The following is a 144,179-nucleotide window of genomic DNA, read 5'->3' on the forward strand; positions in this document are numbered from 1 at the left end:
GATGCAAAATGAAGTTGACAAAAAAGTGCAGTCGATTCAAAATGTCCAAGAACAACATGTCTAGTCTGTGACAGAACAACCTCACACATTGATTTTATCTATCTGCCTTGAGGGCCTCAGCTCCTGACGTCACCACCTCTCAATAAACTGGAGCGAGAGATGCATCTTCAATGCTACAGGCTAGCGAATAAAGGCTGTTTTTTTTTTGAGTGCAAACCCAGAGTAGCAGAGGATTGGCGGTAATAAATTGCTGCCTCTTTCTGAATGAGTTCAGGTATGGCACATCCACTTCAGTACACCACAGGGAGATTGAAAGAGAAAGATCCGGCCACCGCAGAGTTAGGAAGACAATGTGATGAGAAAACAACCTCAAGATATAGATAGAGGTGTATAGATAGAGAAACAGAGACAGTGGAAATCGGAAAAAAAAAAACACAAAAAAAACAAGTGGTAATAAATGTTCAATCAATACTGTAAAAGGGCCTTAAAGAGGTAATATCATACATACATATACACAGCACACTATATATATATATATATATATATATATAAAAATATATATATATATATATATATATGTGTGTGTGTGTGTGTGTGTGTGTGTGTGTGTGTGCGTGTGCGTGTGTATATATGTATGATATGGCCCTTTTACAGTATTGATTGAACATTTATTACCACAGTATACACACAATATGGTCACACTTTAGTTTAGGGTCCAATTCTCATTTTTAACTAACTGTTAACTACAGCTTTTGCCTCAATAAACTCCTAATTATTGCTTATTAATAGTTAGTAAGGTAGTTGTCAAGTTTAGGTATTGGGTATAAGGCATGCAGAATAAGGCATTAATATGTGCTTAATAAGTACTAATAAACAGCCAATATCCTAGTAATATGCAGGCTAATAAGCAACTAGTTAATAGTGAGAATTGAACCCTAAACTAAAGGGTTACCCATAATATATATGAACACCAGGGCCCACAGGTCCCAGCTTTACATAAAAAGGTTTGACTCACACCTATGAACTGCAGTTTGGGAAAAACATAGGGAAGATAAAATGGTTCTCAGCTTTTAAAGATCTTTTTTGTGTGTGTGAAAATACTGCATTATGTCTTGAAGTGATAGAATGGGGCCTTATTTTTTAGTCGTGTTCATTTCTGCACAGGGAGAGAAGGGAACATCCCCACATGGGACCGTGATCCTGCACGGCTTAGCGTTAGTTCCTGATGAGAATGATAGCATCGTCTTCTTCTGTTGTTTAGGAATAACTGAATCTATCCTACTTCACTGCACTGGGATTCAAAAGTCTGAGACACTAGAGAACATTACCCGTTTCATTTGATACAATATTTTTAACTGTCATTTATATTATGAGCATAACATTTGAGTGAAAAGTTCTTAGTTTTAAATTAGTGAAAATCCTAAAAGTTTTTTTAATTATATGAAATAAATAAATAAATAGCATTTACATAAGGATATTCTTAATCTAACTAGACACAGTGAGAACAAAAATAAATAAATACATGTACACATACATATCAGTATAACAAAATTTGAGTGAAATGTTTATTTGAAAAGACATTATTATTATTTGATTAGTGACAAAAAAATATATATATTAAACTATTCTTTCACTATTGTTTCATTTTTGTCACTGTTGTAGCCTGTACCTTTCAATTTTCTAGTATTATATTTGGATAAAAGTGTCTGCTATGAATGCTGCAGTTTTGGGAAAGACACAATAAATGAAACGTATTTATAATCGAGAGTGAGAGCAATGAAGAGAGGTGGCAAAATTGCAAGGTAAAGACATTTCAGAATATTACACAATATGTAGCCAAACTGTGTTTACTCACATAATAATAAATCACTCATAATCACATCTGTCACGACTCCCACCAAGGACCCGGGCTGGCTTCTTCACTCTCTCTCCTACACTGCAGCTGTGGAGAAGATGAGCAAGCTAGACAGATGAATATTAACGTTAATGTAACGTAAATTATGGACAAATGAATGCATATACACCTGTGCCAGGATCGAAGCATTTCAGATCGAAAAAACAGCCAAACTGATAATTAATATTTTATATCGTCATAAAAGAAGCAGGTTAGAATTGGTTATGAAATGTGTGCTAACAATGAAGACCATTTTTGTTTAAGAAAAGATCTGGTTTGGTATTTTTGTACTAAAAATAGCAGTTTCCCTCATCTCACATTGTGTGTGGGGTGCACAGTGTGTCTGTCTGCGTTAGTGGCCACGTGTGTAGTGGATCTGTTTTTAGAAGCTGCATGCGCAGGGTGACGCACTTTCACAAGAGGTGAGTTCCCACCTTTCACAGCACATAAAAATAGTCCCAAACCTACAAAAATAGAGCAACCGGCTGATTTAATCTCCAGATGCGCACAGACCTGCCGCTTCTCCAACCTTTAGAGCGAGATCAATCAACTCCATCCCTGGACACACACGCACACACACACATACAGTCGTGACTAACCTCAGAGGAGAGCAGCAGAGACAAACAGAAGCAGAGAAAGAGAGATGAAGAGCAGAACTCATAATCCCTGCATCAAACAACGTACGGATCAGTGCAACCTCATGGGTCTAAAAGATTTCTGAAAATTTTACCATTTTTTATTAAAGCAAAGGTTTCTGCAGCTGTATTTGGTATGTCTTCCTCAATTTTAAGGTATGTTTTATAATGACATTTCCTGTACAAAAAAGTGCTATGGTGGCACGGTATTAGATTCCAATACTATTTTGATATAATGATACTGAATGATTACCATAATCATCGACAAGGTAATTCAAAAGAATACAATTACCTTGGTGCATGTCCAAAAATATGCTACCATGGTATCCCGTTCAAAAAATGGTAATACCATGGTACATTGTGCTGCAAGGCTGCATTTTGCATAAAAATTTTAATATTTGGAAGTTTTATCCTTTCCACATCAGTGTAGTTATATATATATATATATATATATATATATATATATATATATATATATATATATATATATATATATATATTATTTATTAATTTAAAAGACCTTTTATTTTTATATTTTAAGTTACGTTTTCATTTAAATTTCCCCAATTATGCTATTTTAAAGGTTCCTAATTTTGTTTTGGAGTCTCCTACTATGGAAGCTTGTTTCTGCCACAGAATAAAATATATTTTTGCGACTTCTCGCAAATTCAGACTTTTTTTTCTCTCGCAATTGCAAGTTATATAGTCAGAATTCTGAGAAAAGAAGTCTGAATTGCAAGAAAAAAAGTTGGAATTGTGAGATAAAAAGATATTTACCTTTTTCATTTTTTATATTTAGTCGCGGAAACAAGATTACATAGGTTCACATGCATCCAAGGTCAAAAAACACTTCTCATAATATTCATTGCATATCACCTCATTTCTCAAAGAGTCTGAAAACTGTTTTTTAAGATTCAGTCTCTCTAAACCCCTCCTTTCCGTGAGTCTACTCTGCTCTGATTGGTCAGAGGGCCCAGTCTGCTGTGATTGGTCTATCACTTACAGCGTGTGTTGGAAACGCCCATTTCCATACACTGTAAAAAAAAATATGCCTCTCCAACATAAAAATTTCTAGTGACCCGTTGCACCTAAAATTTTTAGTTGGCCCAATTTAAGTTGCGCTGACTACCCCTGCATGTAGACTGAACTTGAAATAGAATGTTGTGTCAATTAAATATTTTCTGTTGACTAAACATAGCTTGTTGGGCCAACAAGCAGACTCAAATTGAAATAAAATGTTGTATTAATTAAATATTTCATGTTGGCCTAAAAGACTATTTTTCGTTATTTCAAATAAATTACACATTATGCTCTGATTAAGTACATTTTATGTATTTTTTTAAATCCAAATGAACTTGCCTGTCATGCTAATAAAATAGCATGGCATATCACTCTTAGTCAATAGCTGTACTGGAAAAACAAATATCTGCTTTACAAAATGAAACTCAGTCAAACATGGTCAAGAGCCCAACAAAAGCAAACACCCATCTCCATAATGGTAACTTACAATTTGTGATTTTCTCCTTCAGTGATTCTGCTTGTTAGTGTTGAATTTACCCAATACCAGTGTGTAGTGTCAAAATTTAACACCAAATGTGTGTTTTTCTTTGAACACTACCGAGTTGTTGCCATATTAACACTACATAAGATGTAAAGTTTAACATAAAATGCAACTCTTGTAGAATTGATCTGTATTGATTTGTAATACTATTGGGAATCAATTTATACATTTCAGGACTGTTAATTTTGACTCGAATTGAGTTTGTATTTATAAGAGGTGCTTTTTGACAAAAGGAATCTTTTCAGAAATAAAAGCAAAGCATTTAACCTATTGATAACATTGAATGCACATCAAAACAATCCAGAAAGTTAAAATGTAACCTTAGTCTGGGATCATAGTTGAATTCTGTTCATTATAAAGTTAAAAATAAAGGCAAAATGCAAACAGTTGTTTTAACAAACTAGTTTTTATTAACGAACAAGTCCCTTTACATCATAGGATAACTTTTAAAATAAATGAAGGCAAAGCCATTTCTGTCATCAGAATTATATGAAAGCTGCTCATCAAATGGTCTATCTAATACTTCAAGTCCTGTACATGTCAGTGAATGTAAGTCCTGTGTCAGTGAAGTTGAGTCAATACCTTCGACTTTGCAACAGTACAGCAACAACATTCAACAGATGAAAAACAGTTGCAGGATATGAGTGGATCAGTGTCCAGTTGCTAACAGTAAAGTTGTGCCTAGTTGTTTCACAGAGCAGGAAAGGCTGTGCAGATCCAACTTTCTCAAAATCCTGGACTGCTGGTTCCCTAGACAACACAAAGCCAGACCAATTACAATTAATACTATTTGTGTTTTATAAATACAGCAAGTTTATGGTGGAAAAAGTTCAATCATCTTAGACTTTCGTGACTCAAACAATAAACTATTTTGGTTAGATTAAGACTTGAATTTATTTATTTAAATTTACTGATTTACTAAGTAAATTATAGACTTAATTCATCCAAAAATGTAAATTCTGTCATTAATTATTCACCCTTATGTTGTTCCAAACCAGTAAGAGTTTTGCTCATCTTCGGAACACTTAAGATATTTTTTTTATAAAATCTAAGAAATTTCTGTCCCTTCATCGACAGCCTATTCAACTATCACCTCCAAAGCCACAGAAAGGTATAAAGGAAACCATAAGTAATCCATGTGACTCAAGTGGTTTAACCTTAATTTTTTTAGAGAGTGCTTTGTTTGCACGAAAAAACAAAAAAACTTTTTTTTTTTACAAATTATTAATCTTCGATGCACGCTCACTTAACAACGCATGTTGGAAATTAATATTTTATAAATTAAGTGGTAAATGTTTTGTTGCTGCAAACACAGCACTTGTGTAGTTTAATAAAATGTATGTTAAACCACTGGAGTCGCATGGAGTACTTTAATGATGTACCTTTACACCTTTCTGGGGCTTGAAAGTGGTATTTGCGTGGACTGTCAATGGAGGGACAGGAAGCTCTCAGATTTCATTAAAAATATCCTCATTTGTGTTGTGAAGATGAAAGAAAGTCTTACATGTTTGGAACGGGATGAGGGGAAGTAATGACATAATTTCCATTTGTAGGTGAACTAACCCTTTAGGAATACATTTAGACACGCACCTTAAGAAATCTCACTAAAAAATAGTCTGATGGAAGAATCTTGTTCCCTTTCTTGTGACTTTGTGATGTTGGAGGCAGGTGATGGGCAGAGATTTCCCAGTCAGTTGAGTCTAAAATTAAAAAGCAAGAAAACATCTAGCAGTCAGATCATGAAAACAATTGGTTTGAAAACTAATTTTATTTAAGGAAAAGGGGGGGGGGGGGGGGGATACTTTTGTAAAGTAATTTGACTGGACAAATTCAAAATGAGTGGTATGAAACACAAAAAATCTAGTTATACCAAATAGCAACAATGATTATTTTTTATGTTTATGCACATTATCTCATATATTATCTGTAAAATCTGACCCTCACTAGCAAACACAAATAGCAAAATCAATACATTTAAACATGAAAGAATCCAAACATCAACCAAAATTTAATCTGATAAATACATTTTCATAAACATTTAATCTTAATGAATTACTTAAGTTACACATTCTAAGAAAATTTGTTTTTCAGTTAACGTTAGGTTTCAGTTAAGATAGGTGTGCTGGCAAACGAGAGTAAAAGATAGTTTGAGGATGAATACATTATGATATTTGCACATCACAAATATTGTCATAAAACAAAATAACATTGTAAAATACGTATTGTAAATGAGTTAAAACACTTACTCTGTGTTGTCACCTTTAAAAGCAAACTCCGTGTCTGCACTGCGTCACGAGTCAAATATGCAGGGCAGTTAAGTTTTTCTGTGAGAAAGGTTTAGGCGCACATCACATAAATATCGTTATAAAACAATATTAATGCCATGAAATACATGTTGTAAATTAGGTTAAAAACTCTTAACTTACTTTCGGTGTTTTCCCTGTTAACGTTTCAAGAAAACCTTCTCGTCGTCAGCTGCGTATTGAGTCAAAGATGTCGCCTTTGAGAAAGGTTTCGGCTCGTTTAAGCACGCAGAGCATTTAAATTTCTCTATAAATCAATATGTTATAAAATACATATTGTAAATTAGATAAAACACTTACTTTCGTCGTTTCTCTGTTTAAAAGCAACCTCATCCTGGTCTGCTCAGCATCGCGCGTCAACGAAAATGCCTCTCTGAGAACAGTTTAGCCATTCACAGCACATAAATAATGTAATAAAATGCATATATAAATGCGATAAAACACTTAACATCTGCGTTTTCCCTCCTCGTATGCCTTGCTTCGCGAATCAAAGAAAATGGCGTCAGTGAAAAAAGTTTCAGGTCGTTTCGTCGCGCCCAGCGCGTAAATGTCCCGGATGTAACTAATAACACTCTCTCAGTGTAAATTTAGTAACTCTACAAATTTACACCAGCCAGAGAGTGCGGTTTACACTAGCAGTGTTAATCCCTTGAAATTCAACACCAGAAAATTAACTCTTTACTCTAAGAGTCCTTAACACCAGAGATTTTGCTGTGTGGTAGAACTTCTTTGCGCATGCTCAGACGATTGACGCTGTTCCCTCTTGCTCGGCCAACATAATATTTTTTGTGCAACGTTAAACATTCTGTGAACACAATTATTTATTTTCTCTTGATGAATATTTTGTAGTTCAGTCATGGAAATCATGCAATCATTGGCCAAACATATTTTTCGTTTTTGTCACAACCATTATGTTGAGCCAACATGTATTTCCTCATTTGTACAACTTTTTGCATCAATCATTTTTTACAGTGTATGTGAATTTCAGCTCCGGAGGCTTCCTCAGCATTTGATACGATGATACGATGGCATCAATGTCTCCATATCAATTCCAGCACAAGTCCTCATCCTTTTGAAGTGCATGCAAAGTGGAATCGCAAACGCTGAAGTCTTTTCGACATGTTAACAATAGCACTTTCCCAAGTCAAGGAGCCTCATTCATCAAGAATGAATTTCTGTGTAAATTATTTGTTAAACAATTATGCAAATTCAATGCAAATTTAAGCAAGAATGTTTTACAAACAATTTCCACAGATATTCGTTCAACTCATACACGCACACCTGCAGCAATTTTCTGTCCACTTCTGTCCATCAGTGTCGACACTGGGGGAGTAAGGAGATGCATTATCCTTTCTTTAATTAAATTGATTTAATTTAATTATAATTTAACTCATTTATCACAGCTCGAAGCTGCTACAGGACTGGACATGTTCTGCTTAAACCAAGAATGCTCAAGAATGAAAGCAGAGGTTGCCACTCTTAGAACGAAAGGTCATGTGACACCAACACTTATTATCTAGTCTTCAAATTAGAGGAACGACTATAAAATTGTGGGTTTGATGGTTGATGTAAACTACAGGTCATCAAAATATGAAGATCAATGCAACAGCCAAAATTTACACCTTGTATTAAAGGGATAGTTCACTTTGAAATAAAATTTTGGTATGTTTTAGCTTACCTCAAGGGCATCCAAGATGTAGGTGTCTTTTTTTCCGCAGTAGTTTCAATTTTGATATTTTTAGGTCAAACCGTTCTTGTCTGTCAGTCATTTAATGCAGGTCTATGGTCACTGTCTCAAAGAGCATGCACAAAGTCCAAATTAAAACAATTCCCCATCGTCCAAATTAAACAATTCCCCATCGTAAGTACACATTGATGGCCTAAGACACGAAACGAGCGGTTTGTGTGAGAAAACGAACAGTATTTATATCGTTGTTACCTCTTGAACACAGCCGCGTGCCCAAATGATCTGAGGGCGCGGGCGGGTATAGATATATACACTAGATGTCGCCTTGGCTACGGTTTCATTCCAATGAACTGCAGTAGCCAAGGCGACGTCTAGTGTATATATCTATACCCGCCCGCGCCCTCAGATCATTTGGACGATGGGGAATTGTTTTAATTTGGACTTTGTGCATGCTCTTTGAGACAGTGACCATAGACCTGCATGAAATGACTGAGACAATAACGGTTTGACCTAAAAATATCAAAATTGAAACTACTGCGGAAAAAAAGACACCTACATCTTGGATACCCTTGAGGTAAGCTAAAACATACCAAAATTTAATTTCAAAGTGAACTATCCCTTTAACATCAGTTTTTGATCACAAGTGATCGCTAAATACATATGTAAATGGAGTCGGTGGTGATCCGAATGACAAACGCACATTCAAAACCACATTCAGATACATTTCGAAATACACGTGTAAACATTTCTATATTATCATTATTTAATTATTAGGTAACACTTTATTTTACAGTTCCCTTATTACACGTTATATTACTATGACAAGAAAGAAAGAATTTTGCATGAATTAACGTTTTAACACAAGAATGCTAGCATGAATTAGCATGTTTTGCTAACATTTTTAACAGGTTTCTAACATGAATTAGCATGTTGCTAACATTTTCTAACACCTTGATAACATCAATTAGCGTGTTGCTATCATGTTTTAACGCATCGCTATACATTTTCATGTTGCTAACATGATTTTAACATGTTGTTAGCATGAATTAACCCGAGTTCGGTGGCTGTAGCTTGAAAGCCCTAGGAGATACTGTTTACATTTTTGCTAAGAATAATAAGCTTTGTCAAGCCAACATAATGATTGTAACTAAGGAACAGTTCACTTGTTCAAGGTCTTTAATTTGTCCCTAGCACAGGAACACAAACAACCAAAGGCCACCGAATCCAAAAAACCAGCAGCCCTAACAAAATTAATATTAAATGTCAATAATAAATTGAGATGTTCAATAAATCAGACCTGGTAGTGAAAGAATACACATGAGAAAAGTCCATAAAGGCAAGATAAAAAAAAAAAGGAAAATTAGTATGTCCATGGGCCACTAGCAAAAAAGGAACCTTTATGTAGCTGTCACACTTTCCAACAATAATGAATCACAGTACCTACATAGAGATGTGCAAGCAATTAATAGAGCAGAAATAAGATGTGTGCATGTGTGTTTGACTATGAGAGAGAAAGACTGAGCTAATAATGATATATCGCATGGCCCCAACTGCCCCATTTTAGTAACAAACAATTTTGCATACAAAGTGTCCAATCTAGCAGTAAATCCCATCAGGGGTGCGAGAGCCCCTACAGTGACGCTGTTTCTAAAAGAAGAAGAAAAGCCATGATATCAACAACAGGCAGAAGGCTAATCTGGAACATTCCGATTCACTGGATTTACAGTGGAACCAATGAGGCAAACCCGAGGGCAGAGTGACCATGACAGTTCAGCTCAAAAGAGTCTATTAGACACTAGTTCAATTACTCTGAAGGTTGATTGGGATTCTCACTAACATTTATGCTCACATTTTATGATGCTTTCAGAAAAATGAGTACACAAATTAGTGAATCTATGAAGTGTGTCACTTCTGGATCACTATCTGGTCGTCGAATTGAACTGCAAAATTAAACTTGTTTCAAAACATTGTTTTTTCTTTTCTTCTAAAAATCACAAATTACCAACAAATCATGAAAAAATGCAATTGTGGTGAAGAAGTGTAAATAAATGACCAGATTTGAAGCTATGGTGTATCATTTCTGTGACAAACACTTCCTTGTCTTCTATTGGTTGACCAAACCTATAGCCCCTCCCCAGATTCATGCATTCACATTTCCATATCCAAAGCAACCTAAATGAGGAATACATCAAAGTGATTCATCCAAAACAAAGCAATTCATCCTAAATGACAACCAAGCGATTCAACAAAGGGATTAATCTTAAAGCAATTCATCCTCATAACATCGTCAGGAAGCTCAGACCAACAGTTAATATGACAGAAATATATCAGATTTGACAAACGTGTCTTAGTATCGAGCAGCATCCATCGATCCAGCAGATGTTGACACAAAGATCTGAGCTGATGCTGAGAGAATTCGATGTGAATAAAGAGGGAGATTCAAGTCAAGGCAATTTTTATTCCATCTGTTCCCTTCTGATAGAGGTTATAGAGTCAAGGCTTCATATCCATATAAAAACATGCAGGCACATGCATGCAAATGCAAACAAACATTGGCACGGCTTGTGAATAAATATATTTATCAGAACACAGGGTGAAATCTAATTACATTAGTGGAAACAAACCTGCACACACACACACACACACACACACACACACTGGGTTTTCGTTTTATGGGGACTTTCAATACACAATGATTTTCATACTGTTCAAACTGCATATTCAATCCCCTAACCCTAAACCTATTCATCACAGAAAACTTGCTGCAGTTTTACATTTTCAAAAAACATTACTTGTATGATTTATAAGCTGTTTTGCTCATGGGGACCAATAATATGTCCCCAGAAGGACAAGGATTTCAGATATTGCTATCTTCATGGGGACATTTTGTTACCATAACGTCGTAGAATATACCTGAAACACGCACAAAGTATATCTCAGACATCAGTCACACATTTCATTATGCACCCTATAAGCAAACTCTGAATTGCTCTAAAAATGAACAAAAAAGAAATGACTTTATAAATAGCAAAATAGAGCACAAAGAACATTTACACTGAAGAAAATGTATTTAGACAGTTTCGCACATGTCAAAGCTTTAAATGAAACCGTCTAATGATGCAATGGCTCCAAAATTAAAAGAGTTCCTTGATAGTCTGGAAGCCAGGGGGAAAGAAATCTTACAGCACATTCATTTGTCACCTAAATTGCTCTTTGAGCCAGCGGCAATTATTTTCCAGTTTTTGTTAATTCAGTTCTCAATGAGTGTGCTTGAGGGCTGAACTTACACCATAAGATCTTCTGTCCTATTCTGTACACCATTAATGCATTGTTAATGTTTCTCCTCTTGCTCCACCCAGCGTTCCATTATATAGAACCTTTTTGGCATAAAGGGTTCTTAAAAATTAAGTCAAGAACTATATAGAACCACATTAAACATTTTTTCTAAGAGTGCAGGTTCACTGCCACATAAAAATTTAGATTTGACCGCAGTTTATAAAAACAAAACAAAAAACACATTTACAGTAATGCGCAATACCATGGGAGTCGATGGGGCAAGACATTCTGTAGAAATGTCAAGCTTGAACATGTATTTCATAATGCAGATTTCAGCATCATAAATGTAGCGGATATGTTGATTAACTTCTGGTTATGCATTACGGATCTAATCGCTATGAGTAACTGATCAAACGGGCCCTTTACAGTATGTGCTTAAAACGGTCATTTACAGGAGTTCAAATATCTTTAATTGAAACAAAGTCAGCAATTGTATCACACTAGTCTTGTGTTAATGCGTATAATGGTAATACTTTCAAAACGGTGTTTATCCTGGTGCAACATCTTGCTCACTTCCAGCTTTTTCCCCCTGTGTCGACACATTAGAAGTTTTCTTGATTCATAAAAAACAAAAAAAACAAAAAACGTATCTTACAGTTTACAAATAGTTATATACAATATTCTATTCCTAGAGAGCATGTGATCGGATTAATTTTATCGACATTTAGGTACACTACTATTCATATTTTATTTAGAAAGGAAGCATTAAATTGATCAAAAGTGACATCCTGAAAACAATATTAAGAATTAAATTAAAATAATTAAAATATATGAATCATCACAATTTTTTTCAACATTGATAAGATATTCAGCATATTAAATGTGACACAGAAGACTTAGCCATCACAGAAAATAAATAACATTTTAAAGTATATTAAATAGAAAAATTCTTTAATTGTAATAACATTTCACAATATTACCGTTTTTGCTGTATTTTTGATCAAATAAATGCAGCCTTGGTAAACACGAGACTCCTTTCATAATCTATAACAGACATGGACTAAATGCTACAAAGCAGACAGAGCAAAGTCAGACCGTCCTGTGAGACCGCAATTTGCTGTGTATTTCCCAGATAAAATTGTCAAATGGGAAACGAGGACAGATTAACTTTGAAAGAGGGCCATGGAAATCTAATGAAGCACAATGGCTTATTTGTATTATTATATAAATGCATAAAACCAAAATTATGCAAATTATTTTATATTAAATAGTTTTGTGTTAACGGTCTGTGCAGTGAGCTCAGCGCTCACATTGGAGACTCATTATCTTGGGAAATAAGAGGTCGTTAGTTAACACAAACTCAGAAACGCTGTTCTTACCGCGGTCAGCAATCACGTGTTCACACTGCCTACTCAAAGTCATCAGACGCCAGTGGGTTCTGTTGAGTCTGTGCTCCATGGGGCCCGCTGATCATAGCGTAGGAGTCTGAGTGTACATGTGCGTCAGAGCAGGAGGGAGATCCGACTTCAGTGACCCATTTACCTGTTGTAACCCGAATTGCTTTTTAAAGACAAGAGATGAATTGAGACTGGGAGAACGAGAACGAGAGAGAGAGAGAGAGAGAGAGAGATGTGGCATGTCAGATTGGCAGAAAGGAAATTACAGTTGAATGTACTGCAAAGTGTTACATTTGTCCACTCCTGCGTGTTCTCTGCAAGTGCCAGAAACTGCAGCATTGCTTTCTTTGTTTCTTGCATTCTTTGCTTTAATCTACGCCAAACGATTTTCCGATCTACGCAAACCTGTTGGACCGCTCTTTCTCACTCACATCAAACAATATGATGATACGCACACATACAAGTAGAATAGTTCAATGAAAAGCTGTCAGCATTTTCTCGCTCATGTCGTTCCAGACTTTCTTTCTTCCATAGGTAAATATCTGAAGGCCATTCAGGCCATTCTTTTCAAAATAGGTGAAATAACTGGGCCTGTCAAGCTTTAAAAAGTGAAAGTCACATGTGAATGTGACTGAATGTGAATGTGACATACTCAGAATTAGTCCTCTGCATTTAACCCATCCAAGTTAGTGCACACACATTAGGAGCAGTGAGTAGTAGTGCACACACATACACACACACTGCAAACCATGGACTAACACACCCTGAGAAGCGGTCAGGCATTTTTTTTTTTTTTTTTTTTTGCTGTGGCACCCAGGGAGCGATTGGGGGTTAGGTGCCTTGCTCAAGGGCACCTCAGTCATTTCCTGTCGGTATTGAGAATCGATCCCGCAACTTTCGGGTTACCAGTCTGACTCTCTAACCATTAGGCCATGACTTCCTCGAAAAACACAAAAGCAACAGCAAAAAAAAAAAAAAAGTAGAAGTAAAGAAAGAAAGTAGTTCTTATATCTTCTGATAAAATCCTCTCCAAATCAATTTGACAAATAAAGGTCAGTCCAATTTGTGAATGATTCATTCAGACTAGGCTTGTGAACTACAATGTGCTGTTTGGATTTAAATAGGCAAATACTTTGTGAGACTATGTGACTGGATCATTATTGCAGTGATTATTATGTTTCTAGCATGTTACATGTTTGGCAACAGTTCTTGAGTGTGTAGTGTGTGTAGCTTTTCATTTCTTAAACAACCATGTAGGAAGACAAATCATGGCCATATTCCAGGATGACAATGTCAAGATTCATCAGGCTCAAATTGTGAAAGAATGGTTGGGAGGGAGCATGAAGAATCATTTCCACACATGAATTGGCACCTCTGAGTCCAGACCTTAAATTCATAGAAAGTCTTTGGCATGTGCTGGAATAGACTTTACTAAGTGCTTGTCTCATGCATTGTCAATACAAGATCTTGACCAAAAATGTATGCACCACTTGACAGAAATAACATCACAACATTTATTTCCATCAAAGGGTGCATACATTTTTTCACTCTCATGAATGCTGCAAAGAGAACTAGAGTGAATTTGAACAAAATTTCAGTCTGTTCTTCACACAAAACGGTCATAGGCTTCATTAGTCACATGGTGCTTTTTTTGCTCTCATTTGCTTTTATTATATTGAATATAGAGTGGCCTGGGATTCACCTTTTGTGTTTTAAAGAACAAAGAAAGTAATACAGGTTTGGAAAAATGTGAGGGTAAATAAATGATGATAGAATTGTCATTTTTAGGTGAATATTCCTTTAACTGCTCACTTTCTCAGAGACTATGACCCATATTTCTCCTCACGAAACTCATTAATTAATGGTGACGTTTCTGCCTATTCTTGGGGGACAACAAGACAGTGAATTAACAAGGCTGGCAAAATATAAGTTTGCTCCAGCAGAGCAGAAAGGTCACAGCGGCACCTCATACGTCATTCTGACAGGAGCTAAACAACAGAGTAAATAACCTTCCTTTACCTGCTTTTTTAAAATTTTTGATCTACTTGCCCTTTAGGCTAAAAATATCAACAAAAAGATAGTCTATAGGTTAAGTGGTTCAGGCTGAATTAATTGCAGAAAATTGTGGGCAAGATAAAATAAAAGAGGACAGTGTAGCTCGTCTTGCAAGCACTGTAAAAAATACAAAAAGGTGAATGCAAATAAAATATGTTCCTGATTGATACACTAATGACTGCATAATTACCACACTGTCATTGTCTGTGCACCGACCCTTCCCAAAGCTTTACAGTTTATATAAAGACCAGCTTCAATGGTTTCTCTATGGCTACATCCAGACACATTCCTCACCTTTGACCCAAACTGTGCCATCTCTCATTATCTTATTAGCTCTTCTGCAAGCTCATTTACACGACATTACACGGCATGCGTTTTGGCCGTTTATTTACACAACAACAGCGTTTTGGGGGCCTGAAAACACAAACTTTTGAAAACAGGATTCAAAGAGCAAGCTTTTGAAAACGATACCGTTCTCGTCCGTAAAGGTAAACCGTAAACGATGACGTCATGTGTGCCTATTATGTAGTGTTTCTTTACAAAGTGACATCACCAACTACTGGCCTGGTATGCACAATACAGAGTTTTTAGTCGTTTTGATCATTTTGACAACATTGTTTGTCGTATGAACGCGAAGGAAAAACTTTTCTATTTTTAGTAGGCCTACTACATCGTTGTCGTGTAAACGTACCCGCCCTCATTTCCTGGAGGGCCACAACCCTTTATTTAGCACCAACTAACCAAACCTGCTTGGCAGTTTCTAGTAATCCTGAAGTGAAGACCTTGATTAGCTGGATCAGGTGGTTAGAGCTGAACTCTACTGAGTTTGAGGCCGTTGAGTTAGTGCATCATTGGCCGGGTTCACAGACAAGGCTTAATCCTAGTCCCAGACTAAAATGCACGTTTGAGCTGTTTTTACTGAAAACTAAATTATTTTAAAATATGCCAGTGCCATGTTTTGTCTCAAATCTTTTCTAAGTAACGTAAAAAAAAAAAAAAAAAAAAAATTATATATATATATATATATATATATATATATATATATATATATATATATATATATATATATATATATATATATAAATAAACACACACATACACTAATGTCCTAATTTAACTAAATCCTAATCCTGGTTTAAGAGAAGCCCTGTCTATGAAACCGGGTCCATACATAAGTATTTGAGGAAAATTTTGATCATCATTAATTCATTTAAAGTATTTATCATAGAATATGCAAAGTAATAAAACATGTCTTTACACTCAAATTTATCTACTGTGTTTAGAGCCAATCCAATTCAAAAGTTTAGGATTGGTGAATTTTTTTTTTAAATGTTTTTGAAATAAACCTCTTATGTTCACCAAGGTAGCATTTGATAAAACAAAGTAAAAAACATAATATGTTGAAATATTACAATTTAAAATGACTATTTTAGTATACTTTCAAATGTACTTTATTCCTGTGATTGCAAAGCTGAATTTTAAACAGTCATTTCTCCAGTCTTCAGTGTCACATGATCCTTCAGAAATCATTATAAAATGCTGATTTGCTTCTCAAGAAACATCACAGCAGAAAACAGTTGCCGCTTAATATTTCTGTGGAAACTGATACAAATATTATTATTTTTTGTCAGGATCTATGAAGGTAAAACAGTAGCAAAACTCGAGAGCTTGCTAATTTGAATGTGAGAACTTGTAAAATTAATATTTGTATTTGTAAGTTGAAATTTATACTTGCAGCTCTGATGTGAAAAGCTGCATCTATCGATTTGCACACACAGACAATACTCAGAACACCTGTGTTTTGAATTCGAAGTTGCAGATTAATAGTTACAAATGTGTAAAGTGTCATTTACATAAACAAAATGACAGGCACAATTATGTACTACACATTTATCTTTGTGCTTTAGTTCAGTTTCGTTGTACAACCACAAGTCGGCACTCACAACCTCTCATATCTGGCAGTACAACTTCAAATCCTAGCGCTTTGACTTTTGCTACTCTTTTTGCGATATGCCTGTAGCAAAACTCACTCGTGCACTTGTAAATGCAGACTTGAGAGAGCAGAGTCGGGGGCGGGGCTGGGGTCGGAATGAAGTCATTTTATTGGTCGATGCCTCACCAATGAACAACGCCAGCCACAATGCAAACATTTGTATGCATATGTATCAGCTATTTTTTAAAACGCTTGGAAAATATTTTTATGAAATATCATTAGTTTTACTGGAATAGTTTTACAGAATATGAACGCAACGCGTTTAACTGAGACAGTGGTATTAAAAGACCAAACAGGAAACACCATAAAGCATAGCCTATACAGAAAAAAATTGAGCACAGAATATGAACGCAACGCGTTTAATTGTACGTTTTCCTCGAAACCCAAGAAAACGCTTAATGAGGCTTAATGGACCAACAGTTATAAAATAAAAATTAAAAACAATAAAAAAAAACACATAATTTGTTACTTTATTAATAAAACATAGGCAGCAAGTTTATTTGCACTGAACACACATTTGCATATATATATATATATATATATATATATATATATATATGAAGAGTTCAGATGCTCGTATATTTAAATTCAATAATTTCACTTAAATGGCAGTGAAGATTACCTATTAATTATCATTTAAGTGAAATTACTGAACTTAAATATACAAGCTTGATAAAAATGATCATTCTATAAGAAAATTTCAAATGGCATTTAGAGGCTTTTGCATCTGAACTCTTCATATATATATATATATATAGCCTATATATATATATATATATATATATATATATATTTATATATATATGTATATGTGCCAATTCCATTGCAATATGAAAATGCACCTAAATTATCTGATAAGAATGTAAAATGTATACCTTAATATGCAATGTAAGTCGCTTTGGAAAAATGTAAATGTTTTAAATATTCACCCTAGCCTAACTGTTGGACACACAAAAACAAACAAAACATAAATAAATTATATATATATATATACGTACGTGTGTGTGTGTGTGTCTTTTACAGTCTATGGTATATATACCATAGGGCATATATATATATGGCATACGTCATATGTTTTACGTCATATTCTGTGCTCATCTGCTTTTCTGTAGTATGCATTAGCATTGTGTCTACTGAGTTTGATAATTTCGTTTATTTATTTTAATATCAGTCTAATGCATTAAGCCATGTTAGTGTTTCAGTGCACGCGGGTTTCGTGACATCATCGAACTCCCATTTCATTGGCTAGGTGCCAACCAATAAAACGGCTCCTTTGACCCCCCCTCCTCCCGCCCCCCTTTCTCTCTCACCGCCTCTGAGTTTCAAGTGCACAAGTTAGTTTTGCACCTGATATATCGCGAAAAGAGTAGCAAAAGTCAAGGCGCGAAATTTGAAATTGCAGTGACAGATTTGAGAAGCTGCAAGTGCCTAATTGAGGAAGTACCGCGAATGTGAATGTAAGATTAAACGCAAAATATATATTACAAGTTTGTGTCTGTCGTTGTAGTTCTGTGAATGGCATTTTACACATTTGTGTCTACTTGTCTGCAGCTTCAGATTCAGAATACAGGTTTGTGACTATTGTTTGCGAGTGCAAATTTCAACATTCAACTTCAGATTTTTATTTTACAGGTTTTCACATTGGAGCTGTGAGTGTAAATGTTCATGTACAAGTACGAATATTTATTGTACAAGTTCTCAAATTCACATTTACATGCTCTCGAGTTTTGCTACTGTTTTACCTTCATAGGATCCTTGGATACATTAAGATTTTTTTTTTTATATATATATAAAAATCTTTTGTAATCAATCTTTTGATCAGTATTAAAAAGTATTAATTACATTATATATATATATGTGTGTGTATATGTAATTAATACTTTTTAATACTGATCAAAAGATTGATTACAAAAGATTTTTATAAAAAAAAAAAAAAAAAAAAAAAAAAAATTATATATATATATATATGTATCATTTTGATTTGTAAACAGGTTCTCCAATATCTCTAAAAAGCACTTGACTGACCCCACACCCAGTGCAGGTGCATACGTCAGTTCATGTGATGCATAAGACGTCTGTTTATCATGTACGATAATCTCGTAGTTCTCACTTCACAAAACTCATTTGGGAAGTGCTTTTTCTTCATTACATGTCTGAGTGCATTAAATCTCACGTGCAGCGTCCTGCTGAGGCGGTTTTGCTCAAAGTTGGCTCTGAGCAATGATTGAAGACAGCAGAGTTTCCATTAGGCAGAAAAAAACGTGGATTTAGAGCCGAATCTCATAATTCATCTCCATAATTACCGCCGGGCACACATGGCTCCTGGAGTGCAGCAGACAGGGTAAACGTGAGCCTCCCTGCATTATGCAACATATGCAAATAAACAAATATTTCAAAAGCTTCACACTAGAACTCAAGACAAAGGCAAAACGCAGTTTATTAGAAATCAGCATTTTAACACGTTTGCAGAATGACACCAGATTCTCCCGTCGTTAGAAAACAATTGCATATTTTTATTGTCTGGACTTTCAGATGTCCATACTGTGGTTTTTCTAACTTTGAAAAGAAACTGATCCTAAACAACCAATGTTGACAACGTAAGTGCTTTCTTCATAGCTTTAGCACAACAGATTTAAAGCAAAACTATTGGCACAAAGCATTAAGATTGTTCCAGAAGATTCAAAAAGAATGGCCTGACCACAAATCACTAAATTAATGTCAGTCCTGGCAACATAATCAAAACACAAACATTACTCAAACATGTATATTAGTCAATACTGGCATTATGATTAGACTGTTAATACATTCTTGGACCACTTACCCATTTCATAGTAACTATTAAGGTTAAAAGGCACAACAGGTATCATACGGCTTTTTTGTCAACAAAAACAAGAAATACAAAAAATATTGCATTGATAGGCTTGCTTTTTTGCTTGTGTTTGATCACATGCAGCAGCAGCAGCTAGAGGTATGGTTAACTCATCCGACATATTCGGTATGATATACGATGCTGTTTAGTTTAAATCGATCACTCAACTGTTCACAGATCAGGTACCCCTCAGCAAGGAGAAGTTGGCCTGCATGAACAGCCAAGCTGTGGGACAAATCAACTTGTCAAATGGTCTAATGAAACAAAATTCAAAATTATTTTTCTGAGCTTATAAATAGAGATCTCTACAGTCAATATCTTTCTTTTTGATCTCCAAATCATCATTTTACTGTTTTCTGCTACTTTCATTGACAGTAGAAAGAATCAACTGTGTGCGCAATCCAATATAACTGTTTGTAAATACAATGTTTGCAGTGTTGTAGCTGATTGTCTTACTCGTGCAATTTCTTCTGTTATTGACCGGTAATTCAAGATGGGCTAGAGTTGAGACTTAGTTCATTGTCAGCATGAAACTTCAGAGAAACTCTAGGATAGTCTTGAGTTGCCGCTCAGATGCAAGGACAGGTATTATTTCAACCCCATGCCATGTTACCCAGTGCAACAGTAGAGAGATAGATGTTTTCTTAGGATTTTTTGCCCAAGAGGAGGGGAAAAAGGCTTGTGTAAATACACTAAATACAAATGTTTTGCTCCTCAAGGCTTGGACGTATTTGGTTGGAGTGTAACTGGAATGTATACACGGGGCCAAACCCCAAATCTTGGGACTGTCAGTGTTTGTACACTACCATGCTGATGTCTGGGTCAGTGGTCGGGACGGAGGGGTTTCTGTCAGTGTGCTTTTCTGGTGTGGAGGGTGGGAGGGCTGGTAGGGCTGGAAGTTTGCAGTGTTTCGGAGGACACAGGCCCCACGTCTTCCACGTCTGAAGAACGCACACGCTGTCTGCGAGTCCTCTCCAATTCTTCATCCTGGGCATAAGGACCAATACAATCAATTCATTTATTTTTTTAGGATTTTGTAGGACTTTTTTGTTGTTGCTTATTCACCACCAAGGCTGCATTTATCAAAAATATTGTAAACACAATAATATTGTAAAATATTATTACAAAAAAAAAAACAACATAAAATAACCTCTTTTCTCTTTTTAATGGATTTTAAAATGTAATTTATTACAGTCATCAGTGTCACATGATCCTTCTGAAATCATTCTATTATGCTGATTTGGTGCTCAATAAATTTTTTTTGTTATTATCAATCTGAAAACAGTTGTGCCATTTAATATTTTTGTGAAAACTGATCTTTTGGACATGAAGCAAAAACAGGTCATGGTGACTGGTGGTGGTGGTGGTTACATTAACATATGGTCACCATACTGACATAACTACATCTTAAAGGCACAGTAACAGTTTGATTGTGGACATTTTTCAGTGGTTCAAGACAATAACTTACATTAAAAGTAGATCTAAAGGAAGTAAAATTATAAAAATGTATCATTTAAATAATGGTGTCTTGTCCTCCTTAAGAACCACAGCTGGTTCAGCACAACCACAGCACAACTAATTGTAAGGGAGAGAAATGTATCATGTTCACTTAAATTAGGACTGTTGGTGCAAGAAATAGTCGACATGAAGAACAAGAATAAAATGCTACAAAAGTGTAGAATGTCCCTTTAAATCTGTGTGTGTATGCAAGACTTACAGTGTCTGCGGTCAGTTCCTCCTCTGTGTGCTCACTGTAATGGTTGTAGAGCTCCATGTCTGACAGAGCACTCTCTGCCATCTCCTCTTCATAGTCAGTGTGATAGTCTGATTCATCTGAGGGAGATGGCGATATTCCGACCCATTAGCTTAATGATGTTTGTACACAAATCACACAACACTAAATGACATCCAACTAAGAAGCAGCCAAAGACAGATCAATATGCTGGGAATTTATGCCAAAAATCCCTGAAACAGACTGCCAAATGTTATCTTAAAAAGTACATTTACAAGAGGTGTAGCATTGATTTACCATCCACATGAGCTGGTTTGACTGGCTCAATCCGTGAGACTATCTCAGCCAGATCAGTGAAGGAAGCATTGGGACAGGTCACCACCTGCAGAACAACAAACTGAAGTAAGGAACTGCTAACACAACTTACATCTGAAAAGTCTTTTAGGTGATCTATGGCTTACACTGTTGCTCTGCGTTTTGTGGAATTCTTCCTGATGTCTGTCCTTCATCATCTTTTCTACCACGCCACTCCTGCACCACACGTCAAACACTGTCTTCCCATGCTGGTACCCCACTTCCTATATGTGCACACAGCCACACACGCAAACACACATGTGGCAAACCAAAACAAACCCAAAAAGTATAGGTGCAAGAGAAAGACTGAATATTTAGGGTGCAGACGGGAAAAAAGTGAAGGAGATAAAACTCACGCTGATCTCATCAAACTTGCCGAACTCGAGCGTGCGGTATCTGTCGATGGGAGGTCTGATATATTCACAGTAGTCGCTGTTCTTAACAGATTCAAGCTGTCTCACTGAGCACACATAGGCCAATCGGGCCTGGATCTCAGTCATGTTCAACACCTGAAACAGTCACACACAACTTTCAAAATTCTGAATCCACAACAACTTTATTAAAGAAACTAGACTTAAATTATTTTATTTTTTTGCTTGGATGTTCTGGTAGATTGCTGTTTGCTAATATGTTCTGTGTTTTTTTTAGCTTTTTGCAGTTGCTAGGGTATTCTGTGTGGTTGCTAGGGTATTCTGTGTGGTTGCTAGGGTATTGATGTTTGGTTGCTAGTTAATATGGCTCAGGTTCCCCCAATGATGCAAATCTATGGCATATTTTTGCTCGTTTTATCATCCGTTTAGACTGGTACACCGGTAAGACACGCACCATCACATGAATGACACTGCAACTTGTGTAAAATGTTTAGTAAATCACTAGCAGTTGACACTTAAAGTGAGGTCACATAAGTGAAATTTTGCTGCCAAAAAAGGTTCACTGTCTATTGTCAATAGTGTAGTAATATATAATGCACAGCTCAGTCATTTTCAAACCAAGCAGCTTTCTGTTGTCATTTGCATGGATTGCTATTGAAATGACTGTATTTCGCAGATCAACAGTAAATGTGACCGGGCCTTTACAAGTATGAGTAATAGTAATAGCCATGCTTGCCTTAGAAAACACAACTAATTAAGTAAACACTGCACATGGCTAATGTCTCCCTCACCTTGACTTTCTCAGCCAGTGGGTTGAACCGTTTCCATAGCAGCCACCAGCCAGAAAGGGCATCCCCGTAGTTAGTGAGGTTAGTTTCATCTTGGCTTCCAACATCAATGGCAATAACCACCTTGGCACCCATGGAGCGTGCCACATCCGCTGAAATAGGGACAGAAATCAACACCCTCACCAACAATTAACCACTATCATTAAAAAGACCAAAATTGCCAATCCTTCAGATCTGATCAAACGCAGTAGTCTCGGCCATAGACGGCACACTCACAGTCTGCCCCAGGCCCAGCGCCAGAGGGAGGCGCCCCCCATGGACATCCATGTGCCCCCCTTCAGGCCGAGGGAGTTGGACTTGATCCTAGCGTGTAATTTTCTCACTCAAACCACTGCCTGCTTCTGCTACTGATTGCTTTTAGAGGGAAAAGCTGCCCATAACTGCTGGTCTAGGATTTGTTTTCTTCGTAATAATAGTGAAAAAGAGTGGGCAGATCCAGCTTATCTGTGTTTGTGCTCGTCAAATGATTAAATTTCCAACATGTTTTTGCTTTGGAGAGTAACGTAGCCAATCACAGACATGTTTGTTGATTTCTTGAATGCAATGGCCAATCACGTTTAAGTTAGAATCCACTCACCGCTCGAGTTTTTGCCCAGTGCTGAGTTCTGCACGCGTTAAAATCCTCTCTAACAAAGTGTAGACATTATGTAAATAAGAGATTCATTGTGTAGTCAGCTTCACTGATTAATATAACGCGTTCATTGAATGTTTGACAGCTTTTTAGTGATTATAAAGCGCTCTTTGCACGCTGTCTAGGAGATATAAAATAATAAATAGGCCTATAATATATTCAGAATTTGAATAAAACATTTGTTTTCCATGCTTGAAAAGCAGCCACATACACGTTTCAATACATAGGCTCATCCACATATAAATGCGGAATTCACTCTCGAAATTGTGATGACTGACAGACAGTGATAAACATAGCAAAGGAATAGACAAAAATACCCTCACTATTTTCAGAAGAAATGGGCATGGTCCAAACACAGGATTTTGCTGCATTAGGAAAGGCAATTGTTATTATTTGTATAAATATAAATACCCCCCCCCCCCCCCCCTTTCCTGTCTAATTAGGCGGTTCTTGGATAAGAATAAGCCAGAATTTTGTGGCCAGAATAACCCACAAACTTTGTGTGCCAACAGTTAAAAGTCTGGCAGTGTTGAACGTTTTTAGTAGCTTTGCATCCTTGAAGAAGTGTGACTGTCATGGCATTTTGGGATTTCACTGTCGAGACCTAAAGAGGTTTTACTGCGGGGAGCTGATGTCCTACTACACACCTGGCAGGTTGTTGATGTAGCCTCCGTCCATGAGCAGGTGTCCATCTTTTGGATCACACAGTGGTGGCAGGTAACCAGAGAGAGACATGCTGGAACGCACATACCTCCACAGAGAGCCTGAGATGGAGGGACAGGAAACATCAGACATTTATCCTGGTTAAGGAGAGGCTCATAAATGCAGGTGGAGTATGTGACAGTACCAACCATCAGTGTGCACTCTCATCGTGGAGGCGGTGATGTCTGTGGTGATGTTGAAATATGGGATCCAGAGATCCTGTAAACAATCCAAACACATTTAAGCTGCTGAATTTGGCAGATTGCGATCCTGTGTAGGATTTCTTGAGCCAAAAAGAACTAGTTTCCAACCTCTATCTGTTTGTCCTTGAAGACAGCATTAATGCTAGAGTTGAACGAAGCTCCGGAAAACATAGAAGTGATCGGGTAGGTCAGGTCCAGCACTTTCTTAAACACTGATGTCATTTCCTGCCGGGAAAGAGAGGGGAACAAAGTTAGACTTTTGGTGTCCAATTTAAACTGCACTTTATTTAGATCCTAAATAAAAGAAGAAATTAAAAAGAAAAGGGGAAAGAAATGCTAATGAAGGGAACAACAAAACAAGAAAGGAAACAAGACAAGGAATAGGAAAAAGAAAAAGGAAAAAGAAATTAAAATGAATAGAAAAAGGAAAAAAATTACTAAAAAAAAAAGAAAATAGGAAAAGGGAAAGGAAATGAAAATGAGTAGGAAAATGAAAAGGTACACAAATGGAAAAGAAAAAGGAAAGGCTAAATTTAAATGGAAAATGAATGGACAAGAATAAAAAAAAATAGGAATGAAGAAAAGAAAAAGAAAAAAATAACAGGAAAGATAAAAAGAAAATTAGAAGAAAAAAACAAAAGTAAATGAACAGAAAAAAAATAAAACAAAAAGGGAAAGGTAAAAGAAAGAGAACAGGAAAAAAAGAATAAGAATAGGAAAGGGTGCAGTGTACTTAATTTACATTTTTTAATGAGAACTGTGGTGTATCTTCCACAAGGTTCATCTTTAACATTACAGTGGTCTCTCACCATGGCCCATTCTCTGGCTCTGATCTTCATCCTGCTGTAACTGCGGTCCTCTGCATACAGCGCGCCCATCATGGAACCGATAGAGGTGCCGGCCACCAGATCAATAGGGATTCCCGCTTCACTCAATGCTCGAATGATGCCCACCTGAGAACAACCCCTGAAAGAGTGAAGAAGGGATGAAAAGAGGAATGAGGGGGGGGGGGGAAATAAACCCAGTAATATGAGGCCAATCAATACATAACCTTTCACTTTGGTTCTGTTCTATCTGTCAAAAAAATGATAATGCCCAAATATGGCTTGATTGAAATCGACAACCCTGTCCTAGCCTAAAGGAGACTGGGCAGATTTAACACTGAACACAGAATCAATCACAGGTTACTACACAGAAATTAAGGGATAAAACAGCAACCAACCTTTAAACACCTCCTGCCAACCACAAAAAAAGACAATAGACAAACAGAGGATGTCAGATCAAATTAAATGACAGAAAGAGAGCAACAGAGGCAAGAGGTCAAACAAAGACTGAGAGGGGGTGGTAAAGGGCTTTTAAAAGAAAATGCCACAGTAGTGTCAACAAGAGTGGGAGTGTGGAAATGCATTCAAAACAGTGGAGGTGCTTTTTTAAAATGTGCAACAAGTGAGAGTACCTGGCTCCTCCGCCCCCCAGCACTAGAGCGATGGTGTTGCCTGTCAGCACACGGGCCAGGCGTGAGAAATCAGTGTGGCGATCGGCGGGTTTCTGAAACACACGCTGGTACATCTCTCTCTGAAAACACAAATGACACAGGAACTTAAACCAAAGCTATACCAGAAATCCATGTTACATTCGCAAATGACTATCACATAAGAAAATTCTCTCACATCACCTTAGTCTTGGGTCATATATGCACATTAATACAGCTGCCAACCCAACTCGTTGTGATGGCCACTACTGGAAACCTTTTTATTACGAATTTTACTGGTTTTGGTGCCATTCATAAAACATTAAAATGGTCTTTATTCCAATCTCAGCTATGAAGCAGATCAGAAAATAGCCAGTTTCATTTCTTCAAGGTTTTTGTAAAAATTGTCTGTAATTAATTCTACTTTGTGGTTTGTTTTCTCTTTATATCCTGAAAGAGATTAATATTTGCCATGACATAACCCGTATTCAATGGAGGTGAAGGACACACCAGTAGCAGCCTGGGAAACTCAGAACAGAACAGAATATCAAATATCAAAATGTATAATTTAAAATGTGGCAAATCAATAAAACACTTTCCCTTCACTCAAGAGAATGCTAGGGGGTCTGTGAAAAAATAAATTATATTAATTTATTATAGTTTTTATTTATTAAGATAAAAAGGAAACTCTTGCATCATTACATTTTGGGGTCTGTGGCATTAAAAGTTTGAAAACCCCTGAGCTAGACCATCACATGACTTTCAAAATATCAGTTATTTCAGTGAAACCATGATGTAATATTGAGTGCTGTACCAATTTTGGCAGGCTCCTCTTGGAGAAGACTCTGCGGGGGCAGGACAGGTGAAGGTGCCTGGAGATCCAGCTCCGCATGTTCAGCCATTCGGCTGTTCCTTTGGGAGGAGGGCCATCCTCCCGGTGCAACAACACCAGCTGTTTCTGTGCTCTTACCGCACTCCCCTCTAACATACGTTCCAGCTGAGTGAAATAGAGACAGACAAACAAAGAGAGGGCTGAATATCATCCCTTCAAAACTAGACAACACTCCGTCAAAATGCATTACGATAATAAAATAATTTTCTTTAATGGAATGCACTGAACGCAGAACCAATCCATAAATATAATAGAAATATATCCATTTCTTTCACAAGGTCACTTCTTTCAGAAGAATACTTATTGATTGGGATTGGGACGTTTAAGAGAAAACCTACGTCCTCTCTCAATTATTTTCCTGTGAATACAATTACCTATTTCAAACTTGTTTCAAACATCTATTGAGTCCATGATTCAAAGAGCAGCGCCATAGTGGCCGTCCCCTTTAAAGTTTGAAGGATATACACGATCAAAAGGAATGTTGCTCCACCCCGGACCTCTGATCCAACTTCAAACACAAAGCCGAAAGACTGCCCAAAACCCTGGATATCTGAAACGGCTCTCCCTGCTGCACTAAAATGATGAATCTCTTGCTCTTTAGGAAAAGAACTAAGTAAGTCCTGCAGTTCAACTGGAGTCCCATCAACATGGTTGAATACTGCCTGTGATCAGAGTAGTTCAGCAGTGACTTACAGTAAAAAAGAATAAAACAGCACCTGGAGTAGGTGTGTTATGGTTCAAACAACCTAATATTATTTGGCCCCAATGTATAAAAGTACCTGTCATCCAGAGAGAATGATAAATTAAGCCTTCAAGCCCATTTAATTTGAGTCTGTTGAACTAAAGAGTTTTTATAATAAAGACTCTTCAGTTTCCAGTGGATGTAACAAAAGTAGTGTAGCTCAGAACATGATTTTGGTACATAATTTACAGTAGCACCAGTTCATGTAAGTGTTTTTCACTCTGATGATGTAACACCATCATACCTCTCCCACGGCTGGGTCCTGCTCTCCCAGTCCCACGATGATGATGCAATCAGCCTGTCTGATGCAACGCTGAGTCCATGGGGTGAGTGACACATCTGTCTGATACAGGACTATGCGGTGGATGTCTTCCTGCTGACCCAGCCAACTCGACAACCTGTACTCATGCACACTGGAGAAGAGCGAAACTATTTGTAGCTACTTTTCATGGTCTCTGCAAATAACTTGATTTGTTCACTGGATTGTAAGTTATTTCTAAAAGTTTAGATAATCGAACCTGTTACATTTTTATAAACAAATAAACAAAAGTCAGAGTTTCTAATGACTTCAGTTGTTAAATTCTGAAATGTATGAACCGATGTAGGGGTCCCACACCTTTTGACAAGTAAATATCTATGATGCATAGAGTGCATCAGTGCCCCCCCACTTTTTCAGCGGCATTGGTTCCAGAAGTATTTTTTCCATTCATTTCTCCCATAGGGATTTCAAAAAAGTCTTTGTTGAAGCGTTATAAGACATGAACCAAACCAATCAGCTACAATATAACATAACAAATTTGGATTTGAAGCAAAAAAAGCATTTGAAAATCAGACTACATGAACATCTCTTGAAACATTGCGAACAGCATAATCGAATGAAAAACGATGGATAAATATAAAACTACTCATTCAAAAATGTCGAGATATATAATATATTTTAAGGTTTTGCAAAATATGCATTCAAATATTTAAGTATTTTGAGAGCATAGGGAGACCAACTCGATTACGTCATTTACTGTGCTTCATGGGAGTGGGCGGAGCTAAAGAGTTTTTCTGCTAAGCGCTGCCAATCACAACACACTGGGCCAGCTAACCAATCACAGCACATTTCTTATTTCATTTATACATTTATAATGTTTTTGTTTCAAATAAATGCTGTTCTTTTTAACTTTATATTCTTCAAAGAACTAGAAATATTAAGCAGCACAACTGTTTTTAACATTGAAAATAAAAAATGTTTCTTGAGCAGCAAATCAGCAAATTAGAACGATTTCTGAAGGATCATGTGACACTGAGGACTGGAGTAAAGATGCTGACAATTCAACTTTGCCATCACAGGAATAAATTACATTTTTAAAATATATTAAAACAGAAGACTTTAAATTGTAATAAAAAAAAAATCTTACTGACCCTAAACTTTTGAATGGTAGTGTAGCCTATGTGTGTGTCATGCACTCAAATAAATTTAACACCATGTAAGATTTAAGACATTCCTACAGTTTATGAGGAATAGATTTTACATTGTATTTTTATTTTTTTTGTGAGGATGTGTGAACATTACACTCAGGAGTTCTCTTGAAGCTACTTTGATGAATGTGTGTTGGACTCAGATCCTTGTCTCAGTGGATCTATTGCTGTTAAACTGACCAATAAACATGTGATGGATGAGAGCTTGTCAATAATCTTGACAGAAACCAGGGCAGTATTGGCACTTAAAAGATTTTCTGAATTTAATCTAACAGAAAACACAAAAAGTGGTTCACAACTGAGACAAACATCAGCAACAACAAGGAAAAAGGAACATCTCATGCTGGGTTAGAGGGACCAGGACTCATGCGGACTGATTAGTTATGGGGTTAATTGTGTTGTTCATTTACATATCACAAAACAGCTTTCATCTCGCTCATCAAACGACTACTTTAATGTGTAAAAACAAAAATGAGTGGTGTTGTTTTTCAGCTGAACACACAATATCTGCATGTATTAATACATTTGCATATTCTGATAGATGGAGTGGGCACACATTTATATAAACTAATATTTGATGCCATAAAAATAATATAATGACACTTTGATGCCGTACCTGTCTAATGCAGCAGAGCCGAGGCGCTGTTTGATGATGTCACTTGTCAAAAGAAGAGTGGGACCTGGAAGACATAAATTTGACTCAAGCTTCCTCTCCAATTGTAAACCTTCTCATCTTTTTCATTTAAAATCTATGTAATATAGCAGTCCTCACCAATAGCTAAGAGTGCATGCTGAAGTTCCAGGGTGAACGCGGTCAGAGGAACCTCCTCTGATACCGGGAGCACAGTGACGGTGGAAAGGTTTGAGGCAGGGTTCCCCGCGTCCCATTTACTGCCGGGAGTGTGTAGAGCTAGACTGCGAGCTGGACGTTAAAATACAGATACAAAGCTGTTATCATACATTAATGGAGCCTAGAAACCTTTGCCTTTGATGCAGGAGATGGAACACTGATAGTTTTACACACACACCTGTTAAAGGTCCATTAACTTGCTGGAGGATCTTCTGTCCGAGCAGATGAATAAGCCTCGTGACTACCTAATGAGATCAAATACAGAGAACAAGGCTGATATTATACAGACACAGAGGGAGCAGAGAAACTCTAAACACTGCAGTTTCTGGCTATAAAGCAAATACAGTGTGGCTGGCATACCTGTGGGAATTTTCTCTTGATGGAACTGAGAGCGCCCTCAGGTAGTTTAGCCAATTCTGAGTCCCGAACAGCATGAACAGTAGTTGCTCTGTTCTGATGGGTCAGAGCTTCCACCTACATTCACACACATACATGCACACAAAACACATGAAAAACTTACTTGAAAAAAAGTTGAATCAAAAATGAAAGCTATCCAGAAACACATTTTGGATAGAAACAAAATTACCAAAAATAAAAGGAAAACTGAAATTATAAAAATAGAAGAAAATTCAAAATATGATCAAATATGATAGTAGTATAGAATTCTAAAATAACACTATGACTCATGCTTTATAACTCAAGTCTTCGGAAAGCATACAACTGCTTTCAGTGAGAAACAGACTGAAATTTGTTATTCACCAAAAAAGTAAATCATACAGGTTTCATGATTAGAGCAAAGATCAGCAGTCACAAAACTCCAATATCTAGAAATAAAGTCAATCTGTGACGTAGATTGAGACTAAATTTGGATCTTCAAAACAGGCGTCACATCACTCGCATGCATGGACAATGAACCGCCGTTCTCCAGACAACGTAACCATGGCATCGCCATGGAAAGGTATTCTTAGCAGCATAGGCGTCACTACGGAGACGTCAGCCAATCACAATAAAACATTATGAATAATGAGACAGAGGGATCTTCTGGGAGACACTGGGATACTGAGATACTGGCACACCTGATTAGGTGGCACATATTCACTGAATACATCAATGCCATTGCCAGTACATTAATGTCACTACACATATAATAGGCAGACTTTCTATATAGTACATTCACAGCATTATATAAAATGGAACGATATCTGATGATTCATTGTTGAGTCATCTTAGCACAAAATAAAGTCAAAAAAGGTAACAAATCCTGAGAAACTCTGGGCAAGGTACAATAATTGGTTGCTAGCACAGCTTTGAACCATTTGAAGACTTTACACTATATGTTGTGCATGTGGAAAAGCTCACCACTCCAATGAGATCTCCTCGGCCATACTCTCCAGTCAGCTCCTTTTTCCCATCCTCCTTCATGATGACGGAACGCAGGCGGCCACTGAGCACTATAAAAGTACTGTCAGACTTATCGCCCTGCCTGAGAGAGAAAGAGAGAGAAAGAATGGATGGGGTCGTTTATCATAGAAGATTTATGAAATGCTGAGAAAGCTTATCTGTCTCAGCCAGAGGGGCTGAGGAGAAGAAGAAATCGCCAAGTTTATTAGATTGTATTCTGTCCAAAGCTCTTACTGAGAAGGCATAGGAAAAGATGAGAAAGAAATATCATGACAATAGAGTGTTTTTGGCTCTCCTGAGAGGAGCTCCCAGATAAACTGTTCAGGAATACACTTAATATTAATATATAGACTACACAGGCAAAAAATATGTGGACATACAAACATCACACAAACAGACACTTATCGAACGAACACACCTTTTTAAAAGTTTGAGGTCAGTAAAATGTTTTAATGTTTTAAAAGAAGTCTCTCATGCCCAAGACAAAATCAGTAATGAAGTGAAATTAAATATTATAAAAACTTCAAATAACTCTATTTTAAAATGTAATATTAAGTGCTGCTTAATATTTTTGTGGAAATCGTGATTTTTTCAGTATTCTTTAATGAATAGAAAGTTCAAAATTATAAATCTTTTATAGCATTATAAATGTCTTTTGACCAATTTAATGCATCCTTGCTGAATAAAAGAATGAATTTCTTTTAAAAAAAAAAAAATGTTTTTTTAAATTCTTTAGGGTAGTTAATTATTTTTCAAAACCAAGGGTGTTCGTCCTCCTGTTGCTACTGTAACTGCTTCCACTACAAAGTCACCAACCTTAGTGGTACTGGTATAAAAAAAATATTTAAAAAAATTTTCCTATAATACAATAGGTACAATAGGTTTGTTTACCCATACTAAAAATGTTTGTCTAAGGATATTGCATGATTTAGTGAAACTGAGTGTAGCTAATGAAACAATAATACCTGTTAATAAGAAGGTTACATTTGGCCAAGTAGCGCACTAATGGTACTTATTTACACTAATAAAGAGGTAGAGAGAAAATAAATAGTGTGAAAGGAGGAGAAAAAAAGTAAACAGTAAATATGAGGAAATTAAGCAAACCTGTAGACAGCTCTCCCCGCCTCCACAGCCATCCAGTCAAGGGCAAAATCAATCTGTCTGACGAAAGATGACATCCTTCTTACAACTGTATGAGCCACATTCAGCACCACTGTGGGCTCAGCTCGCATGATCCTGACAACATACACACACACACACACACGGGAGTGAATCAACGTGTCAGTTGAAAAACCATTAAAACCAGCAAAAAGAGTGAGTTTATGTTCATTATTTGCAAGCCAATGTCAACAAGAAGTTACATATAACTATGTATTATCCTATAGAAGACATACTAGGAATGTATTAGCCAATTATAAAGATTTACTTATTTATGATTTGATGCCATATCAGCAGCAATGGGAATTCATGAGAAAATCAACAGTATTTCAATTAAAAAAAACAATTATGGTTACAATATCAATTCAATACATTGTTTCACATACATACATATAGAGGTAACACCGAGGTAAACATTATTACTTGTGGCCAGAAAGAAATGTCCACAAGTATTAATGCTAATTTCTTCTGTGCTTTCTGTAGAGCAGTCATGGATGACACTGTTTTCCATAATGGCCTATTATATAAATTGATAGATCATTTTAAATATCAGTCAGATATTAACTAGCTGTTTTAGCCAGAATAACTAGAAAAGTGGACCAGACTTTATGTTGATAATAGTAAAGTTTGGCTACACTAATATTCTAAAGTTTGGGTTCAGTAAGATTTTTTAAATGTTTTTGAATGAAGTCTCTTATGTTCCTCAAGGATGTATTTATGTGTTCAAAAATACAGTAAAACAGTAATATTGTGAAATTTAAAATAACCTTTCTTTGAAAGGTCTTTACTGTCATTTTTGATAAATGTAATGCATCCTTGCTGAATAAAAATATTATTTCTTTCACTAGAAAAAAAAAAAAGTAACTGATCCCAAACTTTTGAATGGTAGTATATGTTGGATTAGAGTGATTTTGGTGTAAACTGGACTAACATTAGTAGTGGACTGAATACCTACTCATAGAAATGTGTTTTAGAAATGGACAGGAAGCTGCAGTCACGATGTGCCCGTACGGTGAAGATAAGTGGCTCTCCCGTCAGTACAGCCAGCTGACCCACCAGCTCTCCTGGGTGAGCCACGAACAGACACGTGTCCTCCTCTCGGTCAATCATCCGCTGGTACACATGCAATGTGCCCGAAATCAAAAACTGCACACTTACTTCCTGAGGAACACACAGCCAAACAGTCAAGCAAATGATTTTGACGAGGTAAAACATTAGAAATCCATAGAAAATACACTGTCTAGATATTCTCACTGAATGTTTCAAAACCTAGTAAGTAAGCAGCATAGGTCTTCTCCTGAAGCAAAAGCTAACTTAAAAGTAGATAGTAACATTAAACCTCTTCTAAAATAGCTCATTTTATATGTATCCTCACGCAATTCTATGTTAATGAAGTTGCCGCCCATGTAGTTAGCAGATATGCATTTACTGTGATGTCTGACCTGATCTCCTTGGCGAGCTACAATAGATCCAGCTTTAACTTGATGGAGCGTCACCCTGCCCTCCAGCAAACTGGGGTCCTGGACAAACACAGCACCAATAAATACAAACACACACAAAAATCCATGTAAATATACATAAACCAAGAACCCATGTCCCACTAATGGTGATGTATTTTGACCTGCAGTGGAATAATCCCCAGCAGGTCCTTCTTGGCGGCCTGGAATATGGCGCCCACTTTACTAGGGGGCACGTCAGAGTGTGATGCATTGTCTGTGTAGTGAATCACAGCGGACGGAGCATGCTGCATGGTCACACTCTTCTTCAAAATGGACTGAAGAACATAAAACAAATTATATCAATGCTGTTTTGATATATACAGATGAGAGACAGATGAGATGGAGGAAGAAAAGACCTTGTGAATGACAGAAATGGATGGAGGATCGTCAATGGTGACTCGGGCCCGTTCATAGGCCATGTTCAAGTCATTTCCTGCCACTCCTGCACAAAGTAACACACATAGAAACCAGATCTAGTTTGTAGATTTCAGCACTAGAGGTCTCATTTGCGTGTAAAAGCAAGTCTGTGTGGCGTGAATAAGAATGGATGGATAGGCAGATGGTAGGTGAACCGTTACCTGAACTCTCTACAGGCATCGAGACCGAGCGAGTCCTCCGTGCAACTATGGACGTATTTTCGTATGAACCTGCTTGCCCTCCATCTGGTGATGAGTGATGAGACATTTATATCACTCTCAAAACAGACAAGTACAATATTACAGTAAATCTGTTTTGTTTTTTTGTAAAAAAAATAAAATAAAAAATAAATTGTTTTTAGGCGAAAGCCAAATCTGACAAAATGCAAAAAGCAAATAGTCAATCATGTAAATGCAAAAACTTATTTTACTTAGGCTAAAGCTCAGTCTGTAATAATTAAAGGGATCCAATCCTTGATTGATGTTTTTAAAAGAAGTCTATTATGTTCATCAAGGCTGCATTTATTTGATCAAAAATACAGTAAAACAGTAACATTGTGAAATATTATTACAATTTAAAATAAGTGTTTTTTATTTTAATTTATTATTTAATATACATTTTCAGCAGCCACTCTAGTCTTTAGTGTCATGTGACCCTTAAAATAATTCTAATATACTGATTTGGTGCTCAAGAAACTTTTCTTATTATTATCAATGTTGAAAACAATTGTGCTGCTTAATATTTTGGTGGAAACTGTGACACATTTAACACTTTTTTTCAGGATACTTTGAATAGAGAGTTCAAAAGACCAGCATAGAAATAAAAAATATTTTGTAACATTATAAATGTCTTCACTGTCACTTTTGATCAATTTAACAAGTCCTTGCTGAATTTAAGTGCACACACACACACACTTATATACATATATATAGTGTATATTATAGAAAAACAAACGTTTACCTGAGTGTGTCAAGTGCTCTCCGGAGTCCTGCAGGTGCTCGTCTTCTGGTTGTGTCTGGAAGTGGGGTCTGCGGGGGATTCTGCAAGGACTCCCCTCGGTGAGCACACTATTGACCGTGAACAGCGCCACTGCTTGTCTCTCCTGTACACACATTCACAGTTCAGACAGCCACTTACAAGCATCTGACACACACAAACTATTTTCCTGGTCTGACGTTACAGCCATTGACTCCCTGAGGTTTTTCTCCAAAGAAAGAACAATTCAATTAACAACTTGTTATTTACAAAATTACTAAAAAGTACTATAAATCTTTCATGAAATATAGTGATAAACTAATATAAAGTTTTCTAAAGCCAGCTTGACTTAAAAAAAAAAAGTTATGACTTAAATTTCAAAGGTATGAAACAAACAGGAACAACAATATGATATTTCAAAGAAACTTTGAAGTAGATCAGCATCCTTATTTTCCATCGAACCTTCCACCTTATTGATTTTTACACTAAAACTCATCATTTGCTTTTTTTTTTTCATCTCAAAATGACAAGTGTGAGAACTGCACTGAGTTTATGCTGTGTTGTCACGTAACCTTGCCTGCTGACAGGACTAAATCGCATTTATAGCCGATGGGAGAGCAACTCAAATTCACAGCGCAAGCTAAAAGTACTTCTTAAATCAAAACGGAAAACAGCTCCCTCGGCCTGCCCGCACTGTGAAGGTAGAAGAGAGCTGCGTGTGTGTAGGGTTTGTGCTGTGACATACAGTGATGGCTGATGGGAGATTTTCACCCAGAGGGTGTTAAAGTCGGTGTCCTTTAAATGAAAGCCGAGGTCTTATGATCCATGTTATTCAATCTAGCTGAGTTTTACGGCTCCAGTACAGGAGTGATAATGCCGATGGAGGTTAACGTAGCATGAAATAACAGTGAGAGTGTGTGTGTGTGTGTGTGTGAGAAAGCACATATTTTAGAAGTGATTGAGTGTGTGTGATCTTAAAAGTAATAATGCTGAGATGTACGTGTGTACGCGCTTTCTCAAACCTGATTGAAAAGCTCGGTCGTCAGCCCCAAGTAGTTGTGAAGTGCCAGGAAAGTGACTCTCTGCAGGCGCACCATGATTATCTAAACAGACAGAAATAAGCCACAAATTAACGCTGTAGTTTTTTGTAAATTACTATGCTTACTCCAGTAAATAACAGTTTGAAATCTTGCAAATAAGACACCAGTGTCTATGCAGTTAAATGGGGTGTAAATGGGAAAAAAAAAAATTCTTTGCTTCTATGAAAAAGATATTTGCTATGCAATTTAGACAGTCTAACTTTTCACATTATCATGTTCCATACCAAGCCCACCTTGACCATTTACAAAGACTGAACTGCAAAAACAAAAAATGTCATTTAATTTAATTGTACAAACAGCATCATTAAAAGTTTTGGGTCAACATTACATATTATATTAACATAATTTTTTTCATTTACTTTATCAGCCAATATTCGATATTTAATTGTATTCATTTGCTTCATTTTAATATTTAAATAACCTTATCCATCATCTAACATTTCCTTTAACTTAATATTTAAAAACACTAATAACTGATTAACACGGTTGAATGTAATTTTTAGCAAATCTCAAAATTAATATCCAATTATATTGCATAATTTATAATGACTGATTTTGGTTTTTAGTTTAATTGTATAGATTATAATAGTTACAATTACTAGTATTAGTAATAATAGTATTTATTTATATTTATTGGTACAGAATTTTAATATTGGCCATTTAATTCTCGGTCATAATATGAAAATAATTACTGGCTTATCGATATCCATCATCATTTTATATTTGTGCATCCCTAGTATTTAGCTACTTGGCCACCCTGAAGAACTACAGTGTGAACTGTGCTGTCAAATGTAAGTCATTTACATATAGATCTATTAAAGGTATATTATATTATTCTTTTTATACAGTCCCGCCCTGTATAAAAAAGAGAGAGAGAAATCCTGGTAAACATTACAGGCCCAAATATACTTCAAGCGAAATTGAAGAACAAACTAGTATGACATCCTTTCAAACAAAATCAGGCCTAATCTAAGTTTGTTTGGAGTTTGGTGAAAGATTTTGGAGAAAACAGCTTGCCAAAGTGAACTTTCCGGAAAAAGTTTGATACGGCTTGTGAAAACCTTCGAATTACCATTGGTCCGTGGCGATTACGTAATATTTAGGTGTGTTTTGGGGTTCCTCCTTTGATGTGAAAATCTTTTTTGGTTCATTTCTTCTGTTCAGTCCTTAGAGGTCAGAGTCAGACGGAAGTAAAACATGAACAACTGGGAAGCAGCTTAATAGTAACAGTGACAGCAATCTATAGTATAAAGTGCTATATTTTTAAACGTGACATGCTGAATTGCAGAGCTTGGGCAAACATATCCACATCACTATGATCATATGCTTTTTTAAACTGCTGTTTTCTCATCGCAGTTATTTTTGTTGTGTTGTTTTTGTTGTTGAGAGGAAAGTGCACAACACAGATTTACATATTGATGTAAACTAACACAATATTGCTACTCAAGCATTTCAAACTTATTCTAAACTAAGCAAAAGATGAAAAAGAACCTCGGCATGAGTATATTGGGGCCTTAAAGAAAAAAAAAAACATGATGAAACAAAAAATGTATTATAGTGTGGTTGAGACATATGTTCAGTAAGACAGAGGTCACATTGAAGCAGACAGCCATGGGGGAGTTCAAGCCCATCTGTACCTGTATGACTCTCACAAGCGTCTCTGGGTATTTCTCAAACACTGCCTGGAAAGCTGAGGCTGGCAAACGCAAAATGGTAGACCTGACCGCCGCACGAGCAGACACAGTCTTATAAGGAGCAGGATAACCCTGAAGAGAAAGGAAATATACAAAATGAAAATCTCAATGCACTAGAGCAGGATAAGTTATTAGGAAGGCAGACAGAGAACTTACTGTAATGATGTCTAGAATGCTGAGCAGACTGTGAACGCTGTCCCCGGGCAACACGTCCTTCACCACAGGCTCTGTGCCATCCTGAAAGACACACACACCCCAATGGAGAATATGACAACATCAAGAGGGGCACTAAGTTTAATTACTCATTTGCCATTTAGCTGACAGTTCTTATCCAAAGTGACCTACAGGGAATTTATTGCAGGGACAGACCCCCTAGACTAACCAGAGGTTAAGGATCTTAATCAAGGAAATTATGGTAATGGTTCATGAATCAATTACTGTAGGTTTCATACCTATAACATTTCTGTTAACAGACCAGATCTTTAATAAAAGTTATTGGACCCAATCAAACACTATTTTATTAGTTGTATTTTCATAATTAAAATTGTACACCCATAGCCTATACATATACATACATACATATATATATATACAGTATATATATATATTTTGTTTTTGTTTTTGTTTTTTTTACATGAACCATTTTCCTCAGATGTTTAACCAAACATGATCACAAATATTTTAAATAAATATTTTATATAAATAGGCGCTTTGGATTAAGCTGTTTTTTCAATAAAAAAACTTAAATGTATAAAATATAATGAATATACATAATTATAATTTATAATAATGCATCATTTAATATATATATATTGGTTGTCTGGGGTTGAGCAACTTTTTTCCACACTTTATAAAATGCATCATATATAATTATATACAAATAAATGTCATTAAAATAATTATTAATAATAATAATAATAATATAATAGTATAATTTGAAATGCATTAGTGTGCATGAGGTTGATGACCAAGTTAACTGACATTCCCAAAACTAGTGCCTCTAATGAAGTCAATGAATTTTAAAAGGTGCTCCCATGGCTCATCCTTACAAACTCATGAATGCAAAGCTCAAGCCTTCCATCCTGAACCACATAGATGCTGTCATCATCATCCCCTGGCTTGAACAGCCCCTCTCCCTCCTGCAGCTCCACAAAGACCATGTGCCGACACAGCTCCAAAAACAAGGGCTTTTCAAAATGACCAAGTACCCTGAAATGAATTAACATTCAACTTTAGAAGAACACCAACACTCCACTAGGCTGAAAAAGTATGTGATTTGCAGTTCAGCTGTGATCAAGTGAGGGTCAGAGTTGTTCACCTGACGTTCTTGAGCATGTAGAGCACCTCTGAGGGCAGGTTTGAGTTCTGCACATCAAATTCGGTGAGATCTGCTTCTAAGAGAGAGGGAGGGGGTTCTTTGGGCTGCAAAGTGGGTGGTTCCTTCCTGATCCGCAAGATCCTGCATGACATCATAGCAGGATTCAAACCAGAAGCACTGATTGGACAGCTTCTGACTTAAACTGTGTGGGTGATAATACGAGATGGCATTTGTTCCGTAAAAATGAGGTATATGAGAATCTAAACATACCTGCGCGCTATACTTAGAACTTTAGGTCTCTTCCGAGAGCGCTGCTTAGACACCGAAGTGGAGGTTGGTGTCGAGGACAAGGTCTGGACCTGAGAGACAGAAATAGAAAAAACAAGTGGAGGATGAATAGTAAATAAATAGCTAGGCTGCTAGTCATACAGGTTGTGAACAGTGGCACATGTTCAGGATATTCCACTTCGCACACTCTATGCTGCCCTCTAACGGAGGAAAACTAAACTTTCAGCTGATGATGTACATTTTAATTACACCAATAAATGAGTATTTGTGGAACAAGTCTCTGCAGAGTCAGAGTCTGAACAATCAGCTATTTATCTTGGAGCACAAATAGACTACTGTGAATGTGACCATTAATCAGCAGCTAAAACAGGGTGCAAATCACAGGAAAGCAAATGAGTTTCAGCAAGATGTGACTCACCTTTCTCATGATTTTCCTGCCGTAAAAGAGCACTTTATCTCTTTTTCTGAAGCGATAGCGAGGAACACCAGCCTGTTGACCTTAAAATACACACAAGCAAATGCATAATGAGATTCCAGCAAACACATACACTGCACTTTAAAACATTTTTTAAAGGACTTAATAGTTTTGTTTACCAAAGATGCATTAAATCGATCAAACGCGACAGTAAAGACATGTATAATGCTACAAATAAAAATGTACAAAAATACTGTTCTTTTAAACTTTACTCATCAAAGAATCCTTAAATGTATCAAAGATCCACAAAAATATTAAAGTCACCATGAAATGAAAAAATGTAATAGAATATTGCAGTGTGTATTATACATGATTTATCCATTCATATTTTTTTATGTGCCCTTGTAATCTTCAATAAAAAAAAAACTTCACTTTTTTGGGGACATTTTTTGTTTTTCAGCCCAAGAGTGGGACAACCTGTCACTCACGAGATCAAAGCAAAAGCAAACCACAACGATCCTATCAATTCCAAATGGACAAGAGTCCCGTCCTACATTTTTTCTTGTTTGAGAAGTTGTTTCACTTAGATATACGTCACAATAGGGAAGAAAACACTATCGCAATTTCTGTTTCATGTTGACTTTTCATGTTTTCAACAATGATTATAAGAAAAATTTCACTGAAGCAGCATATTAGAATGATACCTGAAGAATTTTACAATATATTAAAATATACAACATAATTTTACAATACTACTGTTTTTACTGTAATTTTGACCAAATAAATGCAGACGTGAGCACCTCCATCATATTGAACCCACACTTTTGAACCCACACAACACTTATTCAAGAATCAGAGCTGAGCAACACGCTGAAAACAACACAATTTGGAAACAAAAGGGAAACCCACTCGCCAGTTTATATCTGCGGTAGAGGAGAAGCACAGAGATTCCTATCAGACACACAGCCACCACGGCACCGATCAAAATACCCGTCAGCTGGAACAAACAACAGTTACAGAAATGTAAGATAAGGGAATTTATCTGATATTACAGGAAAACTGAAACATGAACTTGGACTTGACAGTGTCAGTAATAGAGCAAATAAGACTGATAAAAACACTGCAAGAAATTATAATCTGATTAAACGTTGTATCGGTCAACACAAACCTGATTAAACCTGAACTAAAGTATTTGAAATGTCTGTCACTTGTTCGTAATCTGTACAGCTGATCTGAGCCAGTTCAGTGTCTTTGCTTTCACATGGGAAAGTAATAAGGGATAAGACAGTTTTCCAAAGTAATTCAGGGAACACTTCGTTTCTTTACCATGGTGGTCTGCATCCTCTCCTCCACAAACTGCTGCAGGCGGGAACGAATTTCACTCCCAATAGCCTGAGGAAATACATACCAATATACAAACAGTCAGACACACTCCCAGGGTTTTGGTTTGAAAATAAAAACCCTGGATAAAAACACTCTTTTATATGTGTATTTATAATTCATTTATTTTTGTTCCACAGAACAATACAATTTGGGGGAAAAAAAACGGGGTGGGATTTCTTTGAAATCATGTTTATTTTTTTTATCCATACCAAGATCATATGAGACTCAAAGGGGCCAGTGCTTGTTCAGCTCCTTCCTGTATTGCACAAAACACAGTACTTCCCCTTGCAAAAATAAAGGGATCAATCTGCTCAATACATAATCCAGCATTCTTTTTTTTTTTTTTTTTTTTTAAAGGGATAGTTCACCAAAAGAGAAAATAGTCTCTTTTTTTACTCCTCCTTTCACGTGTCATTCCAAACCAGTTTTCTGTTATTTTTCTACTGTGCATTTCAGATAAAAAGGGAGTGGCCAAACAATTAAAAAGAAATCACATAAGCAGTGTTTTTGATTTATTGTTGTATAGTTGTATATTTATTTATTCTTCTTTTCTTTATGGCAGAAATTATGAAACATATTTTTAATTATAAATATACGCAGAACACATTTCCCATCCTGACTAGCCTAATCCCTTTGAACAAAATAAATTAATAAGTAATATCTTTAATTTTTATATGTAGTACTCTGATATATGTTAAACTTTACTTGATCTATATTGGTATTACTCTCCTGTGTATCTGTTTATCATGTCCGTGTTATTTGTTCTCTTGTTTTTCAGAATAAAAAAATGACAACTGATAATGATCCATTCACATGCATAAATCAACTGCAACAAAAATGACATGAGATGTTGAGATCCATGATACTTACAGGATACAGGCACCGAGCTTCATCCTCCTGCTCATCTCCCATTTCTAAAAAGACAAAGTCACTCAATTTATGGAGAATGCATTCAGTTGCATCATGTTCTCAAGCTGTCATTCATTCATGAAAACAGTCAAGAAGTCTGAACTGCGACTTTTCTGGAAGTACACTTCTGTTTTAGTTGAGCTTAACACACCTTTGCAAAACCATTTTCGAGATAATCCGATGGAAAAATGAGTATGTCAGTTAAATCTGACGCAGTGTTTCTGTTGTCATTGGAGCAGTGATGACATGCATTAGTGTTATGGGCGTTACAGCTATTTAATGTGTAAACAACCACGCCAACTTATGAAAACAGATTAATTCTGTTTTAGGTTTAGACTAGTTGCACAAAAATACCAATAAAACCAGCATATCTTACAAAACCACCTGTTTAGCAGGTGGTTTATACGTGACAGAGTAATATGCTAATTAGCTAGCAAACAGTAGCTTACTTACTAAAGACAGCGAAATTGGAGACCGATGGTGAAATAATCCTTTTATTTATACCGCAGCTGTTAGCTGGGTCACTTTCCTGTCATTTCCACACAAATTTAAGTCCATTGTAAACTTTGGCAGCTTCTTTTTCGCCCCATGAAGTCAAATCTCTGCTGTTGCCTTAACGGTCCTTCACGTGGCAGTGATATGCAATTTCATTGGCTACAAACAACATGAATAGGCCAATCGGAACCGCTGTTGTTTACCTTTTTTTTTTTTTTTTTTTTTTTTTTACATGCAAAAACAACATACACAATTCTAATGCTGCTAACCCCAATAATTCTGCAGATCATAAAATAAAAATGGGAAAAAAGTGGTGGAGTATAATTAAAAAAAAGTAATTTAACTAATAGTTAAATTACATTTTTATTAGTCACATAATAATAATACATGCTCTGATAGCGTTGTTTTTATTTATTTATGTAAAACATTATAAAATATCTGTTTGACATGCATAAAATGCAAATAAAAAATTATTTAGGGCCACAACACTGTATGCATATTTTGGGGAAGTATGCATTGTATGCAAAACTTCCCAAATAATATTAGGCTGTGTGTGTGTGTGTGTGTGTGTGTGTGTGTGTGTGTGTGTGTGTGTGTGTGTGGCGATTCAGTGTACATTTCTGTTTCTGTTTTAGCTAGCTCAACCAAATGCAATCAAACAGAGCACTTTTCTTCCATCAAATGTGAATTTGTTAGCAAGCTGTTTAATACATACTGGACGTTCCTTACAAACATTCAAATTTGACATCAATAACATCATTGTAGAAGTTGTCTAGTGCTTTGTCTTCTTTTTTCTCATGGGGTAGAATTTCAGACCAATTACATGTCTCATTTCACACGGCCTTCAAAAACAACATTCATAGACGTTTCTGGCAATCAAACAAAAGAAATCCATCAAAACCACAGACAAATGCAACATACATTTAAATACAACAACAGCAAAAAATGGCAGGAACAAGCAAGGCAGGCGTCTGATATTCACAATTGTGTTTTTTAAATGAAAAAAAAAAAATAATAATGCAAACAACCTCCACCAATATATTCAGATTATTAAAATCCCCATTAGGAATACATTCATAATAAAGGCAGTTTGGGGCATTATTTAAAAATGTACACTAAATTCCACACAATCTTTGTCCTCCTCCTCATTTGAAGTCCAGTTCTACTTGTTGAGATATTTGGCCACTGAGTGGTAGGCAAGCAGGATCTCCTTGTCTTTGGGGCAGGTGAGGTGGAACACATCTTCCTTGTACGCTTTGTCCAAGTACTTTGTCAGGCCTTTTAGCTCTCTAGGGATCTCAAAACCACGGTACTTCTTGCAAACTACCTACAAAGTCAACAATTTAAAATAGATGAAGTTTAATTGAAGACTGTTAGAGGAAGTGATTTCACTTACAGTAAACAGCAGTACACTGTATTATATATCAGCACTACAATATACAAATTACTGCATTGCTGTCTAAATGAGAAAAAGATTAGTAACCTTGACAATGTGCAATTTTGGAAGCAGGTTGCAGTCAGCAAGAGAGAGCGAATTTCCGTCCAGGTAATGTCTTGTGGATTGGGCTGAATCTGGATTATGGTCCAGTTCATGAGGAAGGGGAGTCAACAGGTACTGATCCAACTTCATCAAACTCCTTAGAAATTTCTTCTCCAGCACTGAAATGTACACAACCATTAAGGTGTTGATAATTCAAATGCAAATATTCGATGTTATATCATCTATCTATCTGGCCATCCATCTGTCCACCCAGCCATCCATCCATCCGTCCATCCGTTCACCATCTATCTATGTCTTATATCAATTTTGAAGTGACAGCCCCCATATTTCAAACACAAAATGACATCAAGCCTTGAAGCTAATTTCTGAGTTTCACCGCCTTCTGATCAGATTCACTGGCCAAAAAACTTTAGAGAAGGGTGACCCTTACTGTCATTGAGCCCAGGATTGGGATTTTTTATGTAAGCCGAGAATTTGTGAAAGATGTCATCTCCAGCCGTGTTAGACTCCTTATAGCGGCAGCATAACTTGGAATATCTGCAATGCAAAAATGGTGAAAAACTTTATATTTCATGTCATAAGGGGTTGGATTTGTAGTGGGACAAATTTTGCCATTTTGTACAAACATTAAGATACATTTTCTTTCAGGAATTCCTCTATATTTTAGGAGCAAATGCATTACAAGTAACACGCATTACGTAATCAGATTACTTTTGTCAAGTAACTAGTAAAGTAACACATTACTTTCCTTCTTCCCACTTCTGAAGTCGTGATTACGAGCTCATCGTTGTGACTTGAGAGGGCCTTCGTGTCCAATTTTTAACTAAGAAACTAGTATTTACGATAAGCATAAGTGCAGAGGCGTTGTGTGAACATGATGGTTATTGTATAGACTAAATGTGAGCCTTTACTCATCTCACTTGCACAAAATCAGATTCAGTTTTCCTCAAAATGAATAGTGAAATGCAAACTCAGAATGTTACACAAACCTGCAAAAATTAAATGTTAATTTACAAGTAATTTACAACACAAATACACTTTATGTATTTAATCTCACTTTTTTAGCCAATGTCTTTGCTCCTGACCTTTGATGATCCAATTCAATCATACGAATAAGCATAGATAGACTTTAGATTTTTTTGCTTTTATTGCTAATGAGAATGTTAAACTTTCCTCTCCATCATTTTCTTTTGCAGTTCAGATTGGCAGCACAGCTGAAAAGTTTGGTTTGAGCGGCACCCTCTACTGTACAGGCGTACATTTGCATTTCCTTCGAACTGAGGCTTATTCATTTAACTTTTGTTGTGAAAGTGCCTTTACATTTTGCAAAAAATATAACATTTTTATTATTATTACAAAACCAGCAAGCAAGCAAGCCCAGTCCAGTTGATTAAAGCAACACATAAGTAACATAAAGCATTACTTTCCTAAAAAAGTAACTAAGTAAAGCAATTAGTTACTTTTTTAGGGAGAAACACAATATTGTAATGAATCTTTGGACCGGTGGTATGAATGCATACTCACTGTGGGGGCGCAAGGGTCTCTTCCAGAAACTCTTCGATCTTGTTGGTGTCAGTACGGACCTCTTCATTATAGATGAGGAAAGGGGGCTGAGAACCTGGAGCCAGGTCCTTTAGTACCTCTGGAGCTCTAGAAAGAAAGAAAACATAAATAAAACAACAGATTTTGTTATATTAATGTACATTTTTTTTAGGGATTGAATTATTGGATCAATTCTAATGTATTTCCCTTCCTACAAAGCAAAAATCATTTTAAAAGATTTTAGAATTGCCCTGAATAGAAAAACTGAGCCATATGAAATGTTATTAATATAATATTAACCTAGAGGAAATGTTATTCCTCAGAGGTGGCTTTTTTGCAAGGTCTATTGTATACATAGTCATGTTTAGTTTGTACTATACACTTTGTCTCCAAAAGTTTCCTAAGATCAATTAAATGGAGAATGAGACAAATGATCCACAGTGCTTAGTTATAAAAAAAAATGATGTGGATAAAAGCTCAGATCATTGTCTAAAACTCTAGAGGAGATGTGTGTATTACTAGGGTGTATTTCTTCAAGTAAAAGGAAAGATCTTCAATTTGAACTCCACTTAATCTCATTGTTGACTAGAAGAAACAACTAAACAAAAGATCCCATTGGGAATCCCCCCCCCCCCCCCCCCCCCCAATGGAACGGAACGATTATCCCGATGTTGCCATCTCTCACCTCTTCATGTCCACTGTGGTGAGGGTGAAATTGACTCCCTTCAGCCAGAGTATCATGAAGAGCCGCTGACAAAACGGGCAGTTACCAACACTTTCACCATCATCGCTTGCCTAAAGACGACATTCAGTAAGCAAAGTGTTAAAACTCCTAAGATGGAAATGATTTAATGTACAACAAGATACATGGAATTACTTCCTGAAAAAGTACTAAAACATTAGCATCAGAACATTCATGGTTTTGTTACTTAAAGTAATTTCACCCTTGTTCAGACATATTTTTAGAGATCCTATCATTAGTCCTAAATACAACAAGACCAGTGAGGCCACAGATGCTCTTTTCAAACAATTGACAGGGTTATGTCAAGAATGATTGGAAGTACAACCATTTTGAGCAAGGGTTTAGATCGCAAGAGACACACTTTTAGGTCTTACATCTTTAAGAAATGACAACAAGTTGTCATATATGTGACATTTGGAACTAAGCAATTAAGCTCTGACCTTGACAAAAAGTTCAATCTTCGCTGCTTCTGCCATCTCTGGTTCTCCTCCTCCTCTTTCTTCGGTGTCTCAGTTGCCCAGGATCTCAGGAGAATGAGGTCAGTTTATATCAGTCCACTTCACCTTGCACGATTTCTGTCTCTTCCTTTGATCTCTGAAAAATCAAACTGTATCGATGGCACTGAAAACAGCACCTTCCCTTCTTCCTCTCTCAACCGCAGTTTCTATCATTTCCTTTTAGAACCCAAACTCCTGCCACACCCCACCGGTCTTGAGTGTTCAGAATACCAGCCCACTGGCCGAACCTGTCCAACCTGTATCTTCCTTAATTCTCTGCTGCTTTAGTCATTGTGAGTTTCTCGCTTAACTGCTCAGTGCTGTCCTACTCCCATCATTCTTCACTCCCAGTACAGTCTATAATCTTATTACCCTAAAAAAAAAAAAAAAAAAAAAAAATCTGTTATCATTTACTGTCACATTCTTTCAAACACACATACCCCCAGTTTTACAGACAAGGCTTAAGCTAGTCCCAGACTAAAATTGCATGTTTGAGCTGATTTAACTGAAAGCAACTTGCACTGACTTGTTTCACTCATTGTTTTGTCTCGAGATGCACACCATTAATGTTTTTTTTCTAAGGCACGTTTATAAAAGCCACTTAAATGTCCTAATTGAACTAAGGCCTAATCCTGGCTTAATCTAAGCCCTGTCTGTCTGTGAATCCAGGCCATGTTTTTTTTTTTTTTTTCACAGACCAAAGGAGGAGATGTTTGGCAGGACGTTCACACTGCTCTTTTGCATACAATAAAAGTGAACTGCAACCAAATTACAAAAATGACAAAACTGCACCATAAAGGTAAAATTATACAAATTATTCATTCATCTTTCTGAGTTTTCCTAAAGATGTACAATAGTTCTGTGTGATAAGACTGAAATGTAAGATGTGGAAAAGAGCAGCACTAACATTCTGATAAACTTTGTGTAAAAAATAAGAAAAAAAAGAATCATTTTTGGACTGGACTACTATGAAAATGTATGAGTGTCATAAATACTCTATGGTTAAAAATGAAGGTTCTTAATTGGTATCGATAGTTCCATAAAGAACCTTTAACATCCATGGAACCTTTCCATTGCACAAAATGTTTTTTATAGAGGAAAAGGGTTCTTTAGATTATTAAAAAAGTTCTTCACACTAAGGCAAAAATGGTTCTTGAACTGTTCACTGTTCTTTGGGAAACCCAAAATGTTTTTTTCTACTATGGCATTGCTGTGAAACCTCTCTCTTGGAACCTTTACTTTTAAGCGTGTATGGCAACCATTTTGTGCCATGAAAACTGTAACGGTACTTTAATTTCCTGTAGCATCGATCAGCGTTGAAGTGTTTTGACCCTTGATCTGAGGAATGTGTGTGAGAATGAGGATACTCAGGACTGGGGAGTGATTTAAGTATGAGGTATGACATCTGTATGACAAATCATTAATTTGAATACCTATTGTTTCGACTTGTGTTGTATCTTGTACCAACATTTTTTAAATATATTAACATGGCGACACTTTAAAAATGCACAAAAATCCTATGTCCTTGAATACTTTGCCAGCATCCGTTGGGTTGTAATTTATTTATTTGACATTTTCTGCACTTAAGAATCTGAGGAATTGATTATGATAAAGAGCTGAGGGTCCTTCACTCTTATTGGTAGCTGAAAGAATCATCCAATGAACACTTAAGGGGCAGGGGGTGTGTAGACTTTTGTGAATGATGGGCGTCCCAGGCACAACCTACTACATGTCAATACAGAGAATGAATGTACTGAAACACCACGCTGCCTTTGTTCAAAATAGTCTGAGTCATTTAACTATTAGTTATGAATTCAACTGAACCAGTTTTAATCTGGAAAAATAGGGCATCACCCCTTGCAATTACCAGGGTAATTATAGATGCCCAAACATTATAATCATATTGTCACAATAAAACTATGGTAACTTCGTATCAACCACTAATGTCATAAAAAGAAATTAAATACATATTAAAAAAAAAATATATAGTATGAATGCTTCTTAGTGTTTTTAGAAGATCTTAATATGATTAATATATAGTAGTATATGTAGTAATATTTATTGGAAAAGGCTTTTTCATGGTATAATATTCACTTTACATAATACTAAATGATGCCATCTTTGTGGGGACATTTTGTCCCCATAATGTATACCTGAACCACACACACACACACACACACACCGACACACACAAAATAATTAATGTATCATCATTTAGTATCAATTAGTTAACCCGGTCAGACCTGAATTATGTTTTAGGTTTCTGAAAAATATAAAAGTACATTTTCCCAGCTCATGAGGCTTCTATAAATGAGACCAAATAAAAAAATTAAAAAAAATGTTTTGCTTTAATTGTAATTTTTTTTGTCCATTTCAATGGACGTCACGTCAAAACAGGTGTACTTCACAAAAATGTACCAACATAAAATTAAATAATAAACATAAAAATTGTTAGTATATACTTAAAGCTTTTTCTCAAGGTCAAAAACCTTTCAACATTATACCATTTCAACTTTAATTTTGAGGTTTTTGTTTTACAGACTGCACATTGTTTGTAATAAACTAAATATCTTAGAATCAATCAATATGGTCATGTTAGAGTCATTTTCTTTGCAAATCTTTCTTTTTTAGATCAAAAACTTGAACATTACAACATTTCAACTTTAATTGTAAGGTTTTTGCTTTATAGATCGCACATTTGTTTATTCATAACAAAATAAACCTAGGAATCAATCAACGAATTCACGTTAGAGTAATTTACTGTGTGCATCCTTGAAACAATTTCTCTGTTAGCGATTTTCTTGTATTTCTACAGTACATTACTGGCAGCACGGTTGCCATGCATGATGCATGTATTTTGACTTCACAGTACAGTTCACATTCACTTTACAGTACACAAGATCAGTACTGTAAACTACCAAATAGTACTTTACTGTATTTGTACTGTATTTTGTAATTTGATCTGCTTTTGCTGTAATTAATTATACGGTGTTGTAATATCTATATTGAGAAATTACTGATAAATGTTATTATAATTTTCAAAATAATTACTAATAATGATAATATTATATCACAATAATATAATATGTAGTTATTAGGAAATATAGGCTATAGTAGGAAAAAATATGGAAATCAATGGCTATACTGTCAACTGTCTAGTTACCGACATTCTTCAAAATATCTTCTTTTGTGTTCAGCAGAATAAAGAAACTCATACAGATTTGGAACAACATGAGGATGAGTAAGTGATGACAAATATCATTTTTGGGTGTACTATACCCATAAAGGGATAGTTCACCCAAAAATTTAAATTGGCCCATGATTTACTCACCCTCAATCCATCCTAGGTGTATATGACATCGTTCTTCTTTCAGACGAATACAATTGTAGTTATATTAAAAAATGTCCTGGCTTCCAAGCTTTATAATGGCAGTGAATGGTTGTTTCTGTTTTGAAAGTCCATAAAAGTGCATCCATCCATGATAAAAGTGCTCCATGGCTCTTGGGGGTTAATAAAGGCCTATTGAAGCGAAGCGATGCGTTCGTGTAAGAAAAAATAATTAATTTTCAAGTTACGCTTTCGATTTATGTCAAATCCTATGTTTCGTTTGGCCGGAAGCTAGTCATTTTACTTTATAAAGTTTTAAATACGGATATTTTTCTTACATCTCCATCTTCCTCATCATCACTCCACATAAAGTCAACATCTGAGATACTTCCATCAGCTATATGTTCAAGCACTTCAAGAACTATATATTCTGCATATGAAAAAGTAAAAAAAAAATGTATCGGTACTGTGATAAAGATTTTTATATAAGAAATTTCAATCAGCATTACTGGACTTCAATTACTGGAATGTGATTTCAGTAACAGGCTTTTGAACCCACTGTCCATTCTAATGGACAGACACATTTGAAAAAATCCTGATTTAAAATGTGAAATTCTACAATCGATTTTTAACTTTAATTAATAAGTTCAATCTTTCTATTTTACATACAAACTATGAAATACTGGCAAACATATCAAAAAAAGTAAATAAAACCACAGAAAATGTTGCTTGCTTCTGTGTTTGGAGTGAAGTGCTGACATGCTTCTCTTCAAAGTAGTGTTTTTTTCTATAATTACTACATGCAGAGCTTTACTACCATTTGATTGGATGACAAGCGTCCAATCTAATGGACTGCAGGCTTTAAACTAGGTGAAATGCTCCAGAAGTAAAAAAAAGGGGGGTTGACATGTGATGTCCATTGTAATGGACGCAGGGTCTGAATGGGTTAATAAGAAGCGCGTTTAGATTTATGTTCAGTGATAGGTTACCTTCATTTCTGTCACTGTATTATGAAAGGACATTTAAACAGCACACAATACCTTTTAATATAGTTTACACCTTCTTATACTGTCTATGGTCTACACCTCAATCCAATGATGAGAGTTCAAGGGTCATTTTGTGCACGCTTTCTTTGAAAAAGCACCACTGCCATCTAGTGTTAAGTTTGAGTTATGTAACTCTGAGGACCGAAAGTACACAGCATTCGGAGACAGACAACAGCAAAAACAAAATGAAAACGCATGTCGGACCCTTTTGTCTGACAACTGTCAATGCGTGAACATGTTTACATTTAGGCTATTTCAATAGATTTTTTCAGTCAGTTAAGCCAAATAATTGGGTGACAAATAGCATGCATATAGACTAGCCTATTAATTTTACAGGCTCTGCCAATCAGATTTAGCACCACCCATAGGGGAAAAAGTGTTTTTTTTCTGATTTCCGTGCAAGAACGGGGAAACCAAAAATCAAGTCATAATTTCGTTTTTCTAAAAACAAAAACAAAAAAACAAAAACAAAAAAACGGGAAAAGGAGTTGTTTTCTCGTTTTTTCGTTTTCATATGTGAAAGCAAAAACAAATGAACGAACGATACCCGGTCCCAAACCTGTATGCAAAAAATTAGACATTTTGAAGAATTTTTCAGCCGATTTTGACGTGTAATTAAAGTCAGTGGAGTCTAAAGCAACATTTGACTCTCACTGATAGACAAAAGACACTTTTGTGTTCCACAGAAGAAACAATTTCACAGAGTTTTGCAACGAGGATGAGTAAATGGCGACACACATTTTGTGTGGACTACAGTATTGCAAGAAAGCATTGTCAACAATGTTCACCAAATGGAACATGTTGGTCAATTAACATCAGCAGTGTTTTAGTCATGCTGGGCTCAAGCTATTATTTTCAGCAGGTCTATGATGCAATGCTTGGCTAAGTGATTATAGATTCTGGAAACACACTATTTAATCTGAATGAGATGAAAGTTGAGAGTGTTTTATCTAATGTTTTCTTGCCTTTACTTTGACTCTCTCTCTTTTCATGTTCTAGAAAGACTCTTTTAGACAATATTATATGAGTTTACAAAGAGTAGAAAAATGTTAAATGTATTAGGCCTATATATATATATATATATATATATATATATATATATATATATATATATATATATATATATATATATATATATATATATAAACGCCAAACAGAGGTGCGTATGGCTTTCGTTAGATGCATCACAAAACAATGGCGACTTGTCGCAATACAACAACCTTTTCAACCTCACCATGTCATATCACCCTCATGCTGACATCACTGTGCCCTCCGGGAAGCTGTTACAGAGGAAGAAACCAGGTCTAGACTTTGTTATCCCAAAAAACAAGAGTTATGAAGCCTGTTGGGTGGTTAGTAACTATATATACTGTATATAGCATCATAAATCACCAGTGATATCACTTGCATTCTTTTTTTACTCATATTTCTTGGGGGACGTTAAACAAATGACATTTGATAATGTATGTATATCACTTTTCACTTCTCTATTTACAAAAAAGGCAACAAGCAGATGATGAAAGAGTGAGAGAGAAGTTTCAAAAAAGCACTCACTTCCTTTTCCTGTAGTGTGTTTCAGTGCCCTCAGTACAATTCAGAAGCCACAACCACACAACTGACACTGATACATGCACTGATACATGTGGAGCTGCCAAAAGCTAATGTTTTTTTTTTTTTTTTATTATTATTTTGTGTGTGTGTATTCTTGCTCTTGTAGCACACTTTATAAAGCAAAACTCATCACATTTAAAAAAGAAAAAAAAGAAGAAGAAGAACTTAGCAGTCAATTATAAGAAGGCAACACATCACATTCTACAGACTTGACCTGTAAATAATCAGATGTGGCATGGTAAAGTTAGATGCTTTAATGATCAAGATGTGTGAAAGGGTGGAAGAACATATAACAGGAGTGATCTCAACAGGAAGCTCTTGTTTCCTATAAGTCATTTCGCAAATCTTTCCATCATTAAATGACAGCACAGGCCTCCACATTACGTTGTTTCTCGAAGGACACTACAACCGCGGTCTTCCCCACAAGCCACATTCCTCAAAGACACAGGTAAGAATTCTGCAAATCCTTTGATCTTTAACGCACTTATGTTTTTCTTTAGATCATCTGCATTTTTACACATGCGTTTGTCTTTTACATTCTATGTATACTTTCTCTTACATTACTGAAAAGCATCAGCACTGTAAAATCTTTGGTTCTCCTTTGCTAGAATGTGATGATCAAGATAAAACAAAGTATTTTTGGACTGGTTATGTGAAAAAAAAACAGCGGCCCATGAGGCAACCTGCTTGATCAAAATTAAACAGCTTTAATGTTAATGTTAATAACATGACAGGAGTCTTTATCTTGATGTGAATGATTTAAAACATATTTTACAGTGGTCAGTTTTGAGATTTTGGGCTAGTTTACTCCTTCAATGTTCTTTCAAGCTGCTATAAAGACCTATACTACTATGTTCAAATGTTATTTTTTATACTTGAAAAATACCTTTAACTGTACTTTGATTTTAAAAACATTTTATTAGCTTCATGCATCCTTTTTTATCAACACTTGAATGTTGGGTTTCATAAATAAAGGCAACATTTTAAACAAAAAAGATGAGATAATCTCATTTTTGTCAAAGACTACGCCTTGATCAGATTCAGAAACGTGATCAAAAACAGATGGAGTAGATCGAGTCCATCTATGGCAAGCCGTTTTAACTTTTATTCATTTCCAGGATATGAATCCTTGATATCAACAATTCAATTTTCACTAGTTAAAATGATTAGTATTAGATTTCTACTAGTAACAATGGCTATTTTTGATATCAGAAATTACATTTCCACTAGTAACAATAAACTCTTTTGTTCTCCTTTGCTGGAATGTGATGATCAAGAGAAAACAAAGTATTTTTGGACTGGTTATGTGACCAAAAAACAGCGGCCCATATGAGGCAACCTGCTTGATAAAAATGAAACAGCTTTAATGTTAATGTTAATAACATGACAGGAGCCTTTATCTTGATGTGAATGATCTTAAAACATATTTCAGAATAGACTTTTGTTAAATAATACTAAAACAAAATATTTAAACCTTTTTTGGTCATTAAAATTAACAATTAATTTTTAACAGCACTTGCATTACAAATTCTTCAATAAAAGATAGCGAAAGCACAATAAAGAGAAAGATCCAGGGATTCTGCTTGAGTGAAGAGACACTCCCTCTACTCAGTCTACTGGTCACTCCGCTTGTCATCTTCAAAAAGGAAAAATATGTCATAGATCCTGACTGACAAAACCTCAAGTTGTAGACGAAGTTCTTGCATAACGTCCAACAAAAATATAACAAAACAACAAACTGACGCCCAGTTCTGCTACTTCCACAGCATACGAATGGGCTCCAGCATAAGAAGGAGGTGGAGATGGATAAAGAAGCATCTTCAACCCCCCAAGACTCTCATTATTTTATTCCTGATCATCAGCTTAATCTACAGTTGGGTGTTAATTGTTCATGAACAACATCTCAGTGGCAGCAATGAGTCGATCACAAACAATATCACCATCCTGTTCTGGTACTGGCCGTTCGGCACCCGGTACAGCCTTACGGGGAACGTGTGTCTGAGGGACTACGGCATCTCTGGATGTATGTTAGTGGACAATCGCACTCTCAACGAGAGCGCCGATCTGGTAGTCTTTCATAACTTTGAATTGAAGCTGCATAGAGAACACCTTCCAGTGCATCTCCATCGGCCCGCCAAACAGAGGTGGGTATGGCTTTCGTTAGAAGCATCACAAAACAATGGCGACTTGTCGCAATACAACAACCTTTTCAACCTCACCATGTCATATCACCCTCATGCTGACATCACTGTGCCCTACGGGAAGCTGTTACAGAGGAAGAAACCAGGTCTAGACTTTGTTATCCCAAAAAACAAGAGTTATGAAGCCTGTTGGGTGGTTAGTAACTACCAGAAATGGCACAAGAGGAGCGCGGTTTTCCAGGAGCTGAACAAGACCCTCAACGTGCAACTGTATGGCCTTTTCACCAAAAAAAAACTATCAAAGGAGGCCCTGCTCCCAACGATTTCCCGCTGTTATTTCTACCTAGCCTTTGAAAACACAGAGTCTCCGCACTATATCACAGAGAAGCTGTGGAGAAACGCCTTCCAAGCCGGGGCCGTGCCTGTGGTGCTGGGGCCGCCACGCAAAGACTATGAAGCCGTGGCGCCTTCAAAATCCTTCATCCATGTGAATGATTTTAAATCTATTAAGGCCCTGGCTGAGTACCTGAGAGGCCTAACTAAAGATCCAAAGAAGTATAGTGCATATTTTACCTGGCGACAAGACTACACAGTCAAACTATATACAGACTGGAGAGAGAGATTGTGCAATATCTGCCCCATCTTTGGACAATTGCCAGCTCAAAAGGTCTATAAGGATCTGAGAGCTTGGACAAAATGGTAACGTAACAGGACACAGAGCATGTTTTTGCATTTAAAAAAGCAAAAGGCAAGGCAGAACAATAATTTTTGTTTTTTAAATGTATGGTCTACAGCTGTGTTTTTTTTTAGGTTTGCATTTTCAGACCATTTTCAAAGACGTCCGTCTTATGTTTAACGTTACATAGCAAAAATGCAAGACGCAGGAATGCATGGTCTACAGATTTTTTTTCTTTTAAAAATTTTTTTTTTAAACTTTTAACTTGAGGCCTGCGTTTTTAGAACACTGTGTTTTTCGCAACAGGCTGCAAAACATAAGTGCAAAGGTCAAAGACGTCAATCTGTGAGGCAATCGTTTATTTAAAGTCACAGTGGTAGACAGCAGCATCATTTATGTAGAATTAAAGCAGTGTTGGCGTGCACCTGCATAAAACACAAAGCTCTATACCCTGCTGAGGCCAAGGTGACTAACTGAAACCACAATGTGCAAACCCTGCTTCCTCTCCTGTCAACATGCCCTCTGTACACGGATTCTTGAAGGATGGAAAGTTGGTCAGGTCTGTTTTGGGGGAGGGGAATGCTAAATGCTAATACCCATATAGTCACACACACACTTAGCCTCCATTAATCTTAAAAAAATACTTGCAATATCTTTTGTTGTTGACAGAAGCTGTGTGTCCATTTAAGCTCTATACAGTGTTTGAGAAAAGAAAATTTCATTCTAGATTGCAAAAAATTAACAAATAGTCTAAAAACTTTTAGATATGAACCCTCTTGTAATGAAAATAAACTTGTTTTACAGACCATAACGTTTTTTGTTTGCAGTGAATTATTGGTTTAAATTGGTATATTTTGGTTTAAACACATTGGTAAAGATAAAAAAGGGTTTTGTGCTGGCTCTGCACTTGATACAAAAACAGCTGTCTAGAAGCAAAACCTGTTCTTTGGAAGACAATAAAATACAAAAAAGCAAATATTCTCAAAAGAAACTAGAAATGACTGTCAATTGAAATGGTTTAATTGTTGCCCAGAAGATATTGTGTTGATTTAGAGCAGAATTTCAATAAATTATCAGATATGGCACAGATTCATTTCCATTGCACAAGGTTGAGCATGCATGATACAAACACCAAAAGATAAGGCACATGACCTCCACACAGAGGCTTTTTAAACTGGTAGCAAATTTCTTCTAGAATTACCCTGATAAAAAGATATTACACAGAATTATTTTCAACTGGAGATGGGAGAGTGCAAATATTTAGAGAAAAAGAACAGTGACTGGTGTTCTTTGTGGACCATCTGAAAAAGGTCTCCTCCAAATTGTAATAAAATGTAAAAAAAAATCCATCTCTTTAAAAATTCAACAATTAGTCAAAATACAAGTTCTTGAAGTATTGAATTTGCTGCCCGTTCACACAGAAAGGTTGATGAGAAAAACAATGTATGGAGACATATGGAAATATACTTTTTGAAAAAAATAACCAAATATTGAACAATAAAAGACAAACATAAGTACATAAAAATTGATACATGAGTATAAAAAGTCATAAAAACAACTATAAAAATCATCTGAACCCATGACTTCATGTGCAAACGCATTCAACAAAGCACCCATTATACAAAGATCCATGCTAGTGTGCAAGGTAAAGTCTAAACCAGACACTATACAATTAAGAGTGTCCAAAGGCATGTACGGAAAGAACCAAATAAACAGATGTAATGGTTACATAAAAATAAATCTTATGACTGATTTGATCCATAGCTTGGCTCTGAGCGTTACTATAAACTTTTAGCGGGCATCTGTAGCTGGTTAGCTGGTGAGGTGACCCATCAGTCCGGGATGCAGGGCGTTTTTAAAGACCTCCTGTCGGTGGAGGGATGGCATGTATAGGGCAGGGGCTCCTCCGGGATGGGCTGGTCCAGGATAGCCTTGCCCTGGGAGGGATGTGCCACCCATGTGGTGCGGAGGTGGTGGACTCTGCTCATAATACTGCACTTCGGAACATTCGTCATCAAAGGGCAATGCTAGGCGCTTTCCCTTTTGTCTACGATTGCAGAACCACACACGTACTACCTAAAGAAAAAAAAAAAAATAAGTCAAAGGGGTTTTTAAAAGCACCAACTAATTAGGAAGGGTCCACAGACTTTGAGGCATGCTCACATCTCTCTCCAGGCCTAGATCGTCAGATATGTGTGTGATCTCTAGAGTGTTGGGTTTGGGACACTTCACAAAATACGACTCAAGAGCAGAACGGACCGTGCCTTCCAAACTGGTCCTCCGCTTTCTTTTTCTTGTGTCAACGAACACCCGTTCAATTTTGTACATCTGGAAGATATTGAAAAATGGGCCATGAGACAGAGTAAACATATCCAACATGAGCAAGTTAGAAATGTACATATATTTAAAACTATCACTGCATTGAAAGGTCAAATTTGTGTACATTAAGGACCTGTAAAACTAGTAATTGTTGCACCTAGGTTGATATTCTACAGTGTACTGGACCATTTTTCTTAGCAGAAGCTGTAAATCAATCTACATGTGAGAAAACTGACTAGTCAACATAGTCTTTTGGCCTGACTTTAATTTCGTACACAGCCACGTATTAAGCAGGCTGACAGTTGCATGTAACCAAATCATCAACATATAGCCTACTCTGTATTGTGAAATTGGGGGGAGGTGGGAGTTGATTGCACAAAGGCAGATCTTAGCAAGCTTTCAGTCAATTGCAAGAAAGGGGTGGGATTAATGCAGAAGAAACAATTGGATAAGTCCTGCATACATCACCAGAGAAGTATGTCAAAAATCAGTGCATGGTTTCATTGTAAACTACGTATTCTATTCCACAAAAAGCATGTTGTAAACTGAAGTAAACTATCCTCAAGTTCAGTGACAGTTGGTTTTGAGCGCCTCTAGTGTAATGTAGTGTAGGCTACTGTAGTGTACTTACATCCTGAGGGTTTTCGGAATTCTCGGCCTCATTCAACCACCTCTGTAGCAGCGGCTTCAGTTTACACATGTTCTTGAAACTAAGTTGGAGAGCCTCAAAGCGGCAGATGGTCGTCTGACTGAACATTTTTCCTAGACAAAAAGTACAACTTAAATAAATCCACCATTTCACACATATAGGCTACATTTATTTATAATGGTTAGAGACCTCAAACTCACCATACAAGTTTCCAAGCGCGAGTCCCACGTCTGCTTGCGTGAAGCCAAGAGTGATGCGTTTGTGTTTGAGCTCTTTAGCAAACTGCTCCAAGTCTTCTGTGGTCAGATTCTCCTATTTTTAAAAAAGAATAAGAAAAGCAAACCAATTAAATTATACTCAAACAACAATGCTAGATCTAAAACTACATTTAAAATAAAAAAAAGCTCACCTCTTCCTCAGAATCACTACAGCCTCCACTGGAGGACCCGCTGCTCCTGGCTGCGCCCTGCGCCTGACCCGAGATGTTTGGAGCGGAGCCTCCGTTGAAAAATCCGGGGCTTCCGAAGCCATTTCCGGGTGGAGATGGAGACAGAGAGGGAGATGATGCCGAGGGAGTCGGGGGAGCTTGAGAAATATTAGCGGGGGCCGTGATATGAGCCAGTCCAGGCCAAAACGAAGGGTTCCAGGGTGCGTAATAATTCACCCCCGTGGGCACGGATGATGTACCGGGAGTGAGATGATATTGTGACGGCGGCTTGTTTTCTTCACTGGCGTATTCATCAACATCTTTCTCAGTTTTGACCTCAGATGGCATCTTGATTTGTTCCCTGGTTTCAGCGATAGGCGGGCTTATGTTTGCTGGTTGGGTGGCTGCCGTCACCCCCGCCACCTGCCCGGTGAACTCGGGGGCAGCAAACGGGTACCAGTGTTTGGGTTGCGCAAAATCACTACCTTGCAAATCGTTCGTTTTAAAATCGCCCGAAAATGGGAAGAAGGTTTGGTGTGTCGCAGAGCTGATCCCGTTGAAATGGGCTTTGTTGAAAAGCAGGCTAGGATCCTGAAGCATGCCGTGCGCGAACTGCAAGGACGCACCACCAAGTCCATCCAGGCCCGGGGCTTGATGATACATGGCCCTGTTGACCTCGTAAGGTCGGCAGTCTGCTCCTGTCGGGCTCTGCGGTCTCTCCGTCATCTTCCCACAAAAAAAGTTCTTTAGATTTCAAACAAGAAAGCGTTCAGACTGCTAGTTTGATAATCAATAATCGGCGATCAGTAGCTCCATGCCAGGATGTTCTTTTAAAAATGAGCGAACCAAAACAGATCTCTAAGCCTCAGATTGTGTGTCCCAACATCAGCCTGTGCTGAAATGCGCGCAGTTCTTGTGTGATTGCCATCAATTAGGCCTTTAGAATGAACTAGAAACTCACCAACTCTTCCCAATCTCAACTCTGATCTTGTCCCCACACAGGTTTTCCTAATCAATCGGAGTTGGAGGCTGGGGTCTAAACCATCTCCTCTCCTATTGGTCACCCGAGACAATAAGCCACAGCTGACTTTGTGAATGAACTTGGTTTTCTCATTGGGTGAGAACACGTTTGGGAATGTGAGATTTAGGCCTATATGCATTTTCCTAAGGTGCACAAACTTCAAATAAAATCTTAATTAAAACTTTTAACTTCACTCAAACCTTTAAAACAATCCATAAAATGAAATGCATAATAATCTGTAACTTTGTTTAGAAGTAACATCCAGCATTAGCTATTATGCGTGTTGAGTATTTACAATGCAAAATAGGACTATATATGCATGTGTTTTATATTCATGCCATTAAGTAAACTTTGTTTCAGTAATATGCACTTAATGAGTTGTTCTTGATATTGAAATTCTTAACTTCCGTGGGAAATCCACTTTATTGTGCACACGTTTTATGTGGTATAGCCTATTTTTCTAACTTCGTTTACCATATTTCATAGATATTTAATTCATTATATTGTAAACAAAATTGGTCATAAAACGGTATAATCGATAAAAAAGCATTCACATGCATTATTCCTGTTCTATTTGGTCAAGACATGTAAATAAAAGGTGAATTGTTTTGTTTGTCTGTTGCTGATAAGCAATTGGATTACAAGCGTCACATCTCCCACCTTCACGCTGAGAGAATAACAAGTTAACAAAATCGCAAAATTAAAAGCCCTAGTGCAAAAATACACACACACACACAAAAATGTTTTATGCACAAATGCGAAATCAAAAAGTTATGATGATCTCATTTTCATCATTAGCCTACTCCCTTCAGACATGTCTACATTTCAAATAAATTTAAAACCTGTTTTACTTGCTTTTTAAAAATAAATAAATGTTTTCTATTATAGGCTAAAAGCCAAGGGGGAGTTAGAAAAAAGCTTATATAGCCTATTCGATCTATTCAGTCAAAATCGAATTTATCTGGTTTTATTTTATTTATTCATTTATTATAGCCAATAGGAGAAATTTAGTCTGGGTGAGCGACAAACATAAAAAACAGAAACATTGATTAAAACGTCACGGTAAAACAGTTTAAAGATATTGTAATATATAGCCTAGCCTAAAACGAAAGTGATTGTTTTGTTAATATTAGCCTATGTCTATAAATGATATAGGCTAGCTTTTTTGCAATATTAATATTTAAATATATATATATATATATATTTATAGCCTAGGCCTAACAACAGCGCAAGCTTCGTCCACGCACTTTAAGGCATAATAGCGAGCTTGCTTTTTGTTTCATTAAAGTTGTTTACAGTTTGTGAAAGCGCATCGATACAGCTGTGCACCCCCGACCGAGCCGATCGGTGCAGATTGCGGCAGGAAGACGCGCCGCAGGAAAGTGGATGGGGGAGGCATTGTGCCACAAGAGCCCGAGGCCCCCCGCCGCTTCCAGAGCCACAGTTGCGATGGCCGGCCATTAGCTGCCTTTCAGCACTGAACAATAAGTCTCAACCCTTTGATTCCTCCCCTACCCCCTCCTCTGCTCCGAAACAAACACAGTTTCAAAGTCGTCATAGTTTCACCGATGCGCTAGTCCAAAGTCTCTTTCCAGTATAGCCTAAACACGCACGTGTACACTGGAGTCTGATTGCAAAGTAGACCTATATGTTAAGGCATGAAATTATCATGCACGCATATAACTGTGATTCACTGTCTAATCCCTCTGATGCTTCATCACCACCCACCCAGGGCATCACACACGCACCAACACCATCAGTACAGGCACGGCCAACACAAATCTACAACAATCAACCCCCTGCCTCCAAACACACTCTTGCAGACCAGGAGCTATAGGTCACAAACTGAGCTGTCCATCTCTCTTGGCCACAAAGCCGAGGAAAGGACACACAGGAGGACTCCGGGGCCAGTCAAAGCTTTTAAAAGACATCAAACCACTGCTGCAGGCATTGTGCTGGCCCATGGACTTGGTGGGGATTGTTATGTAAAGTGCAGACAGAGGAGGAGAAAGTGGGAAGAGATGACACAGGCCGGTGGGGTGTGCAGCGAGGGACGGCAGGACCAGGATTAGGCCACAAAACACTCCCAGGTGGCTCTGTTGGGCAGGCCGGGTCTATTTTTTTGTGTACTGTGAAATTTATACTCGGCAAATCTTTTCTTGAGATAACTTCAGAGTTAACTTCTAAGTCTGGTTTAACTTCAGAGTAAACATTAACTCAGAGCACGGTTTCATAACACCGAGCAGTTTCCGGTTGCTATTAATATTGTGCAAAATTATCACCCCACCCTTGATAACATTTGATGCAAGGAGCACTTCAAAATGAGGCTATATCTGCATCAGTTTCTTTAGAATCACACATAGAGGTGTGGAAACGAAATGAGATAATGGTGCTAATCAAAGGGCGTATATGTGGTAAAGTGCAGGTTGAGATGAAATGGTTTGGAGATTGCAATCTGCAGCAGAAAATCAAACAAACAAGATGCTAATAAAATTTCCATTTTAAACATCCCAGTTGCTTTCCGATCCCACTTTGTTATAACATGGCATCTAAAGTATTATCTATTATGAAATAAGGTTATTATATTGAAATTAAAAAAAAAAAAAAAATTGTTTTAAAATAAACATTAACTGAATTTTTTTTAAACTTATTTTATTTCAGCTACTTGCCAAAACCAGCATTTTGAAATAAAAATGAATAAAAACTATATAAAAAAAAAAAAATATTTAATAAAATGACAAAGACAATAAAATTTAAACTTTAGACAAACTCAAAAAATGAAACTAAAAATGTAATTAATTCAAATTATAAAATATAATAGTATCTTAATGATACTAAAATAACTGATGATTAATATCTATCAACATAAAATGGAAGTTGATTTTCAGTTGTTGACTGTATTCTTTTGAATAATGACGACAGCAGCAATATCTAGAGAAATGGAGATATGCTAATTTGTACAATATTAAATATTTTAAACAAATATAAAATCCCATGTACATGCCAAGTTATACTCTAGAAACCATTTATGTTATATTGGTCTTTTTTTAATAGTTCACTATTAATCTGACTTTATGTGTGAAGCAAAAAAAATAAAATAAAAAAGGCTACAAATATGGTCTGGTAATCAGTGAACATGTTTTTTTAAACTTAAATATTTTCTAACAGATAAAAAAAATGGACCCTGAAGTTTTAGTATCTGATAAACAGGTATGTGACCTCTCTCCACTTCTGCCCCATTGACTTATACAACCTGTCCGATGGCCTTTTGATTGCTTTCGACACCCTGCTGACGACTACTGCCTCTCTCCCCACATATCTTGATCAGGTGGCCTATGGCTGCCTTCCTCACCATTCACAGTTACAATGGTCTTTAATGGCTCTCCCCCATAGACACCTCAATGAGGCTGGATCTGTGATGGGCTCCTCTGAACCACACCTTATGGGACAGATAAGTGGCCCATCGCAGAAAAGAGGCTGTATTGGGGGGGAGGTTGTGTCTGCTCTCGCCACATTCTGTTTGTAGCCATTTAAGCTACAGTTTCTTTCAGAGAACAAGCGTCTTTCAGCTCCAACCTAAAACAAATACGAATAGAAATGAAACACTGACAGATGTTTCATAACAGTCAAAGATTTGAGGTCAAACATACACTTTTGACAATGAAAGTCTTTGATATTCACATAGTTGATGCAACACTATCCATACAATCCTTCTTGATTTACGGAACAAATATGATGTTATTTACTGTAATGTGACATAATACATTAAAGTTTGATGAGAAGCTTTATGTAAATATACAATACAAAATAAAAAGTAATCTAACTGAATAATTCAATGTATTAATTCTTTAATAACTATGTGGTCTAAATACCCGCTTGAAATATATTTACTTTCTGTGCCATATCTTAATCGTTTTGAATACAGTTCAATTCAATATCATTCAAAGGTTTGGGGTCAACCTTGGTGTGCAACAGACTTCTTTCATAAACATAAAAAAAAAAATCTTACCGACCTGAAACTTTTGAACGGTAGTGCGTATGCATTATATTGTAAAAAAAAAAAAGATAATTCAATTCTAATCCAAACAAGACAGTATTAATAGTACCATAACAGCAATTCTTGAATTATAACATTCATCACAGCTGTGATGATATGCAAAATTGTGATTGTCATGCCATTATTACCCATAAGCTTCAAGGAAATACAATATAATACATTTATTTAAGTTTATTTATTTATTTATTTACACTAAAGTGACTTGAGCACAGGAACCTCAACAACTCTGTTTCAGTCTGACTAATATTTAATTCCCAGACACAATCATTATGGATTTGATTTTTACTGAGGGATACAAAGAAAACAAACAAAGATATAAGAGAGGCTTCATACTTCATTGAAGAAACATATAGTGGAAAAATGACTAAAGTGACAAAAATGTAACTATTCTTAATTAAAAAAAAAGATAACGAATATATTATGTTGTTTTAAATCAGCATAGATAAAGACAACCAAATGTTGACAACAAGAAAACAATATTCAGAAATGGAGAGACAAATAACAATGTTTGAGAGACCACTGTGTACTTCATATACACAATGATAAGAGGTGCTTCTGGAGGCAGCTTTGCCCAAAAAGATGAACACTGCTTAAAAAAAATGACATCTAGCCGAAAGAGATGCTTATAAAGCTTCCTAACATGACCCTTTTAAAAGGTAGGAGACATAAAAAGATAGCAGACTTAAAGAATAAAGATGGTAGTGGTGTAAAGAAACCACATTAAACGGCCGCTTTGAGTTTCCAGAGTTTGCGGTGCAAGAGTTCTTTCAGATTCAATATGTGCATTTGAGTACAAGAAAAACTTCTTAACCACTGCTGTCTTTTACTTTATTTACCTCATCATTCTCATCTACATATCCCTTCTTCAGCATCTTTAGAGTTTGAGTAATTTTTGTTCTGAGGGGGCTGGGTGTCAGCTCAGATGTTCCAGGAAAAACAGAGTCATAGTTTTTTCTTTCCATGTGTGTTTAGATGTTATCATTTGTGTGTGGTGCAACTTCACCCAATAGCGGAGCGCTTTTAGGTGTGTTAGGCATATTGTAAAAGTATGCAGGGTTGTGTGTGTGTGTGTCCAGGTCACTTATGATTTATCTGAGAGTGTAAGGTGGAGTCGTCAAACAGTGGGTTTTTCACCTCCATCTCTCCAGTCTGCAGAGAAAAAAAACAACAACACAGTGATCATACTCGTTTCTGGCCAGAACTGCATTATTAGATGTGCAGCTTTTGCAGAAGTATTTTTTTGTCTTAGGACTGAACTAGGAAAGCACCTCTGTACCACATAGATGTGGCTCCTAAAGTGTGTGTATATTTATATGCGGTATATACACTCACCTAAAGGATTATTAGGAACACCATACTAATACTGTGTTTGACCCCCTTTCGCCTTCAGAACTGCCTTAATTCTACGTGGCATTGATTCAACAAGGTGCTGAAAGCATTCTTTAGAAATGTTGGCCCATATTGATAGGATAGCATCTTGCAGTTGATGGAGATTTGTGGGATGCACATCCAGGGCACGAAGCTCACGTTCCACCACATCCCAAAGATGCTCTATTGGGTTGAGATCTGGTGACTGTGGGGGCCATTTTAGTACAGTGAACTCATTGTCATGTTCAAGAAACCAATTTGAAATGATTCGAGCTTTGTGACATGGTGCATTATCCTGCTGGAAGTAGCCATCAGAGGATGGGTACATGGTGGTCATAAAGGGATGGACATGGTCAGAAACAATGCTCAGGTAGGCCGTGGCATTTAAACGATGCCCAATTGGCACTAAGGGGCCAAAAGTGTGCCAAGAAAACATCCCCCACACCATTACACCACCACCACCAGCCTGCACAGTGGTAACAAGGCATGATGGATCCATGTTCTCATTCTGTTTACGCCAAATTCTGACTCTACCATCTGAATGTCTCAACAGAAATCGAGACTCATCAGACCAGGCAACATTTTTCCAGTCTTCAACTGTCCAATTTTGGTGAGCTCGTGCAAATTGTAGCCTCTTTTTCCTATTTGTAGTGGAGATGAGTGGTACCCGGTGGGGTCTTCTGCTGTTGTAGCCCATCCGCCTCAAGGTTGTGCGTGTTGTGGCTTCACAAATGCTTTGCTGCATACCTCGGTTGTAACGAGTGGTTATTTCAGTCAAAGTTGCTCTTCTATCAGCTTGAATCAGTCGGCCCATTCTCCTCTGACCTCTAGCATCAACAAGGCATTTTCGCCCACAGGACTGCCGCATACTGGATGTTTTTCCCTTTTCACACCATTCTTTGTAAACCCTAGAAATGGTTGTGCGTGAAAATCCCAGTAACTGAGCAGATTGTGAAATACTCAGACCGGCCCGTCTGGCACCAACAACCATGCCACGCTCAAAATTGCTTAAATCACCTTTCTTTCCCATTCTGACATTCAGTTTGGAGTTCAGGAGATTGTCTTGACCAGGACCACACCCCTAAATGCATTGAAGCAACTGCCATGTGATTGGTTGATTAGATAATTGCATTAATGAGAAATTGAACAGGTGTTCCTAATAATCCTTTAGGTGAGTGTATATATATATATATAAATAGGAAGTTAGTAAGATAAGTGAGAGATGGAGATGATGACAAAAGTGTACACACCGGTGCCAGTCCAGGGCACTCATACACAGTGAAATCTCCCTCTTCATTCTCCTCATCTGATGTGGCCCCAGACTCTGACACTTTAGGTTCTGCTTTATGTCTGTTTTCAAAAAAGATTATAATTTATAATATTTATAACAGCTGCTTCAACTTCATTATCATGATTTCATATCTTTCGCACAATAGCCGCAAAAGATAAGTAAGTAGAAAGGAAATTAGTAAGGAACTTTCTTGTTTTTAAAAACGTGTGTTTTTAGTCAGCAGTCTCTTAAAGCGACTTAAAATGATAAAAATGCACAAATAATCTTAAAGGAAATCATCAGGTCAAGAGCTGAGAAGAGACAAGGCATGCTAAAGCGCCTGAACTAATTAACGGATCATGTTATGTGCTTACTTCTCCATAGAGAGCATCTGTTGTTTCTGATGCTGGTAGTGATACATCTGAGCACTGTGAGCCAGCGTTTTATCCCCAGACTAAAACACGGAAAGAGAACGCTCGTAAACACTTAAACATTACAAGAAGTGTATATTGTATTTTCAGATGCATGAACTGGTATTAATGTGAGTTCTCTTACAGAAGTATGGTTATGGTCAGAGCCCGCTGCATGAAACGCAGGGTAATCGACCTTCTGAGCCAGTTGAGATTCTCTCTGAAACCTGTAAAAAAATAAAACATAAGGCTTGCAATAGAAAACACTAACATTTACACTGACATTTACATTGTCTTAAAGAAGTACACAAATACCTTCCTAAAATAATTTGTTTGCTAATGGTGCACTGTACTGAAAATAGAATATATATATATCTATATATTCTATTTTCAGTACAGTGCACCATTAGCAAACAAATTATTTTAGGAAGGTATTTGTGTACTTCCTTTATCATTTTTAGGGGAGTTTTATATATATATATGAAGAGTTCAGATGCAAAAGCCTCTAAGTGCCATCTGAAAATTTCTTCTAGAATGGTAATTTTTATCAAGCTTGTAAGCTTTTATCAAGTAATATCACTTAAATGACAATTAATAGGTAATTTTCATTGCTATTTAAGTGAAATTACTGAACTTAAATATACGAGCTTGATTAAAATGATCATTCTAGAAGAAAATTTCAGATGGCACTTAGAGGCTTTTGCATCTGAACTCTTCATATATATATATATATATATATATATATATATATATATATACACACACAAATTTACAAAATTAAGATCTGGTAATGTTTTTTATTGTCCTTTCCTTGGTTAAATACTGGAGAATTGTCTTGAGAAAGGCTATTTTCATTAGTTTGATCTGAAGGGTTGTTTGAAACACACTACAGTGACATGATCATGGTTTTGGCTGACAAAACCAACTGTATAACTGATAATAAATAATTGAAAAGATTCAATTTACCTGATCCAGCAGACGGCAGCAACAACGAGTGCGACGGCCCCCACAACAATGCATAAAGAAATCATCACTGCTCCCGTTCAAACACAATTATAAAAGAGAGAAACAGAGACAGACAAGAAAGTTTGAGGAGGACATTTTGCTTCTTTAAAATGGGACACACTCAATGCTACTTCAATGAGAGCACAGTGTGTAAATTGATAAATACAAAACATCATGGGATTGGCCTACTCTTCAAATGTCATCTTTGTCAGGGATGTAGGCCAGCCAAACCACAGTAAATCCGGTAAAATTACATTCAAATTTGTGCATTTTGCACTCAATTTCTGTGGAAACCGGGTCAAAGCATGATAAAATAATAATAAATAAAAAAACCTCACATCAACACATTAATCATAATTAGAACTTAATCAGAAAAACAAAATCAAAAGACACATACGGACAAGCAGGCTGTCTCTGGAATGGTGTGGGTAAACCATCGGCCCATGGCGGTTGGACGAGTTTGTGTTTGGCTGGGGAGATTTAGAGGTCCGGTGTTGTGGTGTCGACGGGCTGCCGGTTGTTGGTTCAACAGTTGTGGGTTTATGCAGACTCTTCTGCTTCGATTCTGAATTGGATTGTGGAGGAGACTGTGAGTGAGAGTCTAAAGAGGGGATGAAGAGAGAGAAAAGAAGAGAGAGAAACATTAAAATCATTATTTTGATCTAATGTTCCTAATTACTACAGTGTTTTTCCACTGTTAACTAATAGTCCAGTCATTTTAAGCCAAAATGGGGGTCAACCTTGAACAAATTGCAACAGAAACAAACTCAAAGGCTGGTTTAAAGTACTTCTTCCTGCCTCTATGTATTAATGCTCATGGGTAGCCTAAATGGGTTCCATTCAGACATTAATATTAAGTATTTTACTGTTATATGTCAACAAGATTCAACAAGACATTTTCACCTGGCTATACCCAATGTTTAGATCTGTTGTGGTATTTATGCAAATTAGCACATACGGAATTAGATTATGCACCGTTTGTCCATGTTAACAAACAATTAAAAAAAACTTGTAATACATTTTTTGTTTGTCTTGATGTAAGTAATCAACTCAGTAATTTTCATGGTGATATCTAAAGGCTAAAATCTTTACCCTATTCACGTAAGAAAAAGAATGAATAGGCGTATTAATAGGCTATAGTCTTTTTCGAAACTTTCCCCTAATGGGATTCTTCGGGGCTTTTTTTTGCTTACTCAGGACATATTGAGGATACAAAATCAGTTGAGTTTGCTTCTGTTGCGATTTGTTCAACCTTTTTTCATAAAATGACTGGACTATAAGCGACAAAGGCATCGGCATCCAAACCTGCCGTTATTTGTCATGTCACACCACACTAAAACTGAAACTGCATAGCGAAAAGCAAGCAGGGTGGAAACTCAGAACAGTTTGCAATGAATCATGACCACTATAACCGCTATACTACCTCAATAACCATAACCACACAGATTATAAGAGCAGATAGTTCAAACCTGGCTGCTTGACTTCTGGGATTTGCTGCTTGCCAATGACAGACAGATGGTCGATTTCTTCATCAATAGTAGGATAAAAGGGCATTTTATCTGCAAAAACAAGGACACAATTTCATTTGATAAAAATACTTTACCATACAAACATGGTTCTGCCATGCAATGTGCACAAAAATCATGGCACCATGTCTTACAAACAACATACCACACATGTGAACTGGGAGTATATTCTGAAAATTCAGAATCATTCATAAATGATCTATGAGAGCAGAAGTCTGATGACTGGGCTGTGTGTGTCCTGAGTGAGAGTGTGCCAGGGAATTGTTTGTTTGACACGCTCTAAACGGAAAACAAAAGCAGCACATGGTTTAATGGTACGTTTGGCCAGACAGTAAGCTGCATTCCAAGACTATGGAAGATCGTCCCCCCCGGCAACCAGCCTGAGTGTGTGTGTGTGCGTGTGTGTGTGTGGCCAGTGTGAGGGGGTGTGTGATCGCTCTGCCTCTTACACACAGAAACTGATTTGAAAGAACTTATTCACAGAAAAAAAGCAAAACTCTATTGTCACTTATCTTAAATAAATCCATTTAAAATAAAATACACTGTTAAAATAAGTCTTTCTTATCGCTCCAATACACAACACAATGTTATTTACTTTCAATGTTAACCAAAAAAAAAAAAAAAAAAAAAAAAAAAAAAATATATATATATATATATTACATATATTAATTTTTATATTAGATTAAATATATGATTACATTTATCTATCTATCTATCTATCTATCTATCTATCTATCTATCTATCTATCTATCTATCTATATATATATATATATATATATATAGTCCAGCCCTAGTTGGCTAATTGTATAATGGCAAAAAATAAAAAATAAATAAATAAAAACAGAATATAAAACAAAAATATTCATGGTTAGTAAATGTTAAATCAACAAGAAAATAATATTGCAAATGTGGTTAAAATCCAGCCCTAATTGGGTAATTTTATGCAATAATATATATATATATATATATATATATATATATATATATATATACACACACACATTATAATATATATATATATATATATATATATATATATATATATATATATATATATATATATATATATATATATATATATATATATATATATATATATATATATAAACATTGTAAATATCAGTAACATCATCCAGCACAAGTTGATACATTTTACATAATACAGAACATATTGTATATGTGTGTATATAAAACATTATCTAGTCCTAGTTTTTTCATTTTATAAAATAAACTAAATAAATTGTATTATACTATAAATAATCATTATATCATCCAGTCCTTATTGTCTAATTTTATATAATTAAAATAATATAGAATATATTGCAAATGTGTGTGTGTGTATTCAACACATTATCCAGTACTAGCTGGTTAATCTGATAAAATAAATCAAAATAATATTAAATGTACTATAAATATTCATTATATCATCCAGCCCTGGTTGGCTAATTTTATATAGGCAACAACAAAATATAGACTATATCAAACATATTTATTATATCTCCCAGCCCTTTTCATCACAAACAAAATAATATTGAATACATCATAACTATTTAATATATCGCCTAGCCCTGGTTCTGTCTGCTGTTCCCGCCTGATCTGACACGCTGACAGCGATGATCTAGATGTGGTTAACTGCTATGCCGTTGAAAGGTGAGGTGTTGCATATGGTACAGAGTTTGCGTCTGCAATGAGCTGCTGACAAAATAAGTCATATTTTCCATATAGCAAACTTTATCGTAATCATCGCTTCACGTTGCACACAGAAATAAATCAAGTCTTTATTCAGCACTGTACCAGAAAGTGCTGACAGACTGGAAATACTGGAAAAGGGAATGTTTATTGTCATGAAAGTGTGTGTTTAGTCTACAGAAGACTGGCCATCTGTCTCGTGGAACAAGACTGATGTGATACAGAAACACATATCGCTGTCTCAACACCCCCACAGTCCAGGCTGTGTGTCTGTCCTCCACAGCAGGTGTCAAAGGAGGCGGGACGAACCATCTGTACAAGTGGACCTGAAAATCTGAGCTTTACACATGAAGAAACACTACAGCCTGACTAAAGTCTCATGACCAACAAGAAGAATGAACAAAATGAATCAAGTTTTGATTCAGCGGGTGCTACATGTATAAGATCAGACCATGGTTATTATAGTTAACTAAAACCATTAAAAAAAATGGTTGCTTGAAATAAAATAAACAAACTTAAAATAAAATATATAAAAACATACTTATTTCTCATTCATTTCTCATTTTCAAATAGTTTAACTTGATGTGCTAAGATATGAAGGACTAAAAATGGCAGAACGAAAAATAAATAAATAAATAAATAAAAGTAGAAATAAATAAATAAATGCAGAAATAATAGTAAAAATAAATACATTTTGGTAATATAAATGGCTATTTCTGTATTTTTACATGTATTTATTTATTTATTTATTTATTTTTCGTTCTGTCATTTGTAGTCCTTCATACAAGATAACTAAAGCTGAAATAAAAAATGAATTGACATAAAAAAAAAACATACAAATGACAAAAACACAACAAAATTACTGCAACTCTTGACTAAAATCAAAATGAAAATGTAAATAATTAAAATAAAAACTAATCCCAAATATTATTGAAAACTACAATAGTATCTCAATGATACTAAAAATAACACACAGGATCAGACAAGTAGTTTACATACAATATTAACAGAAATGATTTTTTTTAAATAATTTGTGAAAAGTGTAAAAAGAAAGATTAATATTATATTACTCAATTTGCGCAGTAAAAGAATGGACTTGACTGGGGGTGGGGAAGTCCGTACTTGAGTGTGCATTAAGACAGAACAGCAGTACTGAGACATACTATTATGTCATTACAAAACTGTGCCTTGACACCACAGATCCCTTACTGTTTGCATTTGCATGTAAAATGAGCAAATTAACCACAAAAAAAGAGAGAATGCATGGATGCATACTTAAAAAAAAAAAAAAACCCACTTAAAAAGCATACCATCGCGGCACCTTTGGCTGACTGTTTTCGGTATATGATTTGGGACACACTAATTTCTCTGACCTGTGCAAGTATATCATGCAGCCTTCTATAACTAGCCAGACACAACAGCTCTGACTGACTGGCATCTAAAACCAACAGGCAGTATATAGGCTATTTTTGAAATGAGTTTTTGACACGATTATGCTGCCATCTAGTGGTTACTTGCTCATCGGATATCAATTTTCAGGTGTTTTTGACAGACAATGAGTTCTTAAATCTGAATCAATGCAAAGCAATGACACATCAAATAAAAATAAATAAATAAATTGGAATCCTCAATGGAGCTGATTTATTATTTACAGTTTTTCCTTATGAATTTGTATGAATCTGTTTGTGGAATCTGTATGTATGATTGGGCTGTTGGAGAAAATATAAAATATTACACAAACGGAAATGATAATACAATAAACTATAACGGTGTAATAACAGTCAGCTTAAGGTAGCTACATGTATTATGCGGTTAAATATCAAAATAACTCCAATATGCTCCAAGATACAGAGTTATTGCAATGGAATTTTTGATGTGCTTTCAGAAATTTTTAGGGTGCAAATGCAGCCAGACCCGGCACTCATCATTCTGGGACTTTCTGAACATATGCATCCATTGTCAGGAGCACAGCACAAATAGCTTGCATCTAGTTTAATTACGGCCAAGAAGTTACTCCTGTTGTTCTGGAAGAAAAAAGAGGTTCCTACTGTCAAGTTATGGCTTGGAGAGATGTCTTCTACTTTACATTTGGAACAAATCAGATACTGTTTGAAGGGAAAATTTGAGCAGTTTGACAAAATCTGGCACCCTTTTAGCTGTTATCTAGATGGAAACCATATGGATTAATGCATCTTTTTGTTAATGTAATGTTTTAACATTCCTTCATCATACCTTTTCAAGTCAATGTAAACAGGTCTGGTATGGGATGCTTTGTTATATTCTTTTATTTTATTTATTTTTATTTATTAATTCTTAGTATTTTTTTCTTTATTATTAGTCTTTTTTGTATTATTGGTAAAGAAACATCTGTAAGATTGTAAAAAAATTGTCTTCCAATAAAACTTACTTGACAAAAAATAACTCCAATATCATACACTAGAGTTGTGTGGGGGTAAATTAAGCGAGATCGGCCGTGACGTCACAATCACGGTGCATTGTGGTCTATGGATCTGCCTGAAGTGTACATGTTGAGAAGACAAAATCCCTCAGTCAAAATCAAGGGATCGAGGGTCTGTCTAAATAAACTTCCCTCATCCACTTAAAGTACGCACTTCAAAATGTTGCCGGGGATTCCCCCCAAGGGAAGAGCTTAAGGAAGTTTGAGTGTATGTATTAAAGTGGAGTTAAACGCAGCCATGGCCTCTGGTCTCTCTCTCTCTCTCTCTCTGGATTAATTTCCTATCAGTGACGTAAAAATGAGACTGCTGACCTACATAGACGGATGATGGTTAGTGGCAGAGACTTCGGTTCAGCTGATGTGGCCCAAATTCAAGGGCTGGAAAAAAAATCAGGATTTTAAAACCATTATGGTGGAATAAAAATCCAAATTAAATGTGATTGTGCTTTAAAACCGAAGAGCCAGTGTTGTTCGCTCATGGCAATATTAAAGCAAATATGACGCATGACTGTTTGATCAGCAAACTCTTTAACAGCAGGTTCCACCTTGGTCTAACATACACTATCACTTCAATTGTGCTCTTTGAATCTTTAAGACTTTCCTGTAAAGCATTTCATAAGGACAGAGGTAAAGGTATAAGAGACAAAAGTGCTTTAAAAATCAAGATAACCTATCCTATTCCAGAATACAATTCAGCAAACATTCATTAATATATCTCTGTTTATCAATAATGATGTAAAATGAACAGCAAAACACTAAACACATTCATATCATGCTCTTATTTTTGAAGATATTCTTAGCAACAGAAACACACAGGCTCTGGCTACACAAATGAAATGCTCAAAATGAAAGTTGTCAGCTGTCGTCTTCAGCCCTTTATCAGGCTCTTCATCATTCAGTGAGCCAGGCCTATGTTTGCAGAGCTGAATTACAGGAAAAGTATTGCAGAGTATGAGAAAGAGAGAAGATAAGGTAGAAAGAAGGTCTATTAGCATGAGAATTGTGGGCGAAGAAGACAAACCCTATGAAGGCAGTGCTGCTGCGTTACCACAATAGCCACTTAATTGCTCACATACAGTACATACACTTCGATAATATGAAACAAAATGGATTAAAAATGATATATATACTGTATGTGTGTATATATACACTCACCTAAAGGATTATTAGGAACACCTGTTCAATTTCTCATTAATCCAATTATCTAATCAACCAATCACATGGCAGTTGCTTCAATGCATTTAGGGGTGTGGTCCTGGTCACGACAATCTCCTGAACTCCAAACTGAATATCAGAATGGGAAAGAAAGGTGATTTAAGCAATTTTGAGCGTGGCATGGTTGTTGGTGCCAGACAGGTATTTCACAATCTGAGTATTTCACAATCTGCTCAGTTACTGGGATTTTCACGCACAACCATTTCTAGGGTTTACAAAGAATGGTGTGAAAAGGGAAAAACATCCAGTATGCGGCAGTCCTGTGGGCGAAAATGCCTTGTTGATGCTAGAGGTCAGAGGAGAATGGGCCGACTGAATCAAGCTGATAGAAGAGCAACTTTGACTGAAATAACCACTCGTTACAACCGAGGTATGCAGCAAAGCATTTGTGAAGCCACAACACGCACAACCTTGAGGCGGATGGTCTACAACAGCAGAAGACCCCACCGGGTACCACTCATCTCCACTACAAATAGGAAAAAGAGGCTACAATTAGCACGAGCTCACCAAAATTGGACAGTTGAAGACTGGAAAAATGTTGCCTGGTCTGATGAGTCTCGATTTCTGTTGAGACATTCAGATGGTAGAGTCAGAATTTGGCGTAAACAGAATGAGAACATGGATCCATCATGCCTTGTTACCACTGTGCAGGCTGGTGGTGGTGGTGTAATGGTGTGGGGGATGTTTTCTTGGCACACTTTAGGCCCCTTAGTGCCAATTGGGCATCGTTTAAATGCCACGGCCTACCTGAGCATTGTTTCTGACCATGTCCATCCCTTTATGACCACCATGTACCCATCCTCTGATGGCTACTTCCAGCAGGATAATGCACCATGTCATAAAGCTCGAATCATTTCAAACTGGTTTCTTGAACATGACAATGAGTTCACTGTACTAAAATGGCCCCCACAGTCACCAGATCTCAACCCAATAGAGCATCTTTGGGATGTGGTGGAACGGGAGCTTCGTGCCCTGGATGTGCATCCCACAAATCTCCATCAACTGCAAGATGCTATCCTATCAATATGGGCCAACATTTCTAAAGAATGCTTTCAGCACCTTGTTGAATCAATGCCACGTAGAATTAAGGCAGTTCTGAAGGCGAAAGGGAGTCAAACACAGTATTAGTATGGTGTTCCTAATAAAACTTAAGGTGAGTGTATATATATATATATATATATTAAAGCAGTAGGGATTAAAATAAATAAATTGAATAATAATAATAATAATAATATTTTATATATATATATATATATATATATATATATATATATATATATATATATATATATATATATATATATATATATATATATATATACACAGTCATGCTCAGAATTAATCATACCCCTAGTAAATATGCTCAAAAATGGCTGTAAAAAATAAATCTGCATCGTTTATCCTTTTTATCTTTCATTCAAAAAATTGGCAAAATCCTAACCTTTCATTGAAGTAAAAGAATCGCGATTAATCGCATCCAAAATAAAAGTTTGTTTTTACATAATATATGTGTGTGTACGGTGTATAATTATTTTCTATATATAAATACACACACACATGCATGTATATATTTAAGAAATATTTGCATGTATATACTTTTTTTTCTGGATCTTAAGAGTGATATTTTGTATATTAATATATGTATATTTTGAATATTTATAATGCATCACATGACTCAGCGTGAGTAAACCTTACTTTTTTAAAAATTTTGGTAGACAGTATTTTGACTGTTGAAATTCTTAAAATATTTAAGTAAAATATTTATAAAAAAATATTTGAAGCTTGATTAAGGGTAAACAGTTCTTAAGTTAGTTTTTTTCCCCCGTAACTTGACAAATGAAATTGTGCGAAATCCTGGAAAATGACTTAATGCCTGGTTCAGATTACACGATTTTAGCCCGATTTTGGCACGATCCGTTTGACGTAGGGTGTCGTGGGGATTCGCAAACGACAACGGGCGTCGGGACGCAAGATTCGATCGTTTCATCTCGTATAGTGTGTCATAGTGGGCGACAACCTACGTCGCGTCTGCGATGCTTCACGACATCACGACAGAAAGACTAGCATGTTTAATTTTTTAACGGTCCTCCACGACGACGGCGGGAGAGTGAGTGAGAGTCTGTGTTCGCGAGTGAGTGAGTGAGCGAGCGAGTGTGTGTGTGACTGTGTGTGTGCGCGAGAGTGAGTGTGTGTGTGTGTGTGTGTGTGTGTGTGTGTGTGTGTGAGAGAGAGAGAGAGAGAGAGAGAGAGAGAGAGAGAGAGAGAGAAGAGAGAGCGTGTATGTGAGTGAGTGTGTATGTGCAAGTGAGTGACTGAATGAGAGTGTGTGTGTGTGCGAGTGTGTGAGCGTGTGTGTGTGTGTGTGAGTGAGTGCGTGTATGTGCGAGTGAATGAGTGTGTGAGACGGCTCGCGGTGACTGGTCGAAAAACAACGTGTAGTCTGACATGTTTCTTGTCCACACATGACAAGATTTTTAGGAGTCAAAATCGTGTAATCTGACACAGTGACTATCGTAACAGACAAAAAAATCGTGTAATCTGAACCAGGCTTTAGACCGCCATTACAATAGTCACAAAATTTTCAGCTATTATAGCAAATTAAAAACCTAATAAATATTTAACAAAAAACGTTACACATTTAAAATAAATACAGAACAAATATTAAAACATATACTATTAATATACTAAAAATATATATTATTAATAAATACTATTATACATCTATCTGAAAGCATTTGTTGCTAAAGTAAGTAGGCTATCTACTTACTTGACACTTAAAAGATGACATTTAAAAAATATTTAGCACTAAAGCAAAACTCTATGACTGCAGTATTGCAATAGATAAAAAAGAGTGCTTTTTCTTTCTGCTACAGCAGTGCTCACATGGAATTACATTAAAGCCAAGGCCACACACAGACATACGCGTGCACGCTCACAATCCAACTGATTAAATTCAGTCATGTGCCTCTGCCACATGAGGATAGAGAGAGAGAGATTATGCTCACCACAAAACCAATAGAAACAGTGAGAGAGGAGAGAACCGAGAGCAAAAGCACAGGCCAGATGACGGGAGGATCTGAGGTCTAAACCATCAACATCATCTCCTCTTTCAGGACGACATTAGTCACGGGCCGAGGGTTTGATTAATAAATGCACAGCATTCGGCTTGAGAAAACGATTGTGTGTTGCCTGACTCACAGTTTGAGTTTGTTGATGCACAAGCACTAAAGCACAAGCCAGATTAGACAATAGTGCTAAATAAATCGTGACACAGTAGCTAGAAGGTGGGTGTGGTGTGTGAACGCCTTCATACCGTGATTGTGTCCCCTGGGAACAACACAATGTCCGTCTTCATTTTCCTCCAATGGACTGAGGCAGGAGCCACACTGGCAGGAGCAAGACTCACAGAAGTGCCGCCTCATCATGGTACAGTCTATGTGATCTGGGCACTTGTTTGCTGAAAAAAGAAATAAATAAATAGAAAAAAAGACATGTTAAAATGGTAAAAAAAAACAACTCAAATTATATTATTACATCTGAAGCACTAAACATCACAAGTCATGTATTTGAATATCAATGTGCCTTAAAATCTTTATGAATTAGTGCACCAGGTGTTAACGGCATGTGTTGGTAATGTTGTTCCTACGGGTATCATTAAAAGTCATCATTTCCTCTTAAGCCACACATGCATTTAGTCACCTGTCATGTTTTTTTATTGGTATTGTTGGTTCTGCAGGTAGAAAATATCAGTATGTCCCTTTAAACAAACATAATAATGCTTTGAAATTCATAATAAAAGCGCTTGACATCTGTTGTTTACCTCAGAAAATTATTTTGCTTAAGATTTATTACATTTAATTCAGCAAGGATGCATAATTGTAATTGATGGATTTATATTGTAAAAAAAAAGATATTTCCAATAAATGCTGCTAGTGTGAATTTTCTAATCAATCAAAGAATCCGGAAAAAATGTATCATGATTTCCACAAAAATATTAAGCAGCAAAACTGTTTTCAACATTAACAATGAAAATGTTTCTTGAGCACCAAATCAGCATATTAGAATGATTTCTGAAGGACCATGTGACAAATAGAAAGCAGTTAACACAAATTGAAAAAATATTTCACAATATTACCTTTTTGATCAAATAAATGCATTCTTGATGAGCATTTCAAAGTGTGTGTGTGTGTGTGTGTGTGTGTGTGTATATATGTATATGTGTATATATATATATATATATATATATATATATATTTGTGTGTGTGTATACATATATTTCAACTTGTCATGATCATGCAAAGCCAGCAAACCACTTACAACTGGTAACTTTTGCATTATACATGCAAAAAACTTAGGATTGTCGAGTTCACGCGCGTGATCATAGGTAACTCGACAATCGACTACTTTGGACTTCAACCGAAAACAGGATGTAAATACAGGTATTTGCGCTGGCTTAAATAACATAATTTTTATCCATTTCTTTCACATCTACTGCAGTCAGATTCCCCGTGTTCACTCTGAAGGAATCACTCACATGGCTGTGTACTTGTAATGACACATCAAGGATGTTAAGAGGCTAAAAGCAGGTTTAAAACTTGCCCCATTGAAGTCAACAGGGTGCAAATTTTAAAAAGAGGATAACACAGTGTAGGCAACACCGATATTTGTCGTTGTTCTCTGTACTGACAGCACTCCAAATTGACAAAAAAATGAGCTCAATGTTAAAATTGACCGGAGTTCTCCTTTAACTTGCATTGAAACTGAAAATTCCTTGAACCCTGAAAAACATCCAATGGTAATGGTGAGTGAAGTACCCAATGACATCAGTGCTATTGAATTCATTGTGTCTGATACCCTTGACTGACTTCTAATCGTTAGAGAGACTCTAAAATCAGTCAGAGACACAAACACGCTTGAATGACTCAAATCGTTCCACAGTCACAATCATAATCTCAGCTCCTTCTCTTCAATGATACTTTATCCCATGTGCTCCTAAATCCCTCAATTTTCTGTCTAATTCTCTCAGTGGGGGTGCTCTGCTCTCGGTGAAGAAAACTGGGTCAGCAGCAGGTGTGTGTGCTGTGATGGTGCTTGTGGATTTCATTCTGGATCAGAGTTGTTTTAGAATCATTGATGTACTATTATAGTTTTTAAACATTTGTCACTTTTTTATATATAAAACTGATAGTTCCGGTCCTTGATGCTGATTGGTCAGTAGCTGTGTTTTATTTTCTGATAAAGAAAGGCTATAGTGTGCAACAGTTCAGTTCCGGAGGTAAAATCTTGTAAACCTTTAAACACAGACCTACAGTGAGCTATGAGGTTGTTAAATTAAGGTATTTGCTTCTGCTGAAGCCATCAGACCACATTAGTCCAGCTGATTTTTAGAATAGGCTAATTATTGTTTAACAGTGGAATTCCTGGCAAAATACTTAATTAAACATAATGCTGTACAGAAAATTACACCAATCAGAGTCAAAAAAGTGACACGCTCCTAAATAGCTTTTTAGCCCCGCCTACTACCATGAAGCACTGCGAATGACGTAATCAAGTCGATCAACATACGCTTTCAAAATACTTAAATGTTCAAACATAATCAAAACATAGATGGAGTAGATCGAGTCCATCAACACCCAAAGCTTCACAGTAGACCTCTTCCTGGGTCGACATTTCATTCGTAACATTAGGCAGTTTTGGCTTATATGGCATTTAATGTTGATGATCGCGTTATTTTACATATGCGTATGATTACATATGATATCACTTGTTTCCATTTGTACGTGTGTGAGGTAATATTAGCAAATTACAGAGTATGAGAGCAGTTCCCAGTTTTATTTGAGCTACATCAGATGAGTCGTTACATCTAGGAACATTCTCTTGCTGTTTTGTGTCACATTCATTCAGGGACTATTTTTCTGACAGAAGGATGGAATATAATGATTTATGATGCGTTCATGCCAAGTAGGCCTAATGCTTTTTACAAGTTTCGACAAGCCGTGAACAAACCTTAAACTAAAAGTAACATATTAACACATATATCTTCGGGTTTAATAGACTATTTGTATTGTGTGGTAATGATTTATAAAAGCAATAAGGTACTCGAGGCGTGCCGTATTGTAAACAGGCAAGGCTGAAGAGGTTACAGGCACTCCGCTTCACATGCCTAACAATGCCCTTTCATCCGTGACTGTAGGTGCGCTCACGTCATGTGGTAATTACCATAAGAACAATACTTTTCGGAGAGCTCCATTGTACCACCTGACCGCTGCAGATTTATTTAGGCATTGATAGTGTTGCCATCTAAACGCATTATTCCAAGTCTGAGGACGTGAACTGCTGAACGTCAAGTGTTGTCATCTCGAAATTATGGCAATACGACATTCACAATACAGCATGGCCTCTTGAACTTTACTGCTTACAAATATGTCTATATTTATTTTTATTTTATTTAGGTTTAGTTACTATAGTGCTTAAGAAAGTGAGAAATGTTGTCTTGGCAACAAGCTAAAATATAAAAAAATTTAAACAATTTTTTTTTTAATGGTTTTAGTAAATGATAATAACCCTGCTGTGGATGAAGGCATCTTAGGTCACAAGATGGTGCAAATATTCTGTTTTCATTTTTTTTTTTTTTATTCTGAGTAAATATTATAAAATAAATTAGTTTAATTTATTTAATACACATCTCATTTGCTTTAATTAAAATGTATTGTATTTCTCCATTACATTGGGAATCAGCCAATTTGCTTTATAGACACCAATAATGAAACGGATTCATTAAAAACCCTTATTACTTCACCAGGAAATCTATTTTTAAAATCTCATACTTATGGGTTCTGCAGAAGCATATGCCATTGCCAGTGCTGGGTAGATTACTTACAAATTGTAGTCCATTACTGATTCCAAATGACATGACAAAAAATGTAGTTAGTAACCTATTATATTACACATTTTAGGTAATATAATCCGAATACTTTGATTACTTTTGACCCAACAACATGTTAATATTGTAGCTTATTATTGATATACAAATACAAAGAGAAAGAAAATATATTCCATTATTTGTTATCAACAACATGAAGTGCATTAAACATGACATTATGTCATGGTTTCCCAGACTGGAGTTCGTGAAAAACTGCAAGGGTTTTGTGAGTATAATCAAAATCTAATAATTAAATAAATCATAAAAATGTATATAAAATAACAATTAATTTTAAAAGACATTATAGCTTCCAAAGATTTAGCAATACATGGTTAAATGACTTGACTGATAATTCCTTCAAATAATATATTAATTAATAATGTTCTCCAGAAGTTGATTCGATATGCAATGTTGAGAAACCAAAAGTGAAATGATTTCTGTAAATCCAGTGATCAAATGCATTGTGTGTGTGCAATTCCACAAAACTAAAATACTTTCTGAATGTATATAAATGATATGCTTTGTTTTTTTTTTGGATAGGAAAAAATAAAAAAATGAAAAAGAATTTGGGAGAATCTATAATGAATTATTATGACCGCCGCTAGCGTAGCTAGCGAAAGCGGTCATATAGGGATTGTCAAAGTTTTTTTTTTTTTTTTTTCCCGTCACCTTACTGAATTTTTCGTCAACGATACCAGGGACACCGAAGCACCGGGGAACATGAAATTTGGTGGGCATGTAGCCCCACTAGACTTCTAAGGAAAAATTTCGTTTGGTCCCCGGGGGCCACTCCCCCCCCGCGCTGGGCCCCCCCAAACCCAAAAAAATGCAGTTTTTCCTAAATAACTACCTGAACCGTGGCACCGAGGATGAAGAAATTTTTATGGTATGTTGGTCTACTAGACTTTTACGGAAAAATTTCGTTTGGTCCCCGGTGGCCACTCCCCCAGCCGCTCTGGGGCCCCCGTAAATTTTTCGTCAACGATACCAGGGACACCGAAGCACCGGGGAACATGAAATTTGGTGGGCATGTAGCCCCACTAGACTTCTAAGGAAAAATTTCGTTTGGTCCCCGGGGGCCACTCCCCCCCCCGCGCTGGGCCCCCCCAAACCCAAAAAAATGCAGTTTTTCCTAAATAACTACCTGAACCGTGGCACCGAGGATGAAGAAATTTTTATGGTATGTTGGTCTACTAGACTTTTACGGAAAAATTTCGTTTGGTCCCCGGGGGCCACTCCCCCCACCCCCCCCCCCCTCGCTGGGCCCTCCCAAACCCAAAAAAATGCAGTTTTTCCTAAATAACTACCTGAACCGTGGCACCGAGGATGAAGAAATTTTTATGGTATGTTGCTCTTAAGGGCCCACATCAACCTAGCCCATAATCACTCATTTGTGATTTGCGCCCCTCCCATAAAAAATAAAAATGCAATATTATTCTGCTTTAATCGCCCCTATCTTCAGTGGAGATGTTCAGAACTGCACCATATTTCATGTGTATGATTAACTTGACATCCTCTGGGGGTATCCTCTGCTAAGTTTCGTAGAATTTCATCCATGGGGGGGTATAAAATAAATTCATTTATGTGCACATTTAGTGACTGTACACTCATCGGCCTGTAGATGGTGCTGTTGAGCGAAGGGTTGCTGGTTTAGGATGATACTGTCACACACACACATGCAGGAATACAAACAAACGCAAGCATGCACACACACTGACATCCACACGCACAGACACACACCCATACACACACATACAAATCCACATGCACAGACACACACACACACAAACACACACGCGCACACATGTACGCACACATACATACACGCACAGACACACACACACACACACACACAGACACACACATACACAAACACACACACATACACACACACACACACACATGCACATACTACTACTTTTTTTAGGTATATACATAAACACGCAATACAGCCAAATTACTCCACGTCATTTATTTTTGTGGATTTATTTTCAGTGCAGGCCTGAGCGGCGGTCATATTTTGTACCGCGATGCGGTACATCTAGTTATGAATGAATATTACTTCCATTGTGTGAATAATATGTAATAATGTAAATCAATAAAAAAATAACTGCATTCTGATTAAGAGCAGTTTAAAATGTAATTAATCTAATTTAACCAAGTACTAATTTTTATGTAATCAGTTACTACCAAACACTGACCATTACTTAACAACCTGGGAGCTCATGCCATGATCTTCCTTAAAATGAAATATGATAAAAAGCCATTTCTGTATAGAGAACATTACCAGGATTTCTACTTCCAGAGCCCTAACAGACACTCCAAGCAAAATGTCTGTTCATTTTCATCTGCCATGAATAAGCGCTTCAGTGTTCTGTGATGAGTGGATCGCTATCCGTCACTCTGACATCATCTGGCGGACGTCAGTAGGAACTCAACGCTGAGTATCAACCTGATGACACACGTCCCATCCGGAATAATTTAAATGAGCGTGAAGCATCATCAAACAATCATTCACTCTCTGTTCCGAACGGCTCATTCTTCATGGAGACTGGAGCTCAGCTGAACTGTGAAACTCAACTAATGGTGTTTATCTTTTAAGACAAACTTAATTAATTTGTTCATGTGCACATAAAACTAAATTCTGAAAGCTTTTCTTTGCTTTTACAGTCCCATTTTTATATTGACAGGTCTCCTGTGTGTTTCCAGGCAACAAAAAAGGAGCTGTTGTAAAAGGGTAAGAGCCCTGTCAAGGCAAATGCTTACATACGCCACAGCAGTAATGTACATGCGTACAAATGGGTGGAAAATTTCCAGAAACTTTCCATGAGAAGTTAAGATGGGGAATATTGGAAATATTCCTAATTGGAAACTTACGAGAATTTATGGGAATTAATTCGAAATGTGGGGTAATTTATACAAACTGTGTACACAATATATAAACATATAATATACATAACATATAATATATATATATAAAATATATAAACATCAAATATTAAACATATATAAATATATAAGAAATATATTTTATACAAAATATAAACATTTTGTTTGGTCATAAGCAGATTTGCGAGTATAAACGATTAATTCATTGAAAAAATAAACATAAAATAAACATATTCCCATATTTCCAATGAGCTATGCTGAAAGCTATTGCTAGCTTCTTTGCACAGAGAACAACATGATGAAACGTGCTCTGTAGTAGTTTGTCTGTATATATGTTTATGTTTAGGGCTATGAATGGTTTAAATGGCCATTTCAATGTAAGGGGACCCACGGTGTATGTAGATAGAGATGGCTCATTCTAAGGTAATAAAAACATGGTTCACTATGTAAGGTCTTTATACACCACTGAAAACATAGTTATGTATATTATATCGCATTTCTGTCAACATATCCTCCTAAATATTAAAAAATGCACCTTTAATACATTTTAAAATGTAATTTATTCCTGTGATGGCAAAGCTGAATTTTCAGCATCATTAATCCAGTCTTCAGTGTCACATGATCCTTCAGAAATCATTATAATCGCTGCTCAAGAAACATTTAGTCAACAATCACAGTTGAAAACAGTTGAGCTGCTTAATATTTTTGGAAACTGTTTTGGAAACTAGGATTCCTTCATGAACAGAAATTTCAAAAGAACAACATTATCTGTTGTAACATTATAAATGTCTTAACTGTCATTTTTCTTTATCAATTTAATGTCTCCTTGCTGAATAAAAGTATTAATTTCTTTACAGAAAAACCAACCTGATAACAAAATTTTGAACACTACAGTATGTCCATAAACACTGAAATGTTTAATATTAGTATGAACTGCACAGGCCCAACATAATCAAGATCTGTCACACAATATGCTGGCATCTGCCTGGTTTGGATCACTTCAACTGATTTTACACTAAAAATACCATAGGGTTTAAAAAAAGGGAAAGTTTCAATATCGATATCTTTATCTTCAAATGTGTGCTGGTGGTGTGGCGCACCGTTTAACTAACTGGAAGGTGCCCGGATCGATCCCTGTAAGGTTTATTAGCTTTGACCATATCATCATTGTAATCTTTACTAGGTGTTGCTTACCCTCCAGCTGCTAAATACTGTATGCATTGATTTCTGCTCATCACTAGTCATAGACATCATCATCCCTCATTAGTCTTCATAAAACGCCACCAGATTGCTTTTAAATCTGGACGAGGAGTCATGAGAGCTGAGATTAACTGACTAATGAGGTGCAACTGTATGTGAGAGATGCACATTCCTCTAAACACCCTGCTGGGCCGCCCACCTCCAGCCGGTCATGGACATTCATTTACACAACCAACCACAAGCTCAAGCTGTGCTTGGAAATAAGGAGGGAATTTGGAAGCAACAGGTTTTTTAAACTACACTGCATTGAATATAATTCGATTCCAGTAACTACTTGACTTCAGTGTCATTAAGCATCTTTTACCTGAAGTTTCTTGCAGTACACTTACACAACATCTGTAAATTGATCTTAAAGGGGTAGTTCACCCAAAAAAATAAACATTCTGTCATGATTTCCTCACCCTCATGTCGTTCCGAACCTGTATGGCATTTTTCACCCCAGTGAAACACAAAAGATGATATTTTGAAGAACTGTTTTTGTCATATAATGAAAGTCAGTGGGGCTCAAAAACAACTCTGGACCCAATTGACTTTTATTGCATGGACAAAAAACACTGATATCTCTTTCAAAATATCTGCTTTGGTGTAAGACCCTATTGTTTTAGCTAACAGGCCTCACTGACTATTTATCTGAAGCTATAGTGTTTCTGGATGGAGGAGATACTTTGATCGCCCAGATCAGTCAGTCCATCTCCGCTCATCAAAACATCAATGACATAACACTGATCAAAGTCAATCCTGACAGACCTACTATATTTGGATTCTCTGAAGGACCCACTAATAGAAGTGAGATGGCCCTGTACAATCCTGCATGACACATCTAAATATTGAAAAGGAAGGCAAGAGTGGAAGCAGTGGATCTCATTGGAAACAGAACTGTTTCTGAAACAAACTTTATGATATAAAATAAAGAAATTACTATATAATTGATCCAATGGTGTTTGTTGTTTGTTGGGAGCATTGACCAAAAAAGTTTACAATGAGGAAAAGAGAGAAGAGGAAAAGACATGTACTAAGGAAATTGTTATTGATAGCTAAAAAAATTATAAAAGTGGAATGGAGAAGATCCTCCAAGCTTGATTCAATTAACCTGAAACAAGTTTATACAATGAAAAAAAAAGAAAAGAACACATGCCTACAAATGAAGATGGATCTTTTTCTGCAAAGATGGGAAATTACAATACATTTACAGATATGCAACTAAAATGGGTTATAAAGAATGGGATTACAAACTATATCGAGAAATAAAGTCAGAATTGTTAGATAAAAAAATGCAATTATCTTTTATTTTATTTTATTCCGTGGTGGAAACAAGCTTCCATACTTATCACACCAGTCTCATTGGGTGGATTCTTCTTGGGCACTATTGGGTCAGGTAACTCAGCAATGAGAAATTTAATAGTGTGCTTTTGTTTACGAACTCATCTGTAATATTCCTAAAAAAAAACATATATAAAAAAAATGTCAAAACCTCCAATGGGTGTGATCCTCCCAGGAGGCTGTGAAGAATCAGATTTTTTCAAAACATCTCTGGTCATTTGCGGTGCCAAAGAAAAGCGCACACGATTACATAAGAAAGATAAGCATGTCATGAAGCTGGATTAAAAATGAATATTTCTAACCATCTGCTGCTGGCTCAGAAATCATTAACCGAGCTCTGAGCGGGAAGGAAGCCAACATCAGCACAGAACTGCAGCACGAGAACAGAGACACACTTACGTGGCAATATTGACAGATTCCACTTACTTTGTGAAGAAGGATGTGTGCATCATAAGTGGCCACAAATGTAAAAAATAGATAGTTCACCCAAAAATGAGAATTTGGTCATCATTTACTCACCTTCAAATTGTTCCAAACCTGAATTGCTTACTTTGTTCTGCTGACCACAAGAGAATATATTTGGAAGAATATGGGTAACCAAACAGTTGGTGGGCCTCATTGACTTCCAAGGTATGGGGGAAAAAAATATACTATGGAAGCCATTGGGGTCCATAATCCGTTTGCTTACCCATATTCTTCAAAATATCTTTTGTGTTCAGCAGAAGAAATACATTTTTGGGACATTTAACAATCCCTTTAAGTAAATAAATAATAAATTAGAACAAATATTTTCAACTAGATAGACTAATAACCTTGCAGTTGTGATAGGACATGCCAGGAACAGGAAAGTGGATGGATAAGGGAAAACTCCCATTGTGTGGACATCCTGTTGCTCTACCAAAAGTCAAGCTAAGTGCCAGTTCTTTTCCTTGTTTAATCTGGCTCTCTTCCATTCCTGCAGATACACATGCTTCAGATCTTAATCTCATAAAGTCATATGATTAACCTAGACTTTATATTTCCTGAAGATGAAATGCCTGTAAATGCTAAATTCGCTGTATGTTTAGGCACCATTAGTCATTTGCTAAGGTGTTCACAGGTTACTAGGTGTTCTGGGTGGTTGCTTCCTGGTCCAAGTAAAACAAACTCACCGCCAAGTTTCGGTGATATTCTGGGCTTAAGATTCTGGGCTTGGGTATCAACTTCATTGTAAATCTAAGGGATTTTTTCACCTGTTTTCATCAATTTAAACAGCAATACCACACAATTTGATGTATCATTAATGTCCAAAGCATTGTATGCTTACAAATATGCCTACGTTCTCAATACAATATCCTTGATCTGAAAATAGACCTCAGAGTTATTTCCGTGAGACACTCCTGGGATGTGCTCACCTGCTTCCATCCATTTGTCTCTTTCTCACTCTCGTTACTTATTCACTTCATGGGAATGGGCTACTATTCCTGCTGCTATGGAAACTACTTATCCGGCTAGCACCCACCACGTTTGCGGGGCACATGAACGGGTCGGTAATCATGACTAGGTAACGTTTTGCACAAACATGCTGGGACTCTCAAATGCCAAATGTCAAATGTAAATATCATAGTAAGAATGTGATAATACAATCATACAATAATATATTCCTGTGATGCAAAGCTGAATCATCAGCATACATGATTACAGTCTTCAGTGTCACATGATCCTTCAAAAACCATTCTAATATGCTGATTTGCTGCTCAAGAAACTTTTACTATTATTATCAATCTTGAAAGCAGTTGTGCTGCTTAATATTTTTGTGGAAACAGACATTTTCTTTCAGGATACATATAAAAAACGTGTGTAATATTGAAATAAACATTTATTTATTATGTATATATCTATCTGTACAATTGGGATATACATATATTTTCCAATTTTTTTTTTTTAATTAATCATGTGAATAAATGCCAGTAGAAAAGTGTAGTAGAGTATGCAGGTTTCCACACTTCATTTGCACATTTGAGTAACTGATAGCGGTTGATTAAAGCATCATTTGAATAGTTACATTCTAGAGCAATAAAATATTTGATTGTGGGAATTTCTAGGTGCAACACATTCAGCAGGGAAGACTTGTACAGAAAAAGGAACATGCGAATACAGATGGATACTTACAAGGGATCATCCAACAAATGACTAGAATCTGTGAAACCTGAAATATTCAGTTTTGAAAAATATACAAATCCTCATCAGTACTTACTATCCTTAAAAAACTATAAAATAAAAATGTAAACAGTTATAGAAGTCAACAAATGTGTCTGGAAAATTCTCAAGGATTAAGCACAAAAAAAGTTTGTGTTACATCAGACTGCGCTTCAAGAGTCTGAGGGTCTCTTTTATAGCCTGCCTGGCTCGGATCCAAATTACCATTAAAAAAAATGAATAATGACACACACCCTCATTAGTGAGAGAAATGTAGTGAACCACAGGAAATGAGAACCCAGATTTACGCCCACATCTTTCAATAGCCACATTAAGACACAATCACAAACCACCCTTGTGGCCCACAAAGTTTCCGTACAATACAGAACAAAGTGTAAGTCTCAGCTGATCTAAATGTGCCTTCCGCAATCAAGTTGGCAACCTGTGTGTACTCAGTGTGGGAAGACTTAAGGGTGGATGTTTGCTGTATGTTACTGAACGCTCAAGGGTGTGTTTGGATATGCTAGCGCATATTTAAACATGCACGCCATGTTTGTTTCTGCCTTAACTGCGTAAGAACACATTTTGAGTCTCACCCATCAGAATACAGATAATATGGCCGCAGCTGCTTCGTTCTCACACGGCGAGGTTTGTAAAGAGCATGTGGCCTTGTTCAGGGAACTGCTGCGGAGATAAGCCGCTGCTCTCAATGTGCGCTTTGCAAATCATCACTGTGACAACAACAGGCTGTTTCCAGATCTCTGTAGAGTCTTAGATCCTCACGTTCTCCTGAGACAGCAAGAGCAGGATCCAATTCAGCAGTTACTACAGCAACGCAGCTAACCTTTTCTCAATCCACTCCATCACCTCAGAAGAGAGCAAAACAGCACTCAAGACACCTAAAACCACCCAAACACATTTTATGTAAGTGCATTACAAAGCGAGCTGTGACAGGAACTGCAGTGTAATAGAAAGAGATTTTTTCCATTATGTGAAACAGCAAGGTGCCTTTCTTACATCTCTTTTATCCTGTGCTCTATGAGGAGCAGGTTTAAGAGGGCATTTTAAGGTTCAGATTTCAAGTTTGAGCGTCTAGCAAAGCACTTAAAGTGTTCTTCAGATACACTATTGTGCACAGACTAAAAGGCTTACTTTCCAGCTTTAAAATGAACAGTTTACAAATGAAAATAAAAAGGGCTCAGGACATAGCCATGTTGTACCTCAAACCTGACACATAAACGTTAAACATTTTCGTGTTTTGAGCAAGTTGTATGACTATAGAACAAGTTCGAATTATCAAACGAAATTGGGTATTGATTAACCAGGGCCATTTTCTACAGCACAATGATGGCCTGATAACCCTGTCAATGTGATCAAGTTCCTGTTAATTAAACTATTAAAAATAATTTTCAGTAATTGAAATAAAGCTGAATTAAAATAAAACAAAATATAAATATTAGATGAAAAAATAAATGGAATTAACAAAAAATAAGTGTTGCCTTGGTAAATAATTAAAATAAATAAGTTGAAGTTACTTAAATTACTAAAATTACAACTGAAATAAAAATAAAGCTAAACAGAAAAGTTTTTTTTACATAAATAAAAATGACAAAAGTGCATAAAAGAATTACAAAAAATTAAACAAAAATACAAATGAAAACTGAAAATCTAAAAATAAAGGTTAATTCAATACTATACTAGTATATAAATAATACTGATAAAATGTATATACAATTTTATAAAATGTAAATATAAATAAAACTGATGAGACTTCTAATATGACTATGTTTGTGAATAGAACAACAGCATGAACATTAAATATTATAATTGTAGCTGCTTGTTGATTGTCCCAGGTGTAACTAAATGGTGTTTCACAGGCTTCGTACACAGGAAAACTATGGAAAAGGAACTTGAATCTGCTTTGGACAAGAAAAATCCTACACAGAATGAGGACTTACAGGACTACTTTCCATTACTACTAGTTTCAGAAGTCCACTACGCCACTGAGATTAACTAATGATATTCATAAAAGTGCTCTTCAAACAAGCAGACCAAGTGGTTGCTTTATTCACCTGCACGAAACAGGCCTGATTATCTTCACACGCTCTGGTCACCATCTGTCTCTATCCACAGATCTGTCTTTCTCCGTGAAATATGACATGCTGTTCTGTGTCGATCAGATAATCAACAGCCTGAGGCGGAGAGTTCACACTAAACGTGGCAGCTCTTTTCAGAAGTCACACGCTAGTGAACAACAAACAATCTACAATGGAAAACATGCATAAACACACGTTAACGGCACTAGGAGATGAGATAAGAGAGAGAAAGAGAAAAAGAAGGATGGAAAATCTCCATTGTTAGCCTTTGGGAATGTTTTGGCACACTGGAAACCTTTCGGGCAAAATTATATGTTGGATTAAATTAGTGCATTAGTGCATACATAAATAAAAATAATTATTTTCATCTTCAATATTTGATATTCGGTTGCTGGATAAAACGAAATAAGTCTCAGGGGAGCTCAGCGTGCAGATGTGTGTCAATGATTGTGCGATCGTGAGAGAGCGTTGTGCCAGTGTCCAGCTGTTGTAATTCCCAAAGGGGTCTGAAAAAGAAACTTGATAATCTCTGCTCATGTTCTCTATAATTGCTGCACTCACATCCCACATTCCAGCTCACACAGTCCACAATGAACCTCTTAGACTATTACAATGAACATTCGAGAAATCAATCAGACACTGGCTCAATGAGCATAGAACAAAGGAGGAAAAATATATGGACTTCCTTATAACATATTTACAGTTTAGTGCAAATGGAACAGCAGATGTTGAATAAGAGTGCTTTGGATGAAAGCATTTACTACATAAATGCATAAGATCTACTACATGAATACAATTTATAAAGAATGTATTATGACAACAGCATCTGATTTTTTTTTTAAACTATGGTAACAGGTTTGCCAATTATTGCATGATCTTTAGCGAAGAAAAAAATAGCAATATTAAGTTAACTTCCATCAAAGCTAAAATTAAAATGTTTAAGTTCAGCTAAAAGTAACTATCTCTCCCACATCACACTTAATTAAGAAGCTAAAACTTAAATGTAGCCTAATGTACAAGTATAATCTGTACATCAATAATCAATATGTTGGCTTTGGCGTTTGCAATGTAAACATCTTGTTATAGAAGCATGCAAATAGTCTACATTAAAGACATATACATTAAATGTTATGCAATATCAACTTATTTCTCATTGTTTCTCCACTTGTTCAACCGGATTAGGGTTTATATTGACAGTCTGAATCCTGTTTATTCTAATTAGCATACTGTGTCTACAACAAAAGTGTAATAAAGAATAACTCACACGTCTAAACTAAAGCAATTCCCAAGTATAAAAATACTTAAATTCACAATCAGCTTTGGAAAACAATGATGTAGGATACAATTTAATTAAAATAGCATTTTAACCACTTTAAATAATATTTTCATTGGCCTATCACATATTATGAATTATATATTAAGTAGACTATTATATATTATTAATAATATATATATATATATATATATATATATATATAAAGAGCTGCCACCATACAGGCAGACACTTACCCGGCATACTCGCACCGACGGTGGCAAGGATTACGCAGATCAAGACCCCGGGTAAGAGGAGGGAGGCCCGGGCTCGCCGTGCGCTCCGACTCGGGTAAAACAACATCCTTCACTGCTCTTCTCAAGCCCAGGACAGCAGATAAAAGCTCCAGAGTGTCATTCCTTTATCTGTGTGGGTCAGTTGGACGTACACGACTGAGAGAGACAAACCGGCCCGAATGAAAGCGTCAACTCAAGTTAAGAGCGTTAAGCCGCTGCCCGTGTGGTACAGAGCTAAAGATAGATGAGAGAGATTGAGGAGGGAGGAGGAGGAGAAGGAGGACCTGCGTTGATAGACACGCTATACGAGAGATTACAACAGCTACTTGCAGCAGCGCGAGGAGGATGAATGAGCTCGTGACGCAATGACGCTGCTCTGACGTGACGTCGGTGCTCCTTCTCTCAGGTGAGGGAACACATTCTATTAATAACAAAAGAAAAGAGGTTTTCAGTATACAATTGTATTCACACGTTAAGTTGTCAAAGTGGGAACTTGTTGTTAACAGCCTTATACTATTTTTAGTAAAATGCAAACAGTTTTAAAGTAAATTCTGTTTTAAACCCACAAACCACTGCTAGATAAAACAATTTTGTGTTTTTGAGACCTTCAGTCTAAAAAGTTACTGCAATATATAACTCTTGTTACAAGTGTTTTGACTCAAAGAGTTAAATTTTCTTGCTGCCATTAAAAATCGTAATAGTTAGATTGAGTGTGCTCTTGTAGTGTTTATGTATGTTTCTGGTTTTCAAAAAAAACAACAACAGTAGGCTACTAGTATAAAATGAACAATTCATAAAAATAACATACATTATAATAATTTGCATACAATATTTGTTTGCACGTTTCAAATGTATTCGATTTTTTTCTTTTGCACATAATACACAGTTCATTATTTATGGAAGCCCTGAAATGTAAAAAAAAGAAAAAGGAATGTCAACAGAAGGGCGAAAAACTGATTTCAGTGGGTCTATAAAACTGAAGAAATAGGCTACAAGAAAAACACGTTTGTGTGCGAATAATGACAATTGCGAGAGAAAAAAACATTTGTTGTTTAGAAGCTGATCGCTGTCTGTTTGTGCAGTAGATTCTATAACATTATAAATTATTTTTCTTGATAGAAAAATCAACAGATACGGTAATATTGAAATTTAGATGTCATGCTTTTAAAATATGCTGATAGTGGCACCTAGTGGAAAAAATGCAAATTGTTAGTGAGCAATCAATTTCTTTCTCATGCGTTGCCTATATTAGGCCTATATACACATACAGCGTTTTATATATATATATTATATATACATATACCCATTATGCATTTGGCAGACGCTTTTATCCAATGCAACTTACATTGGTACACATCAAGGTACACATTTTAAATTCTTATCAGTTCTCAGTTCTAAATATAAACGTGAATACAAAAGCAATTTTAGAGTTTTTAGAGAAGGCCCAGTAGAGGCATGAGGCTTTGCTAAAGGGCGCCCTCTGTTGATAGTTTGTGGTAGTGCCACTGCCCACTGAAAAAGCATATTTCCGTTAACGACGAAATAAATTTTATCTGCGATTTTAGCGAATTATTTTAGAAGTCCAACTTTTATCATAACAGCATAAAAAACATCTTTAAACAATTAATTAGCCCCTGACAGCTTGACCTAGGCTAATGTGACAGATATTTGGAGTCTTATTCAAATAGGCTACACAGACGTTTTCGTACAATTTCTGTTCTCCACATTAGCCCCTTTGTGAGGTAAATCAATCAATAATAATAATAATAATAAAAGTGTAAAATATATCATTTGGTCCTTAAAAAAGTAAAAATTCAAAACCATTTTGATATAGTTTGTAGCCTACTGAAGGTGTGTTGCCTAGAGATATTCCCGGCACGGGGTCAGCCTTATGTTCCCACAGCCCTATGTTCCCACATTTCTAAGAATAATTTTTTTTTTTTACGATTTGTCTAAACCCCAGTTACGGGTAGGTTTAGGGGTGGGGTCAGGGGTAGGCCATTTGTGGGAACATAGGGCTGCGGGAACAACATGCTCCCGATGGCACTACTCTATCTGACGTACTTCTTAGTAAGACTAATCATTCCTCGACGTTTGAACGCTAATTAAAAAGATATACGAGATTTGTTCAAGGGTTAAGTAGACAAAATCTTCAGATAAACTGCAACCGTGGCGCTCTCTGCAAATGAGTTCTGAATGATGCCATTAAGGAATGTGCACCTCACTGGAAAAAAAAAAGTCTATTCGAAAACACTAGGTAAAACCCTGAGGAAAGAATTAATAACAATAGTAATAATATTATTATTAAAAATGACATTAGAGCAAAAACGAGACACACAGTAGGGTCATAACTTGATTTTAATGGCAAGTGCTAACATTTCATCAATTAATACAAAACAGCTAATAAAAAGACACTATAAAAATCTCGTTCTGTCACTGCAACAGAATTTATTTATCACTTTGGCCCTCGATAACAAACATCTTAATCTCAAGTATTGTATAGAAAATATCTTCAGAAATAAATATAATCCCATCTGATCTGTATTATGCCCACACAATGAAGTAAATCTGTCATAAGCCCTTTGAGAAATTAAACAAGAGGTACGCAGCCAGGTCGACATCCTTTTGAGAACAGCCATCAGCAACATAATACAAGGTATACATTGTAATTAAGACTTGAAATGGAACGTTTTGGGGCTGATATAACCGTTCTCCACATGCTATAAAGTGAAAGATTGCACTGAACTCTTAACCTTTAATACTCTTATTTTAATTGACTATAGAGTCTGAGCTACGTTATGGCTGTGTGAGACAAACTTGCATTGCAATGAATATTCAATGCAAAAGATATTCTAACCATTATGATACATTACAAAAATTCTAAGACAAAGTGATGTGTAGAAAGCAATTAATCTGGTATAAGCAACATCTCCAATGTGATGGTGAAGCTGCACGTGGGACAGTGGGGGTTGTCATATAGGACTAATTGTAATTATCACCCTGTTAAGAGACTATACCCATTTCTCTTCGATCACTATAAAATCGGTCTATGTCCTGGGCCTTTATGACAGATGCGTTACGGCGCATATATTGCAGTAGAGGAAAGGCCAGCTCTCTCAAAAATCTTCCTTGACCAGTCACTGCATGTAAGCAGGACGAATGTGTTGGCTTCAGGTATGCACACACACATACAAACACACAGATTCAGTATTGGCATATGATGAAATGCATACAATCTGTGATGTAAAGACAAAGGCACTGTACATGCCTTTCACTCACACACACACTCACACACACACGCAAACATGTTAAAGTCATTGATTTCCCTGATGTTTCTGTACTGAAACTATGTTATACTGGTTCATTCTCCCTCATATAAACATCTTATATATTGACTACAACACTGTTTTTTGGGGGTTTGGTCATAGAAGCCCTGTGTTAAGGATGTCCTGAAGACTTCAAGCCACTTCAATTTTGAGGATGAATAAAAAAATAATAATGCACAGGACTGTGAACCTGATCTGCTGTGAAAAAAAAAAGACAAAGAAAAACAAAGAAAAACATTCAAATAAGGTCTGATCCACATACATTTGTGTGAGAGAGAACATCTAGTACACCGCTTTAATTCCAAAACTGATTGCTTTTCAAATGTAGACAATTGAGAAGAATCAATTGCAAATACCACCATATCAAGAGAGACAGAAGCTTCGCACCATCTCGCTCTGTGCAGATCAATATAGTTCCAACTTCACAAGATAAGACTTCTGATCCCCTCGTGAGGAGATCATATGGTACAGTCCAGGCGTAGCAGAAACATTCACCATAGCACAGCCTGCATTTTCTGATCTGAGGTCAGTGAAAGGGAGCAACAGCCCTGCGTTCTGCAAAGGGGACTGTGGTCATGGATGATCCCATTGTCAGGGGCTGTTCTCAGGGTCTTGCTGTGGAAAGGTGCAAGTCTTCTGGTTGTCCCCAGTCAATGACGCAGCCTCAGTGTCCGTCTCGCTTTGCTCCAGCACCAGCTGGAAGGTAGTGCTTTCGGTCTCACCCTCAACAAGCTCGCCTTCCTTAGCAAGACGGAACTTAATATTTAACTTATCAGTTTTTTCTACAAGGAAATAAAAAAACAAAATCAAACAAACTTGAAATTGGAGTCCACATAAACTAATTACAAGAAATATAAAATAAATACTCTATAAATTGTACAAGATATACAAGACAAATACTCATGTTATTTAGCAAATGGGTTTGTGAATAATGATGGATTAATATAAATGATTTTTTAAAATTAATTTATATATTATTTGATATACATTTGATAACTCTAAAACTCAAATGTTTGGGGTACTTACGTTTTTTTTTTTTACATTTTTCAATTTAATTAATTTAATCATTAATTTACATTTAATCATTTAAATTAATACTTAATTCAGCAAGGATACACTAAATTGATCACAAGTGAAATTAAAGACATTTATAAAGTTACAAAAGTTATTTATATACTAAGAACCATTATTAATAATTGAGAGGATGAGCACCAAGAATAACTTTGCAGCAAAACAGCATATTAGTATGATTTTTGAAGGATCACGTGACACTGAAGACTGGAGTAATGGCTGTTGAAAATACAGCTTTGCCAAGAATTATATTAAAATAAAAACCAGTTCTTCAAATGTAATAATATTTCGCAATATTTCTGTTTTTAAATGCAAATCTAAATGCAAATAAATAAAATCAAACTAGCAAATGTATTACTCAGTTTATTTGCTGTGACAGGGAGTCAACAAAATAAGAGTATGTGTAATCCATATTCAGCAGTTTTAGTCTGATCAAATACCTTTTCCCAGTTGTTTCTCTTTGGGGAGCAGGAGAATGTCCACATTGTGATGTTCTTGCAGAGCAGCAGTGAGTGTAGCTCCCTCTTTGCTGAAGAGGAACACCAGGGGAACTGTGATGTCATCTGTAGATTCTCCATCTCCAACCATCTGGAACAGTGGCGTCTCAGCACTGCTACTACCCTCTCTGTGATCTGAGAGAACATTCAAAACCTAAGAGTCCAGATTCGAAGAAAGAGCAGAGAAATCATGAGCGGCAGGTAATATTACACTAGACCTCACCAATGAAGATGACTCCGACGGCTCCTGCTTCCTGCAGGCGGCGAGCTTTAGCAGCAAACATGCAGTCTCCTCTCAATGCCAGCGCTATGTGTCCCTGCAGCTCTACTGCATTCTCAATGTAACCACACGCCGTGTAAGGAACACTCTTCACAAGACTACCTTTCACCTTTGAGAAAGTCAGAGGAAACAATAATTAAATGTGTTAAATGAACGACGTGCCTGCAGTGAATTCGAGAAATTTCCATACAGTTGCTCACCCCATGCTCTTGTTTGGTAAGATCCATTCCAAACTTTGCAGGACCGGCCGTAAGGACTGTTCGACCCAAAAATGGAGGGGAAATGAGCTGCACAATCAGTGGCACCACTTCCTCATGCTCAGGGGTTTGGCTCACCTCAGCAACCAGCTTGAACTTGAACACACCCTTATGAGAGTCCTATGGAAAAAAGACAGATAAATGAATTAATGAGCTGACATACAGAAGGGATAAATCACAGATTGTCCCACAGTTGGTCCCAGTGTTGTTACTGTTAATTAAAACTATTACAAATCATTTTATTTAATTGAGATAATGCTGAAGTAAAATAAAATATACATTTTAGATGATATTAGATAAAACATTAACAAATACTACAATAGTATATTGTGGCAAGCAGGGCAGGGCCAAGAGTCATGGGAGAGGAGTTCCAGAAGGATAAAAGGAGGAGGGATGACCATAAAGGAAAAGAGAGGACCAGGCCTGGACTTAATGTTGGTGTTTTGTTTTAGTATAAGCGACAGTCGTCCGTGAGGGGCTGCCGCTTTACTTTTGTTTTGTTGTTTGTTTATTTGGTCATTTAAAGTTACCTTTAATTTTGCTGGTTCCCACATCCTTCCCTTAGTTTTTTTTAATATTTATGTATTTATTTATTTATTTATAACTGGCTGGTCTACTGAAATGAATAATTCTTGCAGATTCACCTGAGATGCTGAGCCTTGGCTTGCTGAGATCAGCTCAGTGAGAGGCGTTAGAGAGATGCCCATGCTTTTCAGAAACTCGACTGGCTCCAGGCCAGTGTCATGAAGAGGCAGTTCAATTCCCCTGTGTTGAAGAAAGAGTTGTTAGGCCCTTTTTCTTGTACATGCTGCTCTACGATCAACCTGTAGCATATGACTCACCTGACAGGTGATGCCTGCTGGGCTCTTCCCACACCAGTGAGGTATTTATAGCTGTCCCTGATAGTTTTGGCGAAGGTGGGGTTGTTAGGGAACAGGGTTTGAGCACTGGGGCAAGAGTATGAAAACAAATCGTCTTCGTGAGCTTGAGGTTCCTGAAAGATACACAATGATGTTGTGACTTTAGCTATGTTACTATCGACATGTTTATACGACTTTTGGGTATCACATCAAAAAAAAAGGGAGGGAAATGCCAAAATACACATAAAAATCTTAAAATGTGGAATAAAAAAAGCATTGAGTTACAAACTACAATGGAAACACACTTAGTGAATGTAGCAAATTAGCTCTAAGAAATATTAATAATCAATAATAACTTGTTATAATTGATTATGAATATTTGGATCAGTTAATAGAATTAACTTAGTGTAGTAAAATTAATATTACAATCAATTAACCTGTTTGTGCCGTGAACACTCAGTGTTAATTGTTTATTAATTCTAAGAAATGTACATTTCCGGAGCATGGGAAATGTCTTACTGTACAGTACTATTCAGAGCCTGTAGTCAAAATCTATGATTACGGACTCCAGTATATGAGCTTGAGGCACGGACAACTTTACGTGTGACATGAACAAGACTTTATTAACTGGACTAAACATTTAAAGGGTTAGTTCACCCAAAAATGAAAATTCTGTCAGTAATTACTCACCCTCAGTGAGTTCACGTAGTGTAACAGAGCAGCGCTTCTGTGTTGTACGTCAGAACATAGGCTCACTATTGGCCGACGCTGGTCACGTGTGTGATGCTGGCCAATAGTGAGCATACGTTCTGACCAAGCGTGCCGCACAAGCCCTGAAAAGTGAAGCCAAAACGTCTCGATCGCCCCCCGGTGACTGGTCCTAGTATAGGTCATAAGCCCCGCCTCGCCGTGTTATTCAATGGGACGCGAGACCAACTAAACAATTAAATTACACTTCAAATATATTTTTTCCAAAGGTGGTTTCTTTCATTTGCTGTTGTTTTTATCACGCTGATGTAAGTTCAAGTGTCTGTTTCAAAAATAAGTTGGTTTTTAGTTAGTTACGTGATGCGGTGGTGTAACGTCATGATTGACAGCTGTGATTGACAGGTTCTCTGAGCGAAGTAGTCACTGAAGCACCACGGACATTTTTTTCGGGATCTTCGGAGGACTGAGGAGATTGTATTTACTTTATTTTAACAAGCCTCTTGTCATACTGCAATCAATTTTCAAAAAAGTGTGCAGAATGCACTCTCCCGACGAGAGTGAGGGCGGAGCGTTGACTTCGCGGCTTTACTTCCTGCTCACTACTGCGCAGGTCTGGTCCCGAGATCGCTACTGCGCAGACTCAAGTTCCAATATGTCAGTGCCATATCGGGACACTGGCGGCTTCAGTTCTCATCAATGGAAGAGAGCGAAGGGGCGTCGTCCATCTTTTTTTACAGTCTATGGTTCTGACGTACAACCCAGAGGCGCTGCGCTGTTACACACTCACTCAGAGGCCCATACAGAAGAAAAAGGAATAGTTGAATAAAGTAGTTATTTTTGTTTGTTTTTGCGCACAAAAAGTATTCTCGTTGCTTGATAAACTTAAGGTTGAGCCACTGTAGTCACTTGGACTATTTTAAACATCGTCTTTACTAACTTTCTGGGCCAGCAAATTTCAATAACATAGAAGCTTATGGAGGACTGAGACTTCCGAAGAAGAACGAAGGTCTAACGGGGTTGGAACAACATGAGGGTGAGTAATTACTGACAGAATTGTCATTTTTGGGTGAACTAACTCTTTAAACTACTCTAACATACACATACATACATGCATACAGTTTACCAAGGGAAAGAGAGCTGAAGCAGAATACAGGAAAGCCAGAAGCTATAGCACTGTTTGAAATTCAGCAGATCAACAGCCTTGAGCAAACCCTCAGTTTAGTCTAAATGTGTCCTGTAACAGGACACCGGGTTCTGCCAGTGTGTTAGCTTCATTTGGGATGTTAGTTTTGGGGGAAGTTTCATAGATCTTTGTTGGGAGAGTGAGTATGCTGGATTATTCATTTAATATAATGAATAAAAATGAGTAAAATGTACATATGGTTTCAACATTTAGATGCATTTACAATTGTCCAGTTTTGTTTGGAATGCGTCTCAGACCACCTCCTGAAGTGGTTTGAGCAATGCGATTTAAACCCCTCTTGAAAGCGTTTTCGGAGGGCATTTACACCTGGGGCCAGATTTACTAAACAGGACAAATTAACTCTCCTCCCATAAATTCTGCATCTGAAAGGGAAACTCCTACAAATGCATTTCCAATAATGTCAGCCGCAAAAATAACTGTCCACACCTTTTTTGAGCACTAATTTTTCACTGCGTGCCTTTAGTAAATCCTGACAGTAGTACTGGCGCAAGCTATTAGTAAATCTGGCCCCTGGCCTATTCACAATTGGATAGCTATCCGAGAAATCAGAGAATCAGAGAAAACACATGAAGTAACCGGGGTAGGGTTGCACCAGCCGTTCGTAAGTTCTTTCTTAAATCCTTTCTAAAAGTCTTCACTAGAGGCTTAGTAACTACTAGCTAGTTTGTAACTAACTCTGTATTTTATTCCGTTGCACCATTTGTTTGTAAGGCAGAACGTAGCTAGTAGGTCGTAAACTCTCTGTAAAGTAATGCGTAGTCGCATATGACGTTTAGCCTCGATGATCCAATAGCAGCCTTCAAATACATGAGCAGATGTTGTGTTGAAATGCCGTGAATTTCAGTTTGTCCTTCATTCTTTTGTCTCACGTTACTAACGGTAAAAATAAGTTTCCATTAAATACGATACTTGATTTTTATATGTAGGCCTAAATAACATTCAGAAACTGTATTTGAAATGAAATAAATAAGGATCAATAAATAAATATTGATACAAAAAACATAAGAAATTACATTTATTGATTATGACTGATATTTGACATGCACAACATGGACCGATGCACACAGCGTCGGGTTATTTAGGACGGGTTCGTGTTGAAGATAGCCGCTAACAAAGTGATCTTTTCACATAATGTTCTCTCTCTTAAAATGTAAGTGAGTGTAAATGTCAGCATAATCATATATGTCTAAAGAATTGAAGTCTGTCAGGTAAAAGAAGAGCTTATTGATGCAGTTCAGTCTGTCTGATATTTTATTCCAACCACTACTCCTGATCGGAGGCTACCGTAAATATTTAGTTTATACGTAGAGTTACGCTTCAACTAAGTTTAATGGTGCAACGCAAAAATATTTAGAAGTGCGTAAGTCGTAACTTAGTGTCCATTTACGTCAAAACTAGGCTAAGTTGTAACTTAAGTTGGTGCAACCGGCCCCAGGAGTAAATAGACCCTATGAAACAACTTGAGTCCTTAAAGGGTTACTTCAGGATTTAGCATTAAGCTTTGTATTAGTAGAAAACCTGTAGTATTTTCGAATTACCGTACTTTCCACCCTCATATCCCCCTGAGACAAGAGATTTATGTATTTTTTGTCTGGAAAAAATCCTCCGATGACGCAAAAATCGTCATTTTGCGTCATCGGAGGATTTTCTGGCCAGAGGCTAAAGACTACAGCCAGTAGATGGCGTTGTTCCGCATGTTTTCAGCCCGCCCATAGAGGGTGGGATCTCACTCACAGAATGTACACAGTATCAGCCGTCTTTTATTGGAAGCTAAGCTAGCAGGCTCTTGTTCTGTGGAGAAAGCTGAATAGTAGGAGAAAGCTGAGTAAGTAGGGAAAACCATCCTCCTTTTCCCGGACGTGTCCGGCCGTCGAGATCGTCCAAAATGTCCGGGATTCAGCTTTTGCTTTCTGCAGTCGCCATTCATTGTTTACATGCAGCTCACCTTTTGTTTCAATCTAACTGAATTCATTCCGATTGGTGAATGTGAATGTAGTGTTTACATGAACGCTAAACAAGTGATCGGTTGATGTGCGTTTTAACATTAGGTGCGTTTAGAAAATTCCCGCTCCTCCGTGAGAGATGCGAGACCCGGCGCGTCTCAGTAATGACGCCACCGGTCTCGCGCCGTTCTCCCGCGGCCGTCAGCCTCGTCCTGCTCGCCACAGTAAACATAATGAATGGCGACTGTAGAACGCAAAAGCCGAATCCCGGACATTTTGGGCGATCTCTAGAGATCCCTGGCAAACTCATCACGTAGGCTAAGCCTTGTTGTTTTCAACTGCACACTCTTACCGGTAGGCGTGGCCTCCTAAGGCAGCGAAGCAAGTGCATTCTGGGAGTTGTTGTCTTTCATCCACATAAGCCAAAAATACATTTTCTGGCTTTTCTCAGTCTAGAAAGCTCCAAATTCAAAAATTTCTTCACATTTCTTCTACTTAAATGACCTATTTTAAATACACATTCATCTTCCCAGAGGTGAAGTATCCCTTTAAGGGATTTTTTAGAACTCTTGTTCCTATGAATGATGAAATGATGTTCTAGACTGAACATCAATTTCGCAGTTTAGTTTGTGAAATAAAGTTGAGCTCTTACTGTGTTGTTGGTATGGCAGGAGGGCTGGGTCGTTGATAGAGATACTGGAAGCAAATGAGCTTCAGTAGTGAAAATATAGTCATCAATGTCTATAGGCAACTGACTCTTTTCTGAGAAGAGCAGGTAGAGATACTTAAACATCTCAGCTAGGAAGAAGGAATCCATCCTTGAAATAAACAAACAAATAATTTTACTAACACTGTATAACTACTAATTTACCCTTTAAAATGAATCCAGATAAAGAAGACTAATAGGGCTCCCACCTGTCCTCGTGCATCCCTGTCCTCACATCCTGTACGGCAGCGAAGCCACAAGGGACCCGAGCGTGAGCATTCAGCTTCTCCACTATAGACTGGCCCACTTTTAAGTAGTACGGATCACCTGTGGCCTAGAAGTGATATGAAAAATGTTATTTAATAACACTGAAGACAGACAAAAAAACTAGTTTGACAAGACAATGCAAGTCACCTGTGACCCTTAAGCTCCGTTCACATTGACAGTGAATAAATCTCGTCACTGTTGGTTGCTAGTAGGCATTCTTATTCAACTGCTGTGTTCAACTGTATCAGGTGGCATACTTACTTTGTAAAGGAAATATGTGCTCTCAGCAAACTCCGGTCTCAACGGGTGCTGCCCCCAGTGAACTCTGAACTCAGTGGTAAAGGCCTGTTAGACAACAGATCATTTGTAGGCAAAAACATATGGAGGATTAGTATTAAAATACAATAAATTAGGCTGTGATCTCTGTAGATTGAGGATTGTTCAGGTTTACGTGACTTGTGTAAATGCAGTCATTCATTAATTACCTCAGGAAGAAAATTGTGCTGTTTAGTCACTTGGTAAAGCATCTCATGTGTCTCTATGGCAGGTTTCAGGTCTCCTCTCAGAACCTGAAAGGTATTTTGGTAAATTTGATACATTTTAATTTTTAAATGAGCTATTTGTGCTTTTCCCTTAGAAGTCCACATGACAGATTGTAAGCCAATGGTTTTACACAGAGAACATTTACTGAGTCAAAATATTCATTAACGACAATGAAAACTTATTTCATTAAAATATTTTTACATTTGATAATCGTGTCATTTTAAGAATCATTTGCCATTCAATCTCTTGGTAAACGAGAACCTCTCTCTAAAATGTTGTGACCAGTGTTATTTTGGTATTATTTATAAAATATTATAATATTTATTCATATTTTAATTAGCTTTTATTTTTAAATTTTAAGTATTCATTTAAATTTTGGTTTAAGTTTTAGTCTTTTTTTTTATGTATTGTTGTCATTTAAATGCTTTTTTTTTTTTTTAAATCCCGTTTAGCTTTAATTTATCTTTATTTTAGTACTTCTTCTTAAAGGCAACATGTTTCATTTAACATTTTCATCTAATATTTAGATTCTTTTTTTCAGCTTTATTTCAATTAACTTTTAAATAATATTTTAATAGTTTTACTTAACAGTAACAACATCGGTTGTGACCTAACATTATGTAGCTTCACATCATCTTGGTGACTTAATTAAAAGAAGGAAAAACAAGTAAACAAAACAACATTTAGCTTCCTAGCTACACATCTGGTCTTCCACTGAGGATAAAGTTGTTAGAGAACATTTGATCAATGAGTGTTTGTATATTTGATTACGTCACAGAAGAGCCAAAATAGGTGGCTGACTTTCCTGGCTTTAAGTTTTTTTTAGGAATTACAAAATTGAAATTTTAATGCAAGAATGAAAAAGTTTTTACTCTGTAAACATTAATTTTGGTTTTAGTTGGTTTTAGTTGGAGGTCCAAACTATGAAGTCTATTGGATTGGACTGATCCTGTAATTTCAAAAATCTCTATTTCCTCAGGCAACATGAAATAAAGAGAATAAAAAAGTGAACCTGTAGTCCAGGGAAGAAAGCAAGCAAGGAATCCATCCAGCTGCGAACATTTACGGTGGGGTTGTGCATGTGCACATTGAGCAGCAGAGGAGGCTGGCTGATGTACTTCATAATGGCACTGTAGTGCTGTCACAATAGACAAAGACAAAATCACATGTGTAGAAAATAGATGTAATAAAACAAGCTCTGTTTGACTAATAGAGGTTTATTTCAGGAGAATAAAGAGCCCTTACTGTGTTGAATCTCTTAAGGTACACCTTGTCCCCGAGAAGAATATAAGCTTTCATCAAGTATTCATAATAAGAGTCGATTCCAGCGCCAACACCACTATCTGTAATGAGAAGCAGAGAAGGTACAAATGTGAATATCGTCTCTTTAAGAGTCACAGTAGGATAAGATGTGTTAAAGTGGCTGTGTGGGGTGTTTTTATTGTGTAAATGAAGTGACAACAAAAGAAGGGGCCTTACCCCTGCGAACCCAGTCTCCATTGTGGATGTTGATCACAGTGCCGACAAGGTCACTTCCTCTTTGCCTCTTTTCCCAGAGGACGTCCATAGCTTTCCTAGCGTGTTCCTTCATAGATACAGGTTGAACAACTTTTTAGCACACACTTCTCATTGTCTGGTCTTGATCGATTATTGGTAAAAAAAAAAAAAATTACATGCTGGATGTTTACCTCAAATATTGTGTCCCCGGACAATCGGCTGAGAGCTGCAAACTCCAAAATCATGGTCCCTGCGCACGCTGTGCAAGTGTCCGACTCAGTGCCTGTACGAGAAAGGGGGTTGGCGACTCCATAGCGCAAGTTTACCTGAAGAAGAAAATTTAAATGCAGCAAAAATATAAAATTTCAGGTCAGGCTATAAAACAATATGGAATCATTCTCATGTAGCTTTTGCATATCAATATCAACAAACTGTTTTTAGGAATTAAAAAAGGCAAAGAAGTGAATAGTGTAATTGGATCCGTCACATTTCACCCCAAAATAATAATAAAAAAAAAATTATATATATATATATATATATATATATATATATATATATATATAGGGGTTAAAGTGGGCCGGAACGGTCCGGAACTGCGTTCCGGCACCTCAGATAAATTAATAAATAAATAGATTCAAATCAAATCATTCTCATCAAATTCAATTATTCTCATCATTCATCAAATCAAAACTGAATATCACCGCCTGGCCCCGCCTTCACAAACACGCTTCCCGACGTTATGTTCTCATGGTTCTCCTGTCTGATTTGAGTGCATCTGCACCGGTTCACGCCTCCCCTCCCCGCTGAACGCCAGCGATTACTTGCGTGAAATGCACTCACGGTGGTTGAGCGCGGTAAAGTTAGTTTTAGGTTCGATATTCGCCGGACATTTGTTTTCCCTTGTAATATATTTTATTATTTATTATTATATTATATATTATATTTATACCTGAGAATGCTTTGACACGTTTCCACAGCACATGATGCTTAAGGGAACGTCTGCCAATTCCACCAACTGCGTTATAGTCCAGTCATTTTAAGCCAAAATTGCAACAGAAGCAAACTCAACTGATTTTGTATCCTCAATATGTCCTGAGTAAGGAAAAAAAAGCCCCGAAGAATCCCATTAAAGAATGGAAAGTTTAGAAAAAGACCCAAATATAGCCTATTCATACGCCTATTCATTCTTTTACTTATGTGAATAGGGTAAAAAAAAATTAACCTTTAGATATCACCATGAAAATTACTGAGTTGATTACTTACATCAAGACACAAAAAATGTATTACAAGTTTTTTTAAATTGTTTGTTAACATGGACAAAAGGTGCACAATCTAATTACGTATGTGCTAATTTGCATAAATACCACAACAGGTCTAAACATTGGGTATAGCCAGGTGAAAATGTCTTGTTTAATCTTGTTAACAGTAAAATACTTAATGTTAAGGTCTGAATGGAACCCATTTAGGCTACCCATGAACATTAATACATAGAGGCAGGAAGAAGTACTTTAGAAACCAGCCTTTATTAATTTTTAAGAGATGGGGTTTGGGGCTGGGCCCGTGGGACTGTTTCTGGGGGACGAGTCTGAGGGAAGAACAGGAGACAATGGTAAGGAGAATGCAGAAGACTGAATCTTCTGCAAGTGAATCCCCAGAAACAGTCCCACGGACCCAGCCCCAAACCCCATCTCTGCAAAAATAATTAATAAAGGCTGGTTTAAAGTACTTCTTCCTGCCTCTATGTATTAATGTTCATGGGTAGCCTAAAACTTGTCTCAGAAAATGATTCATAAAACATATAAATATCAGTTGAGGCTATGTATACTTTCTTCACTGACACAGACGAAAATGAAAAGACTAGAATTAGGGCAGAAGGAGACTGAGAGAAAAAGAAAGATGAAGATGAGGAGAGAGTAAGTATTGACAAATAATCTAATGACAAAGTTTTAAAGCTATTTCTTTTTAAAAAAAAAAAAATTGGCCTTCAAAAGCCCTAAATTGCACATATGTTGTCAGAGAAATCCAAATTTTCTCGGGGGAGCATGCCCCCGAACCCCCCTAACTACCTCACATTTCAGTCAGTTTTGGACTTCGCATTTTTTGTCGCATCAAGGTTGTGTTCCATATCGTGGTGTTCAGCAATTTTAACATAGTATCGTCATCATATCAGTGTAGATGTAGATGGACCAAAAATTAAAACATTAAAAGTATTAAATAAGTATTGTAATACTTGGTGCCACAGTGACAATCTTGTCCCAAAAAGTATTGCTATACCACGATACTCAATATGTTGTCCCACGGTGAGTAATTTTTCCCTGTTGCACCTACACAAAATTTGAGGGTTCCCCCACCTGTCAAATCCCACTTTAACCACTGTATATATATATATATATATATATATATATATATATATATATATATATATATATATATATATATATATTGCATAGTGATCAAACATATTACCCCCCAAAATACTTCTGTCTAGATGTAGATTTGTCATCATAAAAAAGCATAAAATATTACATTGCTATTAGTTTGTTTATATATTTTGCAATATGCAAGCAATGCATTTGGCCCAAATTAAAGGATAAGTTTTCTAATTGTTACAATGTCAGTAGTATACGTAAATGAACAATGTGACTTTTGACAGCTTCAGGGCTTTGGTTAAAACTACAGATCATACTACTGCATTTTTGCAATGGACATAATGCAATGGTGCATTATGGGTATTGACGTTTTTGACAAAAGGGAACACCACAGCCCCTTTTCTCTAGTCATGTAGCACTGATTTCAAAAATATTTTTGCTTTTCTACAGCATAGATGCCATATTGAATTTAATGCAGATGAAAACAAGGCTGTGAGGGTTAGACATACAGTCTTTACAATGGCATACACTGTATAAAGGTCCTAGATCATGAGATTTTCACAGATTTAATAACCGTTTTATGGAGTTAATAATAATAATAATAATAATAATAATAATATTTGTTGTCTTTCTGAAAGACTTTTCTTCAGTTGAACAATCGGATTGTGGTTAAAGAACAGTGTAATCCATTGAGCACACTGGAACCCTCACAGCTTTGTTTTCATTCCTGTCAAAAATTAAATATGGCACTACCCGGACTAAGGTCGATATACAGCCAAGTTTTACACCTTTAAGTCACTCTGCTGCCAAAAGAAAGAGAGTTTAAAGTGTTCAACCATCAGTCAACAGTGGTGGAGTTACCCGAGGATAAGGAAGGCCACTGGTGGTGTTAAAGGCAGGCAGGAGGCGGTAACCCAGTTCTTTGGCCATGTGTAGCAGTTCATCTCTGTACCACTGCATCCTCTCTCCACGCTGCTTTAGAACATCTGCCATCACATGTGCACCCAACAAGCCACTGGAAGAACAGGGAGAGAATTTGTCAATAATTCACTTCAAGATGGAACATTATATGAAAACATTATATTATGTATACATTTCTGATTAACTTGAAAATATATACAAGATAAACGTATCCAAAGCTAGAGAACCATCATGATCCATACCCCAGCACACGGATATTGGTTTCAAAGACAGAGACAACAATGTCATTGTCCAGTCTGACATCTCTCAATGTCTTCCTCACAGCCTCCTCAAACTCATCCAGTTTGTTTAACAACTGCACAAAACAAGAAACAACAGTTTAGAAGCACCAATTAATAAACAGCATTAGTGTTTTTCATTCAATTAATTTTGTTTCATTAATTCATTTAATTAAGTCCATCAAATCAGATAAGATTTAACTCACCACAAGGGTATCTAAACTATCTATTAATGTTAGAGAGAACCTGTAAAGAGAGAAAGAAATGTTGTTATTACAGTCACCAATAAATCAAAACGGACAACTTTTTTGTTGAATATTTCAGCGTTTATCATAAATGCTTTATCCGTGCACATTAGGGGTTCAACGATTTTTATGTGATTAAAGTCGAGTCGATGTTGACTAGTCGCTGATGACGTCATAAATGAACAAATAAGCCTGAACCTCAAGCTGAAAGTCGAACACGGGTTGCCTTGTGCACAGCTATGGCATAAGATACAGCGCTGCCCATAAGGCTATTACTCCTACATAACAGCTTATTTTATACAGTTATATTTCTCACAGATTTCTTCTCGTTCTAAATCAGATACAGAAAAAGTAGCACAGTAATATGAATGCATTAATGAGAGAGCGATTGCGTGAGAATTAATTCTACCTGGCAGCGTCTCTCTCTAATAGTGAAGCTGTGGGTTTTTGTTTTTAACAAATTTATGATAGAACTTTTCAGTTTCTAAGCTATTTTATAAATAAATGAAAGAACAGTACTGAAAATACACTTCAGCACTATTAAATGTTTGTGTGCACACGATCTGCGATAGGTAAATTTGTCACTTTGACAGAATCATCATGAGCTTGACTCACTTTCCCAGAGAGTCATCAATATCCCCTCGATTGGGTTCCAGCCCTCTTACCCTCCCTCTACAGCTGAGGGGCATCAACTCATCTGCTGGGTAGGCATAGTCCTGAAAGAGAATAGAAAAAGGAATTATACATAGTCTTAAGTAATAACAGATCTGATGCATTCATTTTCATAACAAACAAATGGAATAGAGGTATATTACAATTAAGATGGTACAACAATTAATTCTAATGCCATTTTGTAAGTACAATAAAAAAATAAAAAAGAATGTTCAGAAAGAAACTACTTCAAAACTAATTCTGAATTATTGACAGTGGGATCTGGGTATTTACTCACCATGTAACTGTTATAGGCGTGATCAAACATCTCTAGAATTTGGTCCCTAAACAAACAAACAAATTTTTTTTTTTTGAGTAAGCAGCAGGTCCTCTTTCATATCACACTGAAACAGATATAGAACCTCAGTTCAACTGCTATATTAACTGTTGCAGAAGTCACCCAAATTCACCTTTTCAGTTATGCCTTCCATATCCACATTAAATATACATTATCTCACTCCTTTATGTGATGTGCGTGTATAGATGTATGTGCATATAGCTTAATAGTTTGGGGTCAGTAATTTCTTTTTTTTTTTTTTAAGAAAAACTTTACTCAGAAAGATTGCATTAAACTGATCAAAAGTGACAGAAAAGACATTTATAACATTACAAAAGATTTCTATTACAAATGTGCTGTTCATTTCAACCTTCTATTCAAAGAATTCTGAAAAAAGTATCCACAAAAATATTAAGCAGCCACTGTTTTCAACATTAATAATAATAATAATAATAAGAAGAAGAAATATTCTCAAGCAGCAAATCAGCATATTAGAATGATTTCTAAAGGATCGTGTGATACTGAAGACGGAGTACTGATGCTGAAAATTCAGCTTTGCCGACATTTTAAAATCTTTTCAACTTGAAAACAGTTTTTGTAAATTGTAATAATATTTTACAATATTATTTACAAATGCAGCCTTGGAGAGCAAGAGACTTCTTTTTAAAAAAGATTTACAAAATCTTATAGACCCCAAACTATATCAAATATACATACAAGTATATGGTGGGCCCAAAGATCTAATGTCATAATAAACATATCAAATGTCCTCTACTGACTGTCCACACCCTGTCTCTGGGAAAAGGTATGACATCTTGGTTAGAGACAGTCCACACTTCAGTGGTTGAAAACAAGAATTTGCACGACAACTGCAACCAGACATCACCGATTGGGTAAAAATAAGAACAGACATTTTGAAAACTTAGTAACAAGATGTGAATGTTTATGAATTCTTCTAATAAATACAATTAGCATATTTTTCAGAGATGTCAAAGTTGCTTTGGGGTGTCAATTTGACCCCAGACATTACAGGAGGTTAAAGGGATAGTTCACCCAATTGTTTTTTTTCCTGTCATCATTTACTTAACCTCAACCTGTATGAATTTCTTTCTTCTGTTGAACACAAAAGAATAAAGAAAGTGGATAAACAGTTGATGGGCCCCATTAACTTCCATAGTATTTTACTTTCCCATACTATGGAAGTCATAACTGGTTAAGGTCCTCAACTAGAGATGAGTAAACGATGACAGAATTTTCATTTTTAGGTGAACAATCCCTTAAGTGTAATCCTTTTTGTCAACATCTTTGTGGCAATCCTCTCCAGTTCAGACAGAGCACAAGACACAACCACTAAAACAATGAGGTCATGTTTTGCAAGAACAAGAACAAGTAATTGGTGTACTAACATTATTAGTGTCAGACAAAACCAAAATGGCATGGAATTAAAGTATACAGCAGGTAATGTTTACCATTACATACCGCATTACAGCATGTCATCACCCTTAGGCATTCACAATGAGTATACAGCAATAACAATATTTGCCTAATGGGTTGGAATCAGTTAAATATTAAATATACAATCTTAAATGTACACATACCCAATAGTACACACAACATACCAATTAACATCATTACCATATGACCTCCCATCAATCATCAAAATAACCATGTACCAGCACATGCAGTTAAACTCACCTGATTTTAGACTTTTCCTCTGCTGTCATGGCCTGTCCATCTTGACCAGTGACTCCAATCACAAGGCAGGAGAAGATCACAGCTAACAGAGTAATAACAAACCCACCACAATTGTGTGTTTCTCTTCTGGTCCAGTTTCCCCCCATTTTAAGAGGTATTTTCTTGACGATATGCTTTTTAAGACGCTTTGAAATGTATTTAACCCCTGCCTGACTCTAGAGGCCTGTCAATCTTTAATCACTTTTTATCTTGTCCTATGCAGTTCGTTGACATTAATTGATTTAACATATCTGCCTTGTTGACCGAATTTAACACTCGACAGAAAATGTTGAAATAAGTTAATAAGTACTTTGGATAAAAGCGTCTGACAATCTATTTGATTATAACACTGACTTAAAACAGATTGTCTAACGTTACCTGCGAAGCTAACGACGGCTAACTAGCAAACTTCCCCACAAACGTATTCCCCAGCACTACTTTTGATCTCTTTCGTCCCTCTTGATATTTCTGGACATATATCCTGTCGAACTGACTGCGTCCAACTCCAAATAATCTCCATCCCATCTAGATTTAGCCCCTCATTTCGCTGAGTTAGAATTAGCCGACTGATGACAAGCCTCGGGGCGCGAGCTGATGATTTCATCACCAAGAGCCGACGGACACAGTAAAAGCGGATATTTATTCTTTCCACAATTGTCTTTAAAAACCTAATCGTTGTATTTGTAAACCCCGTGTTTTATATGGCCTCATACATGTTAAAGTGCATTTTAAAAAGTAATTTAGAGTGATATGTAGTTTTAATCGAGTTATTTGCTCATTTCCGCATCGCAGAGCAGGCGGATGAGAGGACTTCAACTCCCAGAATCCTCTGCGGCACATATAAATAAAGCCTCGTGATGCAATGGTGCTCTTTTTGTTTGGGTTCAGTGCTTCTCAGCTGCTGGGCTTGGGCTATGAAGGCAGATAAAAATGTGACGAATTTGACTGTTGATATGCAAGTGGTAAAGTCGTATCTTTGTCGTAAGGGACGTTTCATCTGTCTAAATTTCAAATTCCCCTGAACTCATTTTTAGAGGACTGCACGCGAGTTCATCATGAATGTAAGTTGGACGCGTTGTGTCTGGTAATATAAGTTCATTGAATTAAATACGCATGTAAATTATAGTCAGCTATAGCATTGCACTTCAAAATAATGTTTTTGACTTTTTAATTAAAGTTGTTTAGTTAATATCGTTGTTTTTGTATTTTATGCTGTCATTTACATATAATTGAATGCATCTGTTAACCAAAACCGTGTTAGTTGGTAAAACATTATTGCAGTTTACTCTATGGACATGATTATTTCATTTTAATATACCAAGAGGTGTTTAATATTAATTGTTACATAAAATGATAGTTCCTTCAAAATATGGAAATTACATGTATCCCTACTGTTAGGGACTGACAGCCTCATTCACACAAATTGCATATTTTTTAAATGTAAAGGTAACTGGGGTTGTTTTACTTTTTTCTTAAGTTCACCAAGCCACAGCATTTTACAAAGCAAATAAAAGATGTATTCATGCAAGAGCTTTCACAGCTGCTCCGAGATAACACTGGGAATTTCTTGATAAGGCACAAATGTATCAAAAGCCACTTGTCTCCGTTTGGCCAATGCAAAACAATCAAGAGAACAGAAGATATGCTGTACAGGACACAATGTCTTGAGTACTCGGTGGAATTCTCCAGTGCTTGGAATGGATTGGATGGAATTCTCAAATTTTGCTTCTGAGGACAGGACAGCAGATTTACTCATGATTATAGCAGGTTGAGGAATGTTGTTGATCTCTAGAGGGTAACAGGGACCTCCTTGTCTACTTCTGTTTGATATGTACTTCTTGCAGCACACTTATTATTTTGTTGTCTTAATGTGTCTGTCATCAAGGAGGTGCTGTTAACCGTAATGTGACTGTCACGAGTGTAAAGGGCCAGGCTTCCTCTCCTACACTTTTATTATGTTTCTTAACAACTGCAGAAGTTCTGAGAAAAGCCAAGACCACAAATTCTGATATCATTCCATTCTGATGCCTATCTAGTTCTAAGATATTGTGTCTTGAAACTGACAGAAGTTGAGTCACTAGTGTAATTTAAAGGGATAGTTCACCCAAAAAGGAAAATTCTGTCATTAATTATTCACCCTCATGTTGTTCCAAATCTGTAAGACTTTCGTTTATCTTCGGAACACAAATGAAGATTTTTTTTTAATGAAATCTGAGAGCTTTCTGTCCCTCCACTGACAGTCCATGCAACTACCACTTTGATGCTTCAAAAAGAGTTCATAAAGAGATCGTAAAACTAATCCATATGAAATTGAGCGGTTTAGTTCAGATTTTCTGAAGAGACTCACTTTATATCAGGGGTGGGGAACGTTGATCCCGGAGGGCCATTGTCCTGCAGAGTTTAGCTCCAACCCTGAAAAAAACATTCGGCTGCCTGCAACTTCAGTAATCCTGAAGACATTGATTAGCTTCAGGTGTGTTTGATTAGGGTTGGAGCTAAACTCTGCAGGACAATGGCCCTCCAGGATCAACGTTCCCCACCCCTGCTTTATATGATGAATATATTTAATTTAGGCTTCTATTCACATATAAACATTCATCAATGCACACGTCAGTTGTGGTAAACGGAAGCTCAAAAATGTTCGCTTGACGTGCGAGAACCAACGAGGTTCATTCTTGTGTCACGCAGCACGTTTGAGCTTCCACCAGAACCAATGAGGTTCATTCTCCTGTTACGCAGCACTTTTGAGCTTCTGCAAGAACCAATGAGGTTCTTTCTCCTGTTACGCAACACTTTTGAGCTTCTGCAAGAACCAATGAGGTTCATTCTCGTGTTACGCAGCATGTTTGAGCTTCCACCAGAACCAATGAGGTTCATTCTCCTGTTACGCAGCACTTTTAAGCTTCTGCAAGAACCAATGAGGTTCATTCTCCTGTTACGCAACACTTTTGAGCTTCTGCAAGAACCAATGATGTTCATTCTCGTGTTACGCAGCACTTTTAAGCTTCTGCAAGAACCAATGAGGTTCATTCTCCTGTTACGCAGCACGTTTGAGCTTCAGCAAGAACCAATGAGGTTCATTCTCCTGTTACGCAGCACGTTTGAGCTTCTGCAAGAACCAATGAGGTTCATTCTCCTGTTACGCAACACTTTTGAGCTTCTGCAAGAACCAATGAGGTTCATTCTCGTGTTACGCAGCACTTTTAAGCTTCTGCAAGAACCAATGAGGTTCATTCTCCTGTTACGCAGCACGTTTGAGCTTCTGCAAGAACCAATGAGGTTCATTCTCCTGTTACGCAACACTTTTGAGCTTCTGCAAGAACCAATGAGGTTCATTCTCGTGTTACGCAGCATGTTTGAGCTTCCACCAGAACCAATGAGGTTCATTCTCGTGTTACGCAGCACTTTTAAGCTTCTGCAAGAACCAATGAGGTTCATTCTCCTGTTACGCAGCACGTTTGAGCTTCTGCAAGAACCAATGAGGTTCATTCTCCTGTTACGCAACACTTTTGAGCTTCTGCAAGAACCAATGAGGTTCATTCTCGTGTTACGCAGCACGTTTGAGCTTCTGCAAGAACCAATGAGGTTCATTCTCCTGTTACGCAACACTTTTGAGCTTCCACCAGAACCAATGAGGTTCATTCTCGTGTTACGCAGCACTTTTAAGCTTCTGCAAGAACCAATGAGGTTCATTCTCCTGTTACGCAGCACGTTTGAGCTTCCACCAGAACCAATGAGGTTCATTCTCCTGTTACGCAACACTTTTGAGCTTCTGCAAGAACCAATGAGGTTCATTCTCGTGTTACGCAGCACTTTTGAGCTTCTGCAAGAACCAATGAGGTTCATTCTCCTGTTACGCAACACTTTTGAGCTTCTGCAAGAACCAATGATGTTCATTCTCGTGTTACGCAGCACTTTTAAGCTTCTGCAAGAACCAATGAGGTTCATTCTCCTGTTACGCAGCACGTTTGAGCTTCTGCAAGAACCAATGAGGTTCATTCTCCTGTTACGCAACACTTTTGAGCTTCTGCAAGAACCAATGAGGTTCATTCTCATGTTACGCAGCACTTTTAAGCTTCTGCAAGAACCAATGAGGTTCATTCTCCTGTTACGCAGCACGTTTGAGCTTCTGCAAGAACCAATGAGGTTCATTCTCCTGTTACGCAACACTTTTGAGCTTCTGCAAGAACCAATGAGGTTCATTCTCGTGTTACGCAGCATGCTTGAGCTTCCACCAGAACCAATGAGGTTCATTCTCGTGTTACGCAGCACTTTTAAGCTTCTGCAAGAACCAATGAGGTTCATTCTCCTGTTACGCAACACTTTTGAGCTTCTGCAAGAACCAATGAGGTTCATTCTCGTGTTACGCAGCACTTTTAAGCTTCTGCAAGAACCAATGAGGTTCATTCTCCTGTTACGCAGCACGTTTGAGCTTCTGCAAGAACCAATGAGGTTCATTCTCCTGTTACGCAACACTTTTGAGCTTCTGCAAGAACCAATGAGGTTCATTCTCGTGTTACGCAGCACTTTTGAGCTTCTGCAAGAACCAATGAGGTTCATTCTCCTGTTACGCAGCACGTTTGAGCTTCCACCAGAACCAATGAGGTTCATTCTCCTGTTACGCAACACTTTTGAGCTTCTGCAAGAACCAATGAGGTTCATTCTCGTGTTACGCAGCACTTTTGAGCTTCTGCAAGAACCAATGAGGTTCATTCTCCTGTTACGCAGCACTTTTGAGCTTCTGCAAGAACCAATGAGGTTCATTCTCCTGTTACGCAGCACTTTTGAGCTTCAGCAAGAACCAATGAGGTTTGTTCTCATGCGTCAAGCAGGTTCGGTTGAGCTTCTGTTTATGTTCGCTGATCAATGTTTATATTTGAATAAAAGCTTAAATGAAATCTGTTCATCATATAAAGCGATACAGTCTCTTCAGAAAAATTGGACTGAACCCCTCAATTCATATGGATTCATTTTATGATCTCTATGAACTTTTTGAAGCGTCACAATGGTAGTTGCGTGGACTGTCAGTGGAGGGACAGAAAGCTCTCAGATTTAATCGAAAAGATCTTCATTTGTGTTCCGAAGATGAACAAAAGTCTTACGGGTTTGGCACAACATGAAGACGAGTAATTAATGACAGAATTTTGATGCCCTTTAAGCTTGATGGCATTGAATTCTTGTGATGTGGATAATTTTAGTAGTAAACAAGACATCATAGACTTGCAGGATTATATCACCTGTTTTGACAAGGCAATGGAAGCGTTATTAACTTCTGTTTATAGACTCTTCTCTTCCCACGGGATGGGTTGAAAGTCAGCCCTCAATGGAAACATGCCACTAATTACTAGCCTTGCTTATTATGTCTTTGTCTTACGCCTTTTACAGATGCACTTTGAAGGATCCAGCAACGTCACGCTGTTGTTTGATTTCTGGGACGTGCGTGGGCCTGCAGGTACAGGGGATTTACAAACAAGACCCAACATGATCATACAAACGAAATGCATACATTTACAGACTGACAGTTTATATCCCACAAACCAATTCATCTTGATTTTCTTCTACCAGTTGGATTGAAATGTTGTTTAACTTGCTTTCTTGTACATGTTTCTACACATTACACATTATCTACACTCATTTACTTCAGTGTTATTTTAGTGTTAATTATTTACAGTTATAGAATTTGGTAAAATTTGAATTTGCTTTTATTTTTCTATTTTCATTTAAGTTTTAGTAATTTTATGTGCCTTTTTTGTATATTTTCTTTCTATCAAGCTTTGATTTTATTTTTAGCTATTGTAGGACTTTTTTACATTGGTTTTATATTATGACACTAGATTTAAATCTCAAAACAAATCAGGATGGATGTGTGTGATTTCCCTACAGCACTTGGCCTTATGCCTATAACCAAATCACAATACAACAGCACAACATTGCTGGTGTGAATCATGAGACAAAACAATGGCACTGACATTTTATCAGTGCAAGTTGCTTTAATTTAAAACAGCTCAAACATGCACTTTAGTCTGGGACTAGCCTAAGCCTTGTCTGTGAAACCGGGGGATAAACATTTAATTGTATTTTAAAGATGCTCTTTGACTGGTGGACCATTCAGTTTAAGTCAAGTTTTCACCTTTATTTATATAGCGCTTTTTACAATATAGATTGTTTCAAAGCAGCTTTACAGTGATAACAAGAAAACTTTTTTTTTTTTAGTTTGTTGAGAAAGTCGGACCAGAGAGTTTGAAGTAGACTTAATAGCTTTAAGTCCGACATTTTTAAGTTTGAAGTAGTTTTATAATTGAAGTTTGAAGGTTTTAAGTTTTAGTTAAGTAGAAGTTTTAAAAGGCAGAATACAATTTGAACATCAGGCTCTTTTGTTGTAGAAATCCTCCATCTTCATAGACAAGAGTGTGTAGTGTAGAGTGTACAGTAAATGTTCTGTAATCGCGTGTGTGTTCAGTCATGCTGTGAGAATCCCATAAACAACATGTTCCTGATTTGGTTTGTTCTGTATCAGTTTCACTTCATAGGAAGGAGGCAAACAGATAACTTGTAATCATGATATTATACATCAGGGCTGTTACGATTTTTTTAAAAATGTTTTTGAAAAACAGCAATATTGTGAAATAGTGTAACAATGTGATGGCAAAGATGAATTTTCCAGTCTTCAGTGTCACATGATCCTTCAGAAATCATTCTAATATGAAACATTTCTGCTTATTTTCAATGTTGAACATTCACTACTTCTCTCTCTCTACAGGGATGGTGCTGTCGGTCTTCGTGGTTCTACTGCTCACGGTGATGTACGAGTTTCTGAAAGTGTGGAAGATCAATGTCGGAAAACAGCGCTCTCCCGTTACGCATCCACCCGCTCCGGTGTCATTCCCTTCTGAACAGTCGTGTTTCGCCCCTGTCATGAAGTGTGGAGGGGGAAGCTCTGCTCTGTCCAGCAGCCCCTCTGAGATCTCATTATCTCCCACCGAGACTATCAACGCTGCTGACACCACCGCGAAGAAGAGGTGACGCTCGCAGCAAACTCACAATACACAACCGGGAAACTTTTAGCACTGTAACTCTTATTGAATATCTGCTGTTTGTCTCTTTCAGCTGGCTTCTGCACTGCCTCCAGACCGCCATACACATCCTGCAGGTGACGCTAGGCTACATGCTAATGCTCTGCGTCATGTCCTACAACGTGTGGATCTTCCTGGGGGTCATCATGGGATCCGTCTTGGGCTACTTTCTGGCTTTTCCTCTTCTGAATCACATTTGAGAAGAGATGAAAACATAAAATGTTCATCTTAATTCACTGAGGACTCTAGATGAAGAGCAACGGGAAACCTGTTAGATTTTCTGATGCCAGGTTTGTGAGCTCACGATCAATGAGAAGACGTGCAGGAGGTGTTGAGATGTGTAGATTGAACAAGGATGATTCTCATAATTTTGAAGGTTGGAATTTAAAGATGCATGAAATCTTATTTAACTTCAGTCTGGCTTGTCAAGTGTTTAGAGGTTTGATTTTAAACCTCATTGGAAACATTTTATCTTGCGTTAAGAACGGTGTTAAACGCATGGGATTTCACATGTGACCCGTTTGAGAGCGGTGATGTGCCTCTGACCGGTTTTAAACTTTCTACGATTACTGATGTAATTAATAAGCAAATTTTCTGTTACACAAATGAATGTTTAAATTCTGTTCTGTGAGATTTGCTTCAATGTAGCTGTTGGTTTTCTGTTATTTTGGGAAATCACACTAGTTTTAAACCTTGTGATGTGTAAGATAAACTTCCTGCATGAGCCAAGATCAGGCGTTCTTGTGTCATGCTGGAAATTATTGCTGAATGGGGAACAAATCCATTGGTTGAAAAGAGAAATGCAAACCATGTGGCCTTAGTTAATGTTCACCAGCAATACAGGACACTGAAACTGATTGACAGACTGAGAGCAGAAACTGGAGACCTACAATCCTCACCGCAATGATTTCAACTCACTATTAATAATGTTCCTCCAGCTGTTTTTTTTTCCTCCAATTTTTTATTATTTTTAAATGAAATTTGTGTTTTACTGAACAATGTATTAAAGTGTTTGATAAATCTACACCTTGTCTAAATTCTTTGTCTATAGAAATAAGGAAAACAGCAAGTTGCAGCACAGTTTTGAATTTAGGATTTAGCCTGGCTTTAAAACAAAAAAAAACTAGGGCTGTGCAACCATTAATCATGATTAATCGCATGCAAAATAAAAGTTTGTTTGTATATGTTTAAACAATTTATATTATATATGTGATATATTAACAAATTTTACATGTTTACATATTTAACAAATATATACATGCATGTGTGTGTATTTATATATACAAAATAATTATACAGTACACACACATATGTAAACAAACTTTTATTTTGGATGCGATTAAAGGGGGGGGGGGGGGGGTGAAATGCTCATTTTCACTCAATCTCCTGTTAATCTTGAGTACCTATAGAGTAGTATTTCATCCTTCATATCTCCAAAACGTCTTTAGTTTTATTATATTTATAAGTTAAAGATTGGCTGTACCGAGTCTTTCCGGAAAAAACCGAGCGGCTGGGGGCGGGCCGTGTGGGCGGTGTGCTATAGCTGTGCTAACTGATCTAACAACAACACAGAGACATTTGAAGTAGTTTACTCACCGTGACTGCTCGATCCTTAAGCATTAGACGATCTGCAAATAAGTCGATCTGGGCTTTGTTTATAAAACAATCATCGTCGAAATGCAGGGAACAAAGAGTCGTGCACAACCTCCGTTGATGCTTCGAAAAAACAAACTCCATCCACTATTCCCTTAACGCTGGGTTCTTTGGGAATCTGTGCAGGGTTGTCTTGCCCTGCCAACCAAAAACCCACTTCTTTGGTGACATTGACTTCCCTAAAGCCGAGCAGAGCGCTTTGAGGTAACGTACTGCTTTCGCTCTCTTCTCTCTCTGGTCTGCGAGTGCGCGCGCGGCCGCGGAGAAGTGCCCTTAGGACCCATATAAGGAAATTCCGCCCTATCTTACGTAAGACAGAGCCATACTCGAAAAAAACTTTCCGAAACTTGTGACAAACCGGAAGGAGTATTTTTGGAACAAAAATACTCCTTCAAACGTACAACTTAACTTTTGAAACTTTGTCCATGTTTAGCATGGGAATCCAACTCTTTAACAGTGTAAAAAACTCAGTATGCATGAAACAGCAATTCACCCCCCCCCTCGTTGCACAGCCCTAAAAAGAACAATTTATTTTTAGATTATAATGTTATGTATTACATAAATTATTTTCATAATAGAGCGTGGAGCATTTTAATTAGCTCAAAATGAAATTTGAAATAGAAGACTTTTGTAATAATGTAAAAGTTTCACGTTTCAACTATTTCCTTGCTAAAAGTATTAATTTTCACACACACACAAAAAAAAACTGACCAAACTTTTGAATGGTAGTGTACATTATATGATAAATCAATGCTCACAACAATTACCGCATTTCAAAATAATAGTGATTTATTTATCCACTTCTTTATCCAAGGAATGGAAGGTGTAGGAAACATCACAATTTCACACTTTTAAAATAAATAACAGAAGATAACTAGTGAAATATTTGTGTGGTGCTAAAACGTTGCTTCGTTTAGATAAACGCACAGAAAACATTAAAACATAAATATATCAAGTAAAGAATGATTAACCATTTTGTGATTCCAGTAAAAACAAGAAAATCCCACAGAGTAGACCTTTGCCCAGCCATCCCGTATGACATCCCATTACAGAATTCCTCACATACATGCATTTCAACAACTGCACCAGAGGGTTCCACTACTTCCAGAAGATATTTCAAGGTTGTAAATGACTAAAATGTTATATCATAGTTCAGTAGCTTTGTGGAAACTATCGAGGGAAAAACCCTGGTGAACTAAACCTAAGATGTGAACTGACTTAGTGTTTTATTCTAAACCTACTTCAATCCTTTAAAATGAATCCTTTGCAATGACTTCAATCCATTGACACGGAGCTCAGTAATGGTGTTTCCGTCCTCCATAACATCCGTAAACAGGTTGAGGATGTGCTGGACTATGAATTTGGGTCACAGCATGGGCATGCCTCAATGTTAATAAACCTTTGAACTGGTTCTAAACCACAAAGTAATCACTAGAAGCATTAAAAAGCAAGCTTTAATTTATTTGAATTCATTTGCATAGTTATTGCATAAGTGCTTAAATTATGCCGCATTATTACATTTATTAGTGTTTGAATATATTCCACAGTTAAAAAAAACAAAAACTTTGCCAGTCTAATTTGCCATATCACTCAGCTGTACATTATGAGTACAGTCGGGTGAAGTCTACATTTGCATTAGTTGCACTGATGTCAAGAGGTGAGCGTATGCTGGTTTACGTCACCCGCGACCAAACCACAGTCTAAGTGAGCACAGAAACAGGAAATTGAACTGTTGGAGATAATGACGGTCAGTTTTTTTGAAACCTCTGCCACATAATAATTTGTGTGGGAGTCATGAGTTACATAAAACATTAAAAAAAAAAAAAAAATTAAGGCACACTAGGCCATAAATCTGTGTATATGAGAATATTCAATATATATATACACACATATATCTCATAGATAAACATCCCCAAAATGTCTAAATTAAGAAAGCAAGATTAGAAAATAAAAACTAATTTAAAATAAAACTAAATAAAATAAACGCCAACTAGGCTGAAATATCAAGTGTTGCTGATGAAAAACAAGCAAACACTTTCAGTTTATAAAAAAAAAATGTTTTCATGTAAATCTCACTCAAAGCAAGCCTCTATCAGCTGTGGTTTCAATTTCCGGGTTCTTTTCTGAACTTTTGACATCTAAATCAATGCAAGTTTTCACTCCCTCCACCAGAGTTAACATCACCAGCTCTGTGTCAACCACCTCGTCATCTGTGATTGGCTGCGGCTCTGCTTCTTCTACATTCTCATTGGCTGGAGACTGAAACCCACTGTCATCATGGCGATGAGGGCTAGAGTTGGTAGAGGTTTGAGCGAATTCCCCATCAGAGTCAACGGCGCCTTCGCTCAGGTGATCGCTGGGGTCTTCCTGGATGGCGATCTCGATCTGATGAATGGCGCTCTCGATGGCGGACACACGCTGCTGCTCTTCCAAAGTCTGTTCACTGCTCGTTGTATCTAATTTTGTGTCAACTTTTTCTGGCGACTCTCTTGGCACGGTCTCAATTACTGAGGTGATGTGCTTCACCTCATCACCCTCTTCCAAAGGAAACATCCCGTTGGTCAACTGAGAGTCATCTTTTTCGCCAGGGTTCACAAATTCCAGCACAGGGTTTATGAGGTCTCGGATCTGATTGATGCTGTCCGGAGAAGCTGGTCCTTTCTCGATGGGCACGTGCTCCACTGGGCTCAAAGACTTTGCTGTTGCAAGATCTTGTTCCACCTGCCCTTCGTTCTCCTCTGGGATGCCGTCCACTCCCGGTACTTCCTGGCAGGACTCATAAAGAAAAGGCATGCCGTCCAGTTGGATCATGGAGACTATTTGTTTGCGTTTCCTGTTGGCCATTTCGCCTCCTTGCCTCTCCCCTTTTACTCCTTCGAATTGGCCAGCCCAGTCGATGGTGTTCTCTCCCAGCAGGTGCAGGTTGAGGTCACTGTTGGTCAGTACCATGCTGTCTCTGTATAGGTTGTGCCTTCGCTGGACCGCAGCTTCCTTCACAGCTGCAAAATTAAAAGGAATAAATGAAAAGACATTAAAACTATTTTTAAGCAGTAAGGTACAGAAGTTGTGCTATATCGTGTACTCATTAATACTAACACTTACTATTATATCCATTTATAAAAATAAAAATAAACCTTGCAACATGTACTGTGCTGGACTAACTGGGACTACTCACAAGACTTGCATATTGTTGCCCTATTGCTCTCCTCATTTGTAAGTCGCTTTGGATAAAAGCGTCTGCTAAATGATTAAATGTAAATATTAGGGGTGTAACGGCACATGTATTCATCCCGAACCATCATGGTACGGACGTCACGGATTGGTGCGTACAATTAGACGACGAATACAGTCAGTCACAGGCGATCCACACTCCAATGCGCACGCGGTAATGCAACGCTGTTTGCTAACCACCACAACAGGAAAAAGAGCAGAAGAGATGATCTAAGCACCAACCAAAAACAAGAGTTCAGATGGCACACAAGAGCTTCGGCGGGTTTCGATTAATTTTTGTGACGAGCTCCACTAACTTCACGGAAAAGAAACCAGGATGGCAGAAAGCGGCATTCTTTATTTTACAAAAGCACAATGTTTCATGGACACAAATAAAAATACCCTTTCGAAAGATGTATTACTCTTATCTGTGTGACCATAAATGACGGAGTATTTTAAGTTGTTCTGTTGTTATAATGAGACAAAATCATTTGGCATTGTGCCAATTTGTGTCTGGAAGTCTCACTACTAGAGTCCAGTGATGCAAATATGCGTCTTGAAAATGGGAAGCCTCAGGTGCCTCCTTGTGGAAAGGTGAAGTAGGCTCTTTTTCTTTTCGCTCCTCTTTCTGTGATTTCTTGAAAAAGCGTAATATTGAACTTAATTCTCAAACGCAATTAACTTATTTTTCATTATTCTATTTATTTTGCAATTTTATAACACAACAGATGCTTTTCAGTTTTGTAGCTGATTGTGACCAAATACCTTGTTTTTTACAAGCCCTACAAAAAAAAAAAAAAAAAAAAAAGACCAATGCAAGAGTGCATTCTGTTTACTGCTTAATACACTAAAGGAGGCTGTACTGTTCCAACTACCTCAGGGGGGACTAAATGCCGCTAGATGGAGCAAACTGTACTATGGTCTTTTAAAAATATATGAAAAGAAATCTAGCATCTGGGATTTGTTGCTTTTTCCTGTTGTACCGAACAGTGACCTCAAAACCGAGGTACGTACTGAATCGTGACTTCTGTGTACCGTTACACCCCTAGCAAATATTGTCAGGGCTGAAGGGGCTGCGGACACTCACCCATCATGATGTCCTTGGAGACTGACTGCAGGACCAATTCCTCAAAAATGTTCTCTACTAGGATGAATCTAGAAAAGTCCTCAAAGATGAGCTCCTTGAACTTGGGCAATTCCTAGAAGTCATAGGAAGAAAAGAAATAAAAAAACATGAATATTTCACATAAAATCAGCAAACATGTCTTGGTGTGCTTTATATGGAAAAAAAATACTATTTATCAATTAATTGAAATTCTAAATGATTAGGCTATTATCTATAAAACCTATAGATCAACAATCAACTAATTTTATGGAATAATAATAATAACCTGGTTACAAATACTACTGCTAGTAGTAGTAGTAGTAGTAGTAACAATATAAATTAATAAATTATAGTAAAAAAAATAAAATAAAATAATAAATTACTGATGATAATAATAAAAAATTAATACATTAATACATATGTGTCCCCACATTTTTAATATCTGAAAAGAAATATTATATTTCTTTTCTAGTGACGTTTTTTACATGAGCCCATATTAACATCTGACTCTATGTGGGCTAATGGCCACTAAGAAATATAAAAAGCTGGAATAGCAGGACAAAAAAAAAACTTTGTTCTTACAAAGGGATGTGTAGCATAAAAATGTATTAAAAATCACTGTACCGACCGTCGAACAGGACGGGGAGAGCTGTTTCAGCATGTATGGTATGATGATTTGAAGCAAAGCCTCTCTGAAGAACTTCTTCCTCACTGTGCTGCTGTCATAGTCATATTTCTGCGGGTCATGAACAAACAGAATTAAAATGAAGCAAAAAGTCTAATAACAGCAAGAATCCAGGAGCTGTGCAAACAAAAACCCGTTTCAGCTTTAGAGAGTTGGACCAGTGGACTTACTTTGAGTACTCGGTCCTGACAGCGCTGGACTGTCTTGCAGAGGTCCTCCCCGCTGTTGCCCTCGAGACTCTGATGGACCAACTGCTCAAATGTGTGCACTGCATCATCCATTTGCTGCATCCACAAATAGAGGAATTTTAGGAAGGAGGGGTGACAGATTGTCATCAACTTTGGTGGTTTATTTGTAAAATTATATAATTCTCATGTACAATGACTACATTTGGAATAACAACATACATGCAGCAGAAACAGCAAAAGTACCAAGTATACCCAATATTTGGCCATGGTATACTATATACCAAGATTGGATTGGGATAGAGGGAAGGACGGATTGGGATGGAACATTGTAAGATCATACTAACATTGATCATACCAAAGAAATATGCTGTTTTATCATATACCTATTTGATTTATTGTATACTTTAATTTGAATGTCAGTAAAGTCTCAATTGCCAATACACCTGCAATAACAGATATTACCTCAGGGTGGAGCTCATCAACAATAAACTGCATCTTAAATTTCTCTTGAAAATCCACAAACCATTTTTCTAATAGATTCTTGCTTTTGGCCTCATTGCTAAATAAATGTGGACACTTGCTTTTTTATTTTGTTGCTTGGCACAAAAAAAAAATGAATGCAGGCTATAGAATGATTAATAGAAAATCAATTTCAAGTGCCAGTGCCAAGTACTGCAAAACTTCAAGAAGTTTTAGATATTCAAATGGAATATTTAGAAATGACAAGAACAGTGTGGGTCTAAGGAAAGAGACCTGTCTCATGAGGATCTGAGCTCTCTGGATGAACACAGAAGGGCTGGACACGTCACACCTCTGCTGGAGGCCTTCCAGGTTCAACGTCTCCATCTTCTCATAGCAACTCTGCATCTTCACCGGATGGAAGGCCAACATTGAGATCTTGTCCATATGCTAGGAATGAGCATAGAGAGATTTGGGGGTTAACTAATCCTTAAAATGCATAGGCTAATGATGTAAATCAATGTCTTGACTCACCTCTCCCAGTTTCTCCCTGCTGCCATCGTTCATTGAGTTCTTGCTGATCTCCACCAGCTCACGGAACAGGATGTCCCTCACTTCTGAGAATCCTCTGCTTGTGGGCTCCATGAGGGCCTCTAGGATGGAGTGGATGTAGGGCTGAACCTTGCTCCTCACTAGCTGTTCAACACGGGGTGACACCGATGCTTTAAGAAAAAGATTAGACAGATATTAGCACACTTGAACTTCCATTAAGAGGTAAAAAACACATGAAACAAATTTCATGTGTGCATATTAAATTTGTGCGCTTTAGTTTAATAAGCTTTAAATTTGCATGTGAAATATTCGGTGCACATGTGAAATTCACGTGCTTGTTTGAGAGACACACTGACCTACAAGGGACTTTTATGCTTAATTATGTTATGTCTCACTTCTCAAATGATGTACCAAAACAAAGAACACCATAGAAAAAGCTCAATTATAAAAGCTTAAGACTGATCACAATGACTCTAGGCCACATAAAGGGTCCTGGTATCTGTGAACAGGTGATTGTGGGAAAGCACCTGTCCTGAAATGTCAAAACAACCTCTATTATTCAGTAAGAATAAAGGTGGCACCACAAACACACAGATGACTGTGTGTAAAATCATACAGATTATGAGAAACTCAAAAACATGCTGTCGAGATCATTTTGCTTATGTTATTTGAAATGTGCTACGGGTGTTTTCGGTGGACCACAGTCCCAGCCACAAATGACAAGAAAAACGTAGTCCTTGAGTCTTGCCAAACCTACATTATGGCTGGATGGTCAGGGCTTTTTTAGGTTATAGTTGTACTAAGCTGCGTGAAACTGAATTCCAATGAAAGAGGGATCATATGGAAGAATTTGAGACTTTCACGCTTGAATGTTCAAAAACACATTCATTTTCACATATTTTACATTATTGCAGCACATGGCCGGATCTTGGCATAGGCATGGACATTAGTCTTGCCCACCCAATCCGAATTTAGACAAAGATAGCGTTAAACTGAAGTCGGTTTGTGCATTGATTAAAAGCAATCTGAGGCAGGCTGCATGTTGAGAAGTTTTATGAAGGGCAACCAACTTGACATCTGAGCTTTGGGGGGCAGACAGAGCCAGTCGCTTTAATCAATCACCATTTTACTAAGAAGCCCCTCCTTCCGAAAAGTGCAATATGCTCTGATTGGTTGGCTAGACCAGTGTTGTGATCAGTGTTGGGGAAAGTTACTTTTAAAAGTAATGCATTACAATATTGCGTTACTCCCCAAAAAAGTAACGAATTGCGTTACTTGCATTACTTTTCATAAAAAGTAACTGTTACATTTTACTTTTTCACACCAAAAGTGAAATGAATAAGCCTCAGGCTGAAGGAAATGCATATTTACACCTGTACAGTAGAGGCCGCCGCTCAAACAAACCTTTCAGCTGTACTGCCATTCTGGATTAAAGAACAGGAGAAGGAAGTTCAACACTCTTATTTCTAAATCTAAAGTCATTTTTGCTTATTAGTATGGTTGAATTAGATCATTAAAGGTCAGCAGCAAAGACATTGGTTAATAAAGTGAATTAAATACATAAAGTATATTTGTGTAATTTAATATAGTTATTTATAAAAGTTTAGCATAACATTTTGGTTTTTATTCATTTTGAGGAATACTGAATGTTTTCGTGCAAGTGAGATGAGTAAATGCATGTTCACATTTAGTCTAGAACTAAAATAACCATCATGTTTACACAGCGCACACACCTCCTAAATTTATTTCTCTCAACATGGGGACAGGAGAGCTGTCAGTCAATAAATGTGAAAAAGTAACTAGCGTTACTTATTTAAAAAAGTGACTTAGAAATTTTGTTGTAAATTGAAAAAGTAATGCGTTACTTTACTAGTTACTTGAAAAAGTAACGTGTGTGTGTGTGTGTGTGTGTGTGTGTGTGTGTGTGTGTGTGTGTGTGTGTGTGTGTGTGTGTGTGTGTGTGTGTGTGTGTGTGTGTGTGTGTGTGTGTGTGTGTGTGTGTGTGTGTGTGTGTGTGTGTGTGTGTGTGTGTGTGTGTGTGTGTGTGTGTGTGTGTGTGTGTGTGTGTGTGTGTGTGTGTGTGTGTGTGTGTGTGTGTGTGTGTGTGTGTGTGTGTGTGTGTGTGTGTGTGTGTGTGTGTGTGTGTGTGTGTGTGTGTGTGTGTGTGTGTGTGTGTGTGTGTGTGTGTGTGTGTGTGTCAGTCATCAGGAGTGTGTGGCCTAGAGGGAACGTTAGTGATTTCCACATAGTAGGCAGCTTGGTTCTGCTCTTACCGCGGATCTTTCCGGAAACATGCTCTTTGGACGTGATGATTTGGTCCATATCTGTGCGTAGAGCAGCGTCCAGACGGGGGCGCTCCACCTCACAAACCTGAACCAGAGCTTCGTGTTGAGTTCGTGTCTGTGACAACACCTGCCTGTATACTGCATCTGAGATCTGACAGGGTAAACAAACAGATGATAAACAAACCTCATACAAACTGCAGCAGATAAACACATACATTCCTTAAATGTTCTTAATACTTAATAATAATTTACATAAATAAATATATTTTGAACTGTTTTGAAAATTTTGAATTTATATATATTTTGGCCCTTTCTGAACTGTTGAGCCTCAATGTGAAACTAACACCAATGTATACTTCTCTATAGACTGAAGTGGAATCTAATTTTTTTATACATATATTATAAACTAATAGATTTATTATCTATTGCCAATAAAGTATGATAAAATTATAAAAATGAATTGCATATATTTGTGTAAATGATAAGTTTTTTTTTTTTTTTTTTTTACAGCTTTACAATTTACATATGAGAACTGACCAGCATCCAGTCCTTCTGTCTCTGTTGTAGTTTTCCTTTCAGCCGAGGTACGATCAGATTCCTCAATTCAGGGTGCAAAGTCTCCATCACCAGGTTGGCAAGAATCTAGACACACAAACAGATGCGAATGAGAAAAAGCCTTTGAAAACTAGTGGTAACACAGCAACTGGAACTATACCGTTTACTTAATGATGGCATGACAAAATTTGAATACTGCTTTAGACAGCTACGAGGGCATCATTAACTTTATGCTAACAGCTTTGTAGTTTTGCATGCATATCTTCCGTAACCATGCCATCATAGACTGCAGACTGTAGGCTACAATGTCAAATGAATAATTCTTAAAGCGTTCACACCCATAACATAGACGCCCATCACAGATGGCTGCTTTGTTTATGCTCACTTCAGTGAATGCAATGACAGACAGAACAGAAACAACCTTTGATGTGGGGAAACATGTCTGTGTGAGTAAGTTTTTTCATGTGTGTTTTTAGGGATGGGATAATAGTTTTATCATAAATAATACGCCACAAACATGACACGTTTACTTTCTAAATATTAGGATTAGCTCACACCTTAATGTTGCCTGATATCAACCAATGTGTTTGATAGTGAGAGAGAGAGGAAGGGGTCAAGAGGTCAGTAGAAAGGTGCTTCTTTATGACTTGTTGGTGATGGTGTGGAGCAAATGACTGGCATTTATTAGCTGGTCACCTGTGAAGCATCCGCCCACACCATACACATAAAAATGCACACCTCTAGGTCACACTAAAATATGCGAGTAATGGCTATATGTGAGTAATTTAACTTAAATTAGCCAATTATATTGTTGCAGCTAATGCAAGGCTTGGCTGAACAAACTGGTATCAATAACTAAGTTGTTTGATGTTTGTGTGAATGGCATTTCAAGTTCTTCTTAGATCCATGGGCTTACAATGGTAAATAGTACAGAACGGCTTTCACCCCCTCCACTCGTCCTGTTTCCACGGTAACGCAGGGGCCAGGTGGGCAGTAACACCCTGCAGACCCCTCACAGAAAAACAAAAAACAGACGGCCCACACCCAGCAGTAATAACAACCCACGCAGCAGTTTCCAGCATGTTGTCACGTCCAGGCTGACCGTGGCGCCCTGTATCACTGTATCACTCTCGCACACACAAAACGTCAATACCTTCTTTATTTGCAATAGTACTTTTCCCTGGTTAAAGTGTAAAAATAGAGGCATTAATTGAGTTTATACACACAAACAGCTCATTCATAGGAAACATTTCCTGGGTGTGTTCTGGCAGGGAGCAAAACATAACATTTAAAGGAAGGTAGGAAGGTGCATGTGTGCTTTTAAAGGAATATTCCTGGTTTAATACAACCTAAACACTTCTGATGCGGTCATCTTTCTGTTGGTAAAAATAAACCCTTAAAAATAAACTCATTAACAATAATGTACAATAAGTAACTTCAATTGTCATTGATTATCGCATGTCTTGGACGCACCAGACTACAATGTGCACAAATTGAATGCTATAGAAGAGAAGATATTCAGTATTGTCTGATATTTTATATAAAAATTCATTTTGAAAGAGTCACCTTACGCTCACCTTAATTCCAGATCACGATGTGCATTAAAAATGGCACTAAACGTCACATGCAGGTGAGAAATGCTTTTAATTTTAATAATATTCTTGAAAACCAAGGTATATGAGAACATTTAAATTGCTTAACACTAAAAAATCAGGTTGATACTTATCCTAAATATGTAAATTCTGTAATTTTATGAAGAGAAAGGAAGAATTTGAAGGGAAAAAATATTTTGTAATAAACTTTCATTTCAAGATTATGGTTACTACCTTCATTTTGTAAATGTTGTTGCTGGATTGTGGAAAATAAATACAAAATGAGAAAAAGGAACACCATTTTGTATTATAGGTCCTCTTTAAGGGCAATGTATGGGTGTGCGTGTGTGTGTGTGCAAAGGAGAGAGAAAGAGTGTGAGGAGTTAGGAGTGAGGGCAACCAGAACCCAATCATTTTAATGACGGCCTGTTTGCATTTAATTCAAATCTGTGCACACAAGTAAGAAAGGGAGTTAGATAGACATTCCTAAATCTATTAGAAACTAAATGTTATTTCCAGCATATTATGACTAAAATGAGACAGCAGGATAAACCACACAGACCTGACCATAACTCACCCCTCTAATGACACATTCTCAGCTCTCTGCTCTGTGGTTTAGAGATTATTGAGGGTTTGTGCTACTCCAGACCAGTAGAGATCTTAAATACAGAGTGATCAGTCTGACTTATCAAGATTAATCTTAAAAAGAGCTAGTCTTTTTAAAAAAATGGCCTTCAGGTCAGAGAGAAAGATGGAAAACATTGTATTTTAGCATTTATTTTTTTAAATGAGTTTGGGAGGGAGAAATGGGTAATTCAGAAAGCTGTTATGTCGTCACAAATATTAGCACATTAACATATGATCAGTAACATTCAATACTTATTCAAAAACTTGGTCCGCCCAAATTAATGATGGTTTTAAGTACATGGAGCTTGATTATCTAATTATCGTGTGTGTGTGTGTGTGTGTGTGTGTGTGTGTATGTGTGTGTGTGTGTGTCTCATATATCTATATCTCATATATCTATCTCATATATCTATATATCTATATCTCATATATCTATATCTATATCTATACCTATACCTCATATATCTATATCTCATATATCTATATCTCATATATCTATATCTCATATATCTATATCTCATATATCTATATCTATACCTATACCTATATCTATATCTCATATATCTATATCTCATATATCTATATATCTATATCTATACCTATACCTATATCTCATATATCTATACCTCATATTTCTATACCTCATATATCTATATCTATATCTCATATATCTATATCTCATATATCTATATCTCATATATCTATATCTCATATATCTATATCTCATATATCTATATCTCATATATCTATATCTCATATATCTATATCTATATATCTATATCTAAATCTATATCTATACCTATATCTATATCTATATCTCATATATCTATATATCTATATCTATACCTATACCTATATCTCATATCTATACCTCATATATCTATACCTCATATATCTATACCTCATATATCTATACCTCATATATCTATATCTCATATATCTATATCTCATATATCTATATCTATATCTCATATATCTATATCTCATATATCTATATCTCATATCTATATCTCATATATCTATATCTCATATATCTATATCTCATATATCTATATCTCATATATCTATATCTCATATATCTATATCTCATATCTATACCTATATCTCATATATCTATATCTAGGGCTGGGAGATATATCGCATGACATTGTTATGCGCATCTCGTCAGTAAACCCGGTTCCTTGATTAGTAGTAAATCAGAGTAAACCAGAGCCGTAGTTAACTGACAAGCTGAGCCATATCACATTAATTATCGCAGGCGATACGGCCGTGATAATTAATGCGATATGGCTCAGCTTGTCAGTGAACTACGGCTCTGTGTAGTAAATGCCACTCCATCTGAAAGCAGGTGATGGCGATTTACTACTAATCAAGGAACCGGCTTTACTGACGAGAGGCGCATATCAATGTCATGCGATATATCGCCCAACCCTATCTATATCTATATGTAAATTACAAAAATTACAATATAATTTGGTTCATGAAATCATGACACAAGAAAATAAGGGAAAAATAAAAGCTACAAAACTGTAGAATTTGGCCCAGTCTCAGCAACAAAGCCAAAACGAACACCCTTCCACCTGTCTGCTTGTAAATTTTTTTTTTTTTTTAAACGAACATCTGATGGAAGTTGGTTTGAAGTGGTTTCTAGCTGGTCTAGGTTGATCATTTATGGTAATTAGTTGGTCTAGAGCTTCATTACAAGTTTAACCTGGTAGACATGGCTGGTTAGGACTGGTAGACGACTTTGAAATACAACTTGACCACCTTTAGCAGGTAGACCTGGTTTTTGACCTAGATTCTCCATTGCCAAAGTTCTCAGTGAAATAAATAGTTACTTTGAGAGAGTCAGCCACACCTGAGACAAAGTTTGGGTGCCCTCCCACCTGTCTGGGACACATAAAGCCAAGATTGAGGACATTCAGAGGGAACTCAATCCGAATGATCCAAGGAAAACAGAAGTGCTCAGGGATAAACGCTGTCTGTTCTGTTCTTTCCTCCTCTCTCTCTCGTTCTTTTCCAGGGAGGCTCTGATTTCTCCTCCATTCTTATTCCCATGAGTCAAAGAGAGTGTCTGAGGCCCACTAGACAGCACCTTAAACTCACTAAATATACTGTACAAGTTGCAGTATGAAATTAAACCATCACTGGAACAATGCATTTTATATGCAAAGTATCCTGTTTTGTATCAAGGATGTTTAATTGTGACAGCTGTCAGATGCTCCAAACATGAATGACCTTCACTAACCTGTGCTTGGTTTCCACACATCAAGTCCCAGGTGCCGTAGTGACCCTTGGCCTGCCTGTAGAGCCGTAGGGCATCCGTGAAAGCCGGTGTCGATACCTTGGACTCCTCTGACAGTCCTAGAGAGGTCAAGAAACATGACATGTTACAGATCAACTCCCTGTTAAATTCACATGGTTTATGCCAGCGGTTCTCAAAGTGGGGTCCATGACCAATAGCCAGGGGGTCCGTGTAATATTTTGCTAGGCTACCCTATTTTTTCAGACTATAGCTTGTTACGTTTATCATCTGAAACGTGCTGCAACATATTCAAAAGTGACTAGCCTAATGCATTTAACGTCAAACAGGCAAAACTTAAGGTAGACACTTAAAGGTTTTTATAGACATATTTCTCATGTTCGTGCTACAAATAGGCTTCACGCTGAGTTTCAGTTCATTTTTGTGATGCGCTAAATAAATTTGTTTAGGCTTTAAAAACAATGTTCTTTGTAATGAATGCCACTATAACTTGTTTATTTTATAGGCCTTTTTTTCCTTTTTTTCTTCTTCTAAATAGGCTACCGTTAAATATTGGGAGAGGCTCTCTAGAAAACAATGCAACATTCAGGTGCAACTTATTTTCTGGAAAATAAGGTCAATAATAAAATTGTGCAGGATTATTAAAGTGTTTTTACAGGGGACCATTTGCACCAATAAAACAAGCATATGATAAAATCAACCAGCTTTTGAGTTTTTTTGCTGGTCCAAGCTGGTGGAAAAAAAATGGTAGACCAACCTGGACCAGCAATAAATCACTCCAAAAACACCATTAAGTGGGTACAGCAAGGAAGAGGAATGGATTACTATATTAAGAATGAGTTGTGCTCAAGGAAAGGACCTGCACTAAGAAGACCTCATCTTTACTTGGAGACCTCAGCATTTAAAGGCTATTGCAGTTTCTGTTTCTCAAACAGCGACCCCTAGAGTCGCTGTGGAGTACTTGTATTTTTTTTTTTGTATATTGTTTTTTTGGTGATTTTCCTTTTATTGTGACAGGACAGTAGAGAGATGACAGGAAACGAGGTGGGAGAGAGACGGGGGATGGGATCGGGAAAGGTCCACGAGCCGGGACTCGAACTCGGGCCGCCCGAGCGCAAAGGCACTACATGTCGACGCACTGACCACGAGGCCATTGGCGCCGACTTGAAGTGCTTGTATTTAACGTTATTGTTGTAAATACCACTCATGCAGAGCCGTCTCTGCACTCTTCCGACCGCACTGTCTTCGTTTTCTTCATCGACTCTACCATGATTCACGTCTGAAATGCGTGCTAGTGTCTTCCATAGGCTGCTTCATATGTTGTTGATGTATGTGACATCGTGCTGTAAAGCAAGTCGTGATTCTCGCAAGATTTGGCGGGGCGCCACCTCATCCCACCATTCGCCGTACTACGAGTTCGTTTACCATCGAAATGATTTCGAAGCTGTTATATTAAGGTATAAATCTTGCATAGTGTGCCTTTAATAAGAGTCTATGGAAACTACAGCTACCACCACTCAAGCAGAGAACTCCACAAGACCTAATGTGACAAGGCTTTATGGAAAAACACTTAAATGATGATATAATTATATGGTACTGAAGTGAATATGGACTGCTCCATGTAGGACCATTTATGTAAACGCTGTGCATCAGATCTGCTGAAAGGAACCCAATTTGCTATGTAGATAATAAACGCCAAACAGTCACGCTCTCTCGCTGATACTAAAAGTCAATCTGAACAGCTGTTATTTGGGGAGATTTGAGTCTTTTGGGACATTGATAACCTTTTAGAGTTGCTTTCCTGATGCCAGCAGGAAGTGAGTGTGATCCATAAAGTTACACAAGGAAAGACAAACACAGATGGACATGAGCAATGTCAAGCTGCACAAACACTCACAAGACAGGAGCTGATGAGAAATGTGTGTGTATTGCAGTGAGTTTCAGATTGGCCGACACAAAGACAGGAAGTCAGCAGTGAGAGATGGAGCGTAACAGTCTGTCAGGAACAGGAAATCCACTCAGCGTTCATTTTCCAAGACTCCAAGAGAGAAAGAGAGAGACGGACAGAGACACACACAGAATGGTGGAAAGTAGAAAATAACTAGCTTTTCTTGGCATAAGCCCCATGTGAAAACACTAGATGCGTTTGTCAGCGGTCTGTATGGAGAAAGTCCCTGAGTTCTGGGCTCGATAAAACAAAATAACCCAAAAATCTGTATCATACCCCCTCGTCCCCAAACGCACACAGCCACTGATAATATCACCAACAGTCCAAGAGACACCTTACATCAAAAGTTAACGTGTGTGTGTGTGCGTGTGTGTGTGTGCGCATGCGTGCGTGTGTAAAAAGAGCTGCCTGCTCTCGTTTTCTGGCAGGCCTGAGAAACTCAATGCAAGAGTCTTGAGCAAAAATAGTACATATGGTAGAGTTTAGCGTGGGCTTCCTCTGGCACGGGACTGCACGGTGGTTAGCCGAGACTCCTGGGATGGCTGGTTCCCAGGATTGCTCTGCCACCGCATGTGCGCGCGCTTACCATTACGGTTTCGTTCACTGGTGCATCTCTTATTTGGGTCAAAAGCACAAGAACTACACGAGTTTCAAAAGAAATGTCTCATGTCTGAATCAATAATGAGAACCTAAAGACAACATATTAGCTTTCAAAATTATTTCTAAATCTTTAGGAAGCAAAAACAAATAATCCCACCATAGACTGGCTTTTACAAGTAAATATTGACTACTTTTATATTAAAACTGTTATGTTTCAGTATAAATTCTAAGTATAAATATATCTATGACTATAACTAAATCAGTTTAAAGGGGCCATACAATGTGTACATCAAATTTGAAAAAACTTTAAAAGTTCAAATGTTCTATGAAAACTGTAACTTTCAGAATGTAAAACTTCCACCCCAGGAAAAAAAAAGGCCCACTGAAACATAGAAAAAAAAAAAATTTATATATGACTGCCCACATTTTTACACCAAGACACCTACTCACTGTACAGAAACTTGTCCTGCCCAGTAAAGATGAGGTTATAGATAGAAATAAGAGAGAAAATAAAACATTTCTCTACACGGATGTACATAGGTTTCTTGTGGAAAAAAAAAACAATCATAATTTAGTTTTGCATGAATGTTTTCTACTCTCACTTTCAATTAAAAAAACTGAGTACATCACCTTAGGACAGTGGTTCATCAGCAAACTTAATAATAAATTATTTAAATAAAAATACTAAAGAAAGAAAAATCAATACGCAAACTAAAATAATATTTCTTCACAGTCCGAAAATAATCAGCATTATCATAATTACAGCAGAAATGGCAGAATTATCTTAGCATATATGGGAAGCATCATACTAGCATATCTAAGTCACTGCTCTTCAGGCACTGCTCTTCCACATGTGGGCGTTAACTAAACAGATGGTCAAAGGGTGCCTATTACTTAGTGCAAAGGACTGTTATTAAATTTCAGCTGAATTCAAAGTGTCCCGTTTGATGGTGTATTGCATCTGTCAACAGTGTCAACAAATCCATATATGAAACTGAAATTCTCCTCTACTTCAATTTTAAAAACCTGTTTGTTTACTTTCTGCCATGGGTCTCCATGCTATGATGTCATAATGGGTGTGATGATATGATTGATTACCAACTGTCCCAGTTGCCAAAGAGACAGGTACTGTATGACTTCAACAAAACAAGTGACTAACAACCACCACAGACCGTCAGAACAATGACTAGAATACAATTACTAGATAAAAATGTTCAGAATGCAAAATTTGCACTGAATCACAAATGGTGTAAGCTTTCCATTAATTTTGACCCATTCCAGAAGGTTAGACAGATCAACTTAAACATGTATTGGGATCATACGCAGCCTTAGTTCCAAGTCTGATAGCTAAAATAGTGTGCATCTGTGGTTTGCTTTATCTTAGCTCTATGAAAGGCCTTTGTGTGTACGAGAGTATAATTCACCTGGATTTTGTCAATTGCTGCAATATAACCCAAGCATAATAAGCACCTGCTGTAACACCACAGCTTTGCATGTGGTTGATCTCTGCTCTCTGGTAACCCCCCCGCCAAAACACAGAGCTGCATTCTCACATTTGCAGAGCAACTACCTCAAGTCATTTCTGTCCTCGGCTTCAGGGATTTCGCAGAGCCCTTCCCTGCTGCCTTAAATGCAAATGATGTTCACTGTGTAACTTCTAGCACTCATGACTGTCTGTTTTGGCCTGTTACCGAGTCAGGCGCTGTACCTCACCTTAAGATTTTAAAAAGCCTAGAGGCAAGCTAGAGATCTCATATGTTTGCCCTACATATTGATCTGGGATGAAGTCCCTAGTTACATGTTAATTTTAAATCAATATGCGAAACGTGGCTGAGGAACAAAACTTCCTCTTGAAAATGAGTCAACATTCCTCCCTATTGTGCATGATTACAGTCAACGCCATTTAAAAAAAAGAAAAGGAAAATAAGGGCTACATAAATCTTGCTTCACCTATGCTTTTGGTGATGTAAGCTGTGCAGACTATTGAAACAGCTATTGTGAAATACATCAAAGTAATAATAGAAGCATCACCATTTAAAATCTTAAAAGTAGCTTTTTACTCTTTAAAACAAACTACTTTTCAGAATCAGCTCCTAACAGAAAAATCAAACCCCACCAAAAAAAAATGTCTCCTGTTTGTCACAAACATGAAAAATGTTACAATATGGAAGTAAAATGGTTTGCATTATTTCCGCAGGTAATGCAGCAGGAAGGTCACTGCCCCTGGCAAATTAATGACTTTATTCAAAAATCAAGTTAACAAGATCAATCTCTGACTGAGGAGAGCAGGTTTACGGTTTATTAGACACACCCCTTAATCATATTCAGCAGTCTCTTGTCACATCCCAGAGAGATACCAAGAGGTATTTGATGTTCTATATCTGCGTAAATTGTATGGCATCTGGTTTTGAATCATTTGTGATCCACAAAGATAGTAATTTGCTGTCATGTCTTGACAAGCCCAACTGAGAGTGCCTCTGATCTACCTCAGGGCATTATGGGAAGGTGTTGACATTTGGTCAGAGGATATTCAGTTAGAAGTCAATGACTGGCAACATGTTGGAGCTATGCAGTTGTATATATTGGCCGCTATCTTAATTGCACAATTCCTCCTTTTATTAGTTTTGCAACGTCTACAGTGTGACATTCTTTAGAAATGTAACATTTTTTATTTAAACCTTTTATGCAGCGGTAGGAATTATTTTTTAATAATCTTGGTGGTGGTTGAGGAGATTCCCCCTTCCATATAAAAGTGCTTTGAGTACTCAGAAAAGCGCTATATAAATGTAACAAATTATTAATTACTACATTTTTTTTTTTTTTTTTTTTTAAAGAAGTCTCTTATGCTCAGCAAGGCTGCATATATTTGATCAAATATACAGTAAAAACAGACCATAATATCTTACTGACCCCAAACTTTTGAATGTTAGTTATAAAACAAAGTCCTACCTTCTATTTAATTTGACTTGGTTAAACCATTTAGTAACTGAATTTCTAAGCAAAAAGCGATCTAAGCGATCCTGGTAAGTTACCATAAAATTGCCAGAACAACTTTACCAGGAATATTTTACCGGGCTTTTAACCGGTAACAGACCATTCACACATCAGTTCCAAAATACCGGTAAACTCTGATGATGATGTAATTAACCAGAAGTTTATGCCTTGTTCCTGAAAAAGGCTAGTTATTTTATCATACGTGACAGTATCGCTAACTTTTGTTGACAAATCTCTTCATCTGCCCGGATGAGGAAAAGAGCTTTAGTTTAGACTATATGTGTGAAAGGGGCTAATATCAGCGCATTAATGATGAATTAAAAATTAATAATAATAATAATAATAATAATAATAATAATAATAATAATAATAATAATAATTATTATTATTATTATTATTATAATTATTATTATAATTATTATTATAATTATTATTATAATAATTATAATAATAATAATAATAATAATTATTATTATTATTATTATTATTATTATTATAATTATTATTATAATAATTATAATAATAATTATTATTATTATTATTTATTATTATTATTATTATTATTATTATTATTATTATTATTATAATTATAATTATTAATTATTATTATTATTATTATTATTATTATTTCACAGTTCTTGCAAGGGATATTTAACATCAGTTAAAATTACAACAGGAACATCCTCCACACCTTAAAGTAATTTCCCAGGCATTCAACATTTCAACCTGTGACAGCCTTTTTCCCCCTCACAAACACAGACACACACCCTGTTGTGTGATTTGAAATATGACAATGAGCCAGAAGATTTGTGAGGGTGGAGATAAGGGTAATATAATACTATGAATTATTACAAAGGCATTCAGGGAATTCTTTAAATATTTAGCTAGAAACTATAGATTATGTTTGATTGAAAGGGAGGAAAGACAGTCAAATCTTGTTTTGTTTTAATGTTATTTTGGAGCACAGTAAAGTAGTTGATCTGGCAAAATCTACTTCTACAGCATTTTTAATTTCCCCCAAAAAAACTACAGGAACATTCTCATGACAATGTGCATCTTTAGTGCGCACAAAACACCACAAGAACATGAACCACCGTTTCCTGCAAATGTGGATAAGATAGATCTTTTAAGATAGACAAAAACGCACATTTAAATTTTTTCAAACAGCAGGACTTCTTTGTTTTGTCATTGTTTGTGATAGTGACTCACCGTTGTTGGTGTGTCTCACACAGTCCTGGAAGACGGCATGCCACTTCTTCTGTTCTTTCTCTGTCATCACGCAGAAGTAGTAATGGCGGGCATATGGATGCCACAGGATGAGGGGAAACTGAGTGGGGCACTTCAGAAATGGGGCACTTGCCACTTTGGCCTTTGTATCTAAAACAACAGACACAATACAAGAAGATGAACACAAATTACACTGAATACACTGTATACAGAAGTACAGTCTAATCAGAGAACTCATTCTGCAATTTATCCTGTCCATACATAAAGAAAATGATGCATATTATATTATGAGATCAAATAAGAACTTTCTGTAACACTTCACCTAAAGCCTTTATATTTACTGCATTATAAAATTATTAATGCATATAAAAAAATAATGCATTTAACTATGCCTGATGCATTTTATGGTCTCATGAATATCTGTAACCACAGTAATAATACTTCTGTCAGGACCACTATCGTCAAATACAATTCGCAATTGCATACAGTTAGGATTGGCGGTATGGTTCTGTTCAAGAACTCCCATGCAGCCTAGCATGGATAAGAGCAGGGAGAGCAGCAATAACACCCCTTAGGGTAAACACAACAGAACCAACATGAATGTATTGCAGATATCATTAATTCAAGATTTTAAAGTACAACATAATGAGTCAAGGGGAATCAGATTGCCATACTGACTGACGAGAGGAGGAGCTGGGGATGGAGGAGGGTAATTCGCTCCTGATAAAACGCGATAGCTGTTGATAATACTGAAGGAGCTTATACATGTATACAGTGATAGGCGTCGTATTCCTATAGGTAGACGTGCTTGACTAACGTGACCTCCCAGAACTGACGCTACGCTTAATTTATCCAATTATTGTTAAACCTTTAGATGAAAACATGATGACAAAAACAATTTTAGCTGTTAAGGTCCGTTCACACCAAGGACGATAACTATAAAGATAACGATAAAGATATAATTCTAAAGATCGTTCTCCATATTAAAGAATAACAGAGTTCACACCACAACTATAATGATAAAGATATGAGGAACGATATCGTTGGGATCACTTTCAGAACGATTTTTTTCCAGCTGTCGAACGATAAAACACTGACAGCCAATCAGAATCCATTCTAATTTAAAGGTCTCGCGCATTTAAAATGGATCTGGATCATCCGGGCGCGCGCGTGCTTAAAATAAAAAGACCGTTATCGGTCGCTGGTGTGGACGCATTTATAGTTATCTTTATCGTTATCTTTATAGTTATCGTGCTTGGTGTGAACGGGCCTTAACAAGGAATGTGCAAATCTTATAATGCATTATAAATTTTACAATTATCTAGAAATTATACATTGCATTGTCACAAACATTATTAATACCTTTATATGTATTATACATAAAAGCCTAACCCTAATGTATAAAATGTAATTTTAAACCCTACTTGGACTTTTTAATTTTGTACAACATTCCTATAAGAATCTTTAAACAATAGGATTTTCTAAACAATTTTTTTTGGATCATGTTATTTATTTATCATATTAATTCATTTCTCACCACTCAGGCTATTGTTGAGAAGCTCCAGGTACTCCTCCATAGAGGTTAGGGCTCTGTACCCGGCACAGTTAATGACCCCTTTGGAGTGTAGACCTCGATCATGTGCCTGTAGAGGAAGCAGACTTTTCAGAATCCATCTGCAGCTGCATCCACTAACAGCAATGCAATTTAAGTGAGGTCCAATAATGCAAGATTAACATTCAGATCATTTTTCTTTTGTTTACATTTAATTATC

The 144,179-nt window shown here is 36.8% G+C and overlaps 8 protein-coding genes and 1 long non-coding RNA gene across 10 annotated transcripts in view; 2 read left to right on the top strand and 7 right to left on the bottom strand.

Moving 5' to 3' along the window:
• Positions 1–4,484: 4,484 nt before the first annotated feature.
• On the bottom strand, positions 4,485–7,340 carry LOC307144347. Its single transcript, XR_013818730.1, has 5 exons — positions 6,694–7,340; positions 6,517–6,590; positions 6,337–6,414; positions 5,681–5,790; positions 4,485–4,840 (listed from the first exon to the last, which is right to left on the bottom strand). It is a non-coding gene; the product is annotated as an uncharacterized lncRNA (long non-coding RNA).
• An 11,879-nt stretch (positions 7,341–19,219) lies between these two features.
• On the bottom strand, positions 19,220–43,123 carry pnpla7a (patatin-like phospholipase domain containing 7a). Its single transcript, XM_079846480.1, has 36 exons — positions 42,944–43,123; positions 42,452–42,495; positions 41,525–41,590; positions 41,108–41,195; positions 40,202–40,281; positions 39,766–39,854; positions 39,496–39,636; positions 39,227–39,386; positions 38,334–38,414; positions 38,121–38,249; positions 36,406–36,486; positions 35,369–35,510; positions 34,570–34,653; positions 34,348–34,433; positions 34,114–34,266; positions 33,935–34,012; positions 33,448–33,653; positions 32,439–32,570; positions 31,293–31,416; positions 30,294–30,407; positions 30,112–30,178; positions 29,856–30,005; positions 29,700–29,763; positions 27,861–28,029; positions 26,797–26,979; positions 25,968–26,086; positions 25,321–25,477; positions 24,620–24,736; positions 24,458–24,527; positions 24,254–24,370; positions 22,919–23,067; positions 22,113–22,265; positions 21,864–21,980; positions 21,700–21,784; positions 21,388–21,503; positions 19,220–20,657 (listed from the first exon to the last, which is right to left on the bottom strand). The coding sequence occupies exons 2-36, from the start codon at positions 42,491–42,493 to the stop codon at positions 20,520–20,522; spliced, it is 4,047 nt and encodes a 1,348-aa protein (XP_079702606.1). The 5' UTR covers positions 42,494–42,495; positions 42,944–43,123; the 3' UTR covers positions 19,220–20,519.
• clic3 (chloride intracellular channel 3) lies at positions 43,037–53,064 on the bottom strand. The gene is made up of 7 exons (XM_079846491.1): positions 52,876–53,064; positions 47,211–47,640; positions 46,714–46,823; positions 46,011–46,136; positions 44,917–45,023; positions 44,469–44,644; positions 43,037–44,312 (listed from the first exon to the last, which is right to left on the bottom strand). Exons 2-7 carry the CDS (start codon positions 47,244–47,246, stop codon positions 44,148–44,150), a joined length of 720 nt encoding a protein of 239 aa, XP_079702617.1. The 5' UTR covers positions 47,247–47,640; positions 52,876–53,064; the 3' UTR covers positions 43,037–44,147.
• Positions 53,065–53,244: 180 nt separating this feature from the next.
• On the top strand, positions 53,245–56,878 carry fut7 (fucosyltransferase 7 (alpha (1,3) fucosyltransferase)). Its single transcript, XM_079846485.1, has 2 exons — positions 53,245–53,700; positions 55,019–56,878. Exons 1-2 carry the CDS (start codon positions 53,612–53,614, stop codon positions 56,094–56,096), a joined length of 1,167 nt encoding a protein of 388 aa, XP_079702611.1. The 5' UTR covers positions 53,245–53,611; the 3' UTR covers positions 56,097–56,878.
• Positions 56,324–61,278, bottom strand: pou5f3 (POU domain, class 5, transcription factor 3). 2 transcript variants are annotated; one of them, XM_079846484.1, is made up of 6 exons: positions 60,426–60,499; positions 59,447–60,190; positions 59,238–59,349; positions 59,020–59,150; positions 58,233–58,397; positions 56,324–58,145 (listed from the first exon to the last, which is right to left on the bottom strand). In XM_079846484.1, exons 2-6 carry the CDS (start codon positions 60,188–60,190, stop codon positions 57,882–57,884), a joined length of 1,416 nt encoding a protein of 471 aa, XP_079702610.1. In that variant the 5' UTR covers positions 60,426–60,499; the 3' UTR covers positions 56,324–57,881. The 2 variants fall into 2 exon arrangements, with proteins under 2 accessions (XP_079702610.1, XP_079702609.1); XM_079846483.1 differs by having other exon boundaries at positions 59,447–61,278.
• A 4,282-nt stretch (positions 61,279–65,560) lies between these two features.
• Positions 65,561–94,061, bottom strand: npdc1a (neural proliferation, differentiation and control, 1a). Its single transcript, XM_079846490.1, has 9 exons — positions 93,659–94,061; positions 78,798–78,941; positions 70,065–70,154; positions 68,993–69,196; positions 68,557–68,623; positions 67,736–67,817; positions 67,555–67,634; positions 67,161–67,260; positions 65,561–65,691 (listed from the first exon to the last, which is right to left on the bottom strand). Exons 1-9 carry the CDS (start codon positions 93,762–93,764, stop codon positions 65,620–65,622), a joined length of 945 nt encoding a protein of 314 aa, XP_079702616.1. The 5' UTR covers positions 93,765–94,061; the 3' UTR covers positions 65,561–65,619.
• A 1,977-nt stretch (positions 94,062–96,038) lies between these two features.
• LOC307144246 (ER degradation-enhancing alpha-mannosidase-like protein 3) lies at positions 96,039–113,979 on the bottom strand. Its single transcript, XM_079846481.1, has 20 exons — positions 113,353–113,979; positions 111,619–111,664; positions 111,285–111,385; positions 110,631–110,670; positions 110,389–110,501; positions 110,087–110,240; positions 107,048–107,182; positions 106,839–106,944; positions 106,605–106,702; positions 106,372–106,497; positions 105,302–105,385; positions 105,078–105,161; positions 104,759–104,883; positions 104,496–104,661; positions 99,971–100,122; positions 99,773–99,893; positions 99,072–99,248; positions 98,815–98,980; positions 98,535–98,726; positions 96,039–97,805 (listed from the first exon to the last, which is right to left on the bottom strand). Exons 1-20 carry the CDS (start codon positions 113,496–113,498, stop codon positions 97,615–97,617), a joined length of 2,523 nt encoding a protein of 840 aa, XP_079702607.1. The 5' UTR covers positions 113,499–113,979; the 3' UTR covers positions 96,039–97,614.
• A 243-nt stretch (positions 113,980–114,222) lies between these two features.
• slc31a2 (solute carrier family 31 member 2) lies at positions 114,223–121,488 on the top strand. The gene is made up of 4 exons (XM_079846492.1): positions 114,223–114,452; positions 118,777–118,843; positions 120,152–120,410; positions 120,499–121,488. The coding sequence occupies exons 1-4, from the start codon at positions 114,447–114,449 to the stop codon at positions 120,662–120,664; spliced, it is 498 nt and encodes a 165-aa protein (XP_079702618.1). The 5' UTR covers positions 114,223–114,446; the 3' UTR covers positions 120,665–121,488.
• Positions 121,489–123,172: 1,684 nt separating this feature from the next.
• Positions 123,173–144,179, bottom strand: part of niban2a (niban apoptosis regulator 2a) — a 28,602-nt gene continuing 7,595 nt past the window's right edge. Inside the window, exons 4-14 of the mRNA XM_079846493.1 lie at positions 143,945–144,050; positions 142,390–142,557; positions 135,624–135,739; positions 131,139–131,243; positions 130,590–130,752; positions 128,299–128,486; positions 128,059–128,214; positions 127,288–127,401; positions 127,061–127,168; positions 126,415–126,526; positions 123,173–125,116 (exon numbers count right to left, since the gene is read on the bottom strand). Of these exons, the coding sequence (XP_079702619.1) occupies positions 124,194–125,116; positions 126,415–126,526; positions 127,061–127,168; positions 127,288–127,401; positions 128,059–128,214; positions 128,299–128,486; positions 130,590–130,752; positions 131,139–131,243; positions 135,624–135,739; positions 142,390–142,557; positions 143,945–144,050 (2,259 nt within the window). The 3' untranslated portion in view covers positions 123,173–124,193. The remainder of the gene's footprint in view (positions 125,117–126,414; positions 126,527–127,060; positions 127,169–127,287; positions 127,402–128,058; positions 128,215–128,298; positions 128,487–130,589; positions 130,753–131,138; positions 131,244–135,623; positions 135,740–142,389; positions 142,558–143,944; positions 144,051–144,179) is intronic.

Source organism: Squalius cephalus (genome assembly GCF_949319135.1).
Source record: "Squalius cephalus genome assembly, chromosome: 17".
NCBI lineage: Eukaryota > Metazoa > Chordata > Actinopteri > Cypriniformes > Leuciscidae > Squalius > Squalius cephalus.

What these genes read in the sequence shown, in the direction of transcription:
- pnpla7a (XM_079846480.1), bottom strand. Translation starts at nt 42,493, where the DNA reads ATGGGAGATGAGCAGGAGGATGAAGCTCGGTGCCTGTATCCT. An exon ending in GCAGGAAAATCATGAGAAAG is followed by an intron (nt 39,855 to 40,201) that starts GTGAGTCACATC and finishes TCTGTCTCTCAG; the next exon opens with GTCCAGACCTTGTCCTCGAC. An exon ending in ACAAAACGCAGAGCAACAGT is followed by an intron (nt 21,785 to 21,863) that starts GTAAGCCATAGA and finishes GTTGTTCTGCAG; the next exon opens with GTGGTGACCTGTCCCAATGC.
- clic3 (XM_079846491.1), bottom strand. Translation starts at nt 47,246, where the DNA reads ATGGCAGAAGCAGCGAAGATTGAACTTTTTGTCAAG. An exon ending in AGATTGAACTTTTTGTCAAG is followed by an intron (nt 46,824 to 47,210) that starts GTCAGAGCTTAA and finishes TGTCGTCTTTAG; the next exon opens with GCAAGCGATGATGGTGAAAG. An exon ending in ACCACAGTGGACATGAAGAG is followed by an intron (nt 46,137 to 46,713) that starts GTGAGAGATGGC and finishes CTTTCTTTCTAG; the next exon opens with AGCTCCAGAGGTACTAAAGG.
- fut7 (XM_079846485.1), top strand. Translation starts at nt 53,612, where the DNA reads ATGACAGCACAGGCCTCCACATTACGTTGTTTCTCGAAGGACACTACA. An exon ending in CACATTCCTCAAAGACACAG is followed by an intron (nt 53,701 to 55,018) that starts GTAAGAATTCTG and finishes CTACTTCCACAG; the next exon opens with CATACGAATGGGCTCCAGCA.
- pou5f3 (XM_079846483.1), bottom strand. Translation starts at nt 60,190, where the DNA reads ATGACGGAGAGACCGCAGAGCCCGACAGGAGCAGACTGCCGACCTTAC. An exon ending in CGCGCTTGGAAACTTGTATG is followed by an intron (nt 59,151 to 59,237) that starts GTGAGTTTGAGG and finishes CTTTTTGTCTAG; the next exon opens with GAAAAATGTTCAGTCAGACG. An exon ending in ATCTAGGCCTGGAGAGAGAT is followed by an intron (nt 58,146 to 58,232) that starts GTGAGCATGCCT and finishes TTTTTTCTTTAG; the next exon opens with GTAGTACGTGTGTGGTTCTG.
- npdc1a (XM_079846490.1), bottom strand. Translation starts at nt 93,764, where the DNA reads ATGTTGTTTTACCCGAGTCGGAGCGCACGGCGAGCCCGGGCCTCCCTC. An exon ending in TCCCAGGGGACACAATCACG is followed by an intron (nt 70,155 to 78,797) that starts GTATGAAGGCGT and finishes TTGTTTTTGCAG; the next exon opens with ATAAAATGCCCTTTTATCCT. An exon ending in CAGATGCTCTCTATGGAGAA is followed by an intron (nt 67,261 to 67,554) that starts GTAAGCACATAA and finishes TTTTGAAAACAG; the next exon opens with ACATAAAGCAGAACCTAAAG.
- LOC307144246 (XM_079846481.1), bottom strand. Translation starts at nt 113,498, where the DNA reads ATGGGGGGAAACTGGACCAGAAGAGAAACACACAATTGTGGTGGGTTT. An exon ending in ACCAATATCCGTGTGCTGGG is followed by an intron (nt 110,241 to 110,388) that starts GTATGGATCATG and finishes CTGTTCTTCCAG; the next exon opens with TGGCTTGTTGGGTGCACATG. An exon ending in CCGGGGACACAATATTTGAG is followed by an intron (nt 106,945 to 107,047) that starts GTAAACATCCAG and finishes GTATCTATGAAG; the next exon opens with GAACACGCTAGGAAAGCTAT.
- slc31a2 (XM_079846492.1), top strand. An exon ending in GGACGTGCGTGGGCCTGCAG is followed by an intron (nt 118,844 to 120,151) that starts GTACAGGGGATT and finishes CTCTCTCTACAG; the next exon opens with GGATGGTGCTGTCGGTCTTC. An exon ending in GACACCACCGCGAAGAAGAG is followed by an intron (nt 120,411 to 120,498) that starts GTGACGCTCGCA and finishes TGTCTCTTTCAG; the next exon opens with CTGGCTTCTGCACTGCCTCC.